At 33.7% G+C, this 144,179-nt stretch overlaps 3 protein-coding genes across 4 annotated transcripts; 1 reads left to right on the forward strand and 2 right to left on the reverse strand.

Annotated features, from left to right (window-relative positions):
• Positions 1-8,102: 8,102 nt before the first annotated feature.
• On the forward strand, positions 8,103-28,620 carry LOC124369893. Its single transcript, XM_046828044.1, has 9 exons — positions 8,103-8,271; positions 10,175-10,347; positions 17,559-17,722; positions 18,671-18,793; positions 18,977-19,210; positions 21,115-21,357; positions 22,814-22,967; positions 26,646-26,893; positions 28,271-28,620. The coding sequence occupies exons 2-9, from the start codon at positions 10,185-10,187 to the stop codon at positions 28,484-28,486; spliced, it is 1,545 nt and encodes a 514-aa protein (XP_046684000.1). The 5' UTR covers positions 8,103-8,271; positions 10,175-10,184; the 3' UTR covers positions 28,487-28,620.
• Positions 28,621-39,608: 10,988 nt separating this feature from the next.
• LOC124369894 (sarcalumenin-like) lies at positions 39,609-55,449 on the reverse strand. Of its 2 annotated transcripts, XM_046828045.1 has the most exons (9): positions 55,225-55,432; positions 51,230-51,350; positions 48,914-49,025; positions 47,482-47,575; positions 47,108-47,162; positions 46,835-46,975; positions 44,306-44,468; positions 41,475-41,638; positions 39,609-39,786 (listed from the first exon to the last, which is right to left on the reverse strand). In XM_046828045.1, the coding sequence occupies exons 1-9, from the start codon at positions 55,255-55,257 to the stop codon at positions 39,740-39,742; spliced, it is 930 nt and encodes a 309-aa protein (XP_046684001.1). In that variant the 5' UTR covers positions 55,258-55,432; the 3' UTR covers positions 39,609-39,739. The 2 variants fall into 2 exon arrangements, with proteins under 2 accessions (XP_046684001.1, XP_046684002.1); XM_046828046.1 differs by lacking the exon at positions 41,475-41,638 and having other exon boundaries at positions 39,620-39,786; positions 55,225-55,449.
• A 2,642-nt stretch (positions 55,450-58,091) lies between these two features.
• Positions 58,092-119,448, reverse strand: LOC124369634. Its single transcript, XM_046827686.1, has 20 exons — positions 119,297-119,448; positions 110,917-111,063; positions 100,459-100,597; positions 98,849-98,971; positions 97,281-97,331; positions 96,117-96,141; positions 95,901-96,009; positions 93,445-94,000; positions 92,434-92,602; positions 87,257-87,449; positions 85,975-86,133; positions 85,787-85,814; positions 85,565-85,604; positions 83,334-83,413; positions 80,709-80,783; positions 79,899-80,057; positions 79,564-79,698; positions 77,618-77,784; positions 75,086-75,261; positions 58,092-70,671 (listed from the first exon to the last, which is right to left on the reverse strand). The coding sequence occupies exons 1-20, from the start codon at positions 119,374-119,376 to the stop codon at positions 70,547-70,549; spliced, it is 2,736 nt and encodes a 911-aa protein (XP_046683642.1). The 5' UTR covers positions 119,377-119,448; the 3' UTR covers positions 58,092-70,546.
• Between the last annotated feature and the right edge of the window lie 24,731 nt (positions 119,449-144,179).

A 144,179-nucleotide genomic window follows, 5' to 3' on the forward strand; every position in this document is an offset into this window, starting at 1 on the left:
AGACTGAGCCCATCTCGATCTTTAAGTCCACACCTCACTGGATATGTGTTATTTTCTTGTCTGGGATACTTGATTATTCTGAATATTTTCGAACCAGGATTTCGTGGGAACGAATTCTATCCAAGTGCAGTTCATGCAGTTGGAATTATCTCGATAACACTATTTCCCAGCAAACAGCTGGAGATTAATACTTATCTCAGTTGCACATAGTGAACTCTGTGGTCTGATAGTTTTTATACTAATCTACGCTATACCTGCTTATCAGAAATACTTTTGATATACTTATCTCAGCTGTACTTCTCGGACTCGATTTCTGGAGCTCTTTCGACACACTTATCTCCACGGTACCCACGAGACTTGTAGTCCGATACGCTACAGATATACTTATCTCCGTGACACATATTGGACTTATCTCGTATATGATTTGTCAGGGGGGCCTGAAATGAACATTCACTTACTTCTTGAAGTTCGTAACAAGTGATTTCAGTATGTTTATTATCATATATAGTATCAAAAACATAGTTTTGCCATTTGCTTATACTTCTGTTTTGAAACAGAACAATTTAAAGATTTATAACATAGGTATTTAACTTTATCTCAAATTCTAATCCATAGATCACTCAAACTGGATAATAATGCTATTATTTACCATCCACATCTTGCCCTAAGGTGTGTGTGTGTGTGTTTGTGTGTGTGTGTGTGTGTGTGTGTGTGTGTGCGTGCGCGCGCGCGCGCACAGTGGAAATCTGCTTCTTTTACACAAAACTTGTCAGTTGAAAACTGGCTGGTTGCTTTTCAAAGTATATTATTTCATTAAAATAGTACTATTTGTCTTGGTAGTCATTAAGACATGAAAACCACGTACATATTTACCTTTATGTAATGTTCTCTACGTGGAAGGGTAATTTTAAATATTTTACTCCAACTATACATTTTATAGCCTTAATAAGGTAATCTTTCTTTAAGGTAAACCTCCAATTAAGAAAGGCGTCTTCGAAATTGATCTATTCGAGAATCAATTTGAGTTGTCTATTGGCAGCAAACAAAAAGATAATGTGCAACAAGTTGAGGAAATACTTGTCATAATAATTTTTAAATACGTTATTATATTTTTTTAATTGTTTCCTAAGAATCTATGTTTTTATCAAAGCTAATACGTGGATTAGTTAAATACCTCTTATAACTTCGCGAAATATTCTACAAAAAATTTTTACATATAATATTTTTGAAATTTTAAAAATATATTGAAATAAATTTATTCTTATATATAAAAGGTGGTTTTGGTTTATGCCTAATGACGGTTTACGGATGGGCCTGAAGAGCTGTTGAATGATCAATTCCGCTTTGTGGCTATGGATATTTTCTGATAAGTTCGGTATAATATAGGACCTTCGCGGGTCGTAGCCACGAAGTTACCGGAAGTTTGTACACATTTACAATGGGGAGCAATCCCAGCAGAGACCCTTTGATTGTGACCTATACCAAGTATAAGTTAGCTGATTGTAACGATTTGATTGCTATTGTATGAAAACTGTTACAACTTTTTTCCCGATTGTATTTTATATGCCCCTTATGAATTGTTTTGCAACGGTTATAAATCTCTGGGCTATGCAATTGAATCCACACTTTATCCTGTGAAAGAGGCGGCCATTAGAAGCAAGAGTACAAAAAACATAACTTTTTACACAGGTGAAAATTTGGCTGTATTGAAAAAAAGTATTGTAGCAAACCAAAACAATTAAATTGTTCTAACTTATGTTATTAAGCGTGATAAAGGTTAGATTGAATACACATGATTATTGTTTAGTTGTATCTTTGAATTCGTTACGTTATAATTTCAAAAACCTTTTTACTCCTTAAAAATATATCCCAATATCCATACGTCTCTAGAACCGTTTCTTAGAATTGTGGTTTACCCTGAAAAACGTCCATAATGAGGTAAACGTGAGATTTTTGTCAACTCGTTCCATGCGTATATCATACTCAAATTTAATTATAATGTCACTGATAAGGAACGGTGGGCGTTATACTTCATAAAGTAGAGAAAAAAGTTAGATGACTATGTTTGAAGGGTAAACTGCTCAAATTTGTTAAAACCTTCAGCTCGCAATACATTTCACTGACTGTATGAGCCTCAAACAAAGTTAAAACTTCTGATTCATTATTTATACTGCGTCACTTTTCCCTCTTTCGATCGCAGTTATACTATTAGCTATACTTATTAGAATGTATAAAAAACGTTTATTTTTTTATTTTAATGTTCTCGAGTTTTTTCTGATAGCGTAAACAGCAAAATTCAACGAGCCAGTTGAAATTCTAAATTGTTCTACACCATTATTACTTACCATAATTTGAAGAAATTTTAAATAAATTGTCGTTATAACTGATGATGGACGATTCAAAGTTTAACTGAATTTTGAACATGTTCTACCCGCATACGTTACAAAAATATGGAACACGAACCACCTATTTTGTGTATCAGAGGCGGAAAAGTATTCGCACTTGAAAAAGAGAGCAGATACCAGTACTTAAAACGTGGTAAATATTCCTAATAAAATATCTTTACACCCATTCTTATGCAATTTACAATTGAACTGCTCTTAAAGCAGTTCATGTCAACATTACCCTAAGACCACATTGAGAAACATCAACATCACAGGCTAACAATGAACAATCATCGTGCCGATATTCGACATCAAAATTTACTTACACCTTTGCAGATATGTTGTTTGCAGAATCAAAGACTGTTTCTCTCTAACTGGCATCACAAAGTTTCAAAGTTACGAAAATAAAGATTGTTAAGAAGATTTGAACAATCCAACATATATGGTGTGAGGCAGACCACACGTGCAGTATGTATAGTGGGAGAATAGTTTGGTGTATTGACATAAAACCAAGTGCTTTCCCCATAAATCGCCCATAGGGAGTCCATTGGAAATATTTTCATACAAATCTATGTATTGGGTGTTCCAAAAATAATAATCGAGTATTCAAATCTAAACATTTTCTAATGTAAGCATACGGCAAATTATACATCATTTTAAAGGTCTTGTTAAAAGGAACTCATTAGCGAAAACAGGATTCACTTATTTCAATCCCTTTCAAAGTGGCGGCTGATTTTTAATTTTGAAATTTAATGAACACCATGTATTTATTTCATCCGTTTGAGTTTTGTTTATTCCGATACCAATTTATTGCTCACAATAAACTCAGCTTCATTGTGATATGCCACATGACTACTTTTAAGAGTATTTTGGTGTCGACCCCACTCAAATTTTGAAAAAAAAATCAATATTCGTAAAATACAAACATTTTTAAATAGCAGCACGCATAATTTTGTACATCATTTTAAAGGTTTTATTGATATGAACAAAGTGTATACTTATCCCGCATCTCCCACGGTTTTCGAAAAATAAGCAGAAATCTGTTTTTACGTAATGAGTTCGAATCTAAATTATTATCTTTTTATTTTAAACAATTGTAAAGTAAAAGAAAAATTGCGTTTTAAATCCCAATTTACCTTAATTTTACCTCAGACATTAATATTCTTATACCTTTATTAAATAAGTCCTTTTTCGCTCCGGGAAGGGGGGAGGAGGTTGGTTTGAGATAGGTTTATTTTAAAACATAGGTTACGTGATACACGGTCTTAAAGATAGCGTTGCACTAAACGCTTTCACAAATTACAAACCCTATTTATGTAGTACGATAAAAGGTTTTACATACAGAGACTTGCTGTTAATATAGAGACGACATATTTTAACATATTACTAAGGTATTTTGTAAGGAAATATGCGGTAGGGCCCTTTTGATGATTTTCAGGATTTTTAAATACAGAAAAATGAAATGATCTTTAAACAAAAAACCTAATAGTTTATTTTTTAACATGGTTTATTGTTTGTGTTTTACTTTTCCATTCTTATTTAGGTAACAATAATAGATCCTTTCTCAATGCCATTGCACATTTAGATTTTGATGTGCACCTCTCTCAATGTATTACCCTACCACTGTTCAGTATCATTGATACTTAGCTTCTGGGTTACTGTAATTAATCTTTTGATTGATTTATCAGCGGTGACCCGCTATGCTAGGTCATTGTTGGTTTACTTTCTGTTGTTGTTTACTAGAACCAGATCTACTTTTAGGAGCTTTCAATTTATGCAGCTTTCGTTTGCATTCTTTTTGTGTGCTTTTATTTTGAATTATAGTTTTTGTTTGAAATGCCGTACTCATGTAAAGAAGCTAATGGTCTAAGGTGAATTTTTTCTACCTACTACTTAGCTGCAGCCTATCTCTACGCTGAACGCTATACAAACAGAGAACCTCAATCGCGAATGGCCCTTCACAGACATACTTATCATTTGCGTGAAAAATGACAGGTGCAACCAGAAAAAAATAAAGGAAATGCACTAGCTAGGTCTGTAAGAAGTGATAAGGTACTGGAAGTTTTGGCAGCGGTTCAACTCAATCTAACTGACTCTTCCAGGAGAGTTGCTCTTGATTCAGGTGTGAGCCAGAAGACAGTGATGAGGATCTTGAAAGACAATAAAATGTACTCGTATATATTATCACTACACCAAGATTTGTATGGTGATGACTACCTTCATAGAATGCATTTTTTGGGGGGGGGGGGGGCTAGAGAAATGTGTCAAAAAATGAACACTTCTCTCGTAGTGCACTATGGTGAGATGAGGCCTTTTTCCGCAGTAACAGTGAAGTGAACCACTATAACATGAGATATCGGGTCCTTGAGAACCCACACTTGATGTGGGAGGTTAATACCAGAGTTACTGGACTTTGAATACCTGGTGTGGCATTGCTGGTAGCAAAATTATAGGTCCCTGCTTCTCGCAGAACACCTCGTTGCAGACTCTTACAACAACTTTTTGATTAATCTCCTGTCTAACTTATTGATGGATTTAGCTGATGAATACTTGGAAAATATGTGGTTCATATACGATAGGGCACCATCTCATTACGCCAACAACGTGAGACAAACTCACAATGAAGAATATCCTTGAAGATGGATCCTAAGAAGTGGTCCTGTCAACTATCCTCTAAGATCTCCTGATTTGACATGTCTGGATGTCTACCTATGGTGTAGGTTGTAAGATTTAGTGTACACTACGCGACCGACAACAGTCGAAGATATGATGCAGTGAATCAGGAATGCTGTAAAGTTGATCAGTGGCCAAGAGGTGTTGCGAGCTGTAGATAGATTCAGTTCCAGAGTTGAACTGTGTTTAGAAAATAATCGATTGCAGTTTTGGCACCTGTAAATTAGCAAATAATATAAGTAAGATTTTTGTTATTTTTCAACGTTTATTTATAAATGTGATTCTTTAAAGATTTTTCAAACCGTTCGATAAACATAATAATAATAGTGTTGTTTATTGCAGGAAACAATTAACAATAATTCTATTGCATGCGCCATATAATTGAGTGATATAAAACGTGATCTTTATATCTGTATAAAAGTATTTTGTTTCACCGATACCTTAGACTTATTAGTACATTTCTTTTTAATAATATATTGCTATTAAATGTATGAATGTTAATTTTGTTTTAATTATAAGGTAAACATTTTTCAAGAAGTACAAAATATGAATGGCTAAAGTATCACTATAAAACGTTGAACAATTACGTAAAAACAGATTTTTGCTTAATTTTCGAAAACCGTTGGAGATGCGATAACAGTTTAAATACATATTTTGTTCCTCTTAACGAGACCTTTAAAATTATGTACATCTTTATGCATGTTGCTATTGGAAAATTTTGACTTATACGAGTTTTGAATTTTTCAAAATTTGAATTGGAGGTCGGCACAACATATTCTTAAAAGTAGTTGTGTGGCATATCAGAATTAAGCTGAGTTTGTTGTGAACAAGAAATCTGTATCAGGATAAACAAAACTCAAACTGATAAAATAAATACAGTGTTTCGTAAATTTCAACATTAAAACACAGCCGCCATTTTTAAATGGATTGAGATAAGTGAATTCTGTTTTCGCTAATGGGTTCCTTTTAACAAGACCTTTAAAATTATGTATGATTTGCCCTATGCTTACATTTATAAATTTCGAACACTTGACTCTTAATTTTGGAACACCCAATACATAAATTTTTATTAACATATTTCCTATTGACTCCCTATGGGCGATTTATGGGGAAAGCACTTTATACACCAAAGTTTTATGTCTATACACCAAAGCGTTCTCTCGCTATACATACTCCACGGGTGGTCTGCCTCACACTGCATTCATAACTTTTAAAATTTGTGATGCCAATTAGAAAGAATCATTTTGCAAAGCTTTGATTATATTGCGCAGTATGTGCAGACACGGAACCCTACCGGGCGAGCATGCTACCACTACACCACAGAGCCCTTACTTTTTCTGTTTCAGTTATTTTGTATTCGGCCGTTTCTGTCGCATATGCGTTTAAATAACCAAACCAACATATGCTCGGAAAACCAAATGCCTGTCAAACTACTTTTAACACTCATTAAAACTTTAAGAGTGGCAATAGACTGATTTAATTTTCAATAAAAATTAGTTACAAAAAGGACTTGCTCAGCCGGGATTCGAACCCGGGTCCCTCACTTACCGGGCGAGCATTTTACCATATATATTTATTAAGTGATTACAACTAAATACTGCCACTTAAATCATCAGAAATTATATAACTGAGTGGCATTTCCATCCTCAAAACATGTATCCCATGTAGATTTTGATGTATAGTGATTAACACTGCTAAAGAGTATTCGTACCCAAAGTGCAGTTTGCTTCCATTTGTTGCAAATTCCGCAGTAAAGTTACGGGAAGGAGCTATATATAGGTGTATTGTATCGTGGAGAGGGGGTTAGTGAGTTACGGTTAAAAATAGAGGAGGGAGCCAGCTGGCGGGCTTACCTTCTGAGGCTGACATTTAGGCGGACTTCGTGAGATTCAGGTACGTTCATTCCACTAACAATGTGCTTTACTCTTCTTTCCGGCCATGAGCGCCTCTTACTACATAGCCTTTGCATGCATATACGGCAGGTCTCTCCATTTCTGCTTGTTTCCCAGTGAAATATTTAATTTTTAATATTTTGTGTTTGGGCATTTAAGCTTCGCTTTTCATAATGTTTTACGTTTTTTATAAGCAATCACAAATAATGCACAAGCGGCATGATGTTAAACAGTCATCAGAGGGTCAGTAATTACTTTAAAATATAGGACGATTGCAGTGTTACCAGTGAAGACAACGGTGGTCAAGTTGTGTGGGCAGGCATTGAGTTCCCGACCTCGGACCTCGATTGTTCATCTCTGCTCCACTCGTAACATGGTGTTAATAATACAATTTGCAATAAATATGTTTCAGTAAATTTGGTCATTCGTGCCATTTATGTCAGGAGTTCCTTTGGTAAACTAAGCTAAACTCGTAGTAAGAAAATCAGTTAGGTGCATTATTTTAGAGATTATTATGTAACATTGTGTCAGTTTACATGGATATCTAAACACTCAGACTGATGGGTGAAACGCTTGTACAATAATTTAATACAATGTTTAAGTTAATAATTTTATATCCGACGTTTGATTTATTAAAACGCAACAATAATAAATTATTATCCATTACATCTTACAAGATTTTACATAGAATTCAATACAAAACACAAATTCAAACTTAGAGTATAGTGAATGAGTTTCTGGTATTATTTATTTAATAAGAAAAAATATAGAAAACAATTATTTCAGATTTTAAATTAATTACATAACATAACATGTAAAGGAAGTTTTTAGTTTATTTCTCTACCTGGAGGATTTAAAAATCGATTGTTTTTTTTTATAATTTAAATAACATCAATTTCATCTTGAAAGTTTATACGAAAAACCGAAGAGGAAAAAAACAGTTACAATAATAATCAACTCTCTTATGATATTTTTAACAGTGTATTTGCTAAATAGTTTGAAAACTACTTTTATGTTTTCACCCGTAACAAATTCCTAGTTTGGACAAGGTGGTTTTCTTTTGGTTTTTCGTAGCGTAATAAATAATATGTCCAGTTGTCAACAAAACTCCACCTGCAGATGTTGAGAAGAATTGCAAACCTGTCATATTGATGTCAAACTTTGGCAAGAAATATCGGCACCTGTTGTGACGAAGCATCTATTTATGTTGAAGAATTAAAAATCTTGGCAAATAACGTTTGTTTGTGGGATAAAATTATCATCTGCGCTGTTATAAAGATTACCATTTTGCCAAAGGATTATACCAGATTGAAGCATCAGACGTAAGTTACTATTCAATATACAGGGTGTTCAGAAGGTGTCACAAACTTCTGTAGATGATAGTAATCATGTTTTCAAACAGAAAAATCTCATATAAACATAGGTCGAGAAATATGTCGTTTAGCTGCTAGCCGGCATTTTGTATTTTTTATATAAAAAACATTATCTCTGGAACTAGTAAACCTACAGATACCATATTTTGCACATTGGTAATGCAAGATAAGAGGAAAAGTAAAAAAATAGCTGGGTGATTTGCTTCAATATTAAAAAAAATTGTATCTGTAAAATGTTTAGACAAAGTACAGAAAAACCAGAATAGTATGAAAAAATTACAAAATACCAGCTGTTATGTCTATTTTATTACAACTCCAACTGTACTTTTTTCAATTAAATAAGTCAACACATAAGCGAGCACGCCCACTTTAAATATACGCTTGCACAAGCCGGGAACAACAAACATATCAAAACAGCTGATGCCTTTAAACTGACAATAAGTATTATCAGCCACAGAAGTTTGTGAGGCCATTCTTTGATAGCCCTGCATATACAAAAGAACCACAATGACGTTTTTGTAGTCATTTAGCATATAATAATATTCATTTTATGATGTTCAAAGATGTATATAATCTATAAATTCTATATAAATAAACTGAAACACGTACATTCTCGATCGTCAAACATTAGAATATTAGAATAGTTTTTCAACAACACTAACTGTTTCAGTCCCGTAGCAGAAGCATTGTCCAAAGAATGTAGTAGTATTGATAAAACGATGATGATAGGGTACTTTAGCCGAGGACTGGACAACTTGGCTGATAATTGGTAAGTGGACCATGGATTAGACTCCTGGGTCGATGATTGGTTGTCTGACCCGATGATTGGGCACCCGGGCCTATGATCGGGTGCATTTACCGATAATTGGCCACCTTCGTCGGTGAATGGCCGCTTTTACTAATGATTGGGATCCAGGATCGATAATTGGTCGCCTTGGCAGGTGAATACCCTCTTTAATTAAGGATTCGGATCTTGAATCGATAATTGGTCGCCTTGGCAGGTGAATACCCTCTTTAACTAAGGATTCGGGTCTTGAATCGATAATTTGTCGCTTTGGCAGGTGAATACCCTCTTTAACTAAGGATTCGGATCTTGAATCGATAATTGGTCGCCTTGTCAGGTGAATGCCCTCTTTAACTAAGGATTCGGATCTTGAATCGATAATTGGTCGCCTTGTCAGGTGAATGCCCTCTTTAACTAAGAATTTGGATATTGAATCGATAATTGGTTGCCTTGGCAGGTGAATGCCCGTTTTAACTAAATGTTGGGATGCTTGATCGATTAACGAGGTCCTGGCCTCTGTCTTCTACTTAAATAATTAATTCCATAATATGCTGATGTGTCGTGAAGGTATTGTTCACAATATAACAGAGTGTTTCCCCCCCCATATTTATTAATTCTACTTGACTTACTCCGTCATATTACCGAATTAGCAAGAATTAACATTCGACGCAATTTTTTGTGTTTCTCAGATGTTACGAGGAATAATAGTATTGTGCTATATGTAATTATATAACATGCAGTTCTTAAAGTACTAATATTTCCAAGTATCAAATAGCTTCAAAAGCGTACGAAAATTTTGAATTCCATTTAATTGATAATAGCTTACATCGTTAAATTATATTAAGTTACCAGTTAACTGATTTTCTTTTCACGTCATTTTTTAAAATTTGAAACGATTTTGTAACCAATATGATGATTGTAAGATTAGATGTATTTTACCCTTTGTTAACAGGTATATTACTTGACTCGGTTAACAAGGTATCACTTGTGTTCTTTGTGAGATTGACAGTAGAATGGCGTGGATATCAAAACTTGACATTAATATAAATTAATTACTTTCTTTTACAGTTCAGAGAGGATGCCGCTAAAACATCAACCCAATTCGCTGCGAAAGATAGCTCTACGTTCAATTTGTCGGAACTTCAACAAACTCTTCTACAGATGTCAGTCAGATGAAAACATGAGAGTACTTATAGACACTGGTGCTTATATGGAGTTTGAAAATCCACTTCAAGAACTGCGTGAGTTTATAAGTATTAAGATTATTTATAGGCTATGGCAGATTGTTCAAGAAAGTATTCAATCTACCATATAAACATTTCCGCCTAATAACTTTTCTTATAAAGAACAGAAGATGTCAATTAATGAAAAACGTAGTCAACAACATAAAAGAATTCATTTACTATTTGAAGATGATATTATTTATGTTGTTTTCTTTCATCGCACACATCCTTAGAAGCTCTCAGTAAATATGTCCGAAACCTTTCCAATATCTCATTTTGTATTGAATTTCTTCTTCTGGTTTAATGGGTAATTTGCGTACTCCTTTAATTTAAGTAACCCCAAAAAGAAAAAAAATCGAAAACACTGAGATGAACTGGACATCTCAAAAGTAATGTCACAATTACAAGAGATGTTGTGACCGCGGAATCTTATCCTCAAGTTATCAAAGGCCGTGATAGGACAAAATTTTGTCAGATCTATTATTGTTCTCTTTCTAGTTCTGAGATAAACAAATACCCAACATTTTTAGGGAGCGCTCTTAGGTTACTATAACGAAGCTCACGTCGTGTAACAATACAAGAATCGTGACTTTTAAGAACAAACGCACTGTGAACACTTAACCAATGCTCCACTGAAATGATGTTGAACACTCATGAGTATAAGGTACTCCCCCTCCCATCACAACACGACTGTTCCACTCTCATCAAACGAACACCATCAGATAGTTTTACTGCTCTGTGTGCACAACTCATAATTTATCATATCACGCACTCGATATGATATATTTTCCAATTTAATGACAAATTCTCTATAATGTATGTTATACTCATGTTACCACTTGAAAACTATTTTCTCATTTTCCTGAAAACGGCTATAATTTCAGATAGGATATAAACTTGCACTTCAACTTTGACTCAGAATAAAAGTCAGACACCTTATACAGTGTGGCCACTGGCTCGACGAAAGTGGAATTCTAGTTGTATTGATTCATCTGCCTGTCAAAAAGTAAAACGTGAAAGATAAGAACCTTCAAATGTTTGTTTTGAATATAAAATAAAAACATATCCTGTTAGATTGTCAATGAAGAATTGTTAACGGCATGAACTCCACCCTTGCATTTATATAGTGCACATTAACTAAACTTTTCTTCAATATAAAATAAAAACTATGTGCAGCTTCGTTTACTAACATTATCCTGAGATTTTGTGAAATGTAAGATTGTCAGTAACAGCGAGACCACTTATTTTAACTCACTTCCAGCCAGTGGTATTTTTCAAAAAGTTGTTTTATTTTACTCTCTTTTCGTTTTTATAATTAGTTTTGTATTATAAACTATCACAAGCTAATGTGTAAATTATTATTGCATAGACTTAGAACCTTCGTTGAACCAATGATTAGAATAATAGTATTGCGGGGGAAATAAACTATGTACCGGTGAAAAATTTGAACACGATTGATTTTAACGATTTTAACCAAATCTCTTTATGTAGGTATGTGTATAAGAGAATATTTAATTATGTAAGTTTTTCTATTATTAGCTTTTTACAGTTGTCGATTGCTTAGTAAACAACGTTACATGTATTGTGCACGAATTTTGGGCTTAACATGTTCTTCTATTGCGTCTCTGTTTTAACAAAAACAAACTGTGTCTACAACGTGGCAGTATAAAACAAGGATATTTTGCAATATTCCTCACACAGAGGAGTCTATGCTATGTCTATAATCTACTACTTCCGGTTCACACTGCGTAGAAACAATACTAACTAATTAAAACCTTTACGTATTCCGGCCTCGTAGAGTAAAGGCATATTGAGTTAAATTAAACCTGGTAAAGGCAGTGATGCACATCCGCTTGCAAAGATGGGTGATGAAAGGACGAGCTTTATCGTGATTGGTTGAACTTCAACCAATCAGCTCTCAGTATAACTTCTTTATCGCAGGATACCATTTATTTGATAATCTGATGCTGTATTATTTCTTAATGATTTATCTTGTCTGCTTCTAAGGACTCTTTTAGCACTGATTCGTGGCAGAATTTTAAGAGAATATTATGGAAATCTTTATACGAATCACGAGGAATGTTTAATAATAAACGGCGATATAAGTGATGGTGGAGTATAAATAATTATCTTGGGAGATATTCAAAACGAAGCGACTCTTAAGACAAGACAATTCTTTATTTTCACATTCATCAAGAAGGAAATGGCGTCAAATACATATTATCTTAAAATTTTTCCCAGGTTTGTTGTCATTAGCTGCCTAGGTCTTCACATTCTCTGCAAGTCAGCTCTCCAATTCAGGAATTCTTTTACTGAGTAAAAGGGTCTCTCTTGGAACCAGGAGTGCAGGCTGTTCTTCAACTTCCTTTCTTCCATTTTCTTCAGCTCATCAGGGATTATTATTGAAGAATTTTGCTCCAGTATAGGTTGGTTTTGTTTCAGAGAGAGTTAACTTGTGGATCGGCAAAGTAAAGTTATTGGCATGCCTAGTATTGTACAAGTGAATGTCTTGGTGCTGTTGGACATTATGAGTTGTAGCTATCACAATACACTCTACAATATAAAGGCTGACTACTGTTGATAACCTCCTATCTTTGAATACCCCTCTACAGCTCTGTCTAAATCCCAAGCCGGCCATGATTCTTAGAGCCTTTATTTGAAGAATGAGGATTCGTTGGAGATTTCTTTCAGTTGAACCACCCCAAACCGCTAAGCCATATCTCATATGGCTTTCAAACAGAGCATGATAGGCTGTTATTGTGACTTTTGTCGTGCTTATAGCTTTCGTCCTTTCTATGGCATAGATTGCTGAGCTAAGCTTAAGGCATAAGGCATTAAGTGCTTACTACTGTTTATTGGTACTGCGAGGGGCTCAGTCGGTAATACAGCTTCTGATCTGCTGTTTTAACTTGTAGAAAAACTGTCACATAAACCTTTTCAAGCGCAAATTCACGGGACGGTAATTTTGTTTTCTCAACGCCACCTTACAAATTAAAAAAATTTGGTACGAACCACTTTCCTCAACCTCAGGAACAAATCTCACTCCTTGGCCATGTATTAAATTTGTTGGCATCTCTGTCAACTGCACCTTTACATAGGGGCTTACCACTTAATTGAAGTTCGTGTTCCACAATGTGACACAAAATGGATTCTTTATAACCCATTTATCACATTCATTAGAGGAATAGAATAAACAATGTCGTAATTTTGGTGGAGATGTTAAAGATGGCTTATCTATCTTCATGCCAATGCCTCGGGTGACAATGACAAAGGCTCCTAGTTTATCTCAAATAGAATAACTGCCTTTTCTTCTTAATTCTCTTACTGCCATATTCATCAGTACTGCCCTGCCATGGTGAATAATGGAATAACCTCGTTAATATGCTGATGGTGAATCAGAGATATTTTCTTTTTTAAATATAAGAAGAATGAAAGAAAAGTCTACTCTTCAACTCTGAGGAGTATTATGGAAAATCCACCAGGATAAGTTTGGCAGTCATGGCCAAATGGTTTATTTGGGGAATCGATCTCGAGAAAGCTTTTTACGACAGCATGTTTAGGGAAAGTATATCTGATGAGACCCTGCTGTTTGGGTACACCAACGATACTGCACATGCATTTGATCAGGCTCGTCTGAAGCTAAACATGGTCATGCGATCAGTGAAGGAGTAAATCACCGACCATGGTTTATCTCTTGCCTTCAATAAGACATACATCGTGGAACTAACGGAGCGTTGAATCGAAACGATCGTACCGATACGGGTAGCATGGTAAGAGTCGAGGCCAGACCACTGACATTTATCTGAGTACCATGGTCGATACCAGATGAGCTTTGGTAAGTAGAGCAGAATCTCTGCCGATGAGGCTGAGAAGAGTGTTGCTGCCCTTAGTATATTTAATTATATGTGTAACGTTGGTGGACCTGTATCCAGCAGACGTTGACTGCCTACGTTTGCAGAGCAGTCCGTACTCTCCTCGGAGCCGAAGCCTCTATCCCTGCAGAAGGAAGTGTTTCGAAAGCCACTTATTAGGGTGCAGCGCCAATCTGCGAGGAGGGTTGCATCCACACCGCATAGTGTCCGAGCCGGTCTTCCTGGTGATCTCCCACCGGATGATTCCAAGGGAACGACAGACGATTTACCGGAAAAGACGACATCAGCCGAGAAATAGCTTAGGTGGAAGTGCGGAGTGACACTTTTGACTACTATAAAGCGTCTTAGGAGGGCGAGAAGTGAGGGCGAGGGATTCAATAAGAGATATTGAACCGTGGATACGGTAGTTGCATGGGGACGTCAGGTTCTCCATAAACAATTTCTTTCTGACATGTTTGTTAACAGTCCCATCTGTACCGGATGGGAAAGGCAGCTCCGCAGAATGTCTGTACTGTCCTGAAGTAAAGGTTGAGACCGACCAGAGGTTCTTCAGATGTTATCAGCTGTTTCTTTGGAGAAGAAAGCTGGAAGGTGATCTGGATCAGCTAACCCCTTACAATATTGCCAATGCAAGGAAAACTGGAATCATGTTTCACATTAAGTTATGGCTACTCTTGGGTGTGATCCACCGAACCTAGCTAATAGAGAACAATCCACTAGGTGGGAACTAACGAAGGCATAGTCTAAAGTAATGTGAAGAACGGTTCTATACTAATGACCCGGGAGTGATTTAGTAGGTAGTCTGGCAATATGTTAGGAGCCGTACACATTGTGCATAAATGAATTTCATCTCATTCCACATTCACAAAAGAATTATTTCGCGACATTTAAATCTCTCATATGAAGGGGATCAGCCTTCCCGTTTTTTCAAATAAAACAAAAGACGGGGATAGAATAAAAGTTCTAATAAAAAAACTAACATTGCTCTTGATACGCTCTACGAAGGAAAATATCAAACCCAAATGTATTGCTTCATGTGGAAAACAAGAAAAGTGGGATTTACTTACCAAATTATATATCTACGAACTATCTTTACATCATTCTATGGATTTAAATATTAATTATCAAGCTGTAGTAAAAAGTAGGGATGGGTTGACACCTAAAACATTTGCTTCCGACTCCAATACAGATAGATTACCAAAACTGTGGTCTCAATTCTCTATTCTAAATTCTATAGCGATTCCTGTGTTGTATGTAACTAAGATAGTAACTCGCTAAATGGTTTTGTTTTGTTACCGTTAAAGTAAATTCGACCAGTAGTAGCATCCAGCAGTTCAAACCACAATTAGCCATGACGTAATGAATTATAATGAAGTGTGAATATTGAGTTAAGGTCTATTCCACCCCGCTTAGTGAAGTGTCTGAAATCTGGCACTGTATAGATTGACTCTTAGCTATGTACCTGATGATATAATGAGAAATAATACCTCTTCATCTAGACTACACTGGATAGCTGCTGGGTAACCAGACTTAGCTCCTTTATAACTTAGGCATCTCTGATGTCGAAAAAATGCAAGGAGTTCATTATGAATGTCTTCATCACCGATTTTTTTAAATATCTTCACACTGATGTGGACTCCAGATTCCAGGAGTCAATCTGTACAAGTGTCAGATTTCAGATGCTGCTTTAAGCGGAAGGTGAATTGGAACTTAATTCAATATTCACTTTGAATCAACTTTTCCCACCACAGCTACGCTATATAATACAGTGTAATTTCATTTTTAACATGCTTTTATTATTGAGATAATTTTACAGGTACACTTTCAAAATTTTCTAATAATCAATGATGCAGGAGGATTTAGGACTATTGGTGAATCTAGGGGTACTAGAAATTTACAGTGCCCAGGTTTTGAATAAAATATGGTGAATTGGGAAAATCTTTCAATATTTTTTTCATTAGAGCAAACCTATTGTTTACTAAACCAATCCCTGGTATGTAAACTTTTTAATGTTTCAAAACTGGTGATGTTTACTCTCATAGTTTTTTTGTGTCCAAAGATTAGGAAGACAGTGGAGGGAATCCCCTGAGTGCACTTCAGCATCAGTTGGTTTTGTACAACCTTCTGGAAACAAGAAGAATATGAGTGGGAAGAAAGATAATGAAAGTTCCTGTCTGATTGTATATTCCACGTCAATATTATGACAGGTTGGAAGTTTGTCACAGACCAAGTAGTTCATTTCTGATCCCCTTGAAGTTTCCTGGAGTTAATAATCTTAGAATGAAAGTGCAATATCCTTCTGGTAGCTCTACTTGTGGTGTGACTTCCCTTTCCAAGCCAATATCACAGAGGACCTTCAACCTCAAAAAGGATGTGGCCCCAATCTTACCCGTTCCAAATGTCCTGTCACTCCAAAAGCATGGCAAAGGTCCTTTTAGGACTAAGTGTAATGAAAGGTTTCCTCAGCTTCTTGTAAAAGGTCCTGAGGGAACAATAAGTCCTTCATTGGAAGTACTAGACATCCAGGCCCTCTTAGAGTATCAAAGTGTTTTATGGGAGGCACCCTCTAGGCTTCTTCACCACCTCTGTTCCACACCACAACATCCTTTTGCACAACTACCCTATCTTTAGTATGACAGCAGATAAGAAAACTGGAAATCAATATGCTTTTTTTTAGAAATTGGTAGACAAACTATACTGTGCTCAGAATCGTTCGCTCAGACTGGTAAACAACCAGCTGGGGTTTACCTGGTTGGGGTTCAAACAGCTAGGGTTCATTCCACTGGCTTTGCCTTGTTGACATTCAAACAGCTGGGGTTCAATGTATTGGGTTTAGCCAGCTGTATGTACTTGCATAATGAATGTAGGATTAATTCTTGTTAATAAGTTTCTAATTTGTTGTAAACCATACCAATTTTCAGATTTGCTGTGCAGACGTTTCCAAGATAAAAGCTATGTTTCTCGAATATATTCAGTTTGATGGAGTAATATAATTTAATGTGTCTGCTACACACAAACATGATACTATTATGTAGTTACATTGTTGAGACAAAAACAGGATTCTCCTTTCAAATTTCAACTAGTTGTCTCTATATAATAATAAAAGAGTATTATCTTATGATGTGATGCTTCCTTTTTCACATCAAAATATTCCAGACTAGCCTCAGATTCTTTAACCGTTGCTCAGGCTACACCCTTGTTCATGGTGGTCACAGCATTTCTAGAATAAAACCTTAAGTTCTAAAATGACAGTAAATCTAGATGAAACATCAATTTGTTAAAAAAAAAAAACACACTAATCTCAAAACTGTAAAAGTGGAAAGAATACAAAGGAAGCATTATGTCAGTTTTCCACAGCTCCAAACATGCTGGAGGACCTTGCGGAAGAGATGAAACGTGTGACTCACTTGCGCAGCCACCATCTGCACATGTTCATCACGGAAAATCTTCAGGAATGGTCATTTTCAGGAAGCATTGCAGACCATTCAATGGCATTCCATATGCTTAGTACCAGATGCAAGGTAAATACTTAAAGTAGAATCTTAAAAGTGATACAAATTGTACACAATTTTTAAGTAACTGATTATCATACTCAAAAAAATTAGTTTTATAGCATGAGTCTGGATGAATGGTGTGTATTTTTACCTCTTGACTTGCTCTACTCCTCCACTACCTTTCTAAATCTTTACGTATCAGTCAAGTGAAAACCTTTGCACATGGTATTGTATTAAATCCATAATTTTTTATTATAGTGATATATTGTATACAGTTTTGTACTTTCCTACTGCAAAAAACATACTGGAATACATTTATTTTTCAACAAGCTAAATTAGTTTGTACTCCATAACATAAAGCCTCAACCAAAAGAATACAGTGATAAATAGTAGCTAATGAAACGAACATAAAAACGTTAAAGAAATCAAAACGTTTCACAACCTTAAAATCTTAGTTGGTAATGGACAGGAAACTGAAGACTTAGTTAATACAACCCTATAAATTATTTACTTTGTACATATTGTAGCTCTATTTACTTTGTCTCTTTTTATTTTACAACATTAGGGTGAAGTGTTACCCACTAGCTTATCCCCAGTTGACTAGATTTTCCCCATTGAACCAAGATTGTACAAAGTCGGCAACCATAGCTTATTCTGGAACAATGCAACAGTTGCTGGATAGCAGTGCATATCTTTTGTACATATTCAATGAAACAAAACTTATATATATATATATATATTATTGCACTCCATAAATATATATATATATATATATATATATATATATATATATTTATGCTGTAAACAAATTCAAATTTAACAGGATAATTAACAGTCAACTCTATTAAATATTTGAGATATTACTATTTTAAAACACTTTCTACTTATAATTAAAATATATTAACTTTTTTATGGAATAGTCTGTAGTTCAGTATTGAGTTGTAGTTTTTCTGTAACTATGACATTTGTTGACAGAAACTTAAACACTTAAATCTGTCATATATGAGGACAATGAATCACATGGTGTTCCTCATGCTGGTCCCAACCCTTGCCAACATTGTCAGTCTCGATCTTCGCATGACTTTAACAGTGGATGAGGTAAATTAACTGTGTTTATATTTTGAATATTTCCTTCAGGTATTGTCACTCAACTCTGTTTATAGTTTGAATATTTCCTTCAGATATTGTAACATTATAGTACTTTTAAGGACCTCTTTTAGGTGATAAGAGACAGTTCATACCACAAGCGTTATTGTAAGTATTTTTATTCTTTCACTGCAGGTTGTCAACAAGATAGGGGAATGCTGCCATTCCCTGGTCGACCTGAACTTGTCCAGTACCCCTATCACAGACAAGGGCCTGGTGTACCTCTGTATCTCCCAGAATGGGCAGCGAAGATGTCAGCAGCTCGCTAGGCTCTCAGTCAGTGAAACTTGGATTAGTGCCTTAGGAGCCACAGTTGTTCTACACTTCCTTCCCAACATTAGAGAATTCGATTTCGATAATATTTTTGAGGTAATCATTTAAATTATTTTTCTTTTATGATGGTTTTAATTTTAAGTTCTGGCAGTAAAAATGTTTTAACTATAAAGAGAATTTTTGAATGAAACATAAATATTTCAGTAAAGACATTTTGCAGTTTCATAATTCTTTTATTGGACAATATTTACCGTACCTGGATTGTTTTCTAGTGATGCCCTTTGGAAGTATTTTTGTTTCTGTACAACCACATTATTTTGCTTTAAGTAATGAGCCTGGGCATAATAAGGGAGGAAGATGCATATTGCACTGTAACATAAGCGAAAATATTACTGGAAAGAATACTTTTTAGAATACGTTGTTGAGAGCAGATAAGTAGAATGGATTTTTATGTATATTCCAGTGTGACTTGCCAGTTACTTTGAGAAACTCATGTAAATAAAAAAATACTATAAAATGTTTTACCATGAAATAAGTACACAATTTCATTTTTTAATAAACACGGTCCTGTATATGAAATAATAAATTAAAAATTGGTAACAGTAACAGGAAAGGAGGTCCCTGGAAATTATTTCATTAATATCAACTGGGTTATTTCAATGATATGAAATTTACTCATCTTAATTTTTAGTTAAAGTCTGAATTAAGACATGTTTACACAAAATGCAAACTGCAATAATAATAATACCAATTTTAAAAATATTTTTAATTCAGCATCATTAAAAATATAAGCCTATATCCTTAATGTCAAATTTTTATAAATTCTTCATAAAACCCCATGAACTTCCACTTCTTCACTTGTTTGTCAACCTCTGATTCTCATGTTACATCCATAATTTTATGTACATACGATTCAAAATTCCTACAAAGGCTGTTAGCAAGGGAATAATTGCACTGCCAAGCATGTAAATAATTAGTGGCCACTTTTGTCTTTAAGGTACTTGACAGTATAGCAGTCTTAGGTTAAGGATTTTACTATTTACAGTCTCTTTCTAATCATTATTTAAATACAATGAAAAGCGAATCTTCTGTGAGACAAACCCTTCAATCAACATCCCCCTAATCAATTATTGGTATCCGATTGGAAAACTTTGTCAATTGCTCTTTTTGCCATCTTTCTGAGGGATGAATTTTCCATCTGAGAGTTGAGTCTAAGACTGCATTTATCCTTAAAAGGGCTGTTGTGCCTTACTTATTTATGTTTAACCCTCAAAGCTCTTGTGAACCCTGACAACAAGCCTCACAGCCGCAAAATGTTATCATATTCTATGAAACACTCATGGTGACTTCATGTGATTAATTACCTCACTAATTACCTGTAATGGCCCCATTTTAACCTAACTTAACCTAATCTCAGTTTACCGTAAATAATGGCATTTTGCACTGTTATCATTAGATCTCAAGTGGTTGCTAGTGTCCAATGATTGTCTATAAAGGATCATTGGCTATCCCAGCTGACCAGTTAGTGATAGTCTCCTCAATCACCATATCTCAACTCAACATTTTTGCAAGAGTCAAGCAGCTGTAGCTCTCACCAACCTCTTTTAACACTCACTGCGGCTCCATACTGAATAATTTGAAGTAGTCTAATACCACAGCATGAGCACTATGGCTTTTAGCCAACTTGGTAACCATATTTGTGAGTGAACATGTGTGTGAATTATTCCTCTTATATTACTTATTACACACATCATTGACCATACACTAATCCTTCATCACAAGAACTTCTGTTTACAATTCTGAAACATTTCTTATTCTTTCCAAGTAAATTCTTATTTCTTAAGGTTTCCCAACATCGATAATCAAATAAGAGATAACAAGTATAACTCTTCATAAGACCGTAAGCAAAGCTTTTGAGAACACATACTCTGCACTAGTATAATACTCAGATGTTGCTTTTAGCAGAATGTACATTGAATTGAGTTGTTATATCTGGACAGGCAATAGAGGGTGTGGAGATGGTGGAAGATCGAGCTATGCAGTGCCTGTTTACACGTGCAGGTATCCGATTATCAGAGTTGGACACTGATATCACCGCGCCCACGCGCCTGCGCCTCACATGCCTGAACTCGACTGTGGAGTATCTTCGTGAAGAGGCCCTTGACGCCACAGTCCGACTCTGTCCTGATGCAACCAACGTAGCAATTTCCAATGCATGGCTCCCAAACGAGGCACTATACAAGGTGAAAATAATTATTAAAGTACAATGTTAAAACCAACTCAGTTTTTTGGTGTTTGTTCTTATCATAGTTAAGGCACCAAAATGGCTGGTTTATACCTTTCAGTTGAACCTACACTATGTAATAAAACCTATGTGTCACTTAAATCTGGGCAATGTTATGGATGTCTAGGAGCAGCACATCACTAACCCCAATTGTCGAGATATTGGTGTGCAAGGGTAGATCGATAGGTCTAGTCTACTGCGGGAGATGACTGTTGGAGTTGATGGGGCTCTTTAACTGTTAAAGGCTGTTATCCTGCCTGCTTTGACTGGAGAGGCTGGTACAGATCTGACCTCCGCTTCTTCCAAGGACACATGACACTTCCTGAGGTTAATCCCAAAAATCCTTCCTCATAGATCACAACAGGAGTCGGCCCCAACCCCAAACCTTTCCCATGCAGAATATCCTATCGCTCAGGAAGCAGCGCACTGGTCGTTTTAGGACTAAGTGGAATTTCTTAGCTTCTTGTCCTAAGAGAACGGAAAAATTCCTTCTTCAAATACATGAATTTGCTACAAAATATATTTGTTTCAGAATTTAATTGTTTATTTGCTTGAAAATATTACCAACATTTTAGTGTAGGTTTCACGTTTCTAAGAAAAAATATTTTTTATGATTCCTTTTTAGTTTCATTTTAAGATGTAACTCAGTCCTAATAGAGTCATTTTATTTAGTTCCCATGTTCAAAATACAGTAGTTGTTTTATATTTTCATGTTAATTAGATGATTTAATGTAAAAATGAAGCAATTATTTTTACTATTTTGGGCATTATTATACTATACTCTTTTATGGTTTTTAACAGTTTTCACCACCTTACACTCTATTATGCGTCTTAAGTAATTTCATAACAGATGAGTTTACTGTTACAAAATTATTATTTGAATGCAGAAAAAGACTGTTTTTAAATATATTAACAGTAGTATATTATCTGTCTTTAAAGATATGAAATATAAAATAGTTGTTAAAATATTATAACATTTTGTATCTGTGGGTAATTTTGGTATGTATACTAGAAAAAATGGAGTTTTCTAACATAGCAATGGGCTTTCTACTGGAAACTTAAGATTAACTGCACAAAAAAGGAGCGAGAGGTTGTGTTATTTTTACTCTTCTTACGAATAATGAAATGAACATTGGATTTATCATTTCAATGTAGTAAGTCTTTTCTCTCAATGTTAACAGCAACACCTAATACAACCTGGATGTGAGGCCACTGAGCTTTTATCACCATTGACACTTGAAATGTAGTATTTCAATAATTACTCTTATCATATAAAGTAATAAAAGGTTTTCTTGGCTAACTTTGTGTCCCTACAGTTGCATTCTCCATGGAGACAATTTTTTAGTTTTACTCCTAGAATACAGCCCTGAGTAGTTTTATGTGGATTCAGAACCATCTTGTTTGTCACTTTACAGTTGATGCTACTGGAACACCTCACTGCTCTGTCCCTCACCAATGGTGAGGGCTGCACGTTTACGTTTCATGAAGGAGTTATGCCAGTCCTGTCCGTGTGTGGACCCAGGCTGCACAGTCTCATTCTTTCCAACTTTCCTGGAATTGACATTTCAGGTAATTATTCATTCTTTCCTTGTATCTCAACTGATCATCTAAAATTTCCTATGAAAACTCAAGACAAGGCATTGCATTCGGTGTTTAGTTGGAATAATTTTTTAATTTTTAACCCTGAAAGTGCTGACATGGCGTTACGCGAGGTTAGGTTGATGTTTACCACAAACAACATAACATCCATAATTGATGCCATAACACAAAAAGCAATAGTTAAAGCAGCTCTAGGAGTAAATAGGTGATACCCTACAGATGCCGTTTTTGACAACTTAAAAGTTTTTCATATATGACAGTTATTTGTTAGGAAATTGTTGATGCATATACACAAGAGATTCGACAAAATCTTCAAGGAAGTAACTCATGACTACGACACAAGAAATACTAACAATGTTGGAATTCGTGTATCAAGACTTTCAAGGAATCACTCGTCAAATAATCTGTTCATTATAGCACACTATTTATACATAAATATACCTGAAGACCTACAGTACAACTTTTATACAAGCACAACATATAAAAAGAAATTTAAGATATGGATACTGGAGGTTGGAAGGGACAGAACAGAACAAATTATAACATCAATCTATAGATAAAGAAAAAATTATAAATTTAACTTCCGACCAAAATACTGTAGTACCAATGGGTTGTGCTTATGCGCTAGTGTGTATTGAGTTTATGTGTGTACGTGTGAGCGTGCGTTCGAATGACTGTGTATTGGGTCTATGTGAGTGCGAATGATTGGGGATGTACAAGTTATTAGGTGGGGGGGACTGGTGTTTGGGTGGGGTGAGGGGTGGGTAGGTTGCAGCTGCTACAGTCTTCTCCTATGTAACCAAACAAATCGTTAGTCTCTTTTTTATAAATTACTAAAAATATATTTAATTAATAATTTTTGTTTTTGAATATTTTTATGTTTATTTTTACAGCATACCTATTTCTTTTTTGTTGTTGTAACTAAGCTACAATAAAATATTAAATAAATGTGCGATATACTACAAGAAACTAATTCAATCCCAAAACACAAGTTTTTACTTAGTTTAGGAATTGATTTCTAAGTATTATTTTATAAAGTATTACAGCAACATAATCAGTTTATTGTAGTATGTTGTAGTACACCTAAGGAAAGGCATGTAAATTATATGTAAATTCTTTTTGTTGGTAGAAATAAATACTTTTTGACTTTTGACTTGACTTTGTTTCTCAATGTATTTTATATAGTAACAAACATTTTTACAGACGATACCACTCTTATCACCAAACAAAGAAGTAGGGAGGCTCTCGAAATTGACTCTTTCACCAAAATCAACAATCTTGCCCAATTCTTTTCACAAAATTTTCTCAAACTCAACCCAGAAAAAACAAAATGCATGGTCATTCAGACCCAGCAAAGAAAATCCAAAACTGAGCTTTCAGGAGCCCCTGTCATTTGCATTGGTGATGTTGAGTTGGAAACGACCTCAACAGCAAAATGGGGGTAATGTTGGGGGTACGTCCTGTTGGGGGTAATGTTGGACGAGGGTTTGTGTTGGACTGAGCAGTTGGTGGCATTAGAAAGCAAGCTCTTAAAAGGAATCTTTGTCATTCGAAGCCTCAGTGTTTTCAAAAATCTGAAACTCCTGAAAAATGTCTATCACTGCTTGGTCGAATCGCACATCTCCTACTCAATCGCCCTGTGGGGAGCAAAGGAGTCAGCCTTGAGCAAAATTTTCATTATTCAAAAAAAGGCAATAAGAGCAATGCTGAGACTGCCCCCTCAAGCCCATTGCAAGCAACACTTTCAAAGGCTGGAAATCTGTACTATACCTAGTCTTTACATTTATGAAATGGCAAACTACATTAAGTTCAACCATCTTGAATTTGTTAATAACACCCATAGGTACAATACTAGAAACAAACATTTGTATTCTGAGCAGCATAACCTAAAAATGTTTGAAACAAAACCACTCTACTCAGGTCTTAAAATTTATCAAAAACTACCACTTTCCATTAGAAACATAATTCCTGTAAACAAATTCAAGAGTGAACTCAAAGATTTTTTAATAAAAAAAAGTTATTACTCATTGTCAGAGTTTTTAACAGAAAGTTAACACACCCCCCCCCCCCCCCGTGACCCTTTCCTAGGGCACTAATGACTCGTCCAACGCCGTTACCAGGCCAACTGGTCATGACATCAAGTACAAGTAAGATATAGTAGAGAAAGTGCACATTAATTTATCCACATGCCGTCTTTATTTTTACCAAATGTCACTAGACTACGGATGATTTTAGCCTAGGATATCGTCATATGAAATCATTGTTTCTTATGAGAGTCACGCTTAACGCGAGTTACTTTTGTGATGTTTATAACTAAAGATTTTTAGCTTTTTTAATTATAATACAGGTCAGAAATATGTAAAGTACCAAAAAGGGCCTTTTGGTAGCTATAAAACCCTCTGTTGTTTTGCAGATGAAAAGAACACATTTTTTGTTCATAAAATTTTTAATAAAAACTAAATATAGAAATTGTATATATTTTTATTTGTAATAAATTTGACTTTATTTTGGATTTTTATTTGAGTGAGTTTAGTAAAGTGCTATGCTATACTAAATGTGCAAAAAGTCAACAAAAAAACTTTTTCTGCAATTCGAGTTAGTAACTTTTTAAAATTAACAGTATATCATTGTAGTTATTACTGTCTTAATCTGTAGCTATCATTGTAAAAGAATTCTTAATGTGTTGCACTTTGTTAATATTTACGTATTTATTATTTACTTACAGCATATGCTTGTTAAACTCCTAAAAAAACATGTGCTGCAGGTGAACATAGCACTAATAGGGTTTAAAAAAAATTCTTGGTCATATCCTTTTAAGGTTCCATTTCTGAAGAAAAATAATTATAAAAAGTACTTTATTATTTCCTGAGAAGTGGTAGTGATATAAAGCAGAATTTTGGGACATCTTATGAAAACATTGTCCCATTTTAAGAAAAATAGTTGAAGTTACGATTTGAAGTTTTTACAGTATGTACATGAAACATAACAGGAGGGAGTAACATGGTTTGTATTTATTAATAGATTTCATTTCATTAAGACAAATTTATTAAAGGCGTGTTATTTTAAATCATATGTAGTAAAAATATATAATTTCATTCAGTTATAAATGAATAGAAAACATATCACTCCCTCAAGCTATTATGTACATACCATGAATATTTCACATTTTTATCCTCAGCCGTTTTTATTTGAGTCTGATTAAAAATTTTTCCCAAAATGTCTACTTTAAAAACCTGTAATTTCTCATGGAGTGATTCAAAAGTATTCTAATTTTCCTGTTTTCAGGGAAAACAAAACCATGCAGTTATCAATTTCAGGATGCTTACTCCACTATATTTCACTATATCCAACCCAGATTCAAAGTACCTGAACTCAAAAAAATGACTCCACATAATCAGAACTCATACCATGGCCACTGAGGAAGACCAACATATACAGTTCTGACATGCCCAAAGTTCACTTTGGAAATTTTAACTTTGTAGCACAATCCAAACAACTTCAAATTTCACTGTAACTAAACCAAAATCCAATCCCAGAGAATGTCTGGACATAGCACTGGAGTTACACACTGACCTTACAAATTGATGTATCATAAACCCTCACCTAATAAAATTTGTAATTTTTCTGACCAACTATTTCAATGGTAAGGTGTAGGGAGCAGCTGCCCGAACCTGCAGAACTTGGCATTCTCAAATGTACCAGTGTTTGAGGTGCCATCAAAACTGGTACCAGAGTGGTTCAACAAACTAGAGGCTCTGGAGTTGTGGTCTGCAACATCTGTAGAGTACAGTCCTCAACTGGTGAAACAACTGCTTCTGTACAGTCCCATCATCAAGAACATCCTCTTCAACAGTTGCAGCGTCGTCACTGACTCTCTCTTGCTAGAGATCATGCAAGTGAGTTCCCTGCCATACTCAGCTGTTTAACACTAGAGTCGGAGTATAAAGCAGAGTATATTTCCATAGCATATTTCAACTTTTGAGCAAAATTATGTACATTCATTTTAAAATAAGGAGAAATAGAAGAGACATACTTTTATAAACAAAACCACATTCCACTGCTCTTATTTTATTGAAATGTACTTTAATAAATACAAAATAAGTCATTTCATAATTTTAAAAACCAATTTTTAGACAGGTGATTCTATGAGTATGAGTTTGAGCACTCTGCAAATATGACATTTTGACATTCGACAATGATGATGTTACTCCCGAATATACAGAGTAACTATCATAATCCTCAATAGTGTTCTGGATGACAATTTTGTTTTGTGTTGTGAGACTAATCTGATGAAGATACTGTCAAACCTGACTCTACACCATTATCATGGGCCCCAATATCAATTCTTGATAAAATCCTAGATTCCAAGCAAGCTGTATGTCTTGTCGCCAGCCTAACCCAGTGATGACACTATCTCTCTTGACTCTACACAAATTTAATGACGTCACCATGGCAACTCTCAATAGTAACAGATGCCAAGCTTTGTTTTGTGTTGTCAGACTAACCTGTGGAGATCCTGTCACACCTGACTGTAAATATCATGGAGCCCAATACCAACTCTCGAGAGTATCCCTGATGCCAAGTTTTGTATTGTTTTACCTGTCATACCTGTGGAGTTACAGCTCCTAATACCAAGTGCTATTGTATTGACAGACTAACCCCGTGGAGATGCTGTCACACCTGACTGTAAATATCATGGGGCCCAATACCAACTCTCGAGAGTATCCCTGATGCCAAGTTTTGTATTGTTTTACCTGTCATACCTGTGGAGTTACAGCTCCTAATACCAAGTGCTATTGTGTTGACAGACTAACCCCGTGGAGATGCTGTCACACCTGACTGTAAATATCATGGGGCCCAATACCAACTCTCGAGAGTATCCCTGATGCCAAGTTTTGTATTGTTTTACCTGTCATACCTGTGGAGTTACAGCTCCTAATACCAAGTGCTATTGTGTTGACAGACTAACCCCGTGGAGATGCTGTCACACCTGACTGTAAATATCATGGGGCCCAATACCAACTCTCAAGAGTATCCCTGATGCCAAGTTTTGTATTGTTTTATCTGTCATACCTATTGGAGTTACAGCTCCTAATACCAAGTGCTATTGTGTTGACAGACTAACCTGTGGAGATCCTGTAACACCTGACTGTAAATATCATTGGGCCCAATACCAACTCTCGAGACTGTCCTTGATGTCAAGTTCTGTATTGTTTTACCTGTCATACCTGTGGAGTTACAGGTACTAATACCAAGTTTTATTGTTTTGACAGAGTAACCCCATGGAGATGCTGTCACACCTGACAGTAAACCACTGCCACGGGGTCACTATGGCAACAATTGAAAGTGTTCTGGATGCCAAGAATGATCTGAATGTACTGAGAGTGTGGAGCTGTGCAAGCATCACACGTCTCCATAGTGTGCAGGTTTCTCAACGAATATCGGAAGAAAACCTGGATGTATATTTTGAATGGTTCGAATTCACATAGGTTGTTATTTTTAGATCTTCTTTTTTACTGCTTTTTGTACATGTGTATGTAAGTCTTTCTAATGTTGTTTTATCATTAACTTTGTGATTTGTGCATTTTTGATTTTATTATCAATATTATAAATGATTCTAAAATTCTTTTTATTATTAAACCTTGTGTCATTCCCTCCGAAATATGCTATCACCGAATAGCAAAATTACTGTTCCGAATTTAGCGGTGGTTCTATTAATGCTGGAAGTGTAATGTTTATTTTAAAATTCCATTCTAATTGTTTGCTATCTTAATCACAATAGAAAATGCGCTATTTAAAAACCATGAACGACAATAGACAATAGACTTTATTTACATAATCTTGGAGATTAGCATTAGCGTCAAGTTACAAATCATCACGAGAAACAAACATTAAATTATTAGAATAGTCAAAACATATTTTTTAATTGTAATTTGGACTGAAGACTAATCGATTTTGCCACAAGATTTTACATACAATATACAGTTTGTATGTAAAATGTGTGACAAACTTATATTCTAGAGTTCATACTTAAGCTCTAAACATTTACGAAACGTAAACATACAAACGATACATCATTCATAATTATGTGGGACGATCGAACAGTGCAACATCTAAATATGAGGCATGTTGGTTAATAACTGATATGTAGCCTGTAATCTTGATAAAACTGAGTGTCCTTAGTGTATGGACATTGGCACTGAAAGAGTTAAAAATAAATAAAAATAATAAAGTTGTTATTTTTTAAGAGGATTATATAAACATTTTTTACAAGTTTCTGGTATCAGTCAAATAGATTTCTTTTGAATCAAAATACATTTTTGGTACCAGCGAGTAATTCTGGAACAAAAAACGATAGAAATTGATTTATTGGATTTGATACAATAGTTCAGTCATCATTACAATAGGAGTATTTGTTTAAATTTATGATCACAAGAAGATGTAAACATTTTTCTTTATTAGGATTGTTTTATCTTAAAATAAAAATTTGGTTGTTTTAAGAGAGTTTGAATCAGTTTAATTTTGATTAATGACAAAATAGTTCCTAATTACAATTTAAACTATTACTGCCCTTTTTTCCTAAAATCTTGAACTATTTACGCTTGGGTTCTTCCCTAATTCTTGGCTTCATACTCTCCAGCCAGCTGACTTGCAGGATCGTGTACAGTTCTATCACCAACGATCCAATACTTGGCTACTCCTACAGCTCATAACTATCACCCAGATATTCTTCTGTCAACTCTACCTGAAAATATAAATAATATTATGACAATACTGGTATGAAACTGTAAGACTATGTGGAGATTTACTATACTACATTATCATTATACAGAGTAATTAAAAAAGAATGGTGCAAAAACAAGCTTAATTTACTTGCAAACAAAGTGTCACAATATTATGGAAACTGTGTGAAACCGTTTGTTAAATTAACAAGTTTCAATGTATATTTCAAGAATTTAGATGCACTATGAGCAATAACGTAGCCAGGAAAAAATTTTGGGAGGGGGTCAAGACAACTGATATTTTTCCAAAGTGGACAGAAAGTAAGGTTCCATTTTATTCCTTAAAAAGTTCTTGACCTGTATCTATATTGAGAATGATCTTTCAACAGTACATATCAGTAATACATAAAAGAATACTTAAAGAATAATAATTGACTACTAAAAAAGTAATTGAAAATTTGGGGGGTCCGGATCCCTAGGATCCCTCGCCTGCTACATTCTTGACTATGAATGCTTGATGGAATTTATGTTAGTTATTCTGCAAATGTCCAAGTGATATTGAAGAATTATGGAAAAATAAGTTGGTACTACTGTTTTCATATTAATTTAGCTGCTTGTTGCAACAAAGTAAAGGGCGTTTTTAGAAGGTTTGTTTTGATGAGGTTATGTTTTGTCTTGATTGACTAATACTAAACCGTTTATGAAACGCCTACCAGAGAGCATGAAAAGTTCATATGAACTCACACTGTTGTTAGTGTTTGAAGCATACAAAGCATTTGTGGTAAATATTAAAATTTTGTAATGTGCATTAAAAGTTGTTAGTATAACAAATTGTTTTACACAGTTTTCATGATTTTCTGATTATTTTTCTGCAAATAAATTAACTTTGTATTTGCATTATTCTTTTCATATAAATTTTGATTGAAGTATTGTGAATTAGGTCCATTGTAAATATTACTTGTTATAAAGTGCAAAGCTATAAGAGTTATAGGTCCAGGTAGAAGGTTACCAGTATCTACCAGTATCACAGAGTAGAATGTGAGCTTTTTAACTGTCCCTTTTCAGACCATGACGGTTTGATAATAAGTGTGCCCATTAAAACCAGGAATAACTCCAGGCTGGAGCAACCAACTAATGCTGGTTTAACCCCACAGTTGGTTCTTATGGACAAAAGTGTCCAGTTGCTCGAGGAACACTTAGCCACATACGATTGGGAGCTATATCTCAGTAATAACTTAAATGCTTGTCAAAACTTTAAAGTATTTTTTGAAATCTTTTTAGGCAGTTTAAATAGTAGCCTTAAAATAAAAAACAGTAAACAAAGAAATACAAAAAATCAAAATAAACATCAGTGGTACACGGGTGAACTGGCCTCGATGAAAAATAAACTGTTATTCTATAACAGCCTTATTAAAAATAGTCTTAGTCCTAATGATGATTTGGTAAACCAAATGAAAAATCTTAAATACCAATATCGAACAGCTCTTAAGAATGCAAAATTAGCATTGAATGCTCAGTATATTGAAAATAGTAGCAACAAGTGCAAAGCTGCCTGGAATTTGATTAAACAGAATAACAATTCAACTCCCAGTCATTCCAAGTCTAATCTCTCACCAGATGATTTTAATAACTTTTTTATTGAATCTGTTAATGGTATTCAGAGAAAACTTGTTAAGACTCCCGTGACATTCGATGATCTTCTAAGTAGGAAACAAATAAGTAAAGCTAACTTAAATTGGAACTACATTACCCCCCAAGATATTATAAAAGCAGCAAAGAGACTTAACAACTCCAACAGTAAAGACATTTATAACCTTTCTAACAGCGTTTTAAAAAAGATAATTCAGACAGTTTCCGTTCCTCTAGCATTCTGCATAAACAAATTATTGGAAGATGGTGTATTTCCTTACCAGCTCAAAATATCTCGGATATGTCCAATATACAAAAAAGGGCCAGTAAGTACACCACAAAGTTACCGCCCTGTATCAATACTACCAATAATATCCAAGATTGTTGAAATAATAGTATATGACCAGCTTAGTATGCATCTTGAAGTAAATAACTACCTTAATGTAACACAATTCGGTTTTAGAAGGGGGATGTCAACTGTAGATGCAATAGATAAATTAGTACAAGAAGCCTTTCAGGCATTTGAAAACAAGGCCTATGCTCAGGCCACACTCTGTGACCTGAGCAAGGCCTTTGATTGTGTCAATCATGACTACCTCTTAAATAAACTTAAGTTTTATGGTGTTGAAAACTCCCCCTTTAAGTTTTTTGAATCATACTTACAAAATAGAAGTCAAAAAGTTCTAATTGATGGTATTTGGTCCCAAGAACTAAAAGTCAACTTCGGTGTACCTCAGGGATCAGTCCTAGGACCTCTCCTCTTTTTAATATCAATAAATGACCTCCCTGATTTTATAAAAGCCAGAACTATATTATATGCTGACGACACAACTCTGGTGAATTCCACTGCAGACATTAATGCTTTGGAAGAATTAACTGAAAACGCTCTTCAGGGTGCCACCACATGGTTCAATGCCAATGGATTTCTTCTAAATCAAGATAAAACCCAAAAAATTATATTTAGTTTAAAAAATAATATCCCTGAGAATCCTGATTACCTTAATGCAGTCAAGTTTTTGGGAGTGTTTATTGATAACCATTTAACATGGAGCCAACACATTGACTCGATTAATCCAAGACTAAATAGAATCATTTATCTCTTGAGGAGTCTCACTAATAAAATCCCGGAATCGTATAACAGAACAGCATATTTTGCATATTTTCAGTCAATAATGCGTTATGGGCTCATACTCTGGGGAAATTGTAGCAGAATAGGAGAAATATTAATACTCCAAAAAAGAGCCTTAAGGGCTTTAACAAATTCACACGAATATGAACATTGTCAACCCTTATTTATTAAAATGAAAATACAAACAGTAATTAATCTCTATATTTATGACTTAACCCTATATGCAATTAAAAATAAAAGTAGTTATAAATATAATTATGATATTCATAACTATAATACAAGGAATAAGGATAGAGCCCTCATAGCGTTTTCTAGACTGAGTAAATGCCAAAGTAGCCATACCATTATATCTATGAAAATTTACAATAAATTAAAGGTACTTATGGATAAATATCCAATCCTGCAATTTAAAAACAAGTTTTATAACTGGCTATTAGAACATCCCCTTTATAAACTAGATGACTTTTTTTGTCATTGATCCAATAGACTTTTAGAACTTTGCACGAGGCCTGTTACAAATCACCATTTTTGTTAATCATGTTTTGCTGGTCTTTGCTTGAAGGATGTATGCTTAGCTGATGTGGAGAGAGGCTGTTGTTGACGGAGTATTTGATGGGTACTGTTTGGTATTTATATTGGATAGTATCAGTTAAATGGAGGGTTATTATGTTAAAATCATTATGTTGATTTATGCAGGGAATTTTATGATTTGGATTTTCACAAGGTGTAATCTTACATTGTATTAGTTATGTAAATATTTTTAGGTTGTAGTTAACATATAATATTTGTAATTTGTAATCCTTTTTAATATTGTGTTTGATTGATTATAAAATATTGATTGACCATGTTTGAATATGTGATGGACTCATGACTAAGCTTACTTAGCAGCTAAATGACATTGTCAATGATCTTTTGTGATTCTTATGGCAAATAAATATTATTATTATTATTATGATTAATAATAGCTATAATTCACCCTTTGCACAAGAAAGGTGACAGATGTAATCCGGATAACTATAGAGGTATATCACTCCTCGATTGTACTTATAAGATTTTTTCAAAGATTCTCTACAACAGGATTAAGGACCAACTAGATCAAGAACTTGGAGAATACCAAGGAGGATTTAGGCCTTGGAGAAGTTGTACAGAGCAAATAATTACACTAAAGTTAATTATGGCATATTATAGAAAACAAAATAAACAACTCTCGATAACATTTGTTGATTTCAAGAAAGCCTATGATTCCATTCATAGAATATCACTATTAAAAATACTGAGACATTTTGGACTTCACCCCAAATTAATTAAATTAATAGAACTAACATTAACTAATACAAAGTCTAAAATAAAGTTTAAAGGAGAACTTTCAGAACCATTTCAGATAAAGACTGGCTTAAGACAAGGTGATGGATTATCACCGCTTCTTTTTAACTGTGCATTAGAGTACGTCATGAGGGAATGGGAAAGAAATAACCAAAAAAACATAAAGATTGGATATCAAAGGGACAACATTAATCTGAACTGTCTGGGGTTTGCTGATGACTTAGCTCTTTTGGCCAATGACATTCAGGAAACAAAACAGCAAATTAAATCTTTACAAGACATAGCTCAGAAAATTGGTTTAAAGATATCGTTTGAAAAAACAGAAGTTTTATTAACGCAGCCTCCACTTGCAAATAAAATAAGGTTGGACAACCACAATATAAAAATTGTGCAGAAATTTAAATACTTAGGAGAAGTAATCACTTATAACCTGAATGAAAAACCATCTTGGCAAAGTAAAATAGACAAACTAACTAAGATTAAACATGCTACTAAGAATACGTATAATAAAAAATGTCTTTCAATAAATACAAAATTAAGACACTACAAAACAGTTGCTCTGCCACAAATTACATACGCAAGTGAAACAATATTTAAAACAACAAATACTATTGCAATAGATAAGGTTCTTAAGATGGAGAGAAGAATAGTCAGAACTTGCTTAAACAAAAACTATCAAGTAGACGGAGTTTGGAGACTAGCTTCCAATGAAACAGTCTACAAAAATATAGGACCCATTACAAGTATAATTAAAAAGAAACGAATATCATTCCTGGGGCATTTGTTAAGAACACCTGAAAATAGAATTAGCAGGAAAATAGTAGAAAAACTGTGGTATAGTAAAAGTGACATTAAATGGATCACAGAATTAAAAGAAGATATGAGAGAGTTACAAATTACAGTAGAGGATTTAAAACACAAGACAAACACATTGAAGATATTGAATGACAAATACTCTACACTACAGCTGAAAAGAAACAAACAACGAATAGGAAGAGTGGTTCCGGAGGAGGAAAGGAAATTACGCTCGGAAAGGATGAAGAAATATTGGGTGGATAAAAGAAGAAAGACTAGAAAATATAAAGTGACTAAAGTGGTCCAATGTAGGCCATAAATAAATAAATAAATAAATTATTATTATTATATTATATTATTATCTTTCAAGTTTTCCGGTTCACATTGCATCAAAACATTGTTGACACAATTAAATCTTGAAATATTTTGACCTTACTGTGGGGAGCCATCTTCAGTCAAAAGATGTTAAACCAGATGTTTCTGCCTAATTTTGATTGTCTTAGCAATGTTTTAATGCAGTGTGAATATCACAGAATACAATGCAGCAAACCTGACCTCAAACGAGCCAGAAATGGCAGCCATTCAGGTTTACGGCATTGTCATCTACTAATAAAGACCTTTAATTTGATTTACATACCAATCCATGCTAATATTTAAAGATGTTTCTGATGCCTTGTGAGCTGTAGCCCTGAGGAAGTAGCAGATCACTGGGTATGTTTTAAATTAGATTTTTTTGGCCAGTATACCAAGATTTGTAGCTCTATCTTAAATAGTATCAAAAATATTTAACCATCATGGATACCTTGTATAATAAGAATATTATGTGTTCTTATTTACCTATAACAATATGTAATAAAATTATATACACAAAACACAAGACCTTGAATATTGCATTTATCAGACCAGAATAGTTACTGATTTCAGGATCTGGTTATTTTACAGAGTCCATTGCATTTGTTTGTTTCGGAGTAGTTTCCCACCAATATACCGTACCATAATCATAATTTATTATAAACAATGTGACAAATATAAATGTGCAAGTAGCCTTGTTTTTTTTTCCTAATTAATAATGAAAATCCGTTTCATTTTCAGGAAAATATAAAATTACCTTTTTCTTGACTAAATAGTTCATTGTGAAAATTTTGAGTCTTTCCAGTTCTTTTACTTCCCGTCTCGGCATTGCTGGCTCGAGTCGGATCTTGCAGATAAAAAAGTAAAGTGCAGTTAAAAACAATACGAAGTATCCTGTGTACAATTGATTTTTATTTGTCACAGATAAGGACAGCAACAGCTTTACAGGCACCTGAAACGTAATACGTAATTAAGTGCTTCATTAAATACCAGGAATATAAAGAACAGTAATGACCTAATGTAATCTACAATCCAACTGAAATAAAGAAAAGGTATCAAGAACTCCCACACTAAAAATTTTAAATGTGAGTAAAAAACCAAGAAGAATCCACACAGTTGTAAAGGATACCATAAATATTGGTTGAAGTATTTTCAGAAACAAATTACATTCATATCAGTTATATTGAAAATTATGTAATATGTAATGGTTCACTCTGCTTCATGCTTAAATTTGGGAAGTTATTGTCCCCTGCTCAAGAAATTAACTTATAATTGTTTTACAGATATTGATAGGGTGCAGCTAAATTAGATAAATACATAGATAACATATATAAATTAATCCCTTGTATATAAGTTGTTGATACCATGGCCAATTGAAAAGCGCCAAGGTAAAATTGGCTGGATTTACAGTCTTTTGTTCAATTTTTTATTTGTTTAGTAGTAAATAATATCGCTTATGTTAGACTATAAATTAAGTTATAGGGTATTTCAGTGGATAACAGAACTTAATTGCAGCAAATAATTGTGGAAACGCTTGTGAACTATTTGCACACTTTTGGAAAACTTTATACTCTTAATTCGAGTTATAAAGTTCAAAACACATAATCCACCTTTAAAATTCTCTAATCCATCACAGTAAGTATAATACAGTTATGTTGCATTACTGTATTTACGGTACAAGAGTAACGCATCCAGGTCCTTTTTTTTTTAAATATGTTTTTCACTCATTTGAAGTATGACGATACAACCCATTTTGATGGGTACTCATTCACAATAATTTTGATTTGTCATAGGCTGTTTCACAAGAATGATTGTTTATATAATTTGAGGATTAACCATGATGAAGTTTATTTGACTGCACTCATGTTTTTAAGTATTAATATTCTAATGCTTGAAATAATGCCTCTTACCAACAACTCATTAAAGCCATTTACCAATTTTTCATTTTATTTATGATTTTACCTCCAAATAAAGCTCTATTATGAACAAAACCCAACTTTCATGGATTAAAATTAAATGTACGTTATTTACAAAGTTACATTTAGCCAAGAAACCACCTAGAACATTTGTCAACAACTAATCACAGCTATATAAAGACATGAATCTTGTTCAAGTTATTATTCACTTCCTAGTCAACCAAGATCTGCTGAAGGATATTATGGTCAACATCTACGTATCAGCTAAACAAATTGGCAACGCTGCAGTGCTCTGGAAAGGTCAGTAATGCAATATTCATTCAAGACCGGCATCACTCAATGTTTCTTTTTTTAGTATTTTCTTTGCAATCAATGAATTATTATAACAAACACAGTATAAATAAGTCACAGCATTGATAAAAATAACTACTTATGTATTACTTGATAAGAGAAAGGTTAAATAATAATGAAAACTAGAATAAATAAACACCATTACTTCCAAAACTATTGACACCATTGATTTCATACTGAAAAGTGAGCAACTTAATTTTTTTGTATAACTAAACATTTTATGAAAATAAATAAATATTTATTAATAAAAAGATCATTGGTGCTAATGCAATCCTTGTGAAAGGTCAGCAACATCATTTCTCTTTGTATGAATCTAAGTATGTACAAAATTGCATGGCAAAGAATCGCACCCTGCAGCGTAATAGATTTTACGATTAAATATTTGTAAGATTCATGTGCTTTTACCAAACAAGTGCAACCTTCACAGATACCCTTATTAAACACGTGGTTGAATCCTATTGTTCTTTATTGCTTTCTTTCCAAATTCACTGCAATATCTTAAATTGCTTTAAAGCAAAATGCAAAGTTTGATATTGGCACACTATTCTGAAGAGGATACATCAAAGTCTGACAAATAAATACACCCCTTAATCAGACTATTCCTCCATAAGAAACGGCATTAAGGAAAAGAAGAAATAGATGGCTCCGCAATAATTTCACCATCAGTGCTGCCAACCATCAGGGCCATACTCAGCTTTGGCAGGCTCCGGAAAGGATATTTGGCCGGGCCCCATCACGTCCCGCAATCGCGCCCCCTTTCCACCACTTCACCACCAACCATTATCCCATTGGCAACATATTTTTTTGTTAATGGTAGTAACATTCAGTAGTAAGTTAAATTTATTAGATTGAGCATGTCCGTCGACACTGTCTCTTTAAATAGACGTGTGGCATGGACCGGACCAGGCCCTGTAACAAACTGCTCTTATTACAAGTTCGAGCCTTTCGCCTAATTTCTACTTCAAAATTGGTAATGATCACAGGAACTTTTCATTATTCCATAAACTCACTAGGATGGAACAGGTAATTTAAACTTAGCTGAGAAGCTAGCAAAGGAGTGTAAACATTTTAAAGTAAAATTGGTTCTCTGAAGATAAACTATACTACAGCTAATCTTGTCTGGAATTTTTCTATAAAATAGACACAGATAAACTCCTGAGAGTTAAAGTACTTGCAGTGAGACTGAGTAGAATGTCAGGATGGATGTGGAACCTGGCTGCTACTAGCTGAACTCCATATTGGTCTACCAGGTGCTTGAGTGCGGTGGAACAAAGCAGAGTTACCAGTAGAATAACTGAGACAGACACTAGGAAACAGACCATAAATTATTCAGACATGTTATTGAAGTATTAACTCAATTTATAATTAAAAAATACTATGCTTGTGTGTTATTACATTGTGTATATTTTTCAGCATGAATAATTTCTTTATATTTGCATTTTGTATGTTGTTTGCAGTACATAAACCCATACATATATGTCTGTAAAATAAGTGCAATACTTCAACTCCTACACATTTCAAGGTAAAACCTCAAATTTTACATTCAAGTTAGAAAAAGACCTGTTAAAACATTAAGTAATTTGAAAAGGGCTTAATTTTTCTTCCAGATGGATAAATTTGATAATCTGTTGGTTGCTTCAATGCCTGTCTTGCATATCATTTAAATAAACTTTATAAAACTCCAACTCTAAAAAAACGCATGCATGTCTACACAAATTTCCATGTTTATTTACTGTTTTGTAATATATTTAATACCATTTTTACCATTTTATAAATTTGTATTCAATTTTTGGAAAAAATTATGAGGAATAAAAGTATGTGGATCACAAAATTCTTAGAAGTTTACTTTTCACAAAAACTTAGATAAAGAATTCTTTATTTTTGTGTTGAGGCTATAATGTTTAATTACAAGTATTTTACACAATGAGCATTAACTTTAACAACAATACAACATTTTGAAGTCTCCCCTTTAAAATTATTCAGGTTTATAACAAATATTTTGAAGTTTTGTTTACGTTATGTTTAATACATATTTTATGAGAGCTTCAAAAGACGCAGAATTAGAAGGTTTTTAAGCCTACCATCATTATCTAGCTACAGTTAATCAGTGGTGGTTATGAGATTACTTTATAAAGCCAGTTTTAGTAAAAAATTGGAATATTATCAGATTAAAAAGGTTTTAACAAATTCACAAAAATACAACATATTGCGTTGCAGAAGTTTTTGCAAATAAAGGAAAATACAGTTGTATTGTATTTCAGGGTTAAAAAAATCAAAAGAGCAGTAACATTGTTATACATGCATGTTAGTTTCAAAATCGGGAAGTATTTATCATCAGCATTTTTCCTAGGTCCAACACTTATCTTTTGCCTATGATATGCTCACTTACAGAAGATAACACAGGTCCAGTTGCGTTCAGACAACTCCTTGTTGGTTATCAAGCGTTGAGAGATGGAATGGAGCACAGTGCTGATGTCTTTGTCGAAGTTGTTTAGAGCTATCTGTAAAGCTCGGCTTATGGATTGGTCAATCTGCTTGCAGACTTCCTCTATCTCGTTGTGGGATTCTCCAATCTGTAAAATAATCCATAGTCACATGTTTTTTAAAGTATAAACCAGTATAATTCCTAAGGATATTGTACTATTTCCTCTGGTACACTCAAGAGAAATCTGGAGTTAAGGACACAACAGAGCCTTCTTCAAAACGTGTTTTGTTTGTCTGTATATCCAATAACTTAGATAGGATAGTTCCAGAGACTTTAAACTTGAGGTACAGGTTCATATTTGTCCAAGGAAGAACACTGTATGTTTTGAGGTCAAAAGGTTAAGGAGCAGTTCATTCATTTGTCTGTCTGTCTGTGCAATAACTCTTGACAAAAAGGTCCTAGAGACTTTAGAAACTTGATAAATAGATTACTCTTGGTATAAGGTAGAATTCTATTGATTTTGGGGTCAAAAAGTAAAGATACAATCCAACTGCCATATCTGTTCAATGTACAGCCTGTCTTGTAAAACTCAGTTAGTCCTGTCCAGGGTCGGCTGTACATATAAACTACTCGTAAACTACTTTATTTGTGTTATGTGTAATTTTATTTATTTCGAAGTGTGTTCGGGTTTTAACGTTTTTGACAACTCTCCTGAAACTAGTCATCATTGAAATAAAAGAGTTGTATTGACAACGGAAAGGTATGTAACCTTATTTATTTTCATAAAACCTACAACAAGTATTTAATATCATCAATTTCAAAAAAGTGCTACTGATACCAAATTTACATGACTTTTTTTTAATAAATTGATTTTTCAACTAATTTAGAAACTACGGGCAATAATATAAGTGTGTGGAAGAGACTCATGCCCATGTAATATTATAATAAAAGCCACTACATTTAATATTAATAATTAACTCATCTATAACTCATCAATTATAGGTAACTCGTCAATATTGTAAAACAACCAGTTTTTAAGCGGTACATCACTGCTAGTTCAATTTGCTTTTGACAGTTATGGTGTTGTATGATGTTACGCTATCTCACTCTGTTTGCAGATCGAAACCCTCGCCTCGAAACATCAGTGTGTAGGTATGTATGCAGTTGTGAACATAATGTATTACAATCAGTATCTGTTAGATGCCAGAGCTACTGTCTACATATTTATATATCTTTAAATTCTAACATGGGGATCAAATATCTATTTTCTATAAATCATCGGTGATGGTGGTCGTAACTTTTATGGCGATGTTGAATATATGATGAAAAAAGAATGATGAAGATGCTAATGGAAATTCCACTAATGATGTGTAAAGGTGTTGAAAGCAGTGAGTGTTGTCCGCATAACGTAGCTATGGTGGGAGGGTTATTCAAAGTGAATTTTGAGTTTAGCTCCAGTACGTTGCTCTACCATATTTGTAGATTTGTGTCTAAGACGTAGAAGTGCACCGCTCCACCTAGATTACACTATATTTTGTAGTCTAGATCTCTTTGATGTCGAAACGGTGTAAGAGTTCATTTTGAGCTTCTTCATCGCAGACCTTTTTTGGATCTCTTCAGATGAACTTGACTCCAGACTCCAGGAGTCAAGTCTGTGACTGCATCAGATACCACACACTACACTAAGAGGAAGATGAACTGGAGCTAAACTCAATATTCACAACGAGTATTGTCAGCATACGAGTAGTTTTCTTGGGGTTCAAACCAAGGAGAGAATTCTACGACTCAATGATAGCTGGATGGCACTGCACCAGAAAAGGTATAAACACAATTTACTTGGCAGTTTCCAGTTTTTTTCCAAATTTCCTGAAGTACTGGATGGCTGTTTCTGCATGAGTGGGGTGCGTGCGAGTGTTGGAATATATATGCCAGGCATCGTAAAGCCTGAACGATTCAGCCCGGAGTGTCTGCATACTTCCTGGGTTATCTGCATCATCACTCTAAATAATCAACATTATATGTTAGGTCACATGGCAGATTAAATCAGACAAATATCCATGTTTGCTCTCGAGATCACATACTAAATTTTTAAAGAAACTTATGCCACTGTCTACAATAAACAATAGACAAACTTCTTTATTTACATATTCTTTAAGAACAGTAATTGCGTCAAGACGTGAATAGGAACCACCTTTTTAATTTTCTATATTTTTAAATATTTAACGACTATTAACAACTAGGTATAGAATCTTGGGTGTTTAATAAAACAACATGAAAAGGCAGTGCGGATCTAAAATATTTCCAGAAAGAGCAAGTTTTTTATTTGCACTTCTTCCTGTGCCAGAATCAGGTAAAATTATTGGATTATACATTAACAATACGAGATGTTGTTTCAAAAATTACTTTCTTTGCATAATAGTGTTAAATTATATATCAGCTATTCACTAGTCATATATTAAGACGTTATGGGTGTTTCTTTGTCCTAGGTTTAGTGAGTTATAAGAAAAAAGTATGTGAAAAGAATATGGTTTTCGAATCAAACATCATAGAGTCAAGAAAAGCAACCGTCTACCCTTAAAGAGTATCCCCACAATTAAGAAACCAGGTTAACCAGGTTGGAGGCACTTTACCATAAAACTTAGCTGCATTGATTTTTTTTTTAAATAAGTTTGACGCTAAAAAGAAATACATTTTTAACTTACTAACATATTTTTTTTAATAGTAATTTAGCGATTGTAAGAACTTTCAATTCTCAACACGAGACTTAGCTGAAGATAATTTCTATGAATTGAATCATAATTTGTTTCCAAATGATTGACATGCGTACAGTATATCAAAGTAAAATACACTCTTTGAGAAAAAGACAAATATAATGTAGCAACAAATCCAAAATTAGTAAGTAGCTACTGTGCAGTTCATGGAATTACATTATTTAACTAATTTGACATTCATTAATGATCTTGTTTTCCATTTTCTTGTTACTAGTTTGGATTTATTTATATAAAAAATGCAATAAACATAAAATTAAAGTCGCATAGGAAATCCCACAAACAGGATTAAAACATCTCACTTGCATTATTATTGCTCAACTCCAATTCCACTTCTTATCTTGCTACAACAAATCTATTGTGTGTGACAATTTGGTGAATTTTTCCATTGCCTCATGGAAATCAAGGCTTGTATATTTTATACAGAAATTTTAAAAATAGTATTAAAAAAATGAACAAAAAATAAAAAATTTGACTATTTGTTATAAGCAAACCTTAGATGAATTTTAACTATATTTATATTTGAGCTAAACTGCTATATTCGACTCAGGGTTTATCGTTTCCTATTTTAAAGGTAGAGAAAAATGAAAAAAAATTAAATGAAATATTCTTTATTTAAACAGGCAAAGTTAGGGCCGCATGGCCCTTTCTTACACTTAACCTGCGACAACGTAAAATTTTAAATATTAATTAAATATTACCTGAAGAATAAAAAAATTTAAGAAATAATTACATTTTATTATTATATTAATTACATGTGGTGAAATTAATATAATAACATATTAATATACAACATGTTTAAATTAAAATTTAACAAATTAATAAATTAACTATTTCTGTAATTCTTAAAACATATAAAATAAAATTATACTTTTAATATAAAATAAAACTAAGGTAATTATTGCTAATAAGTCCTAACTTTTATTATACACAATCTCACACTCATCCCTCTGCCAGTGTCACGCCCACAGCATCTCAGACCAAATCTGCCCCGGCTAACCACTTGAGATAAAATCAGTTTCGCCATAAACCGGGAATGGCTATCGATGGAAGTAATTGTTTGGGGAAGGGCATTCCACAACCTACAAGCTATTACATGGAATGACTTATCAAACACTGCAGTCCTGTGCTGAGGCGTTCTCAAAATGTATGAGCCAGAGCGAGTTCTTCTTACACCTACATGAGACACAGATTTAAAATATCCAAAAAAATATCTTGAGAAACCATACTTTAATATTGAATGAACTAGTTTTAGAATTTTGATGGATCTTTGGTCCTTTAATTTTAGAATATTTGACTGAATATAGTACTGTGTGGTGTGCTGCTCCCGTCTCACGTTGCAAACGTAACGTATACAATAGTTGTAACGTAGAGCACTGTGATATATGATATTGTTGTCATAAACACAAGTAGAGGCTATTGGAGACAGCCTCAGCAGTAATGTTGTTGTGTACCAAGTTTATGACCGACGCTGAAATGCTCAAGTTGACTTGTCTTCCTGAAATGCTCTTTATCTATATTTGATACAAAAGGTGATAAATAGCTTTGGCTTTAGGACAGCTGTGCTTCTGCCCCTCTCTCCCACCAAAAAATTAGTCTTATGTATGTGCAAACTTCAAACACAATAAACATTTTGTATAACATAAACGTTAATAATAATAAAATATACACTGTGAATTTATTCAACCAATGAAAATAAGGATGCGTTGTTTGAAAATTCAAAAATAATTAAGCTAAAGATTTTGCACAGTAGTGCTATCTATGAATCGCCGCACACAGCTGGAATTCTACCACACAATGCTTATATGGATTTAATGTCCATTCTCTTCTCAAATTATTCTTTAACTTTTCTTGAATATAGATATTTTTCTAAAAACAATTCTAGGATACTCTGCTTACTTTTGCTTATCAGTTTGCCTCCTAATTTCATCTGACTTGGAGAGGTAGAAGCGAAGTTTCTCGGGATATAAAGAGTTAATCTTCTCTACCACCAGCATCGTTCTCTTACATAGTGCCAACCCAATTGGGTCAAAAAATACAAATATTAGATCAGAAACACCACCTAAAACAAAAGTCAAGTATCGGGTAGAAATGTTGAATAACTCTAATTTATGTAGTAAATATGTTGGTTGGTTAAGTGTAGTTATATTTGCAATGTTATCAGTTCTTCATGTCACACAGATATTAGTCTTGTAAGTTGAATTATTGCCTTATTTTGGTGCTTGAACTTTGACAGCTTTCACTGATGTTGAACTGAATTTTATTTTTTTTATTTTTGAAGAGGTTTTTGATCTATTTGATGAAATGGATAAATTAGTTTTTGCGTAAAAAATTATTAGTTTTTTACTGTTTGCCAGAAACTTGTTCAAGCTTTGTACAGTTTTATAAGGCTTTAATCCCTTAAATTTCAGATGTGTTTAACCTTTTCAGAAGACTAGAATCTAAAATAAAAATACTGTTGACATCAATATCAATAAAGTTTTTTGTTTGTTCCCAATAAAGCCAGGTATACAATTGGAAAGACAAAAAAAGGAACATTAATAGGAAAACCTGAGACATTATTTTGGAGAATTTAATTAATTTTTTTCTATTCAAAAAGTACTTAATTTTAAAACTACCCATTTTTCTATACTTGCAAGCCCACTTCAGCTGATTCACAAAGGTTTCTTTGAACTGTAGTTACAAACCTATAATACATAAAAGTATATTTATTGTAAATATTTTGGTTTGAATGGAGAAGTTCATAACATCCAATAACTTCACACATGCAAACAATTGACAATAACTAGCCATCACTGTATCTTTTTTCTTAAAATTGCAACTTTTTATATTGCTCAAGTCTTTCCAAAAACGTCTTAGCTTAAATCAAAATAGTACAAACATATAAAATATTTCTGTAAATAAGACTGTACATAATTAATTTCCACAATTCAAAATGAAAATAAATTAAAATGAAAATTACAGAAATTTAGCCAATGGTTAAAAAATGCAGGGTTTTTCATGGCCCAGTAAAAAATTGTAATTTCCATTAAACCCCAAATTGCTTTATGTTACAATTATTATAAAAGCATATTTATTACTGAGTGACAGAACATTTTTATTGTATTTAATAGTTAAATAGATACAATATGTACATTGCAAAAGATTATAACTTAAGTTAGAATTAGATTTTTTTTGGAATTAGAACTAAAGAGAATACAAATTTATAGGTTAAGAATCTAAACTTTAAATTAATGTATAAAATACTCTTTGCCGTGATAGTTAGAAGATTGTGTATGTTTGAGCATACTTACATGATGGTGGGCTAGTATAAACTTCATAATTATATTTATATTCTGTTTTTATCAACCAATAACATTTCTTGAGTGCATATTGTTGGTAGATTTGCAAATTGGGAACAAACCAATAACTTGTTTATGGCCATTTCAATTTTGCTCAAGGGTTAAAAATGTAACAGAAACAAAGACTATGCCCCAAACTAGTTAAAAGTCAGAAGCCAGTCACGGTGTTAAAATCTGGGCAAATTACTCAACATTTTTCTGATATTCAAAACATTTGTGACTTTTTTTAAAAACCATGATACTTTTACAGAAAAACAGAACTACACAAATTTTCGAATGTTTATCTTTAGAATCCATTTATCTTGTACCAAAGATTTTTAATCATTCGCCTCAACAAGTTCATAACTCTTTATTAGGAGTAAAAAAAGATATTGTTATATTTATATCACTGAATTATTTCTTTAAATAGCAATGATAAGATAATTCTAAACATTTTGAGCGATTTCTTCAGTTATTTATTTTTATTGGTTAACTGTCTAAAACGTATTATGTACTTTTCTATATTTTCATAACAGAAAAAACTTTTTTACAATATTTAATTTGATATAGATTCTTGGAGCATTGGAAATATTTTAATTTAATACCACTAGTAAATGAATATACATTCCCCGATATTAATTTTATATTGGCTTTTTATGTCTAATTTAAATTGATATGTCTCTTCATTTTTGTCTGTGTTGTAGAATAGTAAGTTTCATCTAGAATATTTTAATTTAATCTAATATTTTATAATTTATGTAGATAATGGTTATAGTTCTTTTTTTTCATTCAAGCTCGTTTCTATCATCACCAAAACATTCTATAGTTGTCTCAACCACATAATTGATTGTATTGTATTACATTGGTCATACAATACAAAATGTTTTGTAATTTGTCAGGACCTTTTGTTTTAATTAGGTTAATGATGTATTTTGAATCTTGTAAGAAAGGAAGAGAGTAAGAAATTACAGGAGAGTAGAAAGAGCACTGATATTAGAATCTACCTTCTTGATACATAAACCTGTATTGAAACAGTTAAAAAATGTATGTCAGCAATGAATAGAACACTTTAAAGGTAAGTTTATGACCAGTAACACATAAAACCCACCAAGAAACAAAATGGCGTCATTGACATTGTACGGATACTCCATACTGCCGTCAACAAGTCCTGGAGTGTCGATGAACGTGAGCATGGAAAATTGTCGTTTCTTTGATGTAGAGATCTCTGCGTTCAAGTTATCCATAATACCTGCAAAATGTAAATCAGCTTGATAAACAGGGCTACTCAATAGTTCACACAATATATTATAATAGTTAACTTTGCAAACTCATTGAATTAACAAAAATTATTGGTTTATTATATAGAGTGTATAAATGTTACCTTGAATTTTCTCCAATGGTTTCAGATGGGGAAAGAGAAATACGGTTGCTGGTCCCTAAAACAAAACTTTCAATAACCGACGCAAAAATTATTTATCAAACATCATTGGCTTAAAACGTTTGAAATTAAATGTTAAACAAATTATTGAAATTAAATTATTGTTAAATAACTTTGGAAAAGTCAGATTTTCACTAATAACAAGCGTACCGCTAAATTAACCTTACTTAAGCTGTCCAAATTTAATTACTAAAAAATACTTGCCCATTTAAACCCATTCTAAGCTCTTCTGTTACCCACACTCGATGATTACTAAAAACTTAGATTAGATCGTAGTACTATTCGTAAATCATATTTTCTACACATCCAGCACTTACCATGAGGGTTTCTCTCTTCTTTCCGCTGGCCACTACAGTGAATGATTGCGTCTCTATGGCCATTCCAGTTCTCTGTACGTTTTCCTCTATGTACCTTCCAAACACCATTGCATCATGAATGGAATATATAGTATACAATATAGCTTTTACAAATTAATTTTACCTTTTATAGGGTCTAGAAGTCAGAGAGAACTACCAGACCATTGGCTTGTGACAAGTTATTGTTATCAAACATGTAACTCAGATAACCCTCCAGCCAAATAATTTTCAAAAGTTCATTTTCAAAAGTTACTCCAAATTTTCCCAAACCAATCATTTTCAAATTATATGTTTCATTGCCATTATGAACGATTAAACAAATTAAAATACAAGGATAGCTATCTGTTGTGGGTACAGTCTTTATCATAATAAAGTTACCACTAGTGTGGATATTCTTTGGTTGGGTGACTGCTGAATGAAATTGTCCTTGCAAGCAGCCTGATCATAAAACTATTGGTTCAGAAGATACATTAATGATCTGCTGGTGTAAAATGGAGTTCATCGTCGATGACCCACTAAGTAAACGAGAACTTTTATATCTACTTGCAAACTGTCAGGCATAGAAGGTATTTGATAGAGTTCTTTTTCTGGACCTTTTGGATGGAGTGGATAGGTTATGTAAGTCAGATTTTCAGAAAAGGGTCTCATGCTCTAAACTGGTATATTATTATCATGTTTCCCCATTGCTTGTAATGAAGCTATATGAAAAACTTTGCAGCCGCATCTACTCTACTGAATGGGCTACTACATGACCTGTGAGGTTCCAAAACAAAAATATTGATCATTATTGTTTTTTTATATGTGAAAAAATGTATTTTCGTACTGATTGAAATTCTTTGTATAGTAGTTAAAATATTACAAACATCAGAACAATAATTTTAAACTATCATGTCCAGAAAATCTATCATGTATAAAAAAGTTTTACAAAAAGTGTACACTCATAGATGTCTGAGTAGGGACTGACAGCATATTTTCTAGCGCGTAAGACAAACAAAAAGATAATAAATTAATTCAAATTAGTAGAGCTCTGAAGTTGAAAGTAAGTCCTTAGTTTTAATCCTATATCATTGTGAAAATAGAATGATAATCCTTTAAAAGATCATTGGATTATAAAACTCATTTTAGAGCTTAGTCATTTAAAAGTAAATAAACAACAGTTAATATAAAAGGTTTAATAGAAATATATTAAATCATGCGAATTGAGTTTAGAAAAACTTTTCCCAAAATGATAATAGCTCCTTGCACTAACAACAATATCCACATTCCCTTTTTACAACTCATAAATCCTGAGAGATTCATCCTAAAAACTTATTTTTTAAGTGAAGAGAGTATTATAGCTTCAAAATCCAAAAAGGTGTTTTTACAAATAAAAGAAATGTTTTGACTAGCTTACCAGTTAATGAAGCTCGACTTGCCAGCAGAATGGTTGCCAACTAGTAAAATTGTAACTTTTTTCTTGGGAGGCAAAATATCAAGATTGATCTTTTGTCCTATTGTTATCAAACCTAAAAAAATCATAAAATGTTATCAATTTTATGTTTGAATAGTAATAGTCTTAAGAGTATCGTTTGAGGTCTACCAGTCAGAAATAAATGGTCAATTTGGTACAGATCTTGTACTGAATTCACTGAGTGATGAGAGTGATGTGCTGCGCAACACTGGCGTGACATGGTGACAGACGGGATCACATGCGGTCAACACGATTGTCAACTCAACTGATCGACACTTTATATTGTTAGTAAACATTTTATCACTAATAAAACTGTTGGATAATCTGTAATAAGCCCCACTCTGGGCAAGACATCTATCTCAAAACTTAATGAATCCTGTATATATCTGTAGGTGTTTCATATAAATAGACAAATCGTTAAAAAGCTTACGGTACTGCTCTCAAAAATACCTTTTTTTAATGCAGTCTTAAAATTCTTTTTAACTGTCTTAAAACATGCATTCTGTTCCAGCACACACAAATCAGATCTGAATGTCGAAATTATCATACAAAACTCTGGGTTGTGTTATATATAATTTAAAAGCATGTTGTAAAACTATGTTTTTGGAAAATATAAAATTTTAAGTGGTTTCAAAATTGCAACTATAAACGAATAGACTGTGGGCACTTACGGCTCACCCAAAATTATCTGTTATTGGGAATCATTATTTTTAATAATTATGGAATTTCTAATAATACATTTTAACTTTTGTGCACCAAATCCATACTGGTACAACATTCCTATAAAAATGCCAACTTCCTGCTTGTAGGACGTTGGGTAAATACTCGTTATTCATTTTAGGAAGAGCAGTTTTTCCTTATAAAATTTTACATGTAGGTAAAAAAGACCTTATTTATAATATCCAAATTGTAAATTATTTATCTCTACAAGCAAGTATACTGTGAGGTCCTGAAAAGAAGCCTGCAAAACCACCCAATTTCACCATTTCCTTCTTAGCAGGCCATGGCATCAAAAAACTGGTACTAAAAGGGTTAACATATTCACTGAGACTCAATACTGAGTGAAGCCAACTATTCTGCGTAGTAAGGCAAGTGCCGTAGTTAACGTGTTAAACTACTGTAGAATGAATGTTTTGCTATAATACGTGTAGTTAAAACCTTCACTGCAGCTCTATACTGAGTAATGATAAGTATTTTAATAAGACACCAAGCATAATAGGGCATCTGTCACTGTCAACATGTTTATAAACCAATTTTAAAAGATTTATCCAATCGAACAAATTTTAAAAGTTTAAAAAACCAAATGTTCAGTACAATCAATCATATTTTTATTAATCGAGCTTTATACAGGGTTGGGTTGTTGACATTTTTTTTTGCTCTCAGGGAGATTATTAATTAATCTGACACCAGCTTGTGAAGGAAGTTGTTCAGATGCCAGTGTTCTATGATGTTGCATCCTGTAGCTGTCCCCAACTCTAGTATCATACCTGTGGACGTCCCTGCCACGCACTAACTCACATCGGAATCGGCAATACAGAGCTATATCCAAGATATAGAGGCAGGGTAAAGTCAGAAAACCATGCTCCCTGAAAGCATCGCGGCACGACTTTCTAGGATTCAATTTGCACATGATTCTAATGACTTTTTTCTGAAGCCTGAAAACTCTGTTGAATCTGATCCTGGCACATCCACCCCAAAGGCGTATGTCGTAGGTCAAATGAGGATATAAAAGGCCAAAATAGGCCATCTTTAGAACGTCAAAAGAGCAAACCTGTGCCAAATTCCTCAGGGCAAAAACGCCTGAAGCAACCCTTGCACATACATGCTCAACATGATCGGTCCAAGTTAATCCTCTATCGAGATATATTCCCAAGAAATCGAGTGGATTCCACTTCCTCTAAAAGGGTGTCCTCTACCATGACAATGGGTCAAATTTCGTTAACTTGTTGACTGAGACAAAAACTTATATAATTCGTTTTTGTATTATTTGTTTTAAGATTTAAGTCCGACCAACCAAAATAGAGCAAATGAAAAGGTATGTTTACATATCTTAAAGCTACAGTAGTTTAAAACAAAAATGTGCTGATCTCAAGAGCTCGGAACCTACAGGCAACTCTCTGTAACAATGGTTTTATCCTTTCAGTTTCAACAATAAACTACAAACAAAGATGCTGTAAAAGATCTTTACCATTATAGAATGATGAATACAAATATAAATAAATCCCTGTATACAAAAACTTTATATTTCCACATACTCACCATTTTTGGGGTGATTATAGAGTTCACTGAGTTGCCGGAAGAGGCGCTCATGTAATGAAATATCTATGGTTTGGTTGCTACTGACAGCTTCTCCTACGTCACCAGTTTCAAACATTTTCACCTGTAAAATTATTTTGTTATGAGTTTAAGATTATCTATAGACTATCTATCCAAATATAAGGTTATCTGCCTATATATTACAGGTAATGATGTAATAATGACAGCTAACAACTTTTTACGATACAAGCTGTAATCTACAGTAGCGTAGTTATAGTTATGTTAAAAGGCAAATTTAAATAGATTATTGTTTACGTTTCTTTTCCTTTGTTGTAAAACTGCAATTTCCAAATAAGTGACCAAAGAGAAAACTCTAACCAAAATCATGAATATTTTGCTCATTAAAGCAAAATGAGATGTTAAAAAGTTATAAAAAAATGTAAAAAAAGATTTATAAAAGTTTGTCAATCAAAATTCATAATTTTGTTGATTTATTATCTCTTGTTATTCTCATTGTATCTCTATATTAACAAAAAATTAGGAATAGAAGTCTATAATTGTTCAAGTTTATACAGTAACGTACCCGTTTTTAATTTCTTAATAATGATAATAAAATCTAAATATATTTTTTTATTTGTTAGGTTACAAAATGCATTTATGTTCGAAAATGCTGAAGTTGTACCCCAACACCTCTTAGGAGAAAAAGGCATACATACAAAATATTTCAAAACAAACGTCACGTACATTTGAAATTCATTGGGCATTCCTCAATAATTTTGTTCATTTTATTTTAATATGGGGCAATGAGGAATTTCCTCCCATATAATGGCAATTGCTAATTCAATGAATAATAAAAAAATAAAGTTTTCTCATACCTGAAAAATTTGTTACTGTTGACTTATGGACTGTAAAAAGTAAAGCTTATTTGAACGTTCTTTTTAAATATATTAATCTTTTGGCACTAATCTCTCAAGTTTCCTGAAGGTCTTCTGTGTGACCTCTTCCTACATATACATACCAGTTAGTTCAGGAGATGGGAAGTTTCTAGGACTGGAACCACTGCTGGAAGTGAGGGATTCTTGCTGTAATACAGTGTACATATTACGTGCAACCAAACTAGTTGTATGTTCACAGTAAACCAAATTCTTCTGATTCAGAAAACATGAAAATACACTTTTTTGTCTAGACTATGATTGTCTGGTAAAATATTCCAGTACAAAACTTTGAGACTTTAGAGGTTTTTGGAATTTTGTTTTGATCCTCTGCAAAATTTGTACACCTCAAAAAATACGTTTTTTTTTAATTTAATCAAAAGACCTGTGTTTCCGTATTTGCAAAGTGATAGGCGTAGAGTTTTTATGTTGCTATCAGATATCAGTTGGTTGCCACTCTGCTAAATATAATAGCCTTCAACCCACACAATCCCCTTCACCATTGCTCTCCTCCCACTTAAACAATTGAAAATATTAAACGTTAAACAATAATCTTTGCCATAACTCACCTCTTACTTAAACAATTGAAAATATAAAACATTAATAAAAAAACCTTCACCATAGCTCAATAAATCGAAAAACTCATCAAAACTCAAACACAAAGAAGTAAAATATTTTTATATGCCTGAAGAATACTTCAAATGCATGGCAGACTCTAACGCCCATGTTTTGGAATTGTATTCGATTAAATAATTACATCATGAATCCTGACTCAAAAACTTTCTTTACAGAATTCATTTAAAAAATAAAACATATACATAAACAGTAAATTTAAATAGTTAATTATATTTTCACAGATATACATTATTACGCAATTACAAAAACTGTTGAGAATCGATTAGTCACATTACTAACCTTGCACAAAACACTGGTGACCACACATAAACTGCAGTGTCTTTCTTGCACACATTCTGTGGAGGCCCACATTACGTTTGGGAGGTGGCAACCAATTTACATTGTATAAGATCACAACTTTTGTTTTTAGTGAAATCTATAGAGGAATTTCTCTTAAGAGGAAATCAACCATCAGTAATGCTAGTTTCAAAGAGGATCGAATGGCAAGAGATCAGGGATAACAAATGATACATTTCTTTCAAAGATCACATTTTATTTAGCTTGAAGAATCCAAACCAACCACCAGACATGTAAATAATGGTTGTTTCACGTTGATAAATAAACTGATAATTGTGATTTTCAAGCAATTTTCAGTCTGTTTATCTCTGTGGCTGATTTTGATATGAGTACTATTTACCTGTCAGGTTGCTGGTTTTGTGTCAGATTAAAAAATATAATGACTGATTTTGACCCTAACCAAAAGCAAATACGTCTGACATAATTTTTTTCCAAGGAGAAATTCCTCCATTGATAAAAATTACCTTGTGTTCTTATACAATACGAATAGGATTTCACCTTCCAGACTAATATAGCTGTGTTGCCCTCAAAGGGTTAAAATGCACAATACAATAATACATTTACAATATCCTATACATAACAAATATTTCATAAACTGTTTAGAAAATGCTTATTAGAAAAGATGTTTTATAATATGTAATTGGCACTAATTTATATGTCTAAATGTACAGCTGTATGTATTTTGTAACAGTCATTGTCGTTTGATATATATATATATATATATATATATATATATATATATATATATATATATATATATATATATATAAATTAATTTAATTTCCTCCTAACTATAAGACACAATGTTATAAATATTTCTTTTCCATATAAATGATAAGTATTTCTTTATTCAGAAACTCTTCTGCTAATTTAATTGTTATTTATTTATTTTTATTGGGCAATTAATTTTTATGCACATTGAAACAAACATGAAATTGATGTTATTTTTCAACGTTACTCACATAAGTGTTTATAACATATAAAATATTGGTAATGAATTCAGTCATCAGTAGAGTATCTGTTGACATAATCACCAGTCTTATTGCATAACCGAAGAAATTATCTTCAGTTTAAGTAAATCTACTTTGCATAGGACAGTCAAACTTCTTGGAAATAATTTGGTTTCTATTAATGTGGGACATTCATACAAAGCGTTTGGATACTTGCCTTTCTATACTTTATTTCTGATTTGTAAATTAAAATGTGTACTCATTTAGATTTAGTGATCCAAGCTTATAATGTATTTTTTCATTCACGTTTACTTTTATGGTATTAATCTTTAGGGTTCTTTGGATTTCAATGGAGCCCAAGAAGTTTTCATGTGGTAGAAAAAGTAGTGAGGTGTATAAAAGGTCTCAGGGTTAGAGATTCATGTTGAATTATTTTTCCAGGGCTTAAAATACTTAAATTACTTAGTATATTTATTTTCTGCAGTCTAATCCATGTCAAGGAAAACTTAAACAACTTTATTTCAAGAGGTTCTATCCACTGTTGCATCACCAGAATATGTCAAGATCTGTTAGATGTAAGATGTGCTAGATGGAGTAAAACCCAAAATAAAAAATCTGTTGATTAGTCAAGCATTGAATTTGAAAATGTGAATTTCTCTTCTGTAATTTTTACTCTATCATGTGTAAAAATGTATTTCTTTACTAGAATGATTATATTTATTTGTATGTTTTTAATTTATTACATGTATTGTTCACATTTTAAATGTAGATACTGTAATTATTCATTTTCATAGACTATAGATGTATTTTTTCTTTTTTCACATTATGACATTTAATTTGAAATGTAACTTTAATACCTAAGGTTAAGGCTAAGTTAGAGTTTGACTATGTCTATTGCAACCAATGTTGATTTATGATAATAAACATATTTAATTTCATCCAGTTTAAGGACATAATTAAACTCAGTAGATGGTACTGGCCTTATCAACAGAGCTACATTTTCATGTAAATAACACTGTATTTATTACACTTTATTTTATTATTGTATTTAAATAATAGTTTCATCATTGAAAAATTAAGAACAGCAAATTACATTTACGGACCCAATGAAAATCCTATTTAAAACTAATACCCTGTGGATTACCAGATATTTAAATGGTGCATCAACACTGTCCATTTTAGCTGCAGTAGCCCATGTTCTGAACTGGACCCAAGAAAGCTACTTGATTTCTGTTAATCAATTTTCTGCCTGAAAAATGAATCACTGAAAAAACACCACTGAAGTAACGCACGGGACAGAGCCAACTAGACGTGATATCTGACCGAAGCCCTACTTACGCGAGACAACTATGCAGTAGCTTATGGGGGGACAGTTAATCAATATAAGACAATTTGCACTAACCAGAGTGTTTAAGCCATTGGCAGATGAATCAATATTCTGCCACGTAGACATGTGATTGCAATTAGTTTTAGCAAAAATGTGTGGTTTCAGGAGATTTATAGATAAAGGAATTTTTATAAGATTTCTTACTCAAATTTTCACCAAAACTTCATTTTGATAACATTTTATGTTTACGCCTATTAAAGTAAATATAGTTTTTAAAATGTTCATCACATATTATTATTTTCTTTAAAAACGGTTTTAGTACCGTTTTTAAAAATCGTAACACAAAAATTTTTTATAATCTGTGTAACTTAATAAAGATATATCAATGTTTTCTATAATATATAAAGGAGTTTTATGTGTGAAAAATTGAGTCATTTTAATTCTATTTTTAGCTATACACAGAATTAAAGTAAAACTCACCTTGAACTGAATATTTTTGAATGGTACCATGATGCTTTTTGTAGACCACAAATTTTCTGGTATATAATATAGGTTTCCTAGACCATAAAATCTAGCGGAAAACAATGGAACTAATGATTCAAGATTACTTTGTAGGATGAGTAATATCATCGTCCGGCTCTCAGTCCAAAATCAACTGGATGAGATAGTCTCATCTTCAGTCATCATTGGGTTAAAATATTTTTGAATCGACTGCATTGTAAAAATAGTGTCTGCTGCATTGACTAGAATGTCCAACTATGTTTTGAGATATAACTACGTAAAATGTCAATATTAGTATTTAAAATTTGTATTTTTTTATTATACAAAATATGTATTTAATAAATTCAGATTATAGCACAGTGTTCATTTTATTTTATTTGTATAATATGATCTTCTTTCAGTCTGAGACACCTCATCTATTTTCCCCCAAATAGTGATATGGAAGGAGAAACCACTGCCAGACTATGCTACCAAGGACATGAAGTGCTTGATGGTCCCTTCCACTGGAGTCTCTGTGTTTCAGAGGAACATTACTGACTTTGAACTTCTTGCACATGTACACCTTGCCTTTGTATCCTCGCTCATATTTTTCCTTCAATCATATTGCCTTTATGGATTCCTGAAGTTGTGCAGCATTGCAGCAAGGGACAGGCCGAAACAACCAGGAACAGATGTACCTTCGGATATTCGTGCTATCCCAGTTCCGGACATCTGCCCTCATTTTTCCAGTTCTGTAATAGCACAAAGGCTTCTCTGGAGCACATTCAGTGTCAAGTCTCTGCCTCCAAGATGCAAGTCCCCTTTCAACCACAGGCTAATTTTTTTACTGTTAAAAATATTATCCCTTTTTACTTTCCAAATTAGTACCTTTTTTTTGTTCTCTTAGGACAAGAAGCTTATAAATTCCACTTAGTCCTCTAAGAGCCTCAGCGCTGCTTCCGGAGTGACAGGATATTCAGGATGGGTAAGGTTGGGGATTGGGGCCGTCTCCTGTCATGAACTATGAGGAAGGATTTTGGTGATTAATCTCGGGAGTTGTCATGCATCCTTGGAAGGAAGGGTGGCACACCCTTGTTGAGGCGAGCAAGAACCTCTGACAGTTATGGAACAAACCCCAGCAACTCCAACAGTCATCTCCCGCTATATACTAGACCTATCGAATTGCTCTTGCACCCCAGAATCTTGACATTTGCGGTCAATGATGTGCCGCTCCTGGACATCCATAAGGTTGCCCAGATTAAAGTGACACATCGGTATTTGCTGTGCCCAGTGTTGGGTTCAACTCGAAGGTATAAACCAGCAAGAAGTGATCCCTGCTGGGTAAATTAATACCTTACTTCAATAATACAACTCCTCTCCCTCATTTTAAGATTAGGTCTCAAGTTTGAGACTGACATTGCACAGTTGATACAAGGTTGCACACTTGACATTGTGGTGCAGTGTTTTTCAGATTGTTTGGTTAATTATGTTTATACAGAGTTCCATACATAATACTTTTACATATTATGTAAAACAACATACATTTTTATTAAGCGTTATGTATTCGTAATTGCCTCTATAGTTTGCCAATATTCAAACCGTATTGAATATTCAACAATTTTTTACCATATTTTTAGTATTCAATGATGTGCTGCTCCTGGACATCCATAAGGTTACCCAGATTTAAGTGACACATCTATTTTTGCTGTACCCAGTGGTAGGTAGGTTCAAGTGGAAGGTATAAACCAACCAGAAGTGAAACTTCCTGGGTTTTCTTTTGCGTTAGTATACTGTCATATCATTTAAATTTCATACAAAAACTACTCTGGAATACTGTTTTTCAGTGCTTGTATAATGTGTGTAAAGAATTTAAAGCTAAGTGTGACGTAATAAGAATACGAATTTTATCCTGCCAGAAAATATTCCACACAAATACGTTGGCACGGCAATACAATGTTACAACTTGTGTAAAACAATGAACATTCTAAACAACTGAAAACTATGTGCAAATGCCTCCTTAGATTTGCTTTTGAATTTTTTATTATGTCTACAGTAAGTATATTTACAGAAATAGTTCTTGTTACCATACAATGCTAGGAAGTAAAGAAAAACGACGTTGTATTATTTGTTTTAATCTGCTCCTAATGACTTTCCTCATGAACTAAACATTTTAGAATTTAAATTGTGAAATAAAACTCCAAGAGCATAATAATATTCTTTTATTATTTTCAACAACTATAAATATAATACAAAATAATGATTACATGAAAAGCATAATAACGTGTATGCTAGCTAAACTGTAGGATTCATCTTGGAAAAGGAGAGAAAATAACACATTCCTATATATTAATCACACTATTATACAGATATCTAAAATTGAAACTGGTAGAGATATGCTAATGAAAAAGAAATGTTAACACTAGCTACTTGTGAAAATATTTATAACAAGCAGGATTACAACACTAAAGGGTTGTCAAGCAAAAGTTCAGTACATTGGCTGGAACGATATTAAATAGTACAACGAAACAATCTGACAATGATCACCAGAAACATCGCCGGAATTAAGAGATTCCAATTAAAGTATATTAGCTTTCTGAGCAATAAATAAACATTGTGTTGCAATTAAATGGTTTCAGACAACTAATTTTCTACATTAAATGCTACAAAGCAGAAATCACATTTTTTAACTAACCGCAGCGATTTGAATCACTGCTGAGCAATCATTGAGCAAATTTTTGGACTCACTGTTGAGTTGGTATGAAATAAATTACATGCGTTTTCAATGGAGAGATTTTCATTAAAGTCTTAAAATAATAATAACAATTCTTTTACAATTTATGAAAGTATGTAAGTATCAAAATTGAATACTTTGATAACCGTGCCAAAAAGCACTAAAACGGTTCTCTCATTTTATAATATGGTATAGTAGAGTTATAGAAAAAATTTAATATTAAATATTTTTGCCTGTCATTTTTAATATAGTGTTACACAAACACATTTTTTTAAAACAACCATTACATAATTTTTAGAACTGCATTAAATATTTCAATGCATACAAGTCAATCTCATGAGCCGAATTAATTTATTCATTTTGTAAAAGCAGTAAACTAAAAAGTTGAAGGCATTATAAATATGGTATCTAATTACGTGAAATTCCTATAAATTTAAATTGTAAATTATAAAGGTGAAGGCATTATAAATATGCTATCCAATTACGTGAAATCCCTATAAATTGAAATTGATTGAAATAATCTTAATTTTGCCTATTACATATAAGTTCATTGAATTTATTAAAATTTAAAGGCTTAAAAATTGTGAATCACATAGATTCCTTTTCTGCACTGAAGTATAGCAATATTTTAAGGGGTTTTAAAAATCATAGAAAACAGCACACCTTTAACCAACCACAGCTTCATCTTCACTTTCAATCTATCTATAGCAACAAGAACAAAGCTCATAAATCAGTGAGTCCAATATATTTATAATACTTAAGTAGCTATCTGCTTCTAATTAATGAAACAAAATCATTTTGAGGAAACATAAATCTATGTAAACTTTTCTTTTCTATACTTTATTTCCAACTAGTTTGCCACATTGAATACTTTCATGAAACTTTCCAGAAACATTCCACAAGTTTAATATATGGGTACTTGCTACTAAATGTTTTAAATATTCATATTCATTGTTTAAATTGAACTGTATTGAACTTTTCTGTAAATATTGTACACTTCTCTTCAATTTGTACAAAGTTTAACTAAATAACTTGTTTATGGTTTACTTTACAATTTCCTTAATGTGTTCTACCTTCATTCGTGTAACTGTTTTACTTACAATTTTTATTTAAGTAGAATGCGCAAAATTAATACAGAAATGAATGTATAGTGAAATATAACCGATAAACACTACATGATACATACATACCTATTTATAAAAAAGTACAGATATAGTAACAAAACAAATCAAAGAATATTTAACATTTAAGATATGTATCCGAATAAAGAAATGATTTACTGTGCGATTTTCTTTGAAAAGAAAACTTGATGGCTAATGGTTAAGGCAAGTCTGCTTTTTATTATGTAAAGATATGCATGGTTTACACACCGTGGAAAGACTGTAATTATTTCTATTCAGTACCTCTACTTTTCACTTCATCGTAAATAAAATCTGGTTTCTTCTTTTTTGCTTTACATAAAATTTATATACTTTGTGTAACGAGAATACATGTAAAGCTATCCAGCGTGATGAGATCGGCTAGTAGACCCAGATCAGAGTCAGGGCTATACCCAGCTTTGGCGGACCCCATCACGTCCCGCCACCACTCCCCGTTACACCGCTTCATCCCCCCGTTGTTATCCCATTGACAATATCTTATTATTTTGTTAATGATAGTAAGATTAAATATTAGATAGTATACATAATGATATTAGATAGAGCTAACTCGTCCGTCGACACCGTTCCTTCAAATAGACATTTGGTAGGACCCTGGTAAAATTTTCGAAAAAGACCGGTCTGAGCACAGGCCTGGCGAACTATTACAAAGTTTCTAACACAACCCATACTAGCACGACCTTGGTACATCAACCCCACTTGGCTGGGACCAAGTAGATGATCCACATGCCACCTTATATCATGTCTTCGCTAAAACTTTATTAAACCCATCTACCCAATTAAATACAGCTAAACCTGCTTTGGAAAGAATTCCTTCCTAACCACGATGTTTGTACCTGTCCTTGGCCCATTTTAGAAAATGGGCTAAAACTGATCATCGTGCACTCCACTTCCTCTGTTCTGGTTCAAACTTGTCTACTTTTGCTCGGACTATATCGAAGACCCTGCATTTCTCAATAATCTTTCCCATTCACTCAGATGTCCAGGAATTGGACTGAAATTCCAATAAAAAAATCTTGCAAAGGAGCCTGACCTTACTGATTGTGTCTCAATGCCACCAATTAAATGTCAAAGGGGGAGGGGAAATAATCATTCTAACTTTATATTTCCAGTTTTGTAATTTCTTTAATAGGAAATAAGGAAAATCAACATATTTTAAGACTGGGCCGCAAGAGGATATGGTAGATGTTCCAGAGTAGATAGGTTTATGTGGCAGGGGAAATCTGGCAGTGTCCATTAAGCCAATCAACCGTTTGTTCTTTCCACCATTACAGTCTTTCAAAACTACCACCATCATCCAAAGTCCTGCTAGTACGAGTTGTTTATTGCTGTAATGTTTCTGCCAGCAAAAAACTTAAATGCTAGAGAAATTAAACATTGTGCAGTACATGAAAAGTATTATTAGAGACAATGCTGTGAGGAAACTGGACCGGTCCATTGTTTTGAGAAGGATCATCGAGTATCCATGTTGCTATGAAAAATGGATGACCATCTGCTATGTCGTAGGAACTCATTATAGAAATAAATTATAGAATCAGAGAAAACCATCAGTTCTCAACTATAAAATTATTAGTCTTCCTTACTGAGCTGCATCTGGAACTTATGTATTTAGTATTTTGATTATAATAGCTCATAGAGAGCAGAACTCCATAATGAGAGCATTGACAAACTCATTCACTGATATAACAAGTGCTTTAATATAGTAGGTGAATAAGTACTTGAGTGTTATACCTTTAAGTCACATGTAATAAAAAGACCTCTTTGCTACGTACTGGCGCTTTTTATAACTAAACACGACTTGTTTTCCTACAACCCTCGTAATTTGAATAATTTCCTGAATACTTGCACTGTTGCCACATCACATGTGGCAAACCTTTTAGTCAAAAATACAATATAGAACTGTTGGTTATTACAAATACTGGCTTAAAACCTTTAGTAGGAGGAATCCATCTTATAATAATGCTACGTGATAGCGTACTATACACCATCATGGCCTACATCTTCTACAGGTACTAAACCAACATCGTAAGCTCGTCTGTTTAGTACTGTTGCAAAGCTTGTTACCTCTTTTTGGCATTCATATGAAATAAAAACTATCAACTAAATTAGAGCGGAAACACTGATAAAATTTTCATTTAGAATAAACGTTTCTCATTTTTGGCACATTGAAAGTGTATCACATACTAACTCTATGTACTAACAATCAACTTCAATAAAGCCTTTGATTTGCAGCAACCATCCACATTACAACAACACCGTTTAGTGGGACTGGCAACAAACACTTAACATGTCAACACGGGTATAACAAATATGTACAGTACAGTTAACTCTTCTAGAGTTCACAATCCATGCGAGGGCTAAACATCACTTAGAAAGACAAGGAAAAGATGCAAGCATTAATGTGATGCAAACTTCGGGTTTGCAATTACACATCTATTTCATTACAGAAATACAACAGATTCCATAATGTAAGGTACTGACTCTGAAAGTGGTGATGAATCGATTCCGATTCACAATGACCTCGATTCTTGTGGTATCAAGGAATCTTCAGTAATTCAATTAACACAACCCTAATAAGTTGGTTTTTTAATGAATGTCCTCAAAGAAATCGAGTTATTTAAAACCTCCTCAAATACTTGATTTCATTGACAAAAAATAATAGTATAAGCAGAAACTAGTTCAAATAATAAAGCGAGGCTTAAACAGTGTTTAAAAAAGTCTGTACAATCTTAAAATGATTTTGTAAATAATGATTACGATATGATGACACACTCTCAGTAAAATAGTGATGGCTTTAGATATTTTTAGGTTAACTTTTTGACCACTGGGTTACAAATGTAATGCTGACACCTCATTGTGGGCTTTTTCTAAGAAAAATATCACTAATAATACTTAGCTTAGTTTTCTAAGTATAAAATAATTATGTCCAGTAATAGTAATAAAAACTAATAATACACCACTCAATAACAGAGCAATAGGAAAGCATAGATAAATACTGCCCAGAGACTCGGACAATCAAACTTTTGAAAGACAAGCTACTGATACGATATCCACGGTAGTCATCACATTGATACTATTGTAGGTCAAAGGCAATCATTTACATCCTCCAAATTTACAATTATTAAGCTCTTGTAGGACAACTAAAACATATTTAATGTGTTATTATATTGCATGCAATACCCAGAACATTGAATATGTGTGGACAAAAACATATTACACTAGAAATTGTTTGACCTTAAAATATTTTGAAATTCACCAATCTGTAAAGCAGATCAGAATAACCCACAGAATCAGTTATGTTTTCGTTGCGTTTGTGTGCACTATTTTTCAAACTTGTGTTTACCATTGTGAGTTATTTCCTACCTCTATGATCGTTGTTTGGTATTGTTGTTATTCAATTCAGAGTTTATTATTGTTTATATCTTTACAGGCTGATTTTGTTCTTTATTGTATGATTTTGGAAAGCTTAGTTATTGTTTGTTGTAGATAGATATTTATTTAGTATTTGTAACTGCTCTCATTTTATTTATTAATTATGTCACTCATTTTATATTACTTTATTATTATTATTATATGTTTGCACTACGACCACTCAAATGTTGTAATCACTCTTAAATTTAAAGTATAATATGAATGAAAATATAAATGTACATTTTTGTTGAACATTGGGTCCTCACCAATGTCATATTGATTCGGTGGGGTCATGATTTTGTAATATTTTGCAATCAATGAAGAAAAATTCAAATGTGGTAGAAGTTGGATATTGCATACATCCAGATTTGGGAAGATCCACAAATCAAAGGTTTTTGTATGGCGAACATCTTCAGGAAAGTCTTTTTACGATAAACAGAAGATTTTAGGCGTTTGATCGGAAAAGTAAAATGTGCTCATCAAGAGTGTATAAAACAGATAAATGTGACATAAACAGAGGTAAATTGACAACTTGTGTATTGGTAGAACAGAACAATAGTGAAAATCTACTGGACATAATTAACATTTGCTTTTTCAGATTCACACTGAGTCAACTGCTAAGACAGAATCGAGAATCGTTGTTTTCATGAAATTTCAAGAATCATTCTTTGAATCGGAATCGAAAAATTCTCTGATTACAATTAAAATTATAAAACATTTTATCCTAAATACAAATACAAAACACCAATTACTCAAATAATATTCAACATGTAGTTAAAACATACCAGAAATTATGGTATAAGTATATACACTGTGTAACTATAAGGTCTCATGACCTTGTTGCCATAAACGTGTATCATGTGCAAGCACTCGAGAGTTTGTGATCACACGTAAACACAGGCACACACTCAACACACTTGTGCTGTTTTTAAATCCAATATCTAAAAGGACTGATCTGATCCTCTTAACCATTCATGTCTGTGTGGTACTTGTTTACAGCTCGGTTCTGATCAAATCAATTCTCAGTAATTTGGGGTTTCTTATATTTTTAAAAGGTTCTCAGAAAACAGTTGTTCCAACAATGAAGCATTCTATGCCATACACAGTACTAGACCTTTTCCAAAGCTAACTTCCCCAGTTTATAGGTGTTATACAACGGTTTATGTCACCTAAAGATAACGCTGGCCGCCTTATGGAGTGTCTACCACTTTTCTGCCCGTGTCTTGAGGACGTTCGGCAGCTACCTCACAATTACACCACAGACATATGTGACAGCCAACAAACTACACTGGAAAGAAATCAGAACTCAATCCTGGGTCCAGATCTACGGAACATAGCATACTATAGGATCCTTTATGTGGAAATGTCTGGAGGAATCATCCTCGTGGGTTATGTCAGTGACATAACGCTGACATTACCAGGTGAATACTTGACGAGACATAATGGTTAATCAACCCAACCATCTTTAATTTGAAAATGTCTGGAGGAATCATCCTCGTGGGGTATGCCAGTGAGATAACTGCTGAACATAAGACATACCGGTTGAACACTAGATAAGGCATAGTGGTTCTTCAACAGAGTCAAGGAGAGTGCTGGGCTGGATGGGTGAGCACACATTTACTCTATGACCGAGAAGACTGTCATTCTCACCAGATGGATGGTGGACACTTTTATCAATTTCTGGGTAGACTGGAAAGACATCGTGACCAAGAAGATCATGGAGTATATCGGCATGAAGGTTGATAAAATACCCAAAATAACCCTACACATTTAATTCTGTCAATACTTATGTGTTGTGTGTATCACTTTAGTGAATTTTATATTATATAGTTTTGGGTGTCATTAGTGGCAATTATATAAAATGAACATGACTCAGCTTTGTACACAAAGGTCAAAATCTATAAATAACTTCATAATAAGCAAAGTAGTTTGACAAGACTGCGTTGATAATAAATTATTCAGTTTTACCGATTCAGTTGGTAAAATTAATTTGTACATATTACTTACACCTATAATCTAACCAGGGCCGTACTAAGCTTTGGCTGGCCCCGGAAAAGATATTCGGCTGGACTCCGTCATGTACCGCCACCCGCCCCCGTACAAGTGTGGCGCCCTAGCCCGGGACAAAAAAATTTATATTTTTTCAAACTTAGATATAGATGTATTTAATATTGATCCACACAATTTTGCTTTGTTTTTATATCAATATAACAGAAATAGCTCATGAAGAATTTTTCTAAATACTGCAAATTGAACATTGGGTCAATCAGAAACAAAGTGTGTGTGAGTGTGTAGCACGTGTATACATGCATGAGAATGTTCAAACACACGTGTGTGATTGCCTTTAGTGCACTCATGGTCCTATATAGAAAGGCTCAAGTTTTTACTATACAAAATATGCAGTGCCGCACCAATACTGTGCTAAAAAATCAAAGTTTTATCTTCCTAAGTATATATGCCTAGAATTATACATTTTACTACTCCACAGACATATTCATAATGCAAAAATGTCTATTAAGATTTCATAAAAGATCTTATCCTTAATATTACACCATATTTCATAATGTAATGCAATATGTATATAAAGATACATTAAAAAATCATTATAAATACAGTGATACACTAAAAATCAAAATAACATTTAGTTTTTTACATAGTGTATAATAAAGACATTTATGATTAAAATACCAAAGCATTTAAAAACTCTAAAATTATAAAATAATGCTAACTTTAAACAATTAATAAACTTAAAAAATGTCCATGTATGTGCTAGTTGTATACGTCAGTCCTTAGATATTAACAACATTGAGAATACTTTATAGAAAAGCATTATTTACAATTGAAGACACTTTAGATTTAGAAACGGATATATAATAATGTTTCTTATTAGTACTGTTTGAATTCCTTCAAAAAATGTATTAATGCACAGTGATGACACACAAACTATCTGCTAGTGAGCTACCCCCACAAACACACCCCAGCAACGACTGTATTATTTTTGACAGGCAGATTTAACTTATTGTATGCCTTAGACAGGCATTAATGTTGTCATTGCCAAAGTGGTGTCTTGTGACAAATAGTAGGACTCTATTTAACAATCTCATTTTTAGATGTGGTGTAACCTTGGGAAAAGTATTGTGAGACAAAGAGAGCCTGTGATTTTGCTAACAAAAATATGTAAAGCAAGAACTGGCTGTGAGACTATAGAGCATAATTTGCCATCACACGTTTATGGGGGCTACCTGTGAGATTGTGCTATTTGTGTGACTTTTCAATCACATCTCTGTGAAGCAAGAACTGGCTGTGGAGTCTACAGAGCATAATTTGCCATCACATGTTTATGGGGACTGCCTGTTAGATTGTGTGACTTTTCAATCACATCTCTGTGAAGCAAGAACTGGCTGTGAGTCTATAGAGCATAATTTGCCATCACATGTTTATGGGGACTGCCTGTGAGATTGTGTGACTTTTCAATCACATCTCTGTGAAGCAAGAACTGGCTGTGAGTCTATAGAGCATAATTTGCCATCACATGTTTATGGGGGCTGCCTGTGAGATTGTGTGATTTGTGTGACTTTTCAATCACATCTCTGTGAAGCAAGAACTGGCTGTGAGTCTATAGAGCATAATTTGCCATCACATGTTTATGGGGGCTGCCTGTGAGATTGTGTAATTTTTCCATCATATCTCTGTGAAGCCAGACAGGCTGTGAGACTGTTAGGGTGTGATTTGGGCATCAAAAGTTTGTGTGGCATGACTATGAGACTAATAGCTTAGACTGTCAGTTAAACATCATTCATTTAAAATAGTTTTATTGTATTTATTATCTGTTAAGAAAAATTCAAAGAATGAATTATATGTTCAGTGAATTTTTAGAAGCCACAGATCTCTAAAAAATAAAACAAAAAATGTGATTGAAAGATTTGTAAACCAGTTATATTTTTAGTTTAAAGAAGTTCATGATGGCTACTTTCTTTTCCCACAAAAGTACAAAATTACGTGAAGTTTAAAACATCAATTAGTTTAGTATAAACAACATTAATTAACTGTCAAAAATATTCACAATGACAGATTTGAGCAATAAAACATAAAAGTGTCATATTACAAATAAAAAACTTAATATTTCTATGTACAATCTTTTTTACACCAAACAAATAGTGTAAAGATTAAAAATATGATAAAGTTGGTACACATAGGCTAAATTCTAACACAAAAGATAAAATACTATGGTCGGTTTCTTTTAGATTTTACAGTTTCAAAATTAAAATGATCGTTATTAATAAAATCTTGAAAAATAAATATACAAATCCAAGTGGACATAGCAAATTAAGTAGCCATAGATTATCAATGAAAACATCAGCACGTTTACGGATAAAGTAAACTGCAACAAACTAATAAGCTATTCTACTATACGATAACTCAAACTATCTATGGGTTCATTATAATCAGTAGAAAAATAGGTCTTGTATAAGTAAGTTATGTCTTCTGTAATACTAAACATAGGAATTTCTTACCATAACTGATTATCACAGGAAATGGACTGTAGAACATATGAGTAGCAGTCTTGTGTACCTCAGCTACGAGTACAAAACACAGTTGAAATATAAAACACATCGAAGGATGTCAATGAACACAGGGTATTTTTAGTGTGGTACTGATATGATTAAAGAACACCTAACACTTATCTGGAACAATAATCTTTCAGTTGCTTATCTGATTTACAGAGTTCAGTGATATATATATATAGCCCCCCCCCCAAACAATTTGAAAAATCCTCTGAAATGGGTATATAACCTTTTGAAATTTTTCAGTACTAAATTAAATTATACATTTATGCCCTATAAAATCTGAAGAAGTTAACTTAGGAGTAATAAATTTACGTAATTTCTAGTTAATGTAGACCGGAACAAAAATCCCTAGATATTTATGAGCAGTTAGATCAACGGCAGGTCTAACCGTGACTTATGAAACCAGTATGTGAATAGTCGTACATTAGACTCATTTATTGTTGGGTCAGAACCCCTATTTTGGTTATAATTACGTTAATATGAATATCATAGAAATCTGAAGAAATCAAATTACATCTTAATTTTAATTTAGTGTTATCCATTGCCTACTTTCTAAATATATTTACTGCATATTTCAGTTCATAAATTTGTATTACAACTAGAACTGTATTTGCATGTATTCTAAGATAGTACAAGTATTTAAAAGAATAGGAAATAAAATATTGCAGTATGATATTCATTCTTATACAGTAGACAGAAATTTCCATATGCACTCCTATCCAGCCAGAACTTCAGTAGGGTGTTGAATCAAATCTATTCAAACTGTAGCTCCATATTTTTCAGATATCCTGTATCTTAAATACAATACAATACAATATTCAATAAGATAATAGGACCCCAAACTCAAATCCTGGATACACAACTGACTGGGTTACTGGTAAGCAAAGTTTTACAGATATGGAACGGTAAGAATGTTTGAATATTCAACAGAACATTCTGTGTAACAGTAATGAAGAAGTATAAAAAAAGGAAAGGAGAAGGTATTTAAATATTTAACACCTGCTGCAATTTCTCTTTAAATCCATGAACCCTTCTTCAAGAGAAAGAGTCCAGCATCACATGTTCTGAGTACTTGAGATTTAATAATAAAACCTTGAAGAGTTTCCGAAAAGAGTAAAAAAATACCAAATAAAGACCTTCCGATCTAATGAAGTACATAAACTTTATCCTGGAAGAAAAACACAGAACAGGCCTATTTACAGTAAATTCTACTGTTTCACTTTCACTATCTACTCCCTTATCCAGAGGTATAGGTTTGTCTCCTATACTGTTTTCAATAGCAACATCAATCAACCCTGTAACACTGGCCCATAACAGTTAGTGCAACATTCTTTTTCTTTTCAGTTGGCTCATTCTACCCAAATTTTTTGACAGGGTATTCATTGCACATTTATTGTTTGGATATAAAATCCCCTAAATACCTCCAAGAAATTTAATCAGGAATATATTATATGTAAGAAATCGATTTTGCCTCATTCCTCGAAAATTGAGTTTTTAAATGTAACCACCTACTCATACTGGTGTAGAATACATAAAGATTAAAAAAGGATTTGACAACTCTGATACTACCAACAAAAAATTGAAGAATAAATTTTCTTTCAAGATGTTTTGTGTTATTTACACCAAGAGGGGCAAGCCAGTTTTTCAAAGTACTCAAATACCAGTAACCATTGAGATTGAACTCATGGTACTTTTGAATTAGACGTCAACTTCTCTCACATGAACACTGTTACATCAGATAACATCATAGATATCAGCAGCTGAATTATCTAGATATAAAGGTAATGAGGATTTTTATTGAATTCAGAATGAGTCAGAAATTAAAATACGATTTCTATCCATCAATTCAGAAAATGAGGACCAGGTCGAGAGAAAGAGTCACAGAACGATAAGAGGGGACAATAAATCAGGTACGATTAGCGCAGGGCAGTTGATTTCCCTTCAACATCGATCTCATTGTTACACTGCCACATTTATATCACAGGTACAGTATTTACTGTGCTAAACCTTCAATTTGAATTCTATTGTTCAGTCCAGGATTAAAACTACATATTTCCAGAAAGTGCCTAGAATTTGAGGTCAAACGTAAAACTATTTACTCGTATACACAAAACAATTGGATTCAAAACTACAGTGAAAGTGCCCTATGAGGACACAAGGAGTTTCCCGGACTGTGTGCAGAGAAGTCTGACATCTATTGAGCACAGATTTCATTAAAGTGCAGCTCTTATAAATTATACTTAAAAATACACAAAACAGAACAACACACAATCATAGTCAAATTAGACATACACACCACTTAACGACAAGTAACGTTTTTACATCATTTAGATTGTTTCAGTTAAGACTTGGTGACAACGAACATAAATGAAAAGTAAGGGAATGGCCAATATTATATTGGAAACTCAAACAAAACTGTTGTAGAAGCTGACAATAAGAATAGATGAAGTACTCGGAGTAGCCGTAGGTAGTAGTTCAACAAGATGACTGTAGGAGGATAGCTGTGGATGATTTCCTTCACCATTGCACTTAAAAAAGTGCTGTGCTGGGGCTACAATCTCTGTCGAAAGTGATTCCTTTGGGTCAGAGTAAGTTCTTAAAACAGGCCATTATTACACTCTGGATAATTCACCCTGACCTAATGAATGTCAGGGAGATTTTGACGGCATGTGAGGTGAGGAAGGGTTCTGAATTATCTTGTTTCCGAAGGACACTTATGGAGTTAGCTTTCAGATTTCCAATTAGGTGATAGAAAAAGGGGATGGGTAAGGAAGGGGTTGGAACATTTGTTCTCAGTTTGGTGGAGGTTCCTCACATAGATTGTGCAAACCCTCGTGCTTGTGGTCAGGAAACTTGATCATGTCGACCCACTGCCGGAGACGCTCACCCTTCGACTTCCAGCCCAATTCCAAACAACCTGTTTCAAAAATATTATATTCTACATTTTTATTTGATCTAATATTCAACAGGCTTGTTGAAATTATAAGCTTGACATTATTATTTTAAGCAGAGATCTAAATAAGAAGTATTTAAGGCTGATTTATTACCACCAAATATTCTATTTCATAGTTGGTAAATTAAGGGGACTTGGACAAAAAAAAATTATTTTTAACATTTATTTTTTTATTTTTTTTTATTGTAGTTTGACATTTTCGGAATACAATGATATTAATATTATCACTCACAAAAATTTCTAAATGCTTCAAATGAATTTTTGAAGTTGCCTCTGCAACGCCATTGACGGCTGTATCCAGTGTTGAGCTTTCTTATAGTGCTGATTTTACTGATTTATTATTTACTTACTCTTAGGTTTTGTCTCTCTATGACCTTAGCAGTTTTGACAGATGTCTGCTTGTTTTGTTATTGTCAATTGTTTGTAACCTAGCAACTTTGTTGTTCTGACAATATTTTGTTATTATTGGAAATTGACTCAGTGTTTATAGACTTTTATTTCAAAGTGATCTTTGATAGTCAATAGTCAAATAATCTTTATTCAAAAACATATAGTACATTTCTTACATTAGAATAGTGTCAAGTTTCAATAATATAAAATAAAGACTACATCCAAAACTAAATCTAAAAATCAATTGTTATTATTAAAAAATACCCTTTTCAAATTCCTTTATAGAGTACAAAGCTAAACCTGTCAAAAATGCTTTTAACCTTTTCTTAAATATATTACAATTGTCCTCTTTTTTAATTTCTTCTGGTAACTTTTTCAAAAATTTATTTCCTGCAAATGTTGTTTTTTTTTGTAGAACTCCAGACGGTAACTTGGAAAATTACTCATTTTTGTGTCGTTTATTGTACGAGTGAATAAAATAATGTTGATCCCTTAGTGGGTTGTATCTTAGGAACATTATGCACTCATAAATAAATAGCCCATAAACAGTCAATATTTAATTCTTTGAACTTTTCTTTGACAGAATCATTAAAATTCAGATGTAACATGACTCTGACTGCTCTTTTTTGGACTTTCAATATTTCCGTGAGGTTTTCCATTTTTGTTGTTCCATATACACAAAAATAAGATAATATAATGACTAGACCTAAAGGAATCTTTAAAAAACGTACCAATAAAGGTAATAGGTTTTATAAAAGGTTACCTTCAGTTTCACCAGATGAAGACTCAACAGTTAGGCCTCGGCCTACTACTCCAAATGTTGTAGTGCCACCCAGTTCTTCTGAGAAGAAATTAGGTAGTAGTGATGACCAAGGAAAGTCGAGTGAAGAAAAGAAGGAGAGCTCTTGGAGAGGAAGAGGAGAATGATGAACATTATGTTCCTGGAGGGTTTTAGAGCTCAAGTATTGTAAAAAATATACTTTTTATCTAAAGTTTTTGGTTTTTTACGTTTTCCCGAAAATTTTGATTTTTCACACAAATGACCCGTTTTCTCTGAAAGTACTAAAGATAACAAGCTGAAATTTTTACAGGATGTTTAGTACTTATCTATGATGCTACTGATCTACAAAGAAACAATTATAACAAGTATTGACTTATTAGGCCTCATTTTACTGAAAAATAGTCTATATTTCAGGGTTATTTTGAACTCGCTAGATAAAAAAAATCATAACTTGGCCAAACAGAGTTATAAGTTCATAAAAATAGATCAGTAGCTTTGTATAGGACTACATAGTAAGTGATAAAAATATCAGGTTGGTATCTTTATTACTTTCTAAGATAATGGGACACAAAAGTACCTAATTTAACATGGGTTTATATGGAGCGTTCAAGTCCCCTTAATCTAAAGGAATTGAACAATCTGATTCTGTCTATATGACGGACCAATTGCACATTTATATTTGTATTACAGCAAATAAAAATGTAAAATAAATTGACTTCAAACAGTGTTCTGATTATAAATAGTTTTTGCACAATAAAGTTATACATGAGCTCGAAGATATAACAATATACATCTCTACCTTACTAAGTGCTAAAAGGAAGTTTTTCATATTAAGCTACATTTCAGCTAGTAAAAGTTCAAAAGGGCTGTAATTATTAGATTTACTGTACAACCCAATAAAACAAGCAAGTAATTCACTAACAAAGCCATGTGTATAATCAACACTATACTATTGCTATATGCAAACTATCAACACCACAAGCAACAAAACAACACAACTGGTCAGGATACAGACAACAAAATCATCTGCCTCAAAACAAATTAGTATTTTTAGCATTTATCATCAGATTACTTACAGGGTTTTTATTGTTCTGAAAAGGGCAGTTTGTAATGTTAATTGTTATGATCAATGATTAATTAAATAAATATGGAGTCCAAAATTAATGATTAAGAACACAAACAGCTACATTTTAAATCCTTTTTAGAAGTGATTGCCACAATAATACTGATAGTGAATCATCCAACCAGACACAAAGACACGGCCCATATGTTTTTTAAACAATTTTTACCTCCATGGTATTGCATTTGATTTAGTATTGGTTGTAGATTGCTTGGCTCAAAAAATTGTTATTATGAATACACTAGTGATTTTCTTGGGCATATCATTGATGATGCCACATTAGAGCGGATTTACACGAAACTCAGATCATTTATACCCCCAGTTGTTAAAAATGAACTGAAAACGTTGAAAATCATAACCTATGTTTTACGTTTAGCTTATTCTCATCTACTATTGGTATAAATTATCAAGAAACGAATGAAGACAAAATATTAAACAATTTAGAGTATCCAAGCTATGTTAATTAATCTGACTAGCTAAATAAGTTTAGTGCTGATTTGAATTTATCTAAATTGATGATAACAACAATGCCTATTTAACAATCTAATATTACTTTATTTCCGAGACTCAGAATTTACATACACCAATCCATGAGTGTTAAGACTGAAGGAACTCCATGTGCTTACAACAAACAAACAATCTGCTACAGCAAACATGTACTATACACAAAAAATACTCAGTCCACGAACGTAAAAGAATTGTAATATAAGCACCAGTAATATCCATGGCTGTTAGTAATGATTCCTTGGAATAACCCATGGTAACCACAGTTTACTTTTTAAATTCAAAATTTGACAACAAAGAGAAGATAACAAACTACTAAATATATTGTATATTATAGTTCAGTGACAACAACATTTTACCAACAATTTAAAGTTTATCGAACCCAGAAAGGTTACATTTTTTTTTAATGCTCTGCCAGCATTTTGAATTTTTGGTCAGCTCTGTGATATGCTTATGAATTTGCCATATTTTTACTGCATGATATTGTTTATTGTCTAATTGTTGCTTGTTAATTAATTTACGTGTAAACACATTATGAGGGTCGTTCAGAAAGTAAGTTGCCCAGGCAATTGTTGCCGAACAAGTGGGAATAGTGGTGCGTTCTGAGTGGCGTTATGTAGCTAACTCAATACTGGTTAGTGTTATAGTGAAAGTCACTATACCATTCTAAGTGTTTTAAACTACTGTTGAGAACATCCGCCCCGATAAACTCTCCCGACGATTGGGAAATAAATAGCATTGTTGCATCTCTTTGGGTGAAGAGAGTGCAACCAGTGTAAATTCATCTTGAATTGTATTTTGTACAAGGAGAAGATATTTTGAGCTTTATTGCAGTTTAAAATGATCCCAATTGTTTCGTGAAGTACGAACTAATGTTCATGATAAAAAGCGAAGTGGCTGATCACCTGTGGTTACCGATGAGCTCATCAAACAACTCAATCATAAGGTTCACAATCACAGATCTTTCCAACAATTTCTAAACACATCAAGAAACTTTGATGTCATAAATTTTATGCCTGATGGACTCAAACTGTTGACTAAGAATGAGACTAGCTTTAAAGTTTCTTATCTGGTACCTGTACCATGGAAAAGGTGATGCATTTCTTAACCACATAGTAACTGATATTGAAACATTGGTTTCTTTTCAAACAAAAAAGACAATCAATGAAGAAGGGTCACATCTCATCAAAAACTGTGACGATCGGTTATGTACACAGATGGCAGAATTTCATTCAATAGGTATTGAAAAGATCGTATCTAGGTAAGATAAGTGATTAAATATAAATGGTAACTATGTTGAAAATAGTTTAAGATTTGTTCTTTCAAATGTGTGTGATAAAAGAGGTGTAAACATCACGTGTAAGTTTTATTTATTAAAGCAACTTACTTTCCGAAAAACCCTTGTACACTCTTTTTTATTGATTTATGTGTATATTTATCCATACACCGAGCTTACATTGATTTCGAAATATAAACATTTTACTCTACTACCTCTAGTCTTATTTTTGAAGACCCTACTTGGCGATCACACATGTTGGTTTCATTAACATTTGGAATATTATAAAAATTTGTACTGGACTCACCCAGGTAATCATTGCTTTTCCCGTAGTCCTTGTCCCACACTGTTAAAACCAATGTCTGCTGTGGCAAGTCAGTCATTTTCGTCTCGAAAACAAACTCCTCATTGAAAATAGGGTTTAAGTTCTTCCATTTCACACAAGTCTTGTATTTCCGGTGATAATGGTCTGGACGAAGATACCTGGAAATTAGGACAAGTAATCAGTTGAGAACTCCCAAAAGGGTTCACTCTGGCTGGTTTATACCTTTCACTTGAGACAGTACAGCAAAATTCAATTTGTAAATTATATCTGGGCAACCACTTGATGTTCAGAAATAGCACATGTCAATGTCAGGATACTGAGTTAAAAGGGTTGATGGATAGGTCTAGTTTACTGTGAAGGATGACTGTTGGAGTTGTTGGGGCTCCCTTAGTGATAAAGGTTTTTACAAGCTTAAACATAAAGGAGTAGGCCTACTGTCGCCTGCCAACATTGACTAGAGGTGACAGGAAATGAGTTATCCTCGCATTCTTTCAAATAGACATAACTGAGGAAGTGCCTGCTATCCTTCCTCATGGGGAATGTACTAAATATCCTGTCACTCTGGATACAGTAAAAGTTCTTTTAGGACTACGTGCAATGAGAGGTTTTCTCAGTTGCCTGTGACAATAACGAATATCCAGAACTGCTTATCTGTCGCACCACGTGGAGTTCCACATATCTGCTAGAGCTAAGCAGTCTGTACACAGGCTAGTAACATTATATTTTTGCTGTAAACAATCACTGGTTGTCTCAGATAACAGAGATCTGTTGGGTTCACATCTTGGCTTTCTACAAGTAGTCTGTCCACTCATCCAATTTATGGGTACCAATGATTTACTCATAGTTCATATCATCATATTTCACCCCTTTCTTGTTTATTTTTAAATTATACTCCAATATTAGTACATTGGCAACCAAGCTACACAATATAATACTGAGATTGAAAAATACCTGACTAACTTAACACGTTCACTGCATTTTTAAATATGTTAATCTTTCTCATAACGCAATGTAAGTTACCGGTAACTCGTAAAGATGCATTATACTGTGCGATATGAGTCACCAGTGACTCATGAAGATGGTTGACTTTGATGTCTGATAACTTTGAGTAGGTTAGTGCTAGAGCGCACTAAGTTAAATTGGTGGGAGTGGCAGATTGTGTTCTACTAGGGAGTACCACTGTGTAAAATGTTTACTTTTTAACTTTTATGAGTCAGCTCATGCAGTAAACTGCTTATATTCAATTAGACCACTATTTTATTATTGAACCAATAAAGCTCCACAACATGGTCAGCTCATGCTGTAAACTTGTACCGATTGTATTAAATTGTAATTCTGGGGTAACTGGATTACCGGTGGAAGGAGTAGGCCTAGAAGAATGATAAGGACTGGACAGTACAAAAGAAGCTTCTATCAGCGAGGCGCGCATCACAGATGGGAGTGTTTGATAATGAAATTGAGAGGTGGGGTGAGGTAGACGTGCCGTACCTCCCGTCTCAGTTAATCGGAAGTAGTAGTAACGAGTATAGTCTTTGAAAGTGCTTAGAGTTATTCTTGCTAATCGTCATCGAACCTGCGGATGCTTTCAGCAATTTTAATTCTCTAACACTGAAGAATTTTTAAATTCTAACACTGAAAAGAAGTAATATTTAAAGTAATATAAAAAAAATTAGTAACAAAATAAAATTTAATTTTGAAGATAAATTAAAGTGAAGAATTGCCAGATCAGATTAGAGTGTGAAAGTTTTGTATTTTGAAAATTGAATAAAAGACAAGCTGTAAGAACTTTGTACATTTTGAGTGACGAATATTTTGCAAGTTTGAATTTAAAAGTCATCAAGAAGTTTTTATTTAAATTTTAAATCCAGTAATTATTTTCAAGAAGAAGTTTTATTTTAGTTTGAACTTTATTTATTTCAGAAGATTTTCGTTTTCCTTTTTGAAACTTCACAAAAATTTAAATTTCAAAGCTAACCCTTAATGTGCCAGTAAAACGGTACAACTGTTTATATTCAATTAGACCAATATTTTATTATTGAACCAATAAACCAATAAAGCTCCACAACATGGCAGATGTAAAGATCTACCCTGTATCTTGGAGTCTGATGCAATAATGAAGCAGACAATGAAAGCTGCACGAGTTTGATTCACGGGTGACTCATATCGCACATGACTAATTAACTAATGTAAGTAAAATAATTTATGTGCAGCATGATTATCCCATGACTCTCATTAGGTAAGGTTCTCAACTTCAAGTGTACTATGAATCACCGGCGACTCATGCTGCATTAAACTTGTTAACAAACCCTTACATATGCATTTAACACACACAAGTAAATTTATACATTAGGTTATATTACAACTGTTTTTCAGACAAAACCTTCCATCATAGGATGCTGAATAAGCAATAAGAGAGTTGGTACTTTGCAATCTACTGTGACATTGTTGGTAATTCACGATGTAATTCATCACATAGTGCATTGTAGAATGGGATAGTAATTAATTAGAACTTACAGTTTAACAAATGGATCTGAGAAGCCATTGCTATCCATAGGCAGGAGGTTATTGCACCGCACTATACCGACGATGAGTGCCTTCCTGCGAGTAGAATAGCACAGTGTGATCAGGATCTGGCCGTGTGTCCAGCCCTCCTCCCCCCATACTTCCTCCTCATTCTCCACCTAGACAGGATACAACGATACACTTAGGGGCAGTGCCAACAACAAACGTACTGTATCTCAATGGAGTAGACCTGTGATCAAAATCTGGCTGTGTGTCCAGCCTTCCTCTCCCCATACTTCCTCCTCATTCTCCACCTAGACAGTATACAACGATACACTTAGGGGCAGTGCCAACAACAAACGTACTGTATCTCAATGGAGTAGACCTGTGATCAAAATCTGGCTGTGTGTCCAGCCTTCCTCCCCCCATACTTCCTCCTCATTCTCCACCTAGACAGGATACAACGATACACTTAGGGGCAGTGCCAACAACAAACGTACTGTATCTCAATGGAGTAGACCTGTGATCAAAATCTGGCTGTGTGTCCAGCCTTCCTCCCCCCATACTTCCTCCTCATTCTCCACCTAGACAGTATACAACGATACACTTAGGGGCAGTGCCAACAACAAACGTACTGTATCTCAATGGAGTAGACCTGTGATCAAAATCTGGCTGCGTGTCCAGCCTTCCTCCCCCCATACTTCCTCCTCATTCTCCACCTAGACAGTATACAACGATACACTTAGGGGCAGTGCCAACAACAAACGTACTGTATCTCAATGGAGTAGACCTGTGATCAAAATCTGGCTGTGTGTCCAGCCTTCCTCCCCCCATACTTCCTCCTCATTCTCCACCTAGACAGGATACAACGATACACTTAGGGGCAGTTGCCAACAACAAACGTACTGTATCTCAGTGGAGTAGACCTGTGATCAAAATCTGGCTGTGTGTCCAGCCTTCCTCCCCCCATACTTCCTCCTCATTCTCCACCTAGACAGTATACAACGATACACTTAGGGGCAGTGCCAACAACAAACGTACTGTATCTCAATGGAGTAGACCTGTGATCAAAATCTGGCTGTGTGTCCAGCCTTCCTCCCCCCATACTTCCTCCTCATTCTCCACCTAGACAGGATACAACGATACACTTAGGGGCAGTTGCCAACAACAAACGTACTGTATCTCAGTGGAGTAGACCTGTGATCATGATCTGGCCGTGCTCCTCCCCCCACACTTTCTCCTCATTCTCCACCTAGACAGTATACAACGATACACTTAGGGGCAGTGCCAACAACAAACGTACTGTATCTCAATGGAGTAGACCTCACAGTTTGATAAAAAGTAATAACCACATACCAGCAACTAAATAATAGTTCTTCAATTATTAAACATAAGCATATTTTTTTAAGGACTTTGATTTTTTTATTGATACACTCCTAGCAGCCTTCAATCCTTTAATTAATTAATTTTTACTATAATCTAAAGATACTCGTAGTACAAAACAATGTATGGGGAACATGATAACAGCAAACTAGACCAGAACAAAAATGTTATACCTTTTTTAAATACAGTTTTTTTCTGTAAAACCTACAAAAAGCTAAACAATAATAATAAACATAGTTTCAATATCAGATTAGACACTTTGTAGTCAATTGTGCAGTTAGAAAATCAATTGGCTTCAGTCATTATACTTAATATACTATAATTATTTTTATAACACACACACACACAACTTTTTGTTGATCAAAGTTTATTGATTTACATAAATTTTATGGTTTTAACACATATAATATTTTTTTAGTTAGATGCTTAAGAATTTCCAGAGAGAGAGACCACAAAGTTTTTATATAAAGACACTTCTTTTGAAATATTAGACATTTTTTAGTTCCCATGAAACATAATTGAGTTATATAACCTTTATTTCATTTACTGTGTACTCTGCTAGGGAAAATACTCACAGGATAGTGTTTTTCCAGGAAAAGATTCAACTGTCGAGCAACATCTGGACGAAGTCGATCTAAAGGATACTTTGCCTCTCCCATGAAGTCATGTCCATATTTGTCATCATCTACAAAAGTATTTGGAACTTTAATTTATACATTGGCATCAAATCACACAACTCATGCAACTTATAAAGGCTGGAAAAATTCACTTATACTCCAATTAACCATTGCTGTTAAACTTAAAATCATTATGTAACAGTTTTTTTAGACTTAAACTAAGCCTAGAGCTATTTCTTGAATTTCTGGGTCGTACACAAATTATTACTAAAAAGACTAATTTGTAATTAATGTAAACCTATAAATATGCATATTGTTGAATACTTGCCTAGTACCAATACATGTAGGGCACGCACTGCTAGATCATTCTCAGTTATTCCGTAGAAGGTTAGTGTTTCATTAAACTCTGGGTTGCGAGTCTTGTGCACTGTTCTTGTTCGTAGCCTATGAGACTGTAAAATATTGCAAATAACAAAGTGTTGTTCAAATAATTCCATTCATGGCTATGCTTTTGACTAACGCTGATGTGCTATCTAGATTCACATGATCAATAAATATGTAAAACAAGTACAAGAAAGATCATATGAGTCAGAATGTTCAGAAGAAAACAGATTTATAAGAATGACCTTAAATCAGACCCTAGAAGTCTGATCTATCACCACTCAGAATAACAGTGTGGCTGACAATCAGCATCAGTCAAAGTCCACCTTCTTTCATGTTCAGCGTGAACCCACTTCACAACAGCTCTAAAGGATTCACACCTAAAAATACCACAGAACAGTTGAGGTCCTGTCATGTTGAACGCTGAGCCAAAGTTCAAGAGTTCAACACCTTTAATGCTATCTGGCTATCCGCTTGAAAGGCTGTGGGATAAGGAACTGTAGAGACCACCAGCTCCCAACATGGTCTCATCCCCACAAATCCAGCGCCTGTGCCGCTTTTTGTTTTAGAGCCATCCGTAAACCATTCAAGCTCTGTTGGGGAATTTACCATTGGTACACTTTATGTTGTTCTTCTATTGAGCATATATGCTTCTTAATACACTTCTTACAATAACTTAAAAATAACTAGTAACAATCTCCATAGTGGTACAATGTACTCACTTTGGTTCCTGCCGGGAGGAGATTTAGTTTACAAAATGGATCTGCCAGACCATTTATATCCATAGGTTTCAGATTCTAGAACAAAAATAGTTCAATTTTAGACATAGATATATTGATTCACTAGTGGTACAATTAATAAACGGTGAATAATTCACAAAACCTTTGAATGTTGTATTGTAGAAAACAGAAATTGATATCAACTATAATTGTTTTTAAGTCAACAACTGTTTCTAAGGACATCAACACATAAGGAGACAGTTACTTTTATCTCAGAAGGTTGCACACTTTTTCAGAACTACAATTATAAGTAACATAGACTACAGTACTAAACATGGACTGGGGGTAACAGCCATTCTAGAACCAGTGAGTTCTGGAACGGACACTCCATGTACTAATCAACTATATCGCTAAGACAGTCTTCAAATTAATAATATATAGAACGATAAATCTATCTCTCATACTAGTTTTTTAGCAGTAGCAAATAGAATAAAGAAACGTAGGGAATGTGTCTAGGTCATCCAATTGAGGTTAAGCATCTTATCTTAATTTATCCAAAGAGAGGTAAGATGTTTAATTCTCAGATCTTCATTGAGGACTAAAAATATTGTATTGAATTTGAACTATAATTTTATCTCAACAGTTTTTACAATGATGAGTATTTTTTTACACTTGTAGTTTACTTTTTCTGTATGTTTAAACAGGTTTTTGAACTGTTTTACACCAAAAAAGAAATTTAGATTTTGAATATCTAGAAAATATATAAATCTTTGTGGGTATATGCCAAACGAATTGAGTTTTATTCCTAGTTTAATAATTTCTAATAATGTACCACAAATTTGAGGTTAATGTATAAAAACTTTGAGTTAGAGTTCTCCATTTCCAAGAGATATCTCTTTAAAGTATTTAATGTATCGAAATGTAGCTTTCATGAATGCAGGTATACAGACAGTCTCCTTTTTCTGTATACTATGTTCAAAAATTAATAAAGAGAGGTCACAGATATTTTAAAATAATGCTATGTTTTTTTATGTATAAATAAATAACAATATTTGATTTCAAGTGTTATATGTGTACAATGAAACCAATATTGTAAATATGTGGTTAAAATGAGTGTTTGCTTAGTGTAAACATTGCTCTCCAGGAAAAGTAAATATTTTCAATGATTATCCTTCAGTTAGAATTTTTGTTCCGTATGTTTTTTAAATAGTAAAGTTCGTTTAATGCAATAACAACAATTTTAGGTATGATATTTTTCATAACAGGAGTAATACAGTATAACAGGCAAATGAGCTTGTCACTCTGAAAGTTTTTAGATACCGGTAGACAGTGTACACTGCAATGATCTTATCATTCTTATCTGATTGTCTTTTCGGAAACATCAATTTTTGAAGTCATCTAGTTACAAAGAGAATATTTTCAGGCCAAGATATTCTACAATTTTAAAGTCGGTTTGTGTTAAAGAAGTGTGCCAAACATCTCAAAATTGTCATTTGTTCTAATGTACCATCCTGTGCAACTGTTTTTAAGTGGTATTCAGAATTTCAAAGGAACCATGATTCGGTTCAAGACGATGAAGATCCAGGAAGACTCCATGTCATCACTCAAGAAAATGTTTATCAGGTGCGTACTATGATTTAAAAGAATAGACACTGCACTTATTTAATGACTGATGCTTTCATAAGGATTCAATCCACAGCAGTGTCAATAGTCTTGCATGACTCTTTTTAAGTCAAAAAATTGTTTCTTGATGGGTACCTCACAATCAAAAAGATGAGTATGTGAGATTCAGCCAGCAAACTCTCCAACTGACTAATAATGGTGATCATCAGATTATTTCCAAAATTCTCACTGGTGATTAGATGTACATACCATTTTAAGACTTTCTAACTCAAGGAGAGCAGGTGTTTGAATACCAGCCACCGCCTAAAACGATTAAGAAACAACGATCGGTGAAGAAAATAATGTACACGGTTTCCTTCAGGAGTTGTGCAGGTTATTGAGTTGGACAGGGACAAAGGACTATCACAGCTAGTTGGCAGACTAAACTGTGCTTGCCAGAAGTTCTTTAGGACTTGAACATTAAGGGTTTAGTTTTGCACCATGACAATATCTCTTATCACACTGCTGCAAAATCTTAAAAGATTTTTGCTCAAAATGGCATCAAAACAATGGCATTTCTTTATTCACACATATATAAAAAAATAGTTATAGTTATAGTTTCTTTATTTCATTTCTTTATATGCGACTTCTAGTTATTCTTCAACCTGAAGACACTTTTGTGCAGTCGTCGCTTTTGCTCAAAAGGTGAAATTGGTGATAAAATTTGTAAATATTTAGACACCAAACCAAAAATTTAATGGCTGGGTGCTATTAAAGAGTGGAAAATCTGATTTCAAAAGTGCAATGATGCTCCAAGGGATTACATTGTACATACCTAATGTCTGGTAAGTCTAGCAAACAAATTTTTTATATTTCAAAACTTTCAGATTGATCCTCTTATTATACAACATTTTATTTCCTTGTCAGACACATCATTATTACAATAATCACTGACATTACTTCTGCTATTCTGAGCAGAATACCTCAGGTATTACAACATCATTCTAAATGGTAACATAGTATTACCTTGGCACGATGTAGGGAGACGTGAATTGAGCTGGTCTCAGAATCGTAAACGAGGGTAAGCTCTAGAATCCCCAGGTTAACTGTCAACAAGATAGATCATGTCACAACACACTGACACATGTACCGGCGGTGGTAGAATTTCTCAAAACGTTCATGTTTACCTAGCTCAGACAATCAGTGGTATCAGAACATATTGAAACATCACACTGTTTTTGGATCAAAAGGAAAATGATATAGACATTTTTAATTGCACAATTCATTCAAACGTTGATTGATGTCAGGCTTTGTTTTAATTATTAAAATTTATTTAATTAAGATTTATATTTAATGAATGTTTGATCAAATATTGTCATGGGAAGTCAAAGAAAGAACTTCTGAGGAGTAATGATTTAAAATGTAAACTATAAAGAAATTATTGTACAGGTATTACACAAGATTTGAGTACTAAAGTAACAATATCTACATCTACATATGATGTTATATAATAGTACAAACTAGGTCCAAATAACTTCCAAGTACATAAACGAGTAAATAAATCAATCAGTCAGTCTACTACGTCTTATAAGAATAAATATCTCATAACTACAATATAGTGTTTACTGCTCGAGAAAACATAAAGGATTAATTGGAAGTTCTTATATTACCATCTATACCTAATCATGTATAAGGAGTGTCTAAATTCATGTAACAATCTTTTTGGGTGCAATATAGAAAAAATAACAATTTTTAAAAAATAAAGTGACTAATCTCATTTTTAGCCTTATTCTCCATGTTCTCATGAGCCACTCGCCTGTGCGGGGACTTGGGTGCAATATAGAAAAAATAACAATTTTTAAAAAATAAAGTGACTAATCTCCTTTTTAGCCTTATTCTGCATGTTCTCATGAGCCACTCGCCTGTGCGGGGACTTGGGTGCAATATAGAAAAAATAACAATTTTTAAAAAATAAAGTGACTAATCTCCTTTTTAGCCTTATTCTGCATGTTCTCATGAGCCACTCGCCTGTGCGGGGACTTATTAACCAGAATGAATGAGAGAGTTGATACAGTAAAAGACTGACCATATTGATAAAAAGCGCAATGACCACAAACAGGATATGAACCTGAGCTATCACTAACTCAGATCCAAAGTCCAAAGTCTTAGACAACAAGGCCACCAGATCTCCAAATAGTTGTGGTCTACAATAGTTTTGTTCAAAAGTTAAACTTCTTTAGAATTATTGCCCTTCAAACTCAAAGGGTACAATTTGTTTGATTAAGGTAGCCAGTGTTAAATCAACATTAGATTTTCATCCTTTGGAGGAAATAAAACTCCAAAAATGTATGTTTTGGGAAAAAAATATCATGGACTAAAAAAGTATTATTTTGTTCTGTAGAATACAAGTACATTCTACAAGTTTGTTGCACCTTGTAGATGCAGTACAGTTGAATTAAGGACTACAAATATATGTACAATTTGCGTAGTGTGCTATTATCATTGATTTTACTAGTTAAGTACAATAAACTATCATTTTGGTGATAGTAGTAAATAGTTGGCTGAAAAAGCTGACTGTCACTGTTACACTTTACATTCTGAAAAAGGATATATAAAAAAAAAATAGGAATGTTAAGGACATATGTCATCAAGTTTAACAAAAATAACTGAAAGAATACAACTGATATCTGCTTTCTACTTCAGGGGTCAAAACTTAGAACAAGAGGTTAAACATGTAGAAAGGCAACAAATTAAGAACCATGCCAAACTCCAATTAGAAACAACAAATTAATTATTACAGAGAAAACGCCACTATTGTTCAACATGTTATCGTTTCTTGATTCCACCTTCATAGTTTCTGAAACCTTTCTATGTTTTTTAACGCTTTGAGTGCTGTTAATAAAATAAATAGCCGTTTATAGAACACTGCCCTCTTAAAAATAATTTTAAAAAGTCATTACTTACAAACTACACTTACCTTAATTACGTAAAATAAAATTCTTACTTTTATTGCTAACTTTTCTCATAACATAAAATTATTATTGTTTTGAAACGTTAAAATCAAAATATAAACAATTCAGATAAGTGTTCTAAAAACAAATTTTAACAAGGTTTAATTTTTTGTTAAAGTTATTCTAAATATATTTGGATCCGTTCCAAACATGTTTGGTGTTCTCGGAATAGCTGTAAACACTTTTTAGCAAATATATAACTAGATTGTTTCATTTCTTTTTTTTGTTATACACTTTGAAACTTACCAAGCCAGTCAATCACCTTATACTTTGTAAACCAGCGAAACTAATACAGTGTGTGTATTTAAGCAGTGAGTTGTGTTACTAAGATACTTATAGATGTCATAGAGTATTCTAGATAAGATAGAGGTCTTCTAGATTAAATAAAAATGAAACACTGATTCTGTCAAACTATTTAATAAACAATACTTCAAAGTTCTGTGATTCCGTCAAAAGTTTGAATCAAACTGTCAATGTTGTGAAGAAGAATAGATACCTGTTATCAAAATAGTTTTAATTAATGAAATACAGAATAACAAATATCTTTAAAATTACTTGTCATCCTTTTTCGTTGTAAATATTAAACTTTAAGCAGAGAAATTAAATAAATAGAAATGTTTGTATCCAGGACGCTGACAGGAAATAGAGTAGGCTACTTGCCATCAGGCAATGGTTCCGAGAACTCCTCAGAAGTGTCCTCAGCGTGGCTGAGGGCTGCTCTATGGCCGTTGACCGAGCTGCTCGATAGAGAGAACCGATCACAGTCGGAATACCAGTCTCGATTTGTTAACAGACTCAGCTGCGAATTCTGCCGACTGCAACAAACCATTGCAATAGGAGTAACTTAAAACAGGTGATTTATTCAAGCAACGAATTTACAATAAGAGCCTCCTTAAGCAAAAATATAAATAGCTTACAAAAATAGTCAGTGCTATAATATGGCTTTAATTATCTTGTCTTTTATAACTTTAATATTAGAACTATTGGAGGAACGCCAAGTTTGTACACTTTTTTAAGTACGGTATCTTATGGATTATGAATAATAAACATTTAATCCAAATCGTTAGAGATTTAATTTTTGAAAACTACTGTTTATTACAAACAATATCGTTTCCAAACTGTAATTTTACCATTCTTATGGTCATACACAAGCACAACCACAAAAAACTGCACCCTCAGCTTGCAACAGAATTTTTTAACTTCAACACCAAAGTCATTACGTATGTCAATGTTTCTGATATTATCTTGGTGGAAACGAGACAAAAAACATAGGGACAATGAAAGATCTATTTCACATAGATTAAATCTCTTGTAAATTTGAAATAAAGTGATAATGACAGTACTTGAAATGAGATATTTGGAAATACAGCATTCTCCTTTGAGTTCTACAGGCACTGATTTACTAAAACAGTGGAATATGGATAATTCAAATGTTTTAAATTCAAACTTGTGGATTGTTCGAACTTATCTTCTGGTCTCAGTACTTGTTTGATTTCTACAAATTTAGCAACGTGAGCCATTCGCCTTGCCCTGGTAAGGTCATTGACTTGCTCCTCCAACAGTTAACCTGTTCTCAACCATCACTGTTATGATAATATATCTATGTGTGAAAGTTGTGTTTGATGATTTTCTTATTGCATAAGTACTTACATTTTATTTATTTTTATTATAGTATAATTAATACATTAAATATTCAGTATACAGTCTTAACTATGTTTCTAGCATTCTTGCATTGTTAAAGAAACATAAAGAAATTTAAATGATTTTTTTCACTCCTTTTTAAAACACTTGTGCAGTTGAAAATTGTGGATTACTTTTATTTTCATGACTTCATTGAGGTTCAAACTATATAAGTACAGTTATATAAAGATTAATCTTTAGTTAATTACTTGGACAATTTGACAAAACATGTTATCTGTGTAGACAAGACTAAAATACCTGTAAGTGAAATAGGAAGAAGGGTCATCTGGATCTGTATCTGGATTGGTGCTGCGAGTTCGGCTGATCGTGGAGTCACATGTCCATGTTGGACAGTGATTGGCCGTTGCTGTTGACGAACCTCCCGACTCTGAGCTCTCACTGGTTTCTCGTTTGTACGGATGCAGGACGCCACGTCGCGTCCTAAACCCTACTGTCGCAAACAACCAATTATAGCTCAAGATGTAAAAGTTAAAATATACTCTGTATACACATTCAGCTGCTAAGAGGAAATACGCAAGGGCTATATTTCTAACTTGTACAAAGTAAAATATGTAAATATGGGTGGGTTTAGAAGTTTTGCTGCAATAGCTATTTGCAAAGGAGGTGTACTGTACAGTAAGTGTCCCAGATTCAGGTAAAGCTGAGTGCAGCCTTTGTAAAAATAAATCTTTAACAACAAGAAGTTTGATTGGCTTGAAAATTTTGTGCAAAAAATGAGTTAAATGGTTAATCTTAGACAGCTTTGGCACAACAAGAACTACTATCAAGAAACACAAGGTATTCCAATAGTCAAAATGATTAATATACAACAAGATTTTTGGAACATCCTGTACATTGTAATTTAAATATAAATGAAATACCGTACCTGATCTGTCATCCAGACTTGTGTCTCTCATATCAGGTATGACTCCTGGACTTCGCTTTTCAACTGGCGAAACTTGCCATAAACTGTAAATCAGACTTGAAATTAAAGAAAGACTAAGCACCAATTAAAAGTAATAGCTTAACAAAACTATAAACCCATTTGAAATAACCTTGCATGAATAGAAAATGTCTGAGCCACCATCAATTTGCCGCTACGGAAGACAAAGAAGAATGCAGTATTGCCCAGCAAAAGAGTTTCAATTTGCCTGAAATCTTGAACCAAGTCATGATTTTGAGAGCAGTGCTATGTGTTTATGGTCCAAAGCTAACTGTGCTGAAGCTTACCTGCAGCGTATGAGCACTAACATCACCAGTATTGGAATTGAGAAAACATGCAACATAAATAAAATAACCGTTACTACGGTGTAACCTTGGTCTTGGTGTTTTTAATATTGCTGTACCAACCGCCCCTAGCAGTGCCTCTGGAAAACACGCCAAGGTCTTCCAAGCAGAAGTTGTAGCAATAGAATCATGTGCTCATACAAATGAAGCTAAAAGGAGCAGAATATTTAATACTCAAAGATAGTCTGGCAGCATTAAGGGCGCTCAACATCTGATCATTTGACTCAAAAGCAGTATGGGAATGTAAGAATGTACAAATGGAACTGGTATGAAATAACAGGCACCCTTGTCAAGACAGGCACAGAAAGCCTTCTGGTAGGGCCAGAGCTAGGCTGTGGAATAGTTTTCTCCTGCAGCAAATCTCTAGTAAGATTAGAAACAGATGATTAGATCCTTAACCTGAAGAAAAGCCTCAGGAGTTAGGCAATCTAAAATGTTTATCTATCTTTATGCAAAAGGATGGTCAGCACTCTTCGAACAAAGTAAGGAGGATATGACTAGTGTTAGGGATGTTGACAGGACATGGCCCTCTTAGGAAACATCTTATGAAGGTGGGTCTAAGCCAGACTGATGAATGCAGACTCTGCGGAGAAGGAGGATGTCAGAGATCAGGAGTCCCGAAATCTTATAGGCTTCTATAGAAACCTCAGATTCTGAGGGCCAAAATCTTACGTAAAGGAGGACCAAAGGTCCTTTAAGCTAGGTGCGGAGACCCTTGTCTTTTTCTCTCTGCAAACAAAAAAACCCACCTTTAACTTACCACCTTCCCCTCTATCTTCAACCCATCCCCTCCACCCAGCAAGGTGTCAGTATTTGCACTTCTTGTTGATATACCGTACGCACTGCACTAGTGTCAGTCACTAATTGTATGTCTGGTGGAACTTTAGGCATAGTGTTACAATTAACTTAATTCACCTTAATTATCAAGACAATAGACAATAGACAAAACATAGCCTCTCAAATAAACATAAAAGCAAAGCAAGCATTTGCGAGAAAGGAACTCTTCTACCACAAGAACTGCAACATTCCAGAAGCAGCATTTTCGCTTGCTTTTTTAAACTTCTTGCCATCAGTCTCACACTGAGAGTATCTGGCAGAGAGTTGAAAACTTCACTCAGTACAGAAAAGACTCATGTTATTCCTAACTAAATGAACACAAGAGAGAATGTTATTTTGTTAGAATAGAGATTTGCATAAAAATCACAAGGTTTTTTTAAAAAAATATGACTAACTGCTAGTTTGAAACCAAAACGTTTTCATGTCCCCAAATCGCAATTCTGTAGCACAGCTAAGAGAACATCAATCCATTACTAGCAACAAACAGTAAAGTGGAGTAAAAAAGTTTTAATAAACTTCTCAGGACAAAAATACCGGAGTTCAGTTTTCTGCATATCTTATCAAATCTTTGTCAATTTCAATTTATAAACATATTATGGGTTCACAAGGCTCCATCTTATTCTCTATAATAAAAAAAAATGATTCCACAGATCTACATGTTTTTATATGGAAATCAACTAATTTACTCAGTTATAACAACATTACATTCAACTGTTTATTTTGCATTTCTTTCAGAATCATATTGATGTACAAACAGAGGCATTTAACAAAACACAACCATTAATTTTTTAACTTGTTTATAAACAGTCTGCACTGCCAACTGTGTTATCGTGACAGCTCTACAAATTTTAACTCTAAGACATAAACGGTTTGGTGTTAAGTTTATTAAACATGAAACAACCATATTTGCCACAAACAAAAATAGCCAATAAATTGTTCCTGGGTTATTCATTTCTGGTTGTTTCATTGCCACTTCAGTACTTGAGTACTTCAATGTTATGACTAACACTATGTACATGTGTAAATAACATGAATATGAGATGTCTTGCAGATAGTTGCGCTTAGAGATAGCTCTAAAAACTATTGGATGACAATGAAAAGGAGAAATTTCCTGCTTCTTATGGGCCCTTTGCCTCTATATCAATGAGGGCTCTTACCAAACCATATGTTACAGTTTTTATCTAGCACACATTTTATATCAAAATTATTCTAATAGTCTTAGAAATTTCAAGCTGTTCGACTCTCCCTCTCTTGAAGTTTTTAAGAAACATGTCAAGGAGTTTTTGATTCTCAAAAGCAGTGAGAGGGCCCAGTTACTTATCTCTGTTGACTACAGACGGACCTAGACTGTCTGACAACTGACTGACGGCACTGTCCCCTCTCCTCTCCTCTTCAAACTATAGATAATAAAATCCATTCACTAAGTAATTAGCCTATTTTTTGTAATTTTTGTTCACTCAATATTTTTATTTGTTTTTGTCTACTTTCTCCACTATATTGCTGATTATCGGAATTCGAGGTCTTATTTATTTATTCTGCTTTAGATGTCTTCTTTCAATTATCAAATTTTATAAAATTAATCTACACTCTGCTCGAGATAAAATTCAAATTGTAACAATTTCAACTCGAGTCTACGCACAGGCCCCTAAGGCCCATGTAGGCTCTTTTCCCATTATTTGAATTTATCCAGAAATTATGTAGCAAATTTAATGCTGTTTTTACTAGGTATGCGTGTATGGATGTGGATATGTATGTGTATGTATGCGTATATACATGTATATGTATATATATGTATATTTCATCTCTTTATTCATTATATTGATTTATTTATGTAACATAAGTGTTTTTTATATTATTCAATGTTAATTATTTAATTTTAGTTTTTGAATTGTATTACTAGAATACTTTTGTATGTTTTATATGAATTAGATAATATACAAATGCTACATTTGTTATCATTTCAATGTAAAAATTTATTTTGTATTTCATATCTTTTTGTGTGTGGAAATAAACGTGATTTGATTTGATTTGATGTCAGATACTTCCTATAGCATCAAATGTACAACTAGGAACGATCTGAATAAGATGCTGATTTAGAAACTGAACACCTTCCTGAGCATCCATCACTTCTTGTCTCATCATCAGACTCTCACCAACCCTATTAGAGTCCTAACCCACTTTGTGCTATCCTGAATATAAATCTGTGGTTATTTCATTACTGATGGCGTACTCATGGGCTGATTGTTGATGTGGATTCCTGGGTAATTCTAATACTCATCCTCATCAAAAACTTCAGTAACATAAGCGGGATCAAGTATTGGTGAATTTTGTAGGAGAAGCAGCTCACAAAGTGATCTAAATTCCCTCTGAAGTGATCTAATTTTATATTCATGGGAGGTCTCCAAAAAAGAACAGTTCATTTCACCTAAGAGCTCTATCCATTTTTTTAGTAGGAACAGTGAATCATATTGGATTAAGTGACTTTTGAATCACCAGCAAAGATTAGGAATGCTGGTTGCTACCAGGGACATGATAACTTAGCTGTCACTCACCCAAAGAATAAATTAGTTTATGTGCATTTCATATAATTTAATAGGGCCCTTAAACTACATTATTTTTTAAGGTGCTTAATATAAAGTAATTTAGTTAGTATCAATATCTTTATAGTTCTATTCAAAGGGAGTCTTCATAGTCGAATTTAAATAAAGGGAATGCCTTTGAATAAAGTTGCAAATCAAAGCAATGTCACGAATTGTTTGTATTGTATCTAAAAAGTAATTTTATAGAGAAGCTCGAATCATTATTTACAATTTTATTATGATAAAAAAAATTCATCAATCTCACAATGAAATCTCGGCATTGCAATGTTTATATATTCCTCTGTAGGATCATGGGATTCCTGAAAAGGATGAATGTCTCAGGATACCTTAGGGGATAGTTGCTAACTACTTCACTGACAGGATCCTTAAATATGACCCAGAAGGTGGTCCCAAGGAGTATCTTGTCATATGGTGTGCCCCTCAGGGCTCATTGCTGGAGCCTTTTCTTTTGAACTTCATGGACAATGAACTTTTAAGACTAAAGCTACCAAGATAAGTGACACCTGTGGCTTTTACGGACAATGTGGCATTGGCAATCGTGGGGTAGTCCGTTGACATTGGAAATCTTTTTGATATCTCTGAGCCACAAGTGTATGAAATCTGTGGTACTGGAGCTGGAAAATCACAAGACAGCAGTCATGCTCATCACCAGCAGGAAGAAGATGAGAACCATCAAGCTAAGAGTTGGTAAGAATGAAATAAAATCCTGACCATTTATTAGAGATTTAGGAATAACGATCAACTCGCGACTCAATTTTAAGTAACCAGTGGAGCATGCCAGTGCTAGGGCCTCTATAGTAGCAAAGATCCTCTCGAGGTTCAACTTGGGAGGTCCCAAACAGAAAAGTAGAGCACTCCTGTCGTCTGTTGTCTCATCAGTCTTGACATATGGCATTACCATACGGGCTTACACCCTAGTGCTGCAAGTGCCTATAAGACAGATGGCATCAGTCTACCAGCTGAGTGCTCTACACATTGTGAGTGCATTTTACACAGTGTCAGAAAACGCAGTACCTATAGTTGCATAGTTCTATACGCAGTATAGAATAGTTGGAGAGGTGCCTTTAGAGATCCTGGCTGAGGAGCCGAGATCTCTCTATCAACGTCGAGAACCCTCATCACTGACTGCTATATAACTGAAGAAGAGCGACTAAGAAGCCTTCAACACTGGCTGAATGCTTGTGACACCTCCACTAAGTGGAGACGGACATATTCTCTGATCCCTGAAATAAGCCAGGGGTACGCGAGTGCAGGATAGACTAACATTACAACCCCAAACAGAACCGTGTCTCTACTTGGACTAATTTGAAATCCTTAATTGAAAATACAGAAAATTAGACAGGTGACTTTTAGACTTTTATTTATTTGTACACAACAACACAAGTGCAGAAACACACAATAAGTCAGTATTGCATTCACTAACCAGAATAAATTATTCTACCTAACAGAAAATAATTTCTAGTGAGTGTACATAACTAGGAAATACATACATATATTAAGACATATCTTGTGATAGTATAATTCACAAAAATGGACTAATTAAAAATAATTTGTGACTAGACCCTAGTAGTAAAAATAGTAAAAAGTGCAATCTGTAACTTATAGTCAATTATACATTATAAATGTGAAAGAAGTATATTGAAAAATAAAAATTTGTATCCAGACACACGAACAAATAATGACTGCTTATATGAATTATGTCCCAAATTGGATCATGATTACTAGGAAGGTAGTCACAGTTGCAACCATCGAAGTTAAAGTTTCTTTGTTGATCTGAAAAAATCCTCCAGCAGAAAACTCCACGTTTTGGTTCCACAACTGTAGCAAGAATGATTTTAACTCCTCTCTTAGTTCGGAACTCAAGTCCTGGTTGATCAGCTTTCGAGTAAGCGATGCAGTCTCGCCGGCCGCCTCAGAGACTCGAGAGCCAGAGAGAGTGATCAGCATCAGGAAACTGGCATTGGAAAAGACATAAGCAGCAATAGACCACATGGATTTTGTGTCTTCCTCGGCAATAATACGGAACAAGAAGTATAAACTTTCAGTAATGCTGATAAATGTAAAAAATATGGAGGCCAGTAGTAAGTCACAGTAGAAGTCGTTGGCTTGCTGCATTGCATCGCATAACAGATGGTAGGCACTCATAAGAAGCTCGACCTTCTTACAGGAGACACGATCTTGTCTCAGATTCATGTTTAGCCGGTTCCGACGTAGAATAGACTGTCTGACATTCTCACTGATCACTTCCAGTTTGATCCTGATGTTCAGGAGACTGAATCTTTTGGCCATGCAAAAGGTGACTTGTTGGAAGTGGACTAATATACCAGTTCGTCCACACAACGTGACACTCATGTAGAAAAATAACATAATCCTCCTGAAAATTAGTTCATGGTCTTCTTCCAGCGATCTCAAACACTGGTTTACTACTTCAAATGTTATTGGAGTGACCGTGGAAAGGACGATAATCGGTAAGTTTACTGTATTGCAGTACTCAGGTGTTCCAAGTTCCATATTGTGATCAAACGTTTCTAGAAAGTTGCAAACTTCCTGGAACTTAGGGTACTTTATGGCGTAGGTAATGGACAAAGTCAGTAACATCATCATTGAACTTCCATAGATCAGACTTAAAGCTAAGGAAAGGATGTCGAAATCTGTGTCAGGAAAAAGTACTGTGGGATTTTGCTTAAATCTCATGTAAAATTCAAAACACAAAGATCCCATTCCAAGTAAACTCACGATTAAACCCCACCAGAACACTGTTGGAGAAAATACGAGTCTCGTCACTGTAGCAGATTCTGGCACATATTTCAGTGGGAACCCAATGAATACTTGGCAGTATAAAAGAGCCCCTTTCGAGAGAACACTCATTCTGATACAATATTCTTGTTGAATTACAGAGCTTAATTATTATCTTAGATCTATTAAAAAAACCAATTTATCTTTATTTTACTGAAATAAGAGCACAGTGTATTTTGCAGTTCTTTATTATCAGTTTTCAGAGATAAAAAAATGTTGTTTGATATTAGAAATCTCTAAGTAGCTGTTTAGGAGATACAAAATGTTAGACAATTTGGTCAACACAAAACGCACACAGATTAACTTAATATTCACTGATTCAGAATGTTACAGTAAATAAAAATCAACAATACTGTCTGTATATGATCGTATACATCACTTTGTTAACCAACTATCATTACAACATTTCTATGAAGGATGTTTCTGCCTATGCACATTTTGTGTAAGCAACTACATTACTGATATACTAGTAATAATTCACTAAAAGCAATAACAGAATGGCTTTAACTGTCAAAATGTGAAGTTTTATTTCCAATGCCTCTTTGTGGTACTGAAGAGCACTTGACACAGACATTCTTCAAAACTGTTTAAAAATATTGTATTATATAATGCCAAACAATGAGATTGTTTAATCCTGTTTGCCAAGTGTACATAATTGATTATTGTTTTGCAGAAGTTATATGAACAACATACTAAGATGATTAAATTTCTACTTGTATGTATTGATTATTTTTGCTAACTTAATTTTATAAATAACGACTGATAAAATATACATTTTTATGCTATCATTATGGATCGGCAAAGTTAACGTTTCTATTGCTGTTTCATTCATTTGAAAAGTAAAAATACAATAAAATTATCATTATGTAATAAAATTTAAATGAAATGGTTTGATGCAGTAACATTTAATGCTTTCACAACTGAGAAGGGGACGGCTCATAAATTATAAATGTAATTACCCATTAAGTGACATCTCATTTGAAAGGTCTTGGTAAAAGAAGAAGAACAGTGGAAACTAGAGCTTTCTATCTCAACCCAGTACAAAATGGTAGCTCATTACATTAAACAATTTTGTGCCGCCCCCTCCCTCCCCAAAATCCTATTTAGGGGAAATGGGCAAATTTGTAGCAGTGACTAATAAGTTCATTTATACTTCCTAGAAAGGTGTCCCAAGTTCCATCTTTCCATCTTTATCCATACTTTTAACTCACACTGTATATAAATATATTTATATACACTCACGTAGATATGTGTGTTTAAGAAATGCATATAAGCTGTTTTTGCCATGGAGCCAAACTTCCATAGATAAATCAAGCAGCAAACCCATGACCCATGATATAATGTGTTTTATTATATTATTTTAAAATAAACCAATTTCTTACCTAGGTTGGCTGTGATTCACTGGTTCCTCAATTTTTTTTGAGCGTGAGGCCAGCAATCTAGAAGCTCTGTCATCATCAGAACTGGACTCTTCCTCTAATTCTGATGATTCTACAATAAAATGATAAGTATCAGTAAGATCTGAAAGTCAGGGTATGCTCAAATATAAACTAGGTTACTGTTATTGTCCTCAAAATGGAACTATTAGTACAGTTCACTGACCCTGGAAGCTCCGGTTGTAGGCTGAAGCAGGAAGTATGATAAGAACACAGTAAAGTCTATGCTTATTATAATATGGAATGGAAATAAAAATATGGTCCTAAATAAATAATGTATTGTTATAATGTTATTAAATGTACAAATAATAATGTTATCATTATATCTACTTTTATTATTTATGGTGGTGGGGGAGCACACACCACCAACCCTAGGTACGGCACAGGGTCCTCATAAGAGTGATGAATTTCATTTGGAGAGAGGCATTTAGTACACCTAGTATTTCACTTAAATAATTAAAATATTATGTTGGATGTGCCTTTTTATGAATAAGTAAATTATTGTAATTTCCCTCAAAATAGAGCAATTAGTATGAGGGTATTGTAAAAGTTTTTCCCGCCAATATGAACAAACAGTTTTGAACATAATAAATAAATAAAATCAACTTTTTATTTTTTCATTTTTCATGTACAAGATGTTATTAAATGGTCATAAATAAACAAGTAATTTTTCATGACATAATTTTACTGAGATATGAATAATTTATTTATTTGAATATTTAATCGATGATTATTTAATTTGAATAACGGTAATAGCGGTAATGTATGTAAGTATGATGAGGTTCGAGAATTTGGCACCATAATGTTTCAGTTCTAAGCGCAGGCTACATGCCCATTATGACGTTCATTTCCCTAACATAACTTTATGTTTCTATATTTTTTTAAACTTATTTGTTTACCGTTTTCTTATGAACATTTCATATCTGTTTATTTAAACATTTTTTAAGAGACCAATCCCCTTTTCCGTTCGATCTCATGGGCCACTGGCCTGTGCGAGGATCTTATCAAATAGAATAAGGAGAGTTAGTACAGGACAATGTCGACAATATATTTAGTTCTAAGTGAACAAAAGTATGTATTTACAAAATTGTTTTATTATATTTTGTGAAAATAAACTCAAGGTAAAAATTAAAATTCCAATTTTAGTTACTTATAATGAGTATAAATATGCACACAATTTTCTCACAGCTAGTTGACCCTTCACTGTGCTGTACTGCTTTTTAATGTTATTTAACATAAAAGACAATATCAGAATAGAACTCACTCATAGCTGCAGCTCGAGACCATGTGCCTTTCTCAATGCCTATCCTACTCCCGTGTCTAAACCTGCTCTCCATAGGTGGTTTTTTTGACGGGCAACACGTGTTTTGGAATAGCCTGAAATGAACAATAAAATGAAATGAAAAATGTCCTTATTAAAGAAGCGGAGTTGGGGCTATCAAGCCCTCTCTACCACTCAACCTCATATCGTATACAGTAAATTTACAATATTTAATACAATTGTGGTAAATTATTAACTTATTCTTTAAATAGAAAAAAATGCTTAACCCATACAAAATTAAATGATGTTAAAGTAAAAATCTATATAATTAAATGAGTTCAATACTTAAAATACAAAAGAAAAATTGTATACATATTATGATAAATACAATAAAATTCAAAATAAAGAGCAAGAAGCAAGAAACATTCAATCACTCTAACACACACTGATTGACCACATGACTGCAACAAGCAGCACCACCAGCGTCACCCCCACAGGCCCCCCAGCAGCAAGCCCCTAATCCCCGCCCCGAAACGAGCACGGTCCTCAATTCATCTGATATTATCAGGGAGAGCGTTCCAAAGGTGATAAGCCTGAACAGTAAAGGAACTATTAAATTTTATTTATTTTTTTTTTAATTTAAATTTTTGAACTATGAACTGGAATTGATAGTAATGTGGATGCCCTTCTTGTAGGTCGTTCACTAATATCAGAGATAAAGTTGAAATGATCGGACAGATATACAGGATATTTGGTTTTGATAATTAAATGTAGAATAGAAATAATGTGGAATTTACATATTTGATTAAGTTTCATGAGTGACAATTGCTGAAAATGTTGTGTAACGTGCTCATGACATCTGAGATTAAATATAAATTTTATACAGTAGTCCTAAGCAATATGGAGTCTGTCCGATTGCTCAACGATCGTGTCACTCATCACAACATCACAGTAGTCAAAGTGTGGTAGTATAAGAGTCTTAATAAGCATCACCTTAACATGTTATTTCTAGATAGGTTTACTTGTAGTGAAGACAGCTATAGAAGTGTAAAAATGTAGTATAGAATTTGAATCCTCCAAAGATCAAAATGAATCTTTATTAAAATATTAACCATGTTACTGAATTAAATAGTAAATAATTAGGAGGTTTTATGTACTTCCTAGGTAGAAGTACAACCCTGCACAATCATTCTCTTATACTTCCTCTTTGACAGTGACATCACCAATTTCACGCCTGGAAAGGGTTTAATCTTTAAACTAATTTCTCTTAATGATATATCATATCCAAAAAGATACAAATATTAAATTTCTTTCATTTTCTATCTACAATTTTGTAATTGGACACACATTTAGCCAGCAGCATCAAATTTCATTATTATCCTTTTGATCAAAAGCGAATTCTGCACCACTAAAATGTATACCATTGTTTCTTCAACTGTTTGTCAAATCAATGTTCCTGAAATTTAAAAATAATTTATCTGTCCAAACTTTGGAGAGTTCTTACTACATAAGTTTTGAACAAAGTTTTATGAAATAAAAAAGTCTTATTTTGACATTTAAAATATGCTGTATATGATTTTTGCATGGATTAAAAAACCTCATTAGTATACTGTAAGTAAATTAATTAGAATACCTTGAAAAACCAAGCTCCAGTTTTTTTCCACATTTCTCTAGTTTCTGCACATATCTTGCACCTCCAAATAACTTCTTTGCGGGATCCCGAGCATGTTTCGACGCCACACTTTTGGCACACAGTCTGTAATCATATTTATACAAATATACTGTATATCATTAGCAACAAATAAAAAAAACCTATTTTAAAAAGTTACAAGGAATCGCATTCTTTTGTTCAACCAGAGTGGTAGTAAGTAATGATTTAATCTGATCATATGTTTTAGAATTGTTTGCTGAGGTATGTAGAAATTTTAAAATTTGTTTGACAAATCAAAAACAGTTTTATCAATGATGAATAATCTTTATTCTCAGCAGCACGTATCATGACTTCCATCTATGTTTACCAGTTTACCCTATATTCAACAACTGAACTTACCCAAATAAATATTTTGAGATTTAAAATTGTGTTAGCTACTGTTGACAAGGTGAGAACTAGTAATCTTAGACGATAGTAACAACATTAATTCTATTTACATATACAGTGTAATGTATGTTCAATATCAAATTCTTCTTGCAATTTCTGAAACAATCTCCGACTCCAAATATCAGTAAGTTATAATTCTATAAACCTGCATAAGATTCCACAAAACACTCATAATTTTAAGGACTACACTGTCTAATGCAGCATTGCAGCAAGACGGGTCCAAAGGCATTTTCATGTCTTAAAATAATTTTCGAGCCTACTGGACATGATTTAATTTCAATATTTATTTTAATTACAGTAGTTTTGAATGATAAATTATACACTAAATACATTTTTTTATGTTTAATTGTCGGTTTTGGTCATTGAAACTCACCAGATCAACATTGTAAGCGATGTTGAATGATTTGGTTGAATCATGGTTAGATGCATTCTTTTGCTGAGCAATAACAATTCTCACTTCACATTCGTACTGGTAAAAGGTATGCTGTATATCTGAGAAACACAATTTGTACCTTTTTATACTCTCAGAGAGGATTGCAACATCCTCAAAGCCTAAATATTCAAAGTTTTCTTCAAAATCACTGCACCATCACCTTCCAGAAACTCCAAACCCCATCAAAACTCTAATCTATTCCAAGTCACTAGGTCCCAACAAATGTTTAAACCACCAGAGAACCAATCCCTTGTGCCTCATCCCAGTCACAAAATCCTGCCCAACTTACCTCTCACACCAATCCGTTTCTACTGTCAGCAGTTTCCTAAAAACCGTTGTGGTATACCAATTACAGCGCAAACACGGCACTGCTCAATATACATAGCCAATGCCTCTGAAACATTCATAATCATATTCCAATCCAAAAATTCCCAATTGAAAGCCATGGAGATTTTCCTAAATCTCCTGATCATCTTATCATCCATTTAGTTAAAAAAAAAAACTATACCTGCTTAACCTATAAGTGTATAAATGGCACTGGATTTGTTTCTTGCTTTCTTTCATTTAACGGCCATTACTACTTGAACATTTTGAGGTTTTCTAACAAGTGCATTACTTTAAAATAAATCTTAACAACTTCAAGTAGTCTGATAAGTGCTCCTTAATGCTTTTGAATTTATTTTCATCGTAAAAAATCTAAATATTCAGTTACCTTTCTGCAGTCATGGCACAGGATGCTGTTTGTGCTTAGGACACCAAAAAGGACACACTGGGCCCCACACAAAATGCATTGGTTCGTCCCACTCCCAATTGCATTCCTCTTCATGTTGTCCAGCCTGTCCACCAAGCGTCTGTATTGCAAACACACAAACGCATTTGAACTTAATTTATTCTCACTGCATTCAATCAATGGTAAATTTTTAAATGGCAAGGTTTGCAGTAGGTAAATTACAATTGAATTTAAATCTTAAATATAGTTGAATTTATTGATTGATACAATAGCGTCATCAGTTTTTTTCATCACAGCCACGGTTTTGATTGTGAATAAATTGTTTTAATGCCTCCTCAACCACTTCGGTGTTTTTTTTGTTTTGCTATTTTTTAATAATTTCCTTGATTTGTGACTGATGTAAAACAACTGACAATACAGAGTGAAATGATGCAGTTCTTGTGATCCTATTGAATTATTATGCCACTAACTTAAAACTGTAACCATGATCAAAAACTGGAGAATCCACGGTGATAGTTTTAATCCTGGAAATAATTTAAATTATGTATATAAAGAAGACAGATAAAAATAAAGTTCAAAGTAGCGGTTTAAGGACAAGTCCAACAGAAAAGCATTTTATAATTAAAGTTTTGAGAGTGATAGAATAGTCTTGAAAGCATATAAGTCGATGTTCACAATAACATTGGATGTGACATGGCCAGCTGAAGGACTTAATTGGAGGGCAAACTAGTGGTCAGAGATATAAAAGGCAAAGTTTTTGGAGAGGGATGTTGGATTCAGCTTGAGAACTGATCTGGAGGGCACAAATAGAGAGGGTAGCTGGTGGTCAGAACTGGAGGACAGCAGAGTTCGAGGGCTCAGTTGATGGACAGAATTAGTGAAAAGAATAAATATGTCTTGGAACCTCCAGTAGGAGGTTCTTTTAATTTTCAGCTTTGAGGGAGAGAGGTACTGGAAATACCTATGAGCTTTATATTATATCACATATATTATTTTTCTATACATGCCCTATAGTTTGGCCATAGTCAGGATTTGAAAATGTTTATTGTTGTTAATGCTTGGTAAAAAAAGAGAATTATTGTTGAAAAAAGTTGATATTCACAATTGATTTGAACAGATCAGAAAATCTTATTAAGTTTACGGTTAATTTTTAATTGACTGTAAATAAGTATGAATCTATTACAGCTACGAATATCTTGACAATACTCAAATAAGACATATTTCAAAAAACGTAATAACATTTTATGCAGACAATTTAATTAATACAAATTACAAAACTGTAAAAGTTGAACTCAATCTGGCAATAAAAAGTCCTGTAAACTGTCAATATAATACTTTTACTGTTTTGCAGCATGCTAGTTATACATAACCTTTTGGAAAGGTTTTTGGTTTGAAATTTAGTAGAAAAAGGACAAAATTATAAATATTTATACAATTTTGACTTTTAGATCATTTTGAGACTTAACAGTGAGTTCGAAGTATTTCAAAATTGCAATAGACTATTTATTATATATAATAAAGTCTCTAAGGATTTTTTTAAAGGTTTGATATTATGAACTCTTCTCTATCACTTTTTTTATCACTGCCAGTTTTATTTTGTTTAGAGTTACTAATATATTTAATTCTTGGAATTATATGTTGTTACAGTATTTATGTTAATTTCTAAGTTTTTATGTCAGTTTTAAAATTTACATATGTTTTCCTTATAAGGAATTTCGAGTAATTTGACTACTCACAATTTCCTTCAAATGATAATCCTACTTTTATGAGTTTTATAACTGGTTACACTATAAGGGCTAAAAGTTGTAAATATTTTAAGGCAAGTTTCCATTTTCCATTTAAGGCCAGAGGCTTAAAATTATGAAGGGAGCAAATTCGTCCCATAAGATGATGAAAATGGGGGGAAATATTTGTACCACTATCATAACCGCTCAAAAAGGTTCTGGTATTTAATGAATTTATGTTTTAGACATTAAGTAAAATTAATTACATGATGTGTTTAACGTTTTAATTCTTCTAAGTAGCTTAACTTACAATTTTGCTTGCAACATATTTTATAACAGGGAACAATCTTTATCCTGCAATTCCTTAAAACTTTAAAATTGGGTAATTTTACATTACCACGATGAATTTTTCAAGATTCTGCACTAAAATTGGCTAACAATTTATACATAGCGTTACAGTTTATAGATACTCGTGTATCACTATGTCATTAGTAAAAAGCAAAGTATTATTAATTTGTGCAAATAAAGTTATTTTATACAATTTCCTATTTTAATTTTAGAACATAGGAGAAGAGACTGTATTAGGAAGATTATAATAATTTATGTGTCAGCCTTCTTATCCAAACACAGTCAGATAAAATGTCTGATTGTTGCTTAGTATGAAATTAAACTTAACTACCTATTCAATAATTGAACAAATTTGTCCAATTATTGTATTTTGACTTGTTAGTGTGCTATGATTTGATATCAAAACAGTGATCCAATAAAAAAACTTTAATATGATTAAAGTGAGTGAACAATAATGTGTTTTCTGGAAAACAGCACTCAACATACAATACAAGCTTTGATTGGTTTTATGCCGGAATACCTGGTTTATAACTTTTGATGTTTATAAAAGTTTGTTACATTCCAATAAAACCTGTAATATGGTTGCGTTACTGGCATTTATATCAAATTAATGCTACAAGTATAGTCGCCAGAATTCTGCAATATTGTTTATCTACTTCATAGTTATCTTTTGAATTTTCCTCGCTATGAATGTCAATAAGTCCAGGTCTGATTGATTATCTCCAGATAAATTTCAGTTAGTATTTTCATTGTTTCAACCAACGGCACAGTTATAACCTTCAGTCAAACTCTTTCATCGGCAATGAAAAAATGCAAATTTAAAACACTAATTTAAATTTAAATTGATGCTTTTCAGTAACAGCCACTTTTTACTGTGGCCACTTTTTAAAACTGTTTTTCTCACTATCTCACAAATGTGTCCTACACTATCGATATGACTTCCAGCATAGGAAATAATTTAGACCGGAAGAGGATTATGTATTTAGTGAAATACCGTAGCTTTTAATTAAAAGAAAACTATTTCGTCATTCATTGAGTTCATTATTGTACTCATTTTCTTTTAAAATATATGCTTTTCATGAGAAATAAATATACACTTGTTTCATTTCCAAACATAATATAGTTTTTTTAACATAAATAGGAAGTTAAGTTTAAACATTACCATTATCTGATGCATACATTTCAATAGGAAAAAAAAAAAAAAAAAAAAAAAAAAAAAAAAACAGTAACAATAAGAGACATGAAAATTTACTTTGCACAGTTTCTGAGAGTAAATAAGAAAACAGTATAGCCCCTACCTTCATGGTTAGGAGATTTATTTCTTTCAAAACTTATGTACATTCAACAATGCAATATTATTCTGACTCTTTTTTTGTACTGTTTGCACAAATTTTATGCAATTATTTATGCAATGTATTCTAAAACGTACTTCAAATTGAAAGAGATACATTGATCTCTAGAAAATTAATCCCACTTGAGTTGCATAATTATTTAGTCACATGTCGCTTACTCCAATAAAATTGCTCACACAGAGTGTCCATGAGTAACCCGAAAAACTCCTCAGGTGGTTTCCTCTCAACAAAATAATGAAAAAAGTTCATATGAACATATGTCCTGAAACGCTTCGTTAGCGAGCTACGGCTAGCGAAAAATTTCGCCCGATTTTCCTAGGAAAGGACGGAATTAAAGCGAAACTGATTTTTTATGGCGTAAGAATAGTTGTTTAATTTATTGGATTTTATGTAAAATGAACTGAAAAATTTAATAAAATACGTCCAAGAACAGTAGCGTAGCCAGAAATTTCGTTCGGGGGGGGGGGGTCCAAAACCGGGGATCCGTGGGACGTTTTGTGTGTTATTTGCCAATGAGTTCACTGGTAAAAGGTAAATAACAAAAATATGGAGCTTTAGTAACTACGCCGTATAGAAAGTGGAAAGATGTAATAGGCAAATTCAACTCTCACAGCAACTCTAGTACCAAACATGTTTTTGTATAGCTACAGAAACTTTACGAAGTTCGATTCTGGCCGAGTATAAGGCTCCAAAGTGACTTTGGATTCACTGGATAAGAAAGAAGAAGAACAAAACAGAGCTTCACTCAAGCGTATAATTGACACAACTATATTCAGTGGAGAAAATGAAATACCCCTTCGGGGACATTGGGCCACTGACGACCGAAAACCCTCTAGAAAAGGAGGGCAATTTTCTAGCGTTGCTCGGGTACAGATCAAGTGTCCAGGTTAAGTGTTAGAGTGGGCTTCTTAGCCCTAACTTCGCCTGATAAAATAAGGCATTCTTTACTTTTTTTTAGATGAAACTAACGGTCGGAAAATGCACAGGAAAAGCTCTACTGATTAGAAGTTCGGCTGCTTTGGATTTCACTGATTGAGGTATTTATGAATGAGTTATAATGACGATTTTTGTATCATTACATTGTAGACGAGTGCATAATTATAGGAAAAATATCAAAAAATCACTTTCGGTCAGAAATAAAATACACAAGAAAAACTCTAATGATTAGAACTTCAACTACTTCGGACTTCAGTTATTGAGGTAAACTTGGTATTTTTGATTGAGTTAGGGCGACGATTTTTTGTTATCATTAAACTGTACTCGACTAACTATATAATTATCGAGAAAAAATCACTTCCGGTCGGTAACTACCGAAGAAAAGCTCTCTACAGATTCAAGTTGTGACGATTTTGAATTTCACTGGTTGAATGGTTGAGGTAAAAGTAGTACTTATAATTATGTTACGACATTGATTTTTAGGTATTAATTCAACGCCGACTAATAAATATATAATTACCGAAAAAAAACAAAAATAATCACTTCCGATCGGAATATACTAAGGAAAATGAAATAATACCTCAGTCAGTGAAATCCAAAGTAGTCGGAACTTCTTATCAGTAGAGTTTTTTCCGGTGTATTATCCGACCGGAAGTGATTTTTTCCATTTTTCTTCGATATTTATATAGTTATTAATCGGCGTTCAATTGATACCCAAAATCAATGTTCTAACATAATTCTAAGTACCACTTTTATCTCAACGACTCAACCAGTGAAATCCAAAATTGTCCAAACTTGAATCTGTAGAGAGCTTTTCTTCGGTATTTTCAGTCCGGAAGTGATTTTATTGTTTTGTTTCTCGATAATTATATATGTATTAGTCGGCGTTGAATTAATACCTAAAATCAACGTCCTAACATAATTCTAAGTATCACTTTTACCTCAACCACTCAACCAGTGAAATCCAAAATTGTCCAAACTTGAATCTGTAGAGAGCTTTTCTTCGGTATTTACCGACAGGAAGTGATTTTTTTCTCGATAATTATATAGGTATAGTGTACAGTTTATTGATAACAAAAATCGTCGTCCTAACTCAACCGAAAACAGCACGTTTACCTCAACCACTGAAGTCCAAATTAGTTGAAGTTCTGATCAGTAGAGTTTTCACGTGTATTTTCCGACCAAAAGTGATTTTTTTTCGATAATTATATACAGTTAAATGACACATAAAATCAACGTCGTAACTTAATTCTAAGCGGTCATTTTACGTCACCAAGACGAATTTGAACGAAATGGTCGCTAATTTAAACTGTTCGCCGTGTTACGGTTCAGGTTACTTTGCGACGTCACGTGACCGCGCCCTATAGGAATACCGTGATTACACTACACTAACCGAAAGGCCGAGTCCAAAAGTATCGTTTGATACTTTATGATTTAAACGAAAGGACAGTTATATTTTTAACAACGGTTACTTTAATCAATAAAATCAATCAATTTAATGTTTGTAGACAAGAGTAATGATAACTCTCCTTTTTCCTCCTGGTCCGGACCCCCTGGACCCCCCCCCCTTCGCTACGCCACTGTCCAAGAACTATAAGACCACTCATTTCCGAGATATCTGACTAAATATGCAAAATTCAGTCTCGAAAAACATGCTTTGATTAGATTTAAAGTACATTAACTTCATTAAAAGGGTAATAAACATGCCAAATGTTTAACTAAAACCTTTAGAGAATTTAATTCCGAAGAGAATAATGTAAATTATGCTAATAATAGACAAACACAAAGTAAAAAAATTAATGCTTCAATAAATCAACACGCAAGAAAAATAAGACAGAAAATGCAACATCTGTTTATTAAATAAACGTTCTTCATAAAAACAAAACATTTTAATTGCTGATCTGTGCTAATCTTATGTTCCGATTTCCATACCTTATTATTATTTTGGTGTTCAAAATTATTTCCTTTATAATTAATGCGCAATCTAGTGCGTTTACCGAAACTATATGTAGCTTCTCTTATAGCATCTCAGTCGTTCTTAAATAGTTTACAAGCGTTTAAAATTCGGTTTAATAATTCTTCTTTGGAATTAACTGGTTCTGCGTATACAAGTTGCTTTAAATCACCCCAAAGGTAATAATCCAATAATCGAAGGGATATAAATCAGGGGGCCAATTAATTGGTCCACCTCGACAGATCCATCTGCCTGGAAAACTTATCTGCAAGTGCTCTTTAACATTTTGTAAATAATGTGGCGGTGCGCCATCATGTTGGAATATCATTTGATGTCGTCTTTCAAGTGGTACATCTTCAAGTAGAACAGGCAGTTGATTCTCTAAGATTCTTTGTAAACAAGACCAGTAAGGCGGTTATCAAAAACAGATTGGCCAATGAACTGGTCCCCAGTTATACCACACCATACATTTATCGAAAATCGAATTTTAAAGTTCGACTCTACAGCTGCTTTTAGATTTTCAGTTGACCACCGGTGGCTATTTTTCAAATTTAGAATTCCGTATTTTAATGCAGTGTCACCTGGATGAAGATTTTGAATACTTTGTAAATGATTTGGATAAAAGTTGTTTTCTTTTAATGTTCTCTATTTGAAAGTCGGCGAGTGCTAAGTTGAGGACTGCGTTGTATCATGTCAATGATATTATCTTGTTCGTGTACAGGCTGTATTACAGGACGTTCTCTCGAACAATCAACGGTTGGCCATTTGTTTGTAAGTTATTGAAAACCGATGAAAATGTTACGTAAGTAGGTGTTCTTCTTCGAAATCATCTTTCATATTCACGTTTAGCTGCATGACTATTTCCATTGGCAAAACCATAGCCGAAAACAATATCTGTGTACTCTTGATTTCAAAATTTAAATGACATCTTGTAAAAAACACGAATAAAGCACAAATAATACAATAATACACATACACTGCACAAACCCAATATGATAGACGAGGTACTGCAACAGCTGAATTGTTGGACAGCTGTACAATAATAACTTGTATTCAGGTATTGTTGCAGCAGTGTTGCCAACTCTAGGTTTTCAATAAACTAAAAGCATTTCGATGGACGCTGTATTTAAAAAATCTTATTTCAGAACCTACAATATTTTATACTGTCAATGTTTTGTAACTATTCACTTGACTGAAAAAAGTCTTTAAATGTTTTGTTTATAGGATGAACGTTCATTTAATAAACAGATATTGCATTTTCTGTCTTATTTGTTGTATGTATTGATTTAATTAAACATTTTTTTTTAATGTTTGTTAGTTTATATTTGGCCTATTTAACATCATTCTCTTCGGAATTACATTATCTATTAGTTTTGGTTATAAAATTGCGTATTTATTACCCATTTAATGAAGTTAATGTACTTCAAATCTAAACAAAGCTGCTTTTCGAGACCGAATTTTGCATATTTTGTTAGATTTCTCAGAAACGGGTGGTCTTACAGGTCTGGGACGTATTTTATTCAATGTTTCAGTTCATTTGACATAAAACCAAATAAATTTAACAACTATCTTCACGCCATAAAAACATCAGTTTCACTTTATTTGCGTCCTTTCCTATAAAGTCGGGCGAAATCTTTCGCTAGCCGTAGCTCGCTAACAAACCGTTTCCGGAGAAATGTTTATACGAACTTTTTTCATTATTTTGATGAGAGGAGACCACCTGAAAAGTTTGTTGGGTTACTCGTGGGACACCCTGTATAAAAGCCTGTACTACAATTTTGGAGCCCGTCTGCCCGACCATTGGTGGTGGTTCGGAAGTCACCTCCAAGCCCTTGGTTCCCAGGTTAAGCGTTAGAGAGGGCTTCTTAGTTCTAACTTCACTTGGTAAAATAAGACATTTTTTATCTTGTATATTCTATATGTATGTCGGCGGTTTTGCCGAAAATGCCGATGTATACTAGGATGATAATCAAGGCTACCAGGCACATTAGCACTTGTATAAGAATGTCGCGTCAGTCGCAAGATAGCGATAGAAGGCATTACAATTCTTTTATGTAATAAATAAATGTAATATAATCACCGCAAATAATGCTTAACCATTATAACATATCTTACAAAATTCATAAACCTAAAAAATGTTACTATTACCTTGACAACATGTCCTAGAATTGTCACACGGAGTCAGAAAACGCTGTATATTAAATAAATAGTTTGTTATTTAATAACATTAACTGTGCCCTTATTTTTCACTTCAGGCGTGCCCACTTTTGGCAACCCGTGCTTACTCTCTCCCCCTGCTTCCCCTGCTGCATGTATCCGACGTTTCAGAAATACTCGTAGGCTGTTAATAACGACCACCCTTTCTCTTGAAAACTGAATTAAAAATACTGAACAGGGTTTCCTCATGAACATGAATATTAAAAAGTATGTTTGAGTATTAGTCTTTAAGAAACTGATTAAACTCTTGCTATTTAACTTCTTACCAGATAATGTTACAATATTGTATTTAAAGTTAAACACAGTACTTATCATTGTACGGTGTGAAGTATATTACATATTTTATCACAACTAATGTAAGGTTAATAACGTTATGTTAACAAACGTTACAAATTGTCTCAGGGCAAAAAAATTAAAATTTGTAATTTTGAAAATATTTCCCAAGACGTGTAGCGTACCTGCGGTATTTTGTGTTGTACCGTTTAACAAGGTAGCATTGTTTTCATGACAGAAGTCAGACCTGAATTATGCATGGAAAACTAAAGATAGAAGTATAGAATAGTCTTTAAAGATAACAAACTTTACTTTCATATAGTGTGATGTATAGGTAGTTTATGTGCAACGATTTGTAGATAGCACTACTAACTACATAAATCTTTTGTTTACTTTCGTTTACCACTAGGTAACGCGCAACAGCGTTTCAAGTGGCAACAGATTTAAGCATTGGACGAAATATCTTCTCATAGACTGTTACATAATCGAAACAAATATTTATGGTATAATGTAAATTATCGGTTTTAAGAATCTGTTTAAATAATACCATCAAACCATCCAATATTAAACATTCCACTTACCACTTGAGGAAAAGGAATAAACACTGAACATTGGGATAGGATATACAGGGTGTTTGAAAAGTATGGGTACGGCTTAATATTTTAAAAGCCATAGGAGATAACATCTATAAACTTTGCACAGTGTCATATGGCTATGTATACTATTTTTCCTTGCTATTACCATGACATGCCAACTATGGGGGGACGGCCCACAGAGGAAAACATGGAAATCTTAAATTGAAGCATGGGTCAAGTGATACCTCATTTGAAAGAGCTCACTTATTAGAGTTGAATGCCGCAAACCGCATCTCAAAAGGTTTATCCAATCAGAAATGGCGGGTTGTTTTAGGTACACATTGTGAAGTACATTATGCGCTGCCATTTCTGACTGGATCGTCGTATTCTGATGCGGTAGGCGGCGTTTCACTCTACTAACCAATGTGTTTTCACTGACTTTTTTTAATTAGCAAATTATGTCATAAATTTATAACACAATAAATAAAACTAAAAAACATCGGTATTTATTGTGTTTTAAAAACAACCCGCCATTTCTGATTGGATAAACCTTTTGAGATGCGGTTTGCTGCGTTCAACTCTACTAAGTGAGCTCTTTCAAATGAGGTATCACTCGACCCATGCTTCAATTTAAGATTTCCATGTTTTCCTCTTTGGGCCGTCCCCCCATAGTTGGCATGTCATGGTAATAGCAAGGAAAAATAGTTTACATAGCCATATGACACTGTGCAAAGTGTATAGTTGTTATCTCCTATGGTTTTTAAAATATTAAGCCGTACCCATACTTTTCAAACACCCTGTATACTATATAGTGTTAGGGCAGCAGCTTGATTTAAGGCATGATAACAAAAGTATGCAAATATTAATAACACAGGAGGTACAATGCATTAAATGTATGTATTTTACCGAAAATTTAATGCGTCTTTCATTGCTAATTTGTTATATGCCTTTGTTAGGAATTACAAAACAAATTTCAACACATAATTTCAATAATTTACTAATGGTGAAATTGAATTTGTGGGATTTACAAGAATAAACAAATGATCTAAAAGTTATTTTACCCAACTCTCTCCTGCTCTAGGGAATCTAGCGCGTCTGCCCGCTGGATAACTTCCAAGATGATCTGCTTCTCTGCTTCATCCAGAGCCTCTGGCTGCTGTTTATACGTCTGGTTGTGTTGGGTCTTCACAGACCATCCTGCTCCAACCCTGCACACAGAAAAGGTTATTACTGGTCAGTCGTAGGCGGTTGGTCGGCGAATGCAGACATATTGTGACATGTATTCTGAAGTTCAGTTTTAATAATTAGTCTTGTGTTTTTTATTAAGTGCATGTTTTAGAGTTAGTGAAGTTGACACAAAATGGTGGTTGTGATTCCTGAGTTGTGCATGTCACATCACTCTGGTATGATCTAGTTTTTAATTATGTGTCAGGTTATTTATTTACCTGAAGAAGAGATCAGATTGCAGATCTCGAAACGTAGTGTTACTGATTTTTTTATCACTGAATGATGGAAAATGTCCGGAAAATATCCCGTTTCCTCCACATTATGAGCTATCAAGATTTAAGTTTAAGCATGAAAATTCAAAAACCTTTCCGTGGATGCTTTTAGTGATATTATACCTTATCTACTACACACTCAAAACTAAATGCTTCATACTGCCAGAGAGGCTTAGCACTTCGCGTTAATATTTTCAGGTATTATTAATCGACCAACAACAGTTGAAAAACGAAATTGGTCCATGGTGCACCTTCCTTTCTATTAACTCCACAAGCAAAGCATGAAGATATAGGCCTATACAAATATTATCGTTCACTTGTTATTCAATTGCCGGCTGTAGCCGTACTCGATGAATTCTGTAAGTACAATAAAAAACCTTAAATCTTTTCACGTTGTCACTTTTGGAAGATTTAATGTTTTAAAGGTGCACTGTATTTGGATTCAAATGATATTAAGTTTTTTCCGACATTATTGTTAGTCATAAAAAAATTTAAAGCTCTTTTGAAATGAGAGCTAAAAACATTTTACAAAAAACACGCAAAGATATTTGGAGTCTTGTAAGTTGCACTATTTAATAATATATCTTACAAAACCATACAAACAAACAAAATATTCAAAACTTGAACATTTTAATACGGGACTAAACCTTAGATGATTCAGTTTAATCGCCAAACACAAATAAAATAATATTAACAAATACCTTCGTTAAATACTGCTACTAAGTAGTAGTAGCAGTAGTAGTAGTAGTAGTAGTATTAATAGTAGTAGTATGCTACTATAGTTTCAGTAGGCATTAAAAGCGTGAATTATCCTCCTGGATTCGACATTCTTCAAAATTTACAAAACAGCACAAAACGTCAAGAATAAATAACGAAACACATAACACTTGATATGCCTGTCACACACGAGTATTTACCATGACACAACATCGAGACCGGTAGGAGACAGGGCAACTGACACTAGGTGACTCCAGTTCCTGGTCGTCTACATATTTATGGTAAAACAAAACTCTTGCAAAGACTTAATAAAATGTCTATTACTTTGTGTTAATGTTATAGCTTAAACCTTTCTTTATGTTATTTCCAATAAACTAGGAGACAACATCCACCAAAAAGAAACCCTAATAGTAATCCTACCAAAAAATAAAAATGTTAAACTTGAATACATTTTTGAAAGGTTTTGAAGTTTTTAAAATTGATTTGTGTGAAAAAACTAAAGATAAAATCCTATCCACTAATAAGAAGTATTTAATTTACTTTTTAGGTAGATAACGTTTCAAAGTAAGATACTTGTTTCTTTCTCTAAACTTTACTTTTCTCTAACTTTTTGAACATGATTTTGAAATGAAGCTTCAATTTTAGGCAGAAGTAAACCATGAATATTTTTAATATTCAGCTTTCCGAACAAAAAGTATCATACAAAAAACAATTAGAAATATACGGAAATATATATACTCTTCATCTTTAACATATTTATGACAATATCAACCGTGCACACAACAGTTAAAATCACATAGTTAATAACCTTTAAACAAAGGAGTAAAATCACATATTTACGTTAATTATTGACCGATATGTGTGATCTATGTGTCATCTACGTGTGATACATGTATCAAAATTTATAAACGCTTATGATCTTTTAAAACCGGTTATAACCTTTTTTATATTTTGTGTTATTAAACTTTGAATAGATTTGAAACGTCCGTCATCTTGAAATATGAAATCCTGATATTCTAATATTAATTTTTCTCTCGATTTTAAACTGCAAAAACATAATTTTCCAAAATTGAATTTTCAATAATTAATTTTAAAATCTACAGCACACATACTTAGAAACAGTGAGACTTTAAAACTAAGCATTTCTACCCGTGTTTATACAAGATTTTTTGTTTGCTTTTGTTTTGTTTTGAATTCTTTCACTCAAAGAACAAATCCCAAAAAGCACTCTGGAGAATTCGTAAACACCTCGTATTTACATTATTGCAAACAGTGTGTTAAAGTTACTGTTTCCTGACATTTACTGTCAGTAATAATATCATTCACAACCTCACAATCATTGAGAATACCATCATCAACATCACACCTTACTGTTTTTTCACTCAAGGATGGTCTTGAACGATCAAGCAGGTGAAGTATAATTAAATATTGATTAAAAACCACCCGACAGTATTCAAACTCACAACGATTGTAAGTTTGAAAACAGTTGATTTGGTCATATGGGCACATGAATGACGTGAGCGCAGTATGTTGATGATAATTACATGTTTTGTGCCATACTCTGGGTAAACTAAACCCCGTGATCAACGGTATTCTGATGATAAACATAACATGTAAATTTCAAACCACTCCCTGGGAAGCCAGAACTTGGCTACGTTTCCGTGAAACCACTGCAAAAAAACTTTGGAATTCTGAAATATTTCATTTTTAAACCTATAACATAAATTAAAATAGCAGATCTGCGGTTCTCCGTGTGTTCTTTTTAAGCCCCCTACCGGAAAAACTGGAGGTAGTTCATAGTTTAAATTTCACTTTTTAATCGTTGAAGAAAATTACATCTTCTACAAAAAGTTCTCTTAGTTTCGGTCGTTTTTTTTCTATTAAAAGTTTATATTCCACAAAAATTTTCTGTCAATACATTTGTACAATGTTGGCGATTTGATAGCTTATTGAACCGTACATAAAGTGGCATATTTTTAACTTCTACAAATTACTGCAGCTTTTGTTTGTGCAAACTGACGGTTAAAACCATAAAGCATTAACATACGGTAACAGCCTACTTAATTCCCTGGCAAAACTAATTTCTGAATTCAATCAATCACTTATTCTTACTTAGAGCCGAATTTAGCGATTATCCGACTCTGGGAGCTCAGGTGGAATTCACAGCGATCCGAATGTGAGAATGTTCAATATACTCTGTTGTATGTAAACTTTCAAATTAATGACGGACAATTTCTTTATGAACAAATTGATAGAAAAAAAACTGAAATAGACATAGACATAGACATTTTCTTTATTTGCAGTTTCGTCAAGAAATACAATGGCGTCAAACATTTTAAAAATGAAAAGAAGAAGAGAATGGACAGTTTTCAGTTCTTCCATTACAGGAAATCTTCCAGCGTATAAAAAGGTTTGTCGATCAGCCATGCTGTCAGAGCAGTCTTCGGTCTTGTTCCCGTTAGGGTCACTGAGCTCATTTGGCAGGAGGTTGTGGAGTTTTTCTTCTCATATACGCTGGTGTCTTCTCGTACAGTGTGAGGTGATGACGAGGCATTGTGTAGTGTGTGGCATATCTAGTGTTGTAGCTGTGGATATTTGAGCCTTGTGGGAGGGTTCCTGCATCAACATACAACACTACTTCTTTTATATAAAGGGAGATGACAGTCATTATTTTTAATGTCGCAAAAACTTCTTTGCATGAGTCTGTAGAGTTTATACCAGCCAGTATTCTCACTGCTCTTGCCTGCAATACTAAGAAGCGTTTTGTGTTTGTTGCTGTTGATGCTCCCCAAACAGCCAGCCCATATTGCAGGTGTGACTGAAAGAGCGCATAATAGGCGATCATAGCAGTCTCTATGCTTCATATATGCAAATATGCATGTAAGACTTTATATTCCTATTACAAGATGTCCGGTGAAATAGAAAAAACTTAATAACCTCAACAACAAAACCTTGAGTAGTTTCTTTAACAGTTTTTTACACTTTGGGGTTTCAAAACTCGATTTTAATCCGTTACATCTAATTTTATTACAATACAAAACATGCTACTTGTATTAAAGTTGTTGACATATAAAGGGTGATCCGGGAGGAAAGTAAAACATGCTGGCTAACGATTGTAGACCTAAAACAAGACAAAAGCTCATATCTGGAAATGTCTCATTAGGGAGATAAGGCTAGGGAAAGATTTCGCCCACTTTTCCACTCCGAGGATTAAATGAAGCCGAACTGAAACCATTAGAACGTTCCGTGATATTTATATAGTAATAAGGATAAACATTTGATCTTTTTTATAAGTTTTTTTATAACCTAAAACATTTAACAAACTGGGTCCCAGAACTGTAAGTTCCTTAGTTAAAAAAAACTTGCTTAAAAGAAAATTTTGCTGCAAAAACACGTTTATTACGTTTTAGTAGGCACTATAATTTCATTAAATGGCTAACAAATATATAAAATCCATAAACGAAAATTCGAGGGAATTTAACTCTTAGATCATTTATGCAAATAAAGTCAATAGTAAACAAATTCTAAATTCATCAGTTTATATTTAACGTAACTTCTACTACCCTTAAACAATATTGTATTATCATAATAAACGTTAAAAAATGTAAGCTGATACAAATTTAATTTCCCACCGTAATACCGTTGTAAATCAAACATAACGAATTTCATTACATTGTACATAAGGTTAGAAAATCCCACCATAACAGTGTATACACTTCTTAACACGTGTCCGAATATTTTGTGTCGCTGTTGCAAGAATATGGCACGAAGATTAATAATAACCTTGGTAAATACATTATGATTTCGTACATACTCTACAGACTTACAGTTCAGGGACAGTTTATTAAATTTTTCGGATCAAAATTCATATGAAACGATAAAATGTTTGTTTTTATTACCGTTCTAATGGTTTCAGTCCGGGTTCATTTAACCCTCCGAGTGGAAATTCCTTCCTTCCGTACCACCCTTTGTAGGGCCGCAAAACACCGGATTTGGCCACTTATATCCTTATATTGCTTTGGAAATAGTACTAAATAGTTATTTAATTTGTATATTTCAAATTCTGTTTGGTTTTTACATAACACAAAAAAAAAAAAAAAAACAAAAACAAAAAAAAAAAAAAAAAAAAAAACAGTAGCAGTCGTGGGACTGCCGATAGAAGTGAAAAACGGAACTATTAAGTTGAGAGTAATTAACAATACGTTATAGTAGCAGTACATCTGTAATTGTAAATGTGACGCGTTTTTAATTTTCCAATTTTAAAATCCACGAAAAAATATTATCAAATAACTAGAAATCTATTTTACCCACGCTAGTAAGATAAATCTTATACCGTAATAATACTCATTTCATGATGAAGAGGTTAAATATTAAAAACATAATTAAAATGAATAATGCTAAATTTTAAATACAAATATTCGTACAAATATTAAAAATGTTTAAAAATATATTCGTTGTTTTCATTATTCATTTATCTGTATAAAAATATGTTGTAATTGCTCAATATTAATAGTTAGTTAAACATAGAATACAAGTGAGTAAACACCGAGTGAACAACAGTGAGTTGAACACCGTTGTAAATAATACAGTTATTGCTACGGATAAAGTATATAATTGCAATAACAATTAAACCCACAATATTTTTAAAACTAATGAATTAGTTAAATTAACTTGGTTCTTTCGTAAAGGTATTTTTATTGCACAATAAACTAATTTATTGAGTTAATACGGTATCAGTGAGCCAATGCGCCAACTACAGTTCCGGCAGAAACGTTCACTCATCACTTCATACGCTACTACAGGCTAAACTAAACTTCCAATAAAAAAAATGATAAATTACAAAAAAAATATTCATCTATTTTCACACAATTTTCTCGCTGACAAATTATGTCTGACCAAAAAATAAAAAAATCCTCGCTTACTACTTTTTTCTTGTCATTGTAAACGCTATGTAAAATGTAAACAATAATCAAAATTATTTCGAAATTTTTTTAATATTTAAAAATGTAACCAATAGATTGCCAATATTAAGAGCTTTAATTTGACGCATCTTACAGAATTGTACGACATTGGCTTCACTTTTAAATCGCGAGAGGAAGCCGTAAAGGTCACTGATTTTCACAGTCTGTTTTCATACTCCGCCGGGACAGTTTTTAACACAGCGAGACTGACTTTTTTCATGCAGGTTAGTATCATTAGCATGTCGGTGACGCGAACCGAGGATTTTACCCTCTACCAAAACGCTCAACGCTAAAGAAGTTTTCACTTCAAAAAAATCAAAAGCAAACAAATACAAAACTGTTGACTTTTTAAATAACCTCGGCAGTGTTAAATGAAACAAATTAAAGGCGTTGTTTAAATCCAACGAATCGTAAATATAATGATAATTAAGACTATTTTGTAGACAATAACTTCAAAACTGAATAAGGGTATTAATATTTACATTTTAGCCAACAATATTTTAATATTTACATTAAAATAGTTTCGAAATTTTAACCCATAATAAAAAGGGTACATCACCATAGAAAAACATGTTTTATACATATCCGGTATCTTATATAAGGCCGACTTCAAAACATAGACGAAATACCATTAATCTTTGTACCTATGTAATATTTAATATATTGTTTAATTTGAATATAATTTGTATTTCTTGTATAGTTCTGGCAATAGGGTTTTCACCATTGCACCATTGTAACGACAAAAGGAGGGTAAAAATTGTCATACACACATAGGTCTGCTTTATAAGCCTAGTGTGTCCTCTTTAATGTTAAGTCGGTGCAATCGCATTTCGGTTGGAATAAAATGTTTTCATATTAAAAAAAGTTGTTTTCTGAAGACAGCAGAAATATAATATTTTTATCACTCCAAGTTTTAAGAATCCTAGCAGTATTTAAGGACATTTTGTAATCACGCCTAATGAAAAGAATGTTTTCAGTATGTAAATTAAAGGTGTTTTAGGACAATATGTGTTTTTGTTAATAACAATTATTAATTTTTTAATACAAAAGGTAAAAAATTCTTATTTCACCAGGCGAAGTTAGGGCTAAGGATCCCTCTCTAACACTTTACGTGGGGACAAACAACTTAGAGGTGACTTCCGAACCGCCACCAGTGGCCGGGCAGGCGGGCTGCTTGCAAGGACAGGATCGCTCAGCGGTCACCCATCCAAGCAGCAGCCACGCTCGACGTTGCTCGATGTGGTTCTCACGATAACTGCCGTACTCGCTACACTGCGGTACTGATAACTTTGTCTTTAAAGGACATGCAATTTTATTATATTATATTTACTTTAAAAATTTTATTTTCCTGAGTCACAAATCGTGTTATAAATATCACTTCTTTAAGCTATGGCTCATATATATATATAAAAAAACCAAAATCACCTAGTAGTATCCTCGGCCATTTTTGATCTGATTGCAATATTTCCCAAATTTCCTATTTTAAATACCTGTAATTTATTATGGAGTGAGAACATTGTTTTCAATTTTTCTAAGGAAGTTATTTTAATGGCTATTTTTACGAATTTAAATTGTAAAATACTATCTCATTTAAAAAGCGACTGCACCACTTTGAGTGTAAGAAAGTGGTATGCAGTCTCCTAGCTTCGTCTTATAAATAGAGTTAATTCATTCGCAACCATTAAAGCCTGCATTCAAGTCTCACACTGGGCAGTCTACTGTAATTAAATCTATTCTACTTCAATTATTTATAAAAAAGCGTCACAGTTATCACCTTTCCGGCTTTTAGAATAGTCTCAGTCAACGACTTAAAAAATGGAAATAAAGATAGTAGTAAGAAAAATTATAAAAGACTAAATTAGAGTAATGCTCGTGAACTTATTGGCAATACTCGTGAGTTTAGGGGTAATATCCATGAATTTAAGGGTAATATCCATGAGTTTAAGGGTTTAAAAATCAAAGCTACATTCAGTGGTTGACAATTTAGACTGACAATTACCTTACGTCTATTTTGACACATCGAAATAGTCAATAATCTTAAATTAATTAAGTAAATTATCAAATATTAAATAAATTGTATTGCCACTTTACAAATCGCTTGACTCTTCTTGTACACTATAATAGTTCAGGTTATATTATAATATAACTTTATACTACTGGGTTTTATTCTCTGGTTATGCCTATTTAAGGAATACTCAATACTACATAAGTAACTACACCATGTAATTCATATCAAAGTAAGTAAGTAAGCAAGTAGTACTTACTTGGCCAGTAAAGCAAGGCCACGATCATTCGGGCAAACCCACTTGGAGTTCTTCCGGGCACTGTCCAAGTCCACCATCATGGGCAGAACTACTTCTTAATATCACCACCTTCAACAGACAGTAGTACCAATTATGACTGTGATATCACTAACATTAGGGCAAACCCACTTGGAGTTCTTCCGGGCATTATCCAGGTCCACCACATTAGGCAAAGCAATTGTTGACTATCACCACCTTCAAGAGACAGTTGAAGTACTGTACTAATTACAACTATGATATCACTAACATTAGGGTAGACCCACTTACAGTTTATCCGGGCATTATCCAGGTCCACCATATTAGGCAAAGCAATTGCTGACTATCACCACCTTCAAGAGACAGTTGAAGTACTGTACTAATTACAACTATGATATCACTAACATTAGGGTAGACCCACTTACAGTTTATCCGGGCATTATCCAGGTCCACCATATTGGGCAAAGCAATTGCTGACTATCACCACCTTCAAGAGACAGTTGAAGAACTGTACTAATTACAACTATGATACCACTAACATTAGGGCAAACGCACTTACATACAGTTCATTCAGGCATTATCCAGATCCACCATATTGGGCAAATGAACTGATAAATAGTGACAGTTATAACAAACTACTAATTACAACTGTGATATCAGTGACATTTGGTCAAACTCACTTGGAGCTATTCCAGGTATTATCCAGGACTGCCATCTTGGGCGGAACTAGTACCGAATCTCACCACTATTACCATATAGCTACAATAATGTACCAATTACAGTATTGCGATATGACTAACACTACGAAAAAATCCACTTGGGGGTAACAAGAAAGCGTGGCACAACAGCTACTGAACAACAACTTGAAATGGAAATTCAAATGCCAACGAGGCGTGCGTGACATAATAGAGCAGAGTTCCGATTTGAAACTATGCTCAACAGAGATTGCGGCCGTTTCGGTCAGTGAGCGGAGCTCATTGTTTTTTGTCTTTACAGGTCCCAGGATGGTTCTGAGGGTACTTACTTCGGTGGGTTGGCTCTGATTCTGCAACTCAATACTCCGACCCATAGCAATCTCATTGCAATGGACTTTAATGTCGGTCTGCTGAAGAATTCGAAGGATTCTGAAGGTTTCGTTGATTTGTTGGGGGGTTTTTCATTAAAGCCACTGTTTGCAGAGAAAATCTTTTTAGTTGAAGATGCCATGTTGACTAGTAAAAAGCCGTTAAGCAGGATATTAGCAACTGCTGTATATCTGGATTGGTCATGACCTTGTTCGTGACCTTGGAATGTGTGAGCTGAAAGTGGATGGCCAAACAATTCGGTAGAGGTAACCCTTTTTAGCAAAATATTAACAAATTTATCTGATACTCTAAAAAAACAACACCTACTAACACGAATGCCTGTTCACTTTCATTTAATGCAATTGTTTGTCCGGTTTCGAAGTATCAAGGCATGATACATTTGAAGCATCAGTAAGCTGATATCTCTGATTTATCTTGTAATATTATTCGAAATTCGATGATGTGGACCATCACATTGTATTAAATAAACTCAAACTCGTTAGTATCCACGGTATTATCCTAAAACGCTTTTTATCCTTTCTGGAAAGACGGGTTTAGTGTCTTCTACTAAAGCACAAGGGAAAGAATAATCGTCCCGATGATACTTTTCAAAAACAGGTTTCATCTCCTATTTCTCGTTTCCGTAAATGATTTTAGGAAATCTAACGCTTTATGATGAATATGCAAGTATAATAAATACTCAACTCCATAAATCCAAACAAGCAATTCTCAATAAAAATATTTTATTTCACTATCATCCATTGCAATCATGGTTAAAAAACACAACCTCTTAATTTATTTAAAACAAAGCTCTTCTCATTCTTGGTGAAAACAAGACCACCATATCAAATGTTTGGATTAGAAATTAATCAAACTGACTCTACAAAATTGTTAGATGTACTCATATATAAGAATTTGGGGTGGAAGGATATTATATTAATGCATATAATCAATGCATTATATTAAACTCTACAGTATTTCTTCTAAGACGTTCGATTTTGCCCCCGAAAGACCACAGAACATCATTTTTTAATGTTAAAATTGAATATGATGTACGTTATAATATTATGGGAGACTTTGTAATCATTATGAGTTTAATAGAGTCTTTATTCTATAGAGGAGAGCTTTTAGGATTGTCTGCGGCTTGGTCAGGATGGACAGTTGAAAATTAAAATGGAAAATGACTTTATTAGAGGCGAAGTTAGGACTATAAAGTCCTCTCTACCACTTAACCTCATAAAAATTAAACTAACATATACATGTATACAATTATAACTAAAACTTAGTCTATTTATTTACATTACATATTCAATGAATCTTAAAATAAAAACAATCATAAATAATTAATGTAACTATATACAAATTTACAATAATATCGCAAGACACACACTCGCATTCATTCAACTTGCATGCAATTGCCCTAAATTACCGCACTCCAAAGCCGCCAACCGCTATACCCCCTGAGCCCCCAGCATCAAGGCCCTGACCTCCGCCCCAAAGCGAGCGCGCTTATCAATGGCTCTGATGTTCACAGGTAAAGCATTCCACAATCGACAGGCAGAAACTGTAAACGATTTGCTAAAGGTAATTGTTCGATGAATTGGGATAGATAATAAGAATGTACCCCTCCTTGTACTTCCTTCACTTATTTCAGACATAAATCGAAAGTTGTTTGAAAGATAACTAGGACAATTTGTATTTAAAAGAGCGTGCAACAGAATGAGTGAGTGATAGTCTCGAAGGTCTTGTAATTTTAAGATAGATAATTGATTGAAGAAGGGCGTTACGTGATCATCACGTCTGAGATTGAAAATGAACCTAATGCAAAAGTTCTGAGCACGCTGGAGTCTATTTGAAAGCTCCACAGTCATGTCATTAATGACTATGTCACAGTAGTTGAAGTGAGGCAGTACAAGAGTCTTTATCAGCATTATTTTAACTTGCTGTGGTAGATATGAAGCCAGCCGCTTGAGGCTGTGAACACCGGCAAAGACCCTATTACATGTCAAAGAAGCCTGTTCAGTCCATCCTAAGTGTTTGTCAATAATAAGTCCTAGATTTATAACTTTGTCAGAGTATTCTAGCTCTTGATCATTTAGTTTTAATTTGTAGTAAAGTCAATTTTACGAACAAGCTTTGGATGAACTATCATAATACACTGAGTTTTGTCTACGTTTAATTTTAGTCCATGTTTCCAAGTCCAAGTAACAGCGTCAATATCGTCAGTTCGATCGGATGGCTTCTTAACATCATTATTTATTTATCACACTCTTATATCTTCCAACACCAGAATATCTTTCTATACTAAAACTATAGAAAAATTCAGACTATGTTATTTAAAAAAGTCACTATATTTCTAAGGGCTCAGAATATTTAATTCAAAGCCCGAAACAATGCGTTAATTTTTCAAGCGTCTGAGGCGTCATCTGATCAGGAAGGCTTACTACAGTCCAATAAGGTTGGCCCCATCTTTTGAAATATTTCTCAAGAACCATTTAGATTAGATAGCAACTATTATAATCATTGTTATTATGCCTTTTAACTGTGCAACTTTATTGCATTGTGTTCTGACGTGTATACAAATCTCTATTAATAGAAATGTGTGGCGTTTGCCACTTTATTTTGTTGGCCGTTGGACGGGCCGGGAGCTGTTTCCCTACAGCTGGTCGAGTCGTCTGTTTTTTCCTGATGGTTTATCTCTATTTCTAGATGTTTCTGTGGAATTCTGCCTGTTTGATTGGTTCTAGTTTTTCAGGTTTTCTAGATATCTGGAATTAGGTTTCTTGCTCTCTTCTCTTCAGGCTTCCGTAGGGCGAGGACGTCTTAGAGTTTCTGTGGTCGGAGTTCTAAAATCAAAGCTGGCTGCCCGCTCCCTCGACGAACCGGCACGGTGTTTTTGGTGTTAATATCGTATGCCTACCTTCCAATCAACGTTTCACGACCTCGTTTAATATTTAGGACCCAGTCGTTCCGAATTCGGTGTACAAATTACGTCGCAAATGTACCAATAAATTATTTGATTTAACGCACCTTGTTTTTAATAATTGCTTGAAAATCGTATATGATTTGTTGGTAAATAGGTAAAAAAAGAGTGGAATATGAAAAAACAAGGATAAGAGATTGAATTAAGAGAAGAGAATGCCACAGTCCATGTGTAACGGTATTGACATTAAGTGGAGGAGGACACTAAAGAGTTAATGTAATTTCTCAGTTTAACACCAGATCCTTTTGACACCCTTTTGGAACAAAATTCTCCGATTATGTGTAAGTAAGACATTAAACCAAGACATTAACTAAGTTAGAAGTTATGGAACAAGGAAACCCTTGGCCTGCCCAGCGACTGAAAGTACCTGTAATTCTCGTTAATACTAACAAAGTTTCTTGGCGGACCCTTCTTACCATACTTCTGTAAGGTTTGTCCACTGATTTCTGTTTGATGCAACTGTCCGTGTTTGTGTGGTAGGCTAGGCAGACCTCGTAAACGTTTAGCGTGGAGGTCTGGCACACTGTAGTGATTTCTCTTCCTTAGAATTCATGTTTAACTGAAGTAGTTTTGGTCGAATAAATTAAAACGGAACAAGACGTGTGTAATGAAATGAAATGAAAATTAAATGGAAATTTGTTTATTTAAACAGGCAAAGTTAGGGTCTCATGGCCCTTTCTTACACCTAACCTGTCTGATCAATAATTATTAACAAATATTACCAAATTAATATTAACACTAATCTACTTTACTAAAGACATTAAATTAAACATTAATCTAAACACTAAAAAATTATAAATATGATACTTCTTAAAAAAAATATATATATATAGTTATAAAATCATAACACAAAATAATATTATAACTTCCATTTTTAATAAGAACCAAAAACTATTAATAATACCTAATAAAAATAATTTATAAACATATAATAAGAATATTTTAGAAATAAATAATATATATGGTGTTTTATCTCACTCACACTCACACACAATGCCAGCAACACACCCACAGACCCCTAGGACGGACCCGCCCCGACCAACCGTTCACGGTACAAACGTCTCAGTGCCGCCACAATCCGCGGATCTCCCTCAATGGAAGTGATTTCTGGGGGGAGGGAGTTCCACAGACGACAACCCATCACTTGAAAAGATCTATCAAACACTACAGTCCTGTGTTGTGGCATTCTTAAGGTACGAGAACCAGAGCGAGTGCTTCTTACACTATCATGAGATATAAATTGGTAATAGTTTGAAAAATATTTTGGAAATCCAGATTGTAAAATTGAATGAACTAAATTTAGTATTTTGATTGATCGTTGTTCTTTTAATTTCAAAATATTTCCTTGAATATAGTACGGTGTAATGTGTTGGTCTCGTCTCACATCATAAACGTAACGTAAACAGTAGTTTTCAGTCCTTTGCAGCTTCTCTCTAAGTGCTACTGTCATGTCATTCATCACAGAGTTGCAGTAATTGAAGTGTGGAAGTACTAGTGATTTTGTAGTACTTTGATCCGTTCAGGTAGAAATCTTAGTAAGCGTTTTTTTACTTGGAAGACTGCCTGCATTAGGTGAACACATACGGGAAATTATGTAGATAACAGAAGGTTATGGGTGTGGGTAATGAATATTTGGGGTCGGGTGAGTTTAGAACAGTGGTCGAGTGGTCGTAACTACTCAATCACTCTCCAGCCAGGTTTTGAAGTCCACTTGCCCTATTGTACACTTGACATTCGTGTACTAACTGGCCCATCTACAGTAACCAAGCTCCTACTCGACCCACGATCGTGTACTAACTGGCCCATCTACAGTAACCAAGCTCCTACTACTCGACTCATGATCGTGTAATAACTGGCCCATCTACTGTAACCAAGCTCCTACTCGACTCATGATCGTGTACTAACTGACCCATCTACAGTAACTAAGCTCCTACTCGACTCACGATCGTGTACTATCTGGCCCATCTACACTAACCAAGCTCCTACTCGACTCATGATCGTGTACTAACTGACCTCTCTTCAGTAACCAAGCTCCTACTCGACTCATGATCGTGTACTAACTGGCCCATCTACAGTAACCAAGCTGCTACTCGACTTGTGATCGTATAGTAACTGGCCTACCTACAATAACCAAACTCCTACTCGACTTATGATCGTATACTAACTGGCCTACCTACAATAACCAAACTCCTACTCGACTTATGATCGTATACTAACTGATCTATCTTCAGTAACCAAGCTCCTACTCGACTCACGATCGTATATTAACTGACCTATCTTCAGTAACCAAGCTCCTACTCGACTCACGATCGTATACTAACTGATCTATATTCAGTAACCAAGCTCCTACTCGACTCACGATCGTATACTAACTGACCTCTCTTCAGTAACCAAGCTCCTACTCGACTCACGATCGTGTACTAACTGGCCTATCTTCAGTACTCATCTTATATCAATATAAAGAGGAGATCTAAAAGTGAATTTTAACTGCGTTAACGCTATTTTTCGCTGTTTATATCTTCCTCAAACAACTGCAGAGTCGTCTCCTTCCTGCTCAAGTCTGTACCGAGTAGTATGATGCACGTTTACTATTCATCGACGATGTGGGCGATAAAGTGAATCAAGTAATAAGAACTTCGTGTAGCCTTGGGTACATAAATTATATCCAACCCACTGAAGCTTGCATATTAATCTAGAAATACTTAGATTGAGTACATAAAATTGGATTGAGATAGCACATCGTTATGTCGTAAAAACTATATCGCATCAACTACGCTAACTTTTCAGTCCATAGGGAGTAAAATGTGAATGTATTAGAATAAAGGGATTTGGTCTTGAGCCATTTGAGCATAAATCTTGTGCATTTCTAAACTCAAGAGGCAATAAATAAATAATCAGATAATAATTTCAAGTGCCACGTAACGTGGTAGTAAATAAAATAGTACACATTACATTGTGACAGGCCGACTTCAAACAGTAGAAATTGATTAACACCAAAAGAGCAACTCGAAAAATAAAGCATAATTGGTAGGTAAGCAGAGAATCGACTATTGGTTATTATTAACAGTATTCGAAGAACTAAAGTCACGTTAAAGGTATTAAGCACGTAGTAATATATCTGCCAACATGCTTATCGATTCTTTATATTAGGTCCTTTGTGGAGTTATTTTTATTTGCCAACGGCGAGCAGCCATTTTAACATGCGAAAATATGACTATATAATATAGCCATATTATTTTATAATATATGTATATAATATCAAAATATGGTTTTTTTCAAATTCGATCAGTAGTAAACCTAGTAATAAATTGCAATCATGGGAAAAAGTATAAATATACAGTAATAAATATTAAATGCAACAAGAGTAAACAAAGTGATACATAAATATAGCAACCATAAAATTACAAGGAATAAATATGTACTAATAAATAATCAGTGCAACAGAACAAATCAAATCAACATATAAATATAACAAGCAAGTACAAGAATATCAAATTCAACAGGGAAAATGACAAAATTTTACAAAATAACAGAATTTCTAAATCTGTCGTCAGATGGGCAGGAAGTAGAGAGCACATCTACGGACTAGCTGGACAGAATAAATGAAGAGATCGCACTTGGACGCAAATTCCCTAAAATGGACCAATTTTGTCAGTGGGCTGTTGAAGTCAAAGTTGATAGCGTGGGATCTACGGTTCAGGAGCTCATGGGTTGTAGTAGCTGTAGGGACTCTAAAATTGATTTCAACCAGGAGTTCAGGACACTGCAAGGGTGACAATTGATAATTTTTTACATTTTTTACAGGTGCATTGCGCCGTAAGGCGAGAGGTTGAAGATTTAAGTTCATGAAAGAACTCTTCCAGAGAAACTTCCAGATATTCGTATCCAATGCGAACTCAAACCAGACGAAAAAAGGTGCGCTACAAAGCTTCTAATCTATTCTCGGTCCCAATTATGTATGAAGACCGTACATGGCTGCCGAATTCAACAAGCTGCCTTACAAGAGAACAATGTAGATCTGAATTCTGTCGGGCTATGAAGACCTCTAGAAAATCTCTAGATAAATCCAAGCATCCTGTTTGCTTTATTCCAAATATAGTCAGTATGCGCAGAAAACGACATATCGCTATCAAAACGAACGCCAGTCTTTTACACTCTGGACTCTGGAAATTTGGAGATGGAATGAATAATCACTATAGGAGTCTTCTTGATACGATGGAAAGTGATGGCATAACCTCAAAGCACTAATCCTCAATTTCAGACTAGCTATTTTGAATTCTGAGAGAGTCTTCGAGTGAAGAGATAGCATTAAAGATCTTCAGATCATCAGCAAACTGCAAGACTTTGACATTAACTACCTCTAGGAGATCATTAAGAAAGGCGTTTAAAAGACAGAGGCCTAGTTAGAAATCCTGTGGAACCCCAGAAGACGGAGAGAATTTTATGGACGTTAAGGAACCAATCTTGATATAAACAGAGCGATCACTACAATAATTGTATGCCCATTACAGCAAGGGTGAGCCAAACCATAACTGCTTACTCTAGATAAGAGAACTTTATGGTCAATCTTATCAAAGGCCTTAGCCATATCGATGTAAACAGCGTCCACCTGCTTGTTCAGTCGAAAAGCAGCCAGAACACACTCTTGAAGAAGCAGTAGATTTCATGTAGTAGATTTACCGCGGACAAAACCATGTTGTGAGGGATGGATCACTTTAGACATATGATGATTAAGCCTGTCCACCACAAAGCTCTCAAAAACCTTGCTAATAGCCGGGAGGATCGAGATAGGGCGAAAGTTCCTAATGTTACTGGTTTTGCGAAGAGGAATGATGTAACCATTCTTCAAGATTTATGGGAAGGTACCTTTATCCAGTGATTCGCTGAAGAGTGCTCGATGAGGATCTGCAAGGAGCGCACCTCAATAACGTAGTACAGAAGGGGAGAAATTATCAGAGCCGGCTCCTTTTTTAATATCCAGGCACCTGAGCTTGAGTATGACTTCTTCCTTGGTGATTATGATGCTACTGAACGTCGTGGTCAGAACAAAATATCAGCCTAAGTTAATGGAGGTATCCATTTTTTTTTTAGAAGTGGTGCTGTCCAAATTAAAATCAGGTAAATTAAAGTCACCAAACAGGAAGACCTTCTGTGGATGGTTGGCCCATAGAACCACCAATCGTGTTCCTTGAAATATTTAAAGATGGACACTGCCCCGCTTGAAGAAGGCATTACGAAAGGAAAGTTTTCCCCTGTTATTTCTTCCCATTCTAAAGTAACGAACATCAGCAGAATAAAATTGTGAATGCATGTGATCCAAGAACCCACCAATGAATGTTTCATCATAAGCTTTAGCAGCAGCTACATAGGCTGCATTAGACCCAGGAAGATTGTAGTCTGTAATGTTTCTGGAGGGCCGGTTACGACCATTGTATCCGGAAATCAAGTCTTCATATAGTTGGTCATTATTTGATTGTGAGAACTTCAGCTTCAACATGGGCCAAGCGAGGCTCAAATTCTTATAGCTGGGATGTTATTTTTATAAAGGTCTTGCTTTATTTTGTTGAAGGCCTTCAGATAATTCTGCTTTAGTAGCAAGAGAGTAAAGAGTAGCTAAAATTGCATCTAGTTTAAAGAAGTCGGAGTTATCAAATAAAGAGCTAATGAAAACGGAAAGTGGGCAAATCCAATAATTGTTTTTGCGATAATAATAGTAATTAAAGATTCGAAATAGAATGTCACAATGTAAAAAAGAAACACACGCGATTATTATCACTATAAACATGAACAACATATTTATTCTACAACGTATATTTATGAGTACGTAAGATCCGGGGAAATCAATGAAGTAGATAAAGTGAAATGCTGTAATAAGTAGATATAACTGGAATAGAATTAGGGAAAGGTAATTTGGCCTGGTTTAGTGACGGCTCTCTGATGGAACGCAAATCTGGTTATGGGGTGTTCATTTCTCAGAACAGCTCACAGCGGAGTCTGGGAAATCACTGCTAAGTTATGTCTACTAATGCATAGTGACTGTGTTATACAGCCGAGCAGCAGTCATGGTCATAAACTCAACAGAACGTACTTCAAGACTGGTAGAGGAATGCTTTAAGACTTTATCCACTCTAGCAAGTCGTAATCCAGAGCACTCTAGTTGGGCTCTTGGTTAGGCAGGTTTACCGCTGATTAAATGGGAAGATATGGCTCAAAAAGTCATTTTCTTGGGCCTGGACCAACTTATAGCTTATATAAGGCAACTGCTTACCAACCATTGAAACGTGGTTCAGCGACAAGGATTGCCATCGTTAGCCAGAGCTCCTTTGGATAGACATTTGGTAAAAATCTTATTAAAGGTGCCAACACTCAATTCAAAAACTAATTGATGAGGATGAGTCGCATGAAACACGCTTTGAACTCAGCACTAAAGGTTCTTAGAGCAATAATTCTGAGGAGACTTCTATTCCAAACATATCATTTGGACTGTGAGAGTTTTGAGGTTAGGAGAAGGATCGTGTTTGGAAATTTTTATAATTAGTGTTATGAACACACAATGAAACTCAATACTTTAATACTGAACGTAAACATATTGTGGGATAAAACGTTTAGATATGATTCACTTTCAAAATCTATTTTTTATTTTCCATTAACACACGTAGCGCTTAACAAGCGACATAAAAATAAAGTTGGTCTATTTCTATATTTATATGCATTGTATCAAGGTTATACTCTATACAATAACTAACAAAAATACTTGTGAAAATCAAACGTCTATATAACGAGCAAAAATCCAATATTTGCTATCTATAACTCCGCCAACCGGGTAATAGACAGTAGACACCTTCAACCAGGTATTCTCGGAACTCTATTTTAATAGTTGGCTTTTGATGGGGTCTATTATTTCATCAAGCAATTTATTGAATAGAATGGTGCAAAAACTTCGTAAGCAGTGCGCCCGATCATTCAGTTGGCAAGTCCGTGCCTCTCTTTTCGTATGTTTATCAACTATAATGTAATGAAATTCCTGGGACAACGGGCAAAAGTTATCGTTTCCAAAATTTACAGGGACAATAAGGTCATAAGGGACACAGGTCTTTAAATTTCTGTCTGAATATTTGTCCCCTATTTAATCCTAAAACTAATCTAGTAAGGTTTTTAAAATTTAAAGAGCCTCCTCATTTATACCTGAGCAGATTTTTACTAAACAACAATGCCTTCTCAATGTCGATTCTATGGAGGATGTCTAGTACAAATTTAATGGTAAATGATTGTAAGTAATGTGATTTTTGTCTCACTACTAATTGGATCAATCCATTTTAAGTTTTGGTAAGTTCTCCTGAATATTGGGTCTGTGTTTAAATCTTGGCATACATATTTTCTGAATTAAAATGTCTCAGACTTTTTTAACTATGCAAAACATGATTTTTTTTAATTCGCTTCAAGACTTAATGTTTGGAAAAATAGATAACGTAATCCATTATACAAAGTCTTGCGTGCAATTATACAAAAAGACTCTAACTCTATAATGATCAATAATAAGTTGAAAGCATACAATGGGAATTGGAAATTGACTTAATTAATTTTTAACAATGCCATGCAAAGAACAAAGCTTTATATGCTATGATAAAATTAGGTAAAGGTTACAAATAAACGGAGATAAATTGTATAGATAAGATAGCAATTAACATTTATTGGAAAACTCTTTAGTTTCATATATATTAGCACGATGGTTGGTACCCGACCATGGTGTGTCTGTTGTCTAAAATATTTTCGTCACTTTTGTCATTTTTCATAACGGTAATGTGATACGTTTATGGTTTGTAATATTTCTAAAATTCAGATAATGACTAATCTCAAATATTTATACTATTTGTCTATTGTTGGATTGGATGTTAAACTAAGTGATTAAATGGATTCGGCTACACTCCACAGTCATAGTAGATGTCTGATAGAGAATTTTTATTTTCTTGGATTATGAAGGAAACAGGATTTTTCCGGACATTTGCCATCGTTCAGTGAAACAAGAAATCAGTAACACTACGTTTCGAGATCTGCAATCTGATCTCTTCTTCAGGTAAAATACTAACCTAATACATAATTACAAACTAGGTTAAAATAAACAAATCTTACCAAATCGTTGTGGCCTAAATCACTGATTTCTTGTTTCACTGAACGATGGATGGCAAATGTCCGGAAAAATCCTGTTTCCTTCACAATCCTTCCATCGTTAAAAATAACCTAACAAAGAATTCTTGGATTATTTAGCAGATCTATTTATACACCTACAATGTAGTTACAAAAACATCTTTTCACAAAATTACTACCGGAGATTGCTTTCTTGGAAAGAGAAACCATTTTCAATGATTTGTAAACATAATAAATGTGTTTGTATGTTTTATATTTTCGCAAGCTAATCTACTTAGTTACTATAAATGCATAGAGCTCGAAGAGAGAAGATATGCATAGGTGGCTGCGATGGAGATAGGATAGGTGACTCTTAAAGAGTTTCAAAGTTACGATTAAAAAGTACGGTTTAATGTCGATTTAATAATAGCTAGGGTTTAATGTCTTGAAATGTAATAAGATTATTATATTATGTTTTCTTTGAAGACAGGCCTGATCAATGGACTTTGTGTATAAATACTGCTCTCATGAGACAAGTAATCATATGCTTAAGTAGTAATCAAAATGAGGCTGATTAACTTCTTGCTAGTGACTGGATTCATGAGGGAGAAGTAAACATTAGAATCCAGAAGACGATTTTGCCCGCGTGATCAAGGAAACCTTTCCAGCGGTAAGTGCATCAATTGAAAAATTAAAAGCCAAGCTTACTGAAACTTTAAGACAGATGATAGTTATGAGTATAAATAAAAGGTAATGAAACGTAAAGAATTGTCTAAATACATAACATTGAAAGTTTTTATACAGGCACCCCCTGGGAAATCTTCAGAGATAGGCCTAACTCCAATTTCTCAGTTCCAAACACAACAGTCAGACCTAGGCCTAGGCCCAAATGTAAATAGGTCAAATGTAAATATTAATTTTACATTTATATACCCTGAAAAGCAGTGGCCGGGAAAGTGTGAAAAAGAAACGTAAATTCAAAACTGCTTTATTGAATGTTCATTGCCTTAGAAACAAGTTAAATATTTCATCTCATTTTGTAAATGAGCTTCTTCCTGATTCTCTCCGTTTATGTGAACAAAGGCTTACTGAAGAAGAGATGGAGTTCTACGTCTGGAACATGTCTGTTTAACTCTGTGATGTGTCTTCATAAAATGGTGGAACATACATGAAAGAAGTAACCTGGTTCTTAAAACCATTGATTTGTTGGCGTATTGCATGACACTGGATCTGGACATATCTGCTGTTTATTTCGTAGAGCAAAACTTTTTAACTAGAAAATTGCGCTAGTTGGTGACCTTAAAACAAACTTCAATAGTGATACAGAAATTAAACAGCGCATATTGGATTTACTATGCTCTTAAGGGGATTCTGCATCTAGATGGGTGTTTTTTTATATTTACTAACATTTTATTATTTTGATGTATTTTTTTCAATTCCCTACATGTAAAAACTAATATGTAAATACCTTTGGTGTCATATTTTAATTTTACTTGGATACAATAAAATAAATACTCGTTTTTATTTTGTAAAAACGTTAAATTTTTAAAATTGATATTCCATAGCTGAATGACAATCAATTGTTATCCTGTTTATTTTATTTTTGATGCTATTGACAGCTACTACATTCCTATGTATTTTCATTGTCATACCCCAATAGATTAAAATTCCATGGGCTTTTAAAAATTAAAAAAAATATTTTCTCATTTTATTTTTATTTGTATAATTAATAAAAAAATAGGTTAGGTAAGCTGTAGAGTTATGAAAATACATAGGAATTTTAGACATGATTATGAATAATACCTGGAAAAAATTTCAGCTCTCTATGTATTATGGTTCTCAAGCAATATCAATTTTTTATTCAAAGAAACCTAACTTTTCGGAAAAATCGCGATAAAAACTAAATAGTTTCATTTCTTCAATGTAATCTACAAGTTTATATTAATACAAAACAATTTTATATAACCATAATATTACATTAATTTGTTATTTTACATAGGCCTATTAGAATAGTATCCATAAATATTTTTTGTTTGGTCCAAAATCTAAGTTTTGAAGTCTTAAAAAAAAAAAAAAAATTAGACCTACCGTATCAAGTAGTGGTTCCAGCATTCAGATCTTTACAGCCAATGTAGCCTACTAGGTTTTAGACCTAGAATTCTCCTGCACCATACACCAGCCCTTCTGTTGCTCTTAGTCTTTCTTCTTCTGCTATCTGTGCCACTTTCAGTCTCCTCCTATATTCTCCAATCTGTAACTCTTTGCGCCTTTTTTGATAGTCGTAGCCTGCTTTTATCAAAGCGCTTAGCTATCCTATAACTGTGCCTCCCAGACTAATACCTGCAGCCTCTTGATAGCTTGAACAAGTTTTCATATAGCCTGTGTTGTAAATGCTGATGGCTTCAAAAATACCCAGTTCAAGTTTTGTTTTAGATGTGTAAACAGTTTTGGGGCACTTTGACCAAATAACATTGTGGAGCGCCTCATTGGCATTTTGAGTCCGACCGGCTAAACACCTAGTCAACAAAGTTTCGGTGGAGAGCCTCTCATATAAAGGAAGCATTTCTTTCACTACATTAGGAGAGAGAGGTGTTTTGATTTTCAATGCATGTGGTTCAGGAGATCTGTCCATCAGCAAATGGCTCTTTGGTAAAAACACCAAGATTCCTTCCCTAGCGGACATAACTTATGATGTGGTGACTCATCAGTGGATTTACAGTGAAAGAGAGTGGCATATATTGCCTCTTTCATTTTGGTTACATTACCAAGGTTTTTATGTATACCATTGTGGTAATACCTTGTTAGTTTTTGTATAACTGGTTCACTTAGGTGACCTCGAGATCGACCTCCAACTGGTTTTTTTGATTTTGAACGATCCTTTACTAGTTTTCTCAATCCAGTGCCTAACCTCTTTGCAACATGATTGAGGCACTCCACTTTTTCAATCTGTTTGTCACCATAAATATTGCAATCATTTAGATGTGCAATTGTTTTTGCATCGCCATCCGACAACATGGTTGTATATCTAAATCCAATGCTTTCCGAACGCCGCCACAATCTTTCTGCTGCCTCCACCTCCATTCCTGGTGATGAACCTACATAGTTTTGGTTACATACACCTTTGTGATTGTTGTACCAAGTCTGAAAATGCTCAGGGTTGCTAATTTTTTCGTTTTGCTACCTCACATATGTTACAAAATTTGGATATCACTTCAAAATCTATAACAAGACCTGTCAAAATTTCAATACAACAACCAATCCCATATTTGGATGTGAAACCACGTTTCTGCCATGATCCGTCATAACTCACAGTTATGTCAAACACACCTCATTGTCAGCATCTAAAGTGCCATAACACGTTTTTTACTTCGAATCGGGCTAATTCCAAAACATGTTCCATTTCTGTTTTTGAAGAAGCGTGTAGGCTACTTATATGTTTTTGAAACGTTCTATAATTCATTGGACTCATGTTCAAGGACATACAAAACATATCTAAAGCCCTATGCCCTTTGCCAATAGAAGCAATTGCTTTGACTACTCTGCGGTTTACGTCATAAGAACCTCTCCTCGGAGTGTCGTTTGTATTCGTCGACTGGGACGTACAAAAGCTAGTCTCATAATCACAGTCATCACATTTTACATTCAGGTAACAGCAAAAACCTTTTATGCATTTGGTTATTACTTTTGACCTCTCAGAAAAACACATTTTACAAGGAAAAGAGCCTATAAAACTTTCAAGCTTCTTGGTTTCGACTAAAATGTATTCTGATGATTTCGTTTTTTTTCTGGAATTATCTCATTATAACTAGAATATAATGCAAATCCAGTAGGCCTACTTACATTTTCCACAGTCTCTTCACTTACTTGTTGTTGGACAAATGGTGCATTTGTAACATGTTGCATACTAACACTAGGTTGTGGATCACAAGTTTGTAGGTTAGGCCTAGGCTCAACTGGAGCTCTATTTCCATTGTCACTTGTATCTTTCCATCTTAGCGAAATCGCTTGTCTATTTCTATCACTTAGTCTCTTTTTGGAGTTCTTTTTTCGACCCATATTTGACTAAACTATTCACTTATTGTAGACACTAAAACACAAGAAACTGCACAATTACAATTGTAAACAAACAGAATATTTTGTGAATGTTTGTTTGTGATATGCCTACCATATGACTCAAATACATTTGATCAGCTGTTTGAGCAAACAGTTGTTAGCTAAACTAACATACAAGCTAGCCAGAAAGACAAACAAACAAAGATAAATAACTATAGAAACAAAGAGTAAACAATAATGCTTATTACATGTAAAGTTTCTTTGAAACCAGAAAATTGTCGAGTTCACACTCAGGACATGGCCGAATAAAATAAATATTATTGAGATAAAATATTATTTTTTTAGTCATAAAGTTATGTTTTTCTGGTTCAGAATTAAACAGAGAACAAGAATATGTATAAAATATTTTTTTTTCAAATTTTTGTCATTTTTTTGCCATTTCTAGATGCAGAATCCCCTTAAGGTCTGCACAGAATCTCGACTGCACCAACTCCAGACACTCGCGATGTGAGTGTGGATACTACTTTGGACACCTGGGACTATACAACAGAAGTTGTGGATCCTGCAATTGCAGACCAACAAAGCTGTAATAATAATGTCAGCCAAAAAGAGGTTAGTTTTTTTAGGAAATAGTTCTTCCTTTTTGGCATAAAGGTTCTACTTATAAATATTTATTGATGAAAAGAAAAGTGGTTCTTTCAGAGACGACTTGTCTAAGTTCGTCTGGAAACCCTTATTAAACTTGAACGTGGGCCGTGAAACTCAATTTAATTCTTTCTTTGGTGAGGTGCAGAGCGTGTATAACAACAATTGTCCGCTAAAAGTTATAGATAGGTCTGTTCAAAGCAGATGGTGAAAGCGTAACTTTACTAGGAATACATATTTTTTTAAACATCTGGAACTCAATACACTAAAGGTATTTATTTGTTCACAGATTCTAATATTGTACATTTATGGAGGAAAATCTTAAATTTTATAATTTACACCTTAAAGCTAATACAATCTATAAACCTAGCCAAAAGGACTAAAATCAATAAAATTGTAACAAACGCAGACAATAAGTGTAAGGAAACCAGGAACATAACAAAATTCCTGTCGTAAAAAACTAGTGCTGCTGTTTGAATCGTCAGTCCTGATAATTTTAACAGTTGTTTTGTAAATGTCGTAAAAAGCACTTAAGTGAAATTCCAACCCCACAAAAAGACTATTTCGGTTCCCTTTCAGGATACTTTGGTTCAAAACTTAACACTTTAACTTCTCTCACCCCAGCTGACCTTATGATATGTTCACACAGAAGGGTTGGGAAGATACTCTCACAGCCCTGACATAAATTATATGACATTCCTGCAGAGTATATTACATGTCATATCTGTTCCCCTATACAGTGTAATAAATAGCTGTAAAAAACGGACTTCCCTGACTAAATAAAGCTTGCAAGAGATGTTCTCATTCTTTAAAAACGTTGATACTAAAACGAAGGGGACTAGAGACCGATATCCATCCTACCTGTTCTGTCTAAGATGTTTGAGTCCAGAATAAAATATGATCTGGTTCATTTTTTAAAAAACGTAAACTATTTTCCCAGGTCCAACATATGGTTTTAAGCGAAGTAGTATAGCTCAACTACCTTAGCGGTAGCTTGTTCTTCAGAATTCTGTCTATTCTCGAGAGTGCTGGATTCGGAATACCGCAGATTGTCAGTAATAACTGACAATCTGCGACTTATCAAATGCCTTTAATATTGTCTCTCATGGTATCTCGGTATCCTGGGGAAACTAAAATCTCTAGGATTTGTACGAACTGTCTTTGTAACAAACCAAAAGAGAAGTCCTACTTGAACAATAGGTCCCAAGTTGTGTCGGTGGAAATACCTTGCTCTTCTCCCTCAGAGACTAACCTTGGTGTGCCACAGGGATTAATTCTGGGGCCGATTCTTTTTATTGTGGCAATAAATGACTTAGATCAGTCCTTACATGACAACTACTTACTCTTTACGGATGAGACTACACTAGAGACAAGAGGAAGAAAACAGTAACATACTATGGAGGTAGCAAACACCCTACTGGAAGACGCTAAAGCATGGTTTAGATTGAATACGCTAAAATTAAAGATAGTAAGGCAGAGAGATTGCTTTTCACTCTTAGTCGTTCTGCACCATCATCGCAGAGCTTTCTAGAGTCCTCTATCTCATGAGAAAACGAAATTTCCTGCTGACACTATATCAATCTTTGTTATACAATTGTAACAGATCTATCAATCAGATTGGTCATATCCTTCTGACAGGACATTCTCTAAGCTTTAAATACATTTTTGCTTTTACAAAAAAGTCTTACTTGTTATGCAAACAGTGTATCACTGAAACATTGCTGATCACTCTTTACTCAGTCCTATATACTGCTATGTTCAGTCAGTACGTCCTTGACAATGTTATATGAATAACAATCAAAACAACACAACAATCATCATGATATAACACAGGGAAGATTTGCATGATTGCAGTCTGAAACGTAGAAGGGAACTGAACTAATAACGATGCAGAATGAAAGTTAAACAGTATAACTTCCTTTCCCAACCCTAAAAGCTCTTCAACAGTCTTCCAGAGAGTGTGAGATCTTAGGGCGAAAAAAGGTTCAAGATCCAAGTGAGAGCTAAGTACTGGCTGCAGACTAATCCATGTTACACTTTAACCGAGTTTTATACTTTGGAGATAGATATTTTCTTGAGATTCTCCACCGTCTTAAACATTTCAATTTAGTTAGGTTATACTTGACGCTGTCTATCAACAAGTGTGGTCAAAGACGAAGAGGAAGGTAAAAATATAATATAGTGAGAATGTTGTCGTACTGCTGAACACTTTCCCTAATGAAATTGTACCCATTTAAATATGCAGTTTAAACTTTATTTAGATTCATTAAACCCGACGTTATACAAATTATGGGAACTGGATGTAAACCACAACCTGTGGATGCTGGCACACGGATGGGTCTAGCACATGACCTGGTGTAGTATGTAATAAACATATGAATGAATACTGACGGTGGTCTAACGAAAGAAAGTTTCCACCAAATTTAGTAAACAAGTATTAGAAACTTAGTTTATTTTTAAATACAGAAAGCTGAAATACATCCACAAAAGAAAATGTAGCTAAGAGACAAAAGTTGTATGCCACATTATTCTTGTAACCAGTCTAATATTTACAATCTGGTTACAAGAGAGTCGTACTCAGAACTAGGTTATAATATTATGACACAATGACAATGTGGTTACACATAATACATAACATTCACAATCTGGGTTCACGTTAATGTCACATTTACGGTTCGATTAAAATATATTATATATTATTCAAAATATGGTTATAAGACATATTCTTTATCTAGTCAAAAAACAATTTTGGAACAATCCGCCACATTCACAGTTTGGATCTAAGAATGTCATATTCAGAAACTGGTTATATGGCTACGTCATATTCACTAAGTTCTGTGGACTAGCTATAACGGTAGTACACGATTAATTGGAAGGTTCTTACTCAAAACGCTTATAAGAAATGTTGTTGACTAGTTATTTACTGTATTCAAAGAAATAATATTTATAACCAGGTTAAATGCGCCTCAAAATTATGAAAGTCCTATTTTCGACATTTATAATTATTATTAACAAAGTGAAACACTGAATGAAAAGCAAACAAAAACTGAAAGATTAAATGAATTGTTTTATTTATTTTATGGCAAATTTTTAATAATTACAAATAATGGTAATATTTGACAGTGTAACACTGTAACCTCAATAGATTATAACTAACTGAATGAACATAAAAATATAATATAAATCTACATACACTTTCTCTGTTTAAAGTTAGTTATTGTCGATGGCAGGTAGGATTTCAGACAATTGCCATCGTTATATGCTACAAAATATATAATACTATATTTTGTGGATTGAAATCCATCCTCTTCGCCAGGCGTGAAGACAAGTAGTACATAAACATATATTTAAAAGCTAAAACGTACGGCAATGGACTGTCATTACAAAAGAGAAAGAATAGAAAAAAAATAAAACTGTTTGGAGTCCAGACAGAAGAAATGTATCCAGACGTTGTCAGTGCACAGAATGCAAGTCAAGTGTACAAACACACGTCACACCAGCACAAGCGAAAGTGAGATACTAACAAGTAAATTATTGTCGGTATTTCCTGTGGTATCGCGGCCTGTCATCTGAAACAATTAGACAGGAAGGCGATGGTGGGGAGAGGGAATGGTAAAGACAGCCGCATCCGACCCTATATTTTTTGCCCTTAGACCTTAACATTAGAGCGTATGTAAACAATTATGTTAGTTGAAATTTGTTTGATTGTTACAATTTTTTTAAGTTTCTTAGTTTTTTATATTAGTACCAAGTGGCTTAATGTCAACCGAAGGTTTACTTAGCGGTCGACATGATACTTTTATGTAAAAAATCTCAATAAGTTTGTGTTGGAAAAAGTTCTCCTCGTGGTGCATTATGCTACATTCATTGCATTTCATGTTATTATCTTCAGACCAGCAATATTGAGCAATTTTAGACTTCTCCATTACCTCTTTTTTCGTATTTCTTTACGTTCTTTAGTTCTCAAATTCTCACTTAGTGGTATTTTTGTCTCGTCTATATATTATCTATTACAAGAACGAGAATTAGTATAAGAGTCTTTTGTGTTGGAAACCGGTTCTAATATAATAATTTTTACCTACTCTTCTACTTTGCTAAGTTTCTCCGATAATCCCGGCACACAAGGGATTGACATGTACGTAATTATTAATGACAGTTTCGAGGCCATGAACGTTTTTCTCAACGGCATCGTGGTGGGATATTGTTCATCTTTTTATCCGAAAAACTGCTATGACTTAGCATACCCTTCCCTGGACCACCCTCTGGTTGAAGGCCATGGGCATATCGGTATCCTGGGACATCAGATTGAGCCGCATGCACACACAATCGAACTCGAACTTGCCTATGGAGAAGTGAGTTTTCATACAAAATGTCAACTTTAAATCTCCATTTGTCCTGAATGTATCCCCATGGAGATAGGATGAAGTTTCACGCAAACTTTCGAATCTCCAGATCAATCAACGGAACACTCGATATATTGTGTTGAGTGATAGGATTCGCTGACTTTCAACCAATATAATTATAGAATAAGTAAAAGCACGGTTTTACAAAAACCAAATTAAATCAAATAAAATAGGACAACTTTATTTGAAAACCGAAATAAATTATTATATGATCATCCATAATCCATCGTAAGACTCGTGTATTACTTACATGGTCTATATCTGGATCCTTAGCGTAAAGAAATATCATAAAATAGAATATTGATGGTTTTTATCTAAACGTCCTTATAGTTTGCATATTTCTGATGTGTTAATAAAATAATCAACATATATTTAATCTCAGGTTCACGAATAAAGATCTAAAGAAGCCAAATAAATAAGATAAAATGATGACAATAACGCTAGTCAACCAGTTCTAATGTGGTTTGGTAAGTGGAGTGAAATAACAATAAAGTTTATGAAGGGACTCAAACGATATGCAAATATAAAAGCAACTAAACCACTTCGTGGGTCGGGCCATTTACCCACTTTATAAGATATTTTATTTATGTTCATCCTCCACTTGCATATTTAAAAATATGTGTACTTTATGATAAAAATTTTTCTCGATAGACACATACTCAGGTAACCTAATAGTGGATTGATATAACAGAGAATTGGTAAATTGTATCAAATTTGAACATCACTATTGAATACTGTTGTATCATCAAGTAACTTTATGACACAAAGCATAATTTGTGCTAGCTTACAGCATTATAATGCGTTTTTTCACAGTATAGTGATAAAAGCGCAGAAAAAGAATTATTGCAAATCAGTAAAGTTTTGGTAAGGAAAGTTTGAGAACACCAGTTTTGTGACAAGGCCAAGTAGATGTAAATTAGAATTGCGGTTTATTAAAAAATATTGGACTCATTTTCTGAAGTTAATCAAAGCAATTTATTCAGTCAGAAATAGATTTAATATGCACGGACAAAATTGACTTTTAAAAGTACTGTGCAATTACTTAGTGTACAAACGTAGTATAAAATCACACGAAACTAGATCACTGAGTTAGTTTTTTTATCATATAATGATTATACATTATTTGGACTTTTGGAACAAAATACTGCTGTACACTTTAACAGTGCTACAGAGATCACTATTCGTAATCTATACCGAATGAACTTGTGGCTAAACCTTTAACTGATTGTAAACTTTTTTTTTACTACGATAACACTCATGAATCATATTTTTGGTACCTGTTATGAATTGTCACAAAGATGTAAAATACTATTCTAATGTATTTGACAAATAAAATTGTATATTTCATTCGGTACACAAAGCATCACAAATTCGTAAACAATTATTATTATTATTATTATATATATATATATATATATATATATATTATATATATATATAATATATAATAATAATAATAATAAAACGGAGTGCATTGACAAAAGCCAATACGATCGTAACAATCGTGTGAAGAAATCGGCTTGTTAAGAGTTGGCTGAAGTGAAACAACCTTAGTTTTAGCACCGTAAGAACAATGGTAAGCTTCAACCATTTTTTACGCTCTTATTTTTCTTGTTATAGGTACTATAGGAGATATCTCACTTTCAAGTTATGTTAAATACTCATCCAAAGCCTCTTTAGTTTATTTTGTTACTTTTTGAATATTTAAGCAATTAAGTACAACAAATTTGAGGCATTTTGTGAATAACTAGTTAAATATCGAAATTGAAAAGCGATTGGATGTATATTATCTATATGTTTGAAATGAAACACCTCCCATTAGATTTAAGACTATAAGGGATTAAAGTTTTTTCAAGTTTAAATTTGGTCTTGTAAGCCTGAAATCAAAATGACCACTAGAGTACGGCCTGCTCTTGAGGAAAACAAAGGACAAAACTATGAAATTCTATTTTTTGTGTATTTACACAGGTTGATGATGTACCAAAAGGGACAAACTTGAAGGATGGCTATAAAAACCACGCAGAATAATTTCTTTGGAAAACACACTATATGAAAAACCAAGAATAATGAAAGAAGTTTTTAATTAAGGACGATGCTAGAACCCGGAAAAGAAGTTTTAGCAAGAGACGGAGGGTCAAACGGAGACAAATATTACAATTATCACAAAAATTTAAAATTTTACAAAGTAGGTTCTTTTCGTTGGCTCAGGCGTATTTCACTATTCTAGTGTCCTTTTCTTCTGAGTGCAAGTGTATTAAAATAATTTTAAAACATCATTAAAATAAAACTACATATAAAATGTTATAGTATTTGAGAGATGAAACTGAGATAGAACCGACCTGGATTCTGGATTTATAATGCAGGTCGTAAACATTTATTTATCGAATTTAATTACAAAAATAAAATAATTGCTCTTAATACAATACTGAGTAGATAAATACGAGAAGAGTTATCATTTAATTCAAATCGGAATACAAATCAACACTACAAAAGTAGTAACAAATCAATGACTTCGAACTTCTCAAATACGTTTTCAAGTAGTTAAGGAGGATTTAAAACTGATATTATTTTAGAGTTTACTGCGAGAGTTCTTTTGTTACTCTAACTAATCTACGACCATAACTGTGCATGACACAATAAATTGGTGCAAATTATTATTAGATTAAATAAGTACGAAGCAAAGTTAGTTAATCAAAAGTTTAACTGCAATCTGATGGATTACTAATGACTTCGTCAATATAAACTTTGTCGGTGAAATATTGGTTAAGTTTTACACTAGCCCGCCAATCTAGGACTATTATAGGTGGGATTGAAACAAAGCCACGTCCTCGTCGGACACAACCACAAGTGTCAGTAACATCACTAGGTTAGATATTCTCACCTGTGGTAATTACTCATCAGGGGTAAAATACGAGTAAGCTAGCCACCAGTAAGCTAGCCATGAGTGAGATACCTGAAGATTTACGAACTACAGTATTCTCGTGTAGGTCCCTGATTGGAAATATTATTTAATCTTACTTTAACTGCCAAACAATTTAACAGTTTATAACCTACCCAAACACGAATGTATTACAGTGAATTGATCTTGATTAGTTTAAATACATTTTATGTCGTATTTGACAGGAACTCAGATCCAAAGTCAGTTTTGCGGCTTTTTTATCACACATAATATATTTTCCAATCAACGAATGGTCAAAATTATGATGGTAATCCGATTTTTGTGTAGGTTATTTTACTAACTCAGAACCATTTAAAATAACCTATTTTAAAACAACGTCCGAAGGCAATGAATTTAAAAAATGATTTCTCCACGAGGAGTTGTAGGCATTCAAGGTAGGAACTTTGGGAATTCTTTATGTATACATATACATGTGTTAAAAATTGTATCTATTTATTGTGTTGTTATTTTGCGACTTTTTTACTGTTCTTGGATTACTTTATTACTTTTATTCGTATTACATATTATTAAGCTTTCAGTATCATTGTTATGTTTTTCCTGTTAAGGCTTTTAGTTTCTATTTGAATTTTTGGCCTGATACTGTATTGAATAAAACCGTCTTAATGTTACAATTTCAGTTTTTACAATATGTATATGA

Source organism: Homalodisca vitripennis, chromosome X (assembly GCF_021130785.1).
Source record: "Homalodisca vitripennis isolate AUS2020 chromosome X, UT_GWSS_2.1, whole genome shotgun sequence".
Lineage (NCBI taxonomy): Eukaryota > Metazoa > Arthropoda > Insecta > Hemiptera > Cicadellidae > Homalodisca > Homalodisca vitripennis.

Coding starts and splice junctions, on each gene's coding strand:
- LOC124369893 (XM_046828044.1), top strand. CDS start 10,185: ATGCCGCTAAAACATCAACCCAATTCGCTGCGAAAGATAGCTCTACGT. Junction 19,211..21,114: donor ATTTCGATAATATTTTTGAG/GTAATCATTTAA, acceptor ATATCTGGACAG/GCAATAGAGGGTGTGGAGAT. Junction 21,358..22,813: donor CAAACGAGGCACTATACAAG/GTGAAAATAATT, acceptor GTCACTTTACAG/TTGATGCTACTGGAACACCT.
- LOC124369894 (XM_046828045.1), bottom strand. CDS start 55,257: ATGGACAGTGTTGATGCACCATTTAAATATCTG. Junction 44,469..46,834: donor TGACGCCATTTTGTTTCTTG/GTGGGTTTTATG, acceptor CTTTTGTTTTAG/GTGGTGTTTCTGATCTAATA. Junction 41,639..44,305: donor AGGCAAACTGATAAGCAAAA/GTAAGCAGAGTA, acceptor TTGATTATTTAG/AGTGATGATGCAGATAACCC.
- LOC124369634 (XM_046827686.1), bottom strand. CDS start 119,376: ATGATGGTGGACTTGGACAGTGCCCGGAAGAACTCCAAGTGGGTTTGC. Junction 94,001..95,900: donor GTGAATCACAGCCAACCTAG/GTAAGAAATTGG, acceptor CATGGCCAAAAG/ATTCAGTCTCCTGAACATCA. Junction 75,262..77,617: donor TCAGATCCATTTGTTAAACT/GTAAGTTCTAAT, acceptor CCTAATTTCCAG/GTATCTTCGTCCAGACCATT.